The sequence below is a fragment of the Hemiscyllium ocellatum genome, chromosome 12, assembly GCF_020745735.1.
Source record: "Hemiscyllium ocellatum isolate sHemOce1 chromosome 12, sHemOce1.pat.X.cur, whole genome shotgun sequence".
NCBI classification, from domain to species: domain Eukaryota; kingdom Metazoa; phylum Chordata; class Chondrichthyes; order Orectolobiformes; family Hemiscylliidae; genus Hemiscyllium; species Hemiscyllium ocellatum.
In genome coordinates, this window is record NC_083412.1 from 49,005,360 (window position 1) to 49,124,064 (window position 118,705).

Sequence of the window (118,705 nt, forward strand, 5' to 3'; positions counted from 1 at the left end):
TAATCTCAAGGAATGGAGTGGTGAATTTCTACGCCAAGTTGCTAGTAAAAAGGAAGCGGTGTTGAGCATGTTAAAAAGAATTAGGATAGATAAATTCCCAGGTCCAGATGGGATCTATCCCAGAATATTGTGGGAAGCAAGAGAATAAATTGTTGGAGCAACATCTTTGTATCCTCTTTGGCCTCAGATGAGCTCCTAGAGGACTGGAGAATTGCCAATGTAATCCCATTGTTTGAGAACGGTAGCAGGAATAATCCAGAAATTTACAGGCTTGTGAGTCTTATGTCAGTGGTAGGGAAATTATTGGAAAAGATTCTCAGGGATGTGATCTATATGCATTTACAAGGAATTGGACCGATTAGTGATAGACAGTATGGTTTTGTGCAGGGGTGTTATGCCTCACCAACTTGATCAAGATTTTTGAGATGGTGATGAAGATGATTGATAAATAAAACCGGTTGATGTTGTCTACTTGGGCTTCAGTAAAGCCTTTGATGAGGTCCCTCATGGCAGACTGATATGAAAGGTGAAGCCTCATGGTATCGGGGTGAGCTGAGCAAGATGGATACAGAACTGGTTTGGTCATAGAACACAGAGGGTAATGGTGGAAGGATGCTTTTTGGAATGGAGAGTTGTTCCACAAGGATCAGTGCTGGGTCCTCTGCTGTTTGTGATCTACATAAATCTAGTAAGTTTGCAGATAATACAAAGATTGGTGGAGTTGCAGATAATGCGGAAGATTGTCAGAGGATACAGCAGGACAATTGATGTTTCAGGCATGATCCCTTCATCAGGACCTATGTCTACCTTATGTTTTATGTAAATCTGAACATTAATGCATACTTATTGGGTAAACCTCCTCTTGAAATAAATAGAAGTACCTGTTTTCTGATTGTTGATAACAAGACCAAATAGTGCTCCCATATTAAATTTTTCAGATGGCCAAACTATGAGTTAATTACCTTGTGGCTAAATAACTCCCCATTAGTCCTAGATTGGTCTTTTACCAGTTTGACTTATGTCCACTTATCTCACTACTGCAGTCTCCTTGAAGCTTACTAACTTATTATTTACTACTTACTATGAAATATATTACATTTGACAGCTATTGGCCTCAAACTTCAGATAGGCATCAGATCTGTTTTGATAACTGCCAATTGTAGGAAAATCTCCCTGCTTAGCTGCCAGTGTTTTCTATGGTCACAATTCCTAAGCTGACTGCTTCCTGAGGTGTCCATCTCTTCATGTTAGCTACTCCTCAACACAGCACAGGAGAACTGAAGCCACATCCTTCCCTCCCTGATGCCAGGAAATTGGAAATGTCCATTAAGGGCAGAAGTGGACAAGGATTGAAACTCTAGGTAAGTTGCATAAAATTTGTGTAGCACATTTTCAGACATTACATAGCCTTTGCTTTCTTGGTTCTTTTAAATATTTAATGATTTTTTTATTGATTCATTGTAAATGTAATCTTTGTTTGATTTATTCATTTAATAACTTTGTAATTTAATAATTCACAGTGAGGTTCATTTTTTTTATTTCCCATTCAATATTCATTTGAATGAATGTGTGGGATTGACAGATGTAAATGGGTAAGAGGGTAGAGAGGCTGAGGTAAGGGGATAGGGTGACAGTGGGATGGGATTGCACCTGGATACATAGGCATGTCAGTAAGGTGGTGATGGGTAGGTTATTAGGTTGATAGGGAATCAATTGGATAGGCTGATAATTACAAGGGTGGCAGGTTGGTATCTGAGTAGGGTGGCAAGGGAAGCAGAGGATAAGTGGCAGGTGGATGAGCAAATAGATTGGCAGGTGGTTGAGGCATAGGCTGAGTCAGGCAATAGTTGGAATAGATCATGGGAAGAGTCAGGTGGTGAGTTAGTGGCTGTTTGGATCACGGGGAGCCATGGATTCAGCTCAGGGAGGTCAGGGGTTTTTTAGATGGTTGGAGAAAATTTACTGGTTAGTTTGGGTTAGGACAGATGTTTATCAGTGGGGTGTCAGAGAAAAAATGGTGCAGGCAAGCATGGGTTGTTGAGAGTGTCAGGGCTGGGTCACAGGGGAGGATCAATTCCACAGTTATTCAGGAGTTGGAGTTGGTCTTAAGCTCTCTAATCTTTCCTGGGTGACTATTCAAGTAAGTCAGAACCATCTAAAGTCTCCCACTCAATCTCAGAATTAAATGTGGATCAAGAGAGAAAACAGTTCCTCCTGTGCTATGACCACATGAGAAGGCCTGAACTAACTTTCTTCTTTTCAATCTTCTTGGTCTGTTGCAACAAAAGGTTGAATAATGATGGTTTGTGACCAAAGCCTTCTGCAATCACGACAGTTCACTAGTTTGTACTATTTCCATAAGGAGCCATTCACAAGCTTCTCTTGAGTAAAAGAAAATTCTGTCACCTGCTAACCCCAAGAAAAATAAAATTGTCTAAATAGCAGCTTGATTGTGCATACCAAGTTGCCAAGCTCATCATATTCAATTTTGATAATTGTCGGTGATGTTGGATCTTCAACATGTGAATATTCTTATATTGGTATCAATCAAAGAGGAGGCGAGGAACTTTAGACATCTCCCAATGGTGGAGGGCAGTTGGAGAGTGAGGGGGTGTTGCTGACTGGTCTTATTGCCCTTGTAGAAATGTTAGTTCAGTACAGATGGTTTTTGACCTAATTCACATCGGTTTCATGAAAATTGTTCAAACTGTGTGGACCAAATGTTACCTGTGGCCATTTTTGGACTCTTTTTAAAATCATTCCATAAAGCTTCCATTTATTAAATTGTAAATCAAACATCAACAGTTTGAATATAGTTGTGTTACATGATACATCACTAAAATTGTTTCTGTCTGCATCTCTGCTCATCAAGAAACAACCTGCAACCATATCAATGCACATGTCAATATACTTCTGATTTACCAACACTTTTGTACAAAGATCTCTGCTACTAGAATGATTTTAGTGCCATAAATACTGTACAACCCAAACTCATCTTCACTTTACCATGATGGTTCACATCAAGATTGTGAACTCCACCCTTGTAATGTTGCTGGGTTTTTTTTAATCGCCATTGGAAGGATTTCTTTCTCCTGTTTTGCCCTTCACTCAGTATGTGATTTATAGATTTCTTTTGCTAGATGATGGTTTAAAGTATTGGGCTGTATTAGAGGCTGTTGGTGCAATGCTAAGATATGACACATGAGACATTGTTCATTAACTTTGAGTAATCACCAGATGTCATTAATCTTCTTTCAATTCTGCAGCCCTGCATCCAATTTTGTAAGTTTCCAATTTAGCCCCAACAGAATTATAACTATTGTGGAGAATGGAGTCAAATGATAAAAGAATTAAAGAGCATACAATTCACATGGATACAAGTGGTCAAAGAAGGATTTTTTACATTATAGTCTCAGGCAGGCTTTGCTTAGCCTGTGCACTCTTCTACCATCCAACATCCACCTCTCTTGAGCCAGTGTCTGGAGCATGGTCGAAGAAAAGGCATAGTGACATGACAACAATACCAGGGATTTGGAAATCAAAAGGATGAAAGCAAACATTTTAGAGAAACAAAACAATTTCCAGTGGTTAGAATAGTTTTGAGGTGGAAGGAGAGCATGTTCTATCGACCAATACAAATAATTTCTCAAAATCACCAAGAATACTGAATTTACTTCTATAAACAAATAGCTAATGCCCCCCACTCAAATCCTCCCCCACTCAAAATCCACCTCCAATCAGCCTGGAAGAATGTATGGATCCCTAACAGTTCTGGTAATTCAGTGGTTAGCACTGCTGTCTCACAGTACCAAGGGCCCAGTTTGATTCCAGCTTTGGGTAACTGTATAGAGTTTTGACATTCTGCCCATGTCTGTATGGGTTTCATCTACGTGCTCCAGTTTCCACCCACAATCCAAAGATTTGCAGGTTAGAAGGATTGGCCATACTAAATTTACCATAGTACCTTGGAATGTGCAGGCTAGATGGATTAGCCATGGGAAATGCAAGGTTACAGGAATAGAGTAGTGAGGTCAGTCTGGGTGGGATGCTTTTCAGAGGGTCAGTGTGGACTTGATGGGCCAACTGGCCTGATTCAACACTGTATGGATTCAATAATTCTAAGCTGAGACTCACCACTGAAGAACTCATGTTTCTCCTTACAAACCCATCTTGAACAGCCCTCTGTTAGGTGTAGAGATCAAGAAACTTTCTATTTTGTATTTCCACACGCCATTAACCTCAATGTGTTCCAGAATCAGACATTGATTGATTGTGACTCATTGTGTGTTTCCCTTTCTAAATTTCTAAATCGCTCTAGTGTGTGAATTTCTGCCCTGCTGTCAGCTTCAAGTCATACTGATAACACTGAATGTGGTGGTCAGAATTCTGATAAGATCAACTACTTGCTACTCCAGAAATGCAGGTATACCTCTGGAAAAAAATGCAATTGCATCCAATGAGTACTTGCCACCATATACATTGGACCCAGCTATTCTTTTTGGCATATTTCTGGTATTTCTCTGCTCCCATAGAAAAGCATTTGCTCAATAAATGTATTTAGTTATGAGGTTCAAGTGGAAAGCATAAATATCTTTTAGGATTAGAATCATCATGAAGAAAAAGTCTTCCCACCCCATGACTTCTGTAAGTACAACCTCTAGGCTCGTAAAGGGGTGTTATGTATTTTAATCCATTAATAATTTGATCTCCATGCCTTCTGTTGAATGCAGGCTTCAGGTAAGCTTTTTTCTTTTTTTTAATGAGGTGACATCACTAGCAAAGAAGATTGACCATCTTAATTTTCCTTAAACTGAGTGGTTTGCTACACTATTTCAGGTGCACAAGCAGGAGGCTGGCAAAACACAGCAAGCCAGGCAACATCAGAACAGCAGTTATGAATCAACAATATTGTAGTGAAGCTGGAGTCACATGTAGGCCAGACGATTTTCTTTCCTCAGAGCTATTAGTGAACAAGATGTGTTTTTACGACAAGCAATGATCAGTTTATTGTTACCATTACTGAGATTAGCTTTCAATTCCAGATATGTAATAATTGACTATAACTTTGATTTGATTTGTTATTGTCATATGTATCTAGGTACAATGAAAGGTTTGTTTTCCATGGAGTACAGGCAGATCATACCATGCAAAGTGCATAAGGGTAATAGAACAGAACAAGGGATACAATGTTACAGCTGCAGGGAAGGTGCACACACAGCATGATCAACATTAAATTTGAAATTAGAGAGATCCATTCAGAAGTTTGATAACAGCATGGTAGAAGCTGTATTTGAATCTGTTGACCTTTGTGTTATAAGCTTTTATATCTTCTGCAGAACAGAAAAGGTTGGAAGAGATTATAACCAGGGTGGGAGGGGTCTTTGATTATGTACTGGTCAAAGCACAGCAGGTTAGGCAGCATCTCAGGAATAGAGAATTCACTGAACATTCTGTTGTGTACCTGCCTGGGTTTGGACCTCATCTAGCTGTGATCTCCAGCATCTGCAGACCTCATTTTTTACTCTTTGATTATGTAGGCTGCCTTTCTCAGGCAGCGAGAAGTATAGACAAATTCAGTAGATGTAAGGTTGGTTTACGTGATGGGCTGGGCTATTTTCACAACTCTCTGCAGTTCTCTTACAGTCCTGGGCAGACCACTTACCATGCTAAGCCATGATGCATCCACACCTCCACCAGCTACTAAGATGGGATTTGGGTCCATATCCTCAAAGCATTTACCTGGGTCTCTAGATGACTAGGTTAGTGATATTACCACTATTGGATCATCTCCCCCTCACCAGGTGTTGTTATCTGAAAAATTAGACATTTTTGAATTTCTGCATTTTCAAGTTCATCTTAGACATTTCACTGAACAGTGGTAACTGATCTGTAATGTATTTCAACCTCTACAATTGTCATGTTTTGTGTAATATTACACAGAATACACAGGTATGTAAAGAATTCTGGTGAAAGATTTGCAGCATCTACAAAATTTTGCTTTTGGAAAATGTAAAGACATCAGTAACTGAATTAAATACACTGACATTTTCAAATTTATCTGTGAACAATGATGGTTAGAAATCTTTTTGGCGATTATATTTTTTTCTTTTTTTATATATGTGTTCTGGCTTAGTTCCCTTTGCAGTTCCATCAGGTGTCCTGAACAATTTGGGCTCATTATAATTAAGCTACTGAACAAAATCTGATGAAATATGGAACAATGATAGTAGATGTGTGGGAATACCACCACCTGCAAATTTCCCTCCAGGCAACACACCAACCTGAATTGGAACCACCTTGCTATTTTCGTGAAAAAGTGATTTTTTTCCCGAATAAAGTTTATATTTTTGCAATTAAAAAAAAAATGCTATTCCTTCACTGTTACTGAGTTAAAATTCTGCAACTCCTTCCCCAACAGCACTGTGGCTGTACAATACATGGACTGCAGCCGTTCAAGAAGTCAAGATAGCTCATCACCATCTTCTCAAAAGTAATTAGGAATGGACAATAATTGCAGCCCTAACCAGCAACATTCACATCCTGTCAATTAATTTAAAAAATAATACCTTTCATATTCATTTTTAAAAAAAATTCTTCAGGAAACTCGTTTGTACTTCCTGCTTCCTCCCTTTGTTGTCTCATTTCTGAACGTTTGTCTATAAATTGGTCAGATGTGTTGCTGTTTAGTGATATTACATTACGCAGCGGCCATTGTGAATTAATTATAGTGCAGCCAATGTGGTAACGGTCAAATGAAGCATTTTAACTTAACAGGGGTTTGTACTGGCTTCACATTGTTAAAGAAACACATCGGTTATGATAATCCTTTTGGGATTTCTCAATTATTCCCGACCTTAGAAATGTGGATTATTGTGGTTTGCCATGAAGCAGATTTGAAGTTTGACAGTTACCTAGTAATGTGGAATGGGGGCAGCTTTCCGAAAACAGAATGGACCGTTGCTATGTTGCTGATGCCTTGCGACAACTGTTTTTGGCAGAATGTTAAAAATCACACAACGCCAGGTTATAGTCCAAAAGGTTTATTTGGAAGCACTAGCTGTCAGAGCACAGCTCCTTCATCAAGTAGCCTTCATCATTTGGCAGAATCTGAGCACTCCAATTTCCTTTCCAGAACAGAGCTGTGACAGGACACAGGGACAAAGCGTTACACTCAGCGGCTCAAACCGAATATTTAGCTGACGCATGCATTTAATTCCAATCTTTGTTAATGTAAGTGTCCAGGAGCTGAAAATCTTATTTTTAATCAATTTGATGACGCCCCATGCGTTGTGGTGTTCCACTTTCTCTTCTAGAGTCTAGTCGACTTACTAGAAATCTCTTTGCATTTACCAATTATCAAATTTGCCCCCCCTCCTTATAAATAATTTCATTCGTCAGTGTGAGTACTTGGAAGTTAATCTACTTGCCCTGAACTTTGATTTAAAAAATGTTTCTAAATTTATCATCCAATGACCGTTTCCACCTCCGCTCGAGTTTGTCAATTGAATTCTTAATGTTTATACGCGATAACCTTTTACAATTTATGAACGATACGGCAATCATTTGAATTCGATGTGACTTCAAATCTTTTTCACGAAATAATTGAACACAATTTTCAGCGCGACAACAGGAATTCCTCTCTCCTGCGCTATTGAACAATAATGGGGGTGGGCTGGGGGGGGGGGGGGAGGAGATCGGTGGAACAATTGAGGCCGTTTCTGTCAATATTCAACTTCCCCCAAAAAACAGATGAGTTGTGATTTCTCTAACGCGGAAGGAATCACCCCAAACTGTTCAGGAGTTTCTTCTGTGTTTGTCAGCAGGGGTCCTCGAATACCTGGCTGGCTGGCTGGTGCAATCTACATCCACACAGGGCAACGGAAAGCGATTGACTCAAACACGAAATGGTGAAAGATCTCAGTATGTATTACATCAAGTAGCCTTTTTTTCCAAAAAAATTAAATTGCGGGCTTTATATTGGGGTCATAATTTTGAACATTTCTTTAAAGCGATGTATGACACAGAAGCAATAATCCAGTAAATAATATCGCCCTTGAAAAAAAACGTACATGAGCTAAAAATTGCCATACAATAAACAGCGAGGTAGGTGATTCATTCGCCTTGATTTTCATACAGTGGCCAACAGCCCTGCTCCATTGCCTACTTACAGCTTTTTCTGAGTGCAGACGGTTTTGACAGTTTGGTTTCGTCGCTCGCCTCTGCTTTTTCCTCCAACCACCACCTGAGCAGAAACGCGAATCGTTTGCAGACACTCGGAGATTAAGAAAGTTGCAGAGGATCCAGGGTTGTTTTCCGGTGAGATGAGCTGGACCCGAGGTTCCCTGATGGCTGTGCTCTCCAGCTGCTGGCTGCAAGGTACATCACGCGGGCACCCCTTGTTTCCACTGAGTCCCACAGGAATGGAGCTGTTCCCTAACCTTGTGCACCATCTCTTTCAGCTGTACTCCATACAGCGGCCGCTGCAGCAAAGCCCAGAGTGGTCAAAGGGAGAGTTAATACCAGCATATTCCTAGAAGTGTCATTCGCCAATATCACTGACCAGGTCGACACGGTAGAGTGGAAGTATGTGAGCCCCAATACCCGACGCTCTATCGTCCAGTTAATATCAGAAGAAGAGAAATGGAATACCCATTGGTTCAGCGGCTACTCACAGCGGGCACGAATCTACCCGAACCATTCCCTCTCCATCCAGAATGTGAGTCTGAATGATTCCGGGACATATTCCTGCACAGTGACAGATTGGAATGGAGACGAGTTCACCGAGGACGTTATCGTGACCGTGATCGGTGAGTGTTGGGTATTCAATATCAGAGACGTTCATGGAATGAATTGCAATGAATGGTTGGCATTGGGAAACAGGATTGTAAGTGGTGGGAGACATTGCGCGCTGCCTGTGCGGGAACTGGAGGACAACGCTTTGACATTTTTTGACGTGTCTTTGCTTGGTAACACTTTCACCTTTAAACAAAACCTAGACAACTCAATAGAGCAGCTCAGATCAGTGTTGTCCCTCATGAAAACTCACTGCTCACATCATTGCATCTGTAAGTGCAGCGGTTGGAGACAGGAGACAGAAAAGCTGTGATTCTCCCCCTCCAGTGTTACTAAAAACCCCATTTACTTGAGTAACTTTGTCCTCGAACCGACTTTACCACATAGACTGTCATCTAGAAATATCAATGATTATTAGCCCACTCTTTCCACATCACGAATCACGATGAAGTGCATCAATTATTGCTTTAGACAAACTGAATTGCAGGGACCAAATAATCCTCAGTACAATCTTTAAACTCCGAGAAGTCTGCTCGACAGAAATCAGGGAGGGTCAAACCATTTTTGTTTCGGTGCTTCTGATTTTGTATAACGAATCCATCAGGTGTGTCTGAGGACCGCCTTGTACAAGCGCCAAAAGAAACTTCCAGGAGTCTACTGCCCTCCAGTTTAAAAGCAGCACAACTAACAAAACCGTAATTTAAAATCCAAATTTAACAAAACAAATGGAGACTCACAAAAAAACCCCATAAAGTTGCGGGATGCTGGAAACCTGAAACGAAACCAGAAATTGCTGGAGAAACTCTGGAGGTGCATGAAACTCATTCTGTGCGAAGACAAAGCAGGACCCATTAAGTTAACTCTGCTTGTCTTCACAGAGCTTCGCCAGTAATTTCTGGGGTTTTCTTTGTTTAAACTGAAGGGAGTCGTTTACAAGTCGATACACCTATCTCAGGATTGGCTTGGGGCACAGATGGAATCAATCGTTGCGGGGGGGGGGGTGAGTTCTGCCAATGGAAAGAGGAAAGCACAATGCAAACAGCAGAAGGATCTGTTCACCGGGCTCAGTGTGCCCTGCAAACGGGACAAAGGGCTCTCGAAGGTTTGCATTAAGATTGAAAAGTGTCTGTCATTGAAGCAAGTGATTCGCGTGAGTCCTTTGAATGTGAATGAGTCATTTCACCTACACCCCCACGTCTGGCTTTCTGAGGGTCGGTACTCTCATAGGCGAAAATTCTCATTGACGCCTCTGAGTTAAAATGCTGAATTCTTTTTTTCTTGTTGTATCTCTTTTCCCCACCCCACCCCACATCTCCTCTTCCTCAAATGTCATCAAACTGCCGTCATTGTTCAGCGTGTGGGCCACAAAGGAACCAGTATCGCTGTAAATCTTGGCGTTTAGCTTTTTGTGTCGCCCTAGTGGTCTGGCAATTATGTAAATTGGAAAATCCCAAGCATTTTCTTAAAGGTTACAAGAGAGTGTTTTCAATCCTGTGAAGGTTATGGTTTTCGGATTGCGCAATCAAAAGACCACTAGAAATTTGATAGAAATGGAGATATTTTGCAGTTTCCTGGAGACGGAGTTGAGTAATTCTAGTGGCTATCTCTCCACATTCACCTCCCTCAACCCCCCGACCCCGCCACTCCCCAGACACAATCACTTTGCCCTAACGAAAGACGGAGCAAACTGGCGGGGAGTCTGATCCACTAATCTGCCGGCGTAGTGGATGCATCAGGTAAACATTCGTTACAATTAGGACAAATATCAATGAGAAAGGGCACCACAGGGAAACTGTATGAATGGCTGCACAGACTGAAGTAGAAAGCAAAGGAAGATGCATTGATCAAAATGTGCAACAGGTTTTCCTCTGTTTTGTCCCACTCTGCCTATCAGTCAATTGGCAACTGTTTGAGAATTTGAATTCAGTTTAAATTAAAAGCGGGCTGTATGTAAATCTGCTGAATTGTTTAAGACAACTCACCTGCTAAAGTTATATCCTTTGGGAAGGGAAGCTGACATCCTGACCAGGTGAACCCCATGCCAACGTGCTGCCTCCTAACTGGTTAATTATTAACAGAGGGTACTTAGTTGTATATGTGTGCCACATACGTCAACTGATGTACCATCACTTTCTCCACACAACGAGGAATGGGCACTACTATATACCAGAGACATTAAATAAAAATAATTGTGACCTTTAGTCAGCTGAAGCTAGGAATTGTGTACAGAACATGCATAGATGTGGATCTTTGGTTCTCATTCCATCTGGAGAGCAACCATATCAAAGTCAATACATTCTCTATCACCTTTCTAATTTGTGAAAGGGAACATGCTGCCAAGTTCACAAACAGGAGTTGTTGTACTCAGAACATTAATCTGTTACCTCTCATCTGTTTCTTTCTCCACAGAAACTACAGAATTGCTGAGTTACTCCGGTCCATTATATTTTTATTTCAAATTTCCAGAATCTGCAATATTTTGGGTTTTTTTAATAAGAAACAGAACTTATGATTTCAAGAATTCTTTATGCTTGCATTATTACTGTATTCTGTTGTGTAAATCTTTTCTCTCTTTAAAATTATTTTGCTTCTCAGATTTAGTGAGGGGCTAGCCTTTTAAGTAGGCCTTCCCAATGTTCTGCATTATTAAATCCAGCAAGATTCATTGTCATTGAGTCCCTACAATGCAAAAATAGACCCTTCAGCCAAACAAGTCCATACTGACCCACCAAAGAGTATCCCACCCAAACCCATTCCCCATTACTCTACATTTATCCCTGACCAATGCACCCAACCTACACATCCCTGAATACTATGGGCAATTTATCATGGCCAATCCACCTAACCTGCACATCTTTGGACTATGGGTGGAAACTGGAGCACCCGAATGAAATCCACACACACACGGGGAGAATGTGCAAACTCCACCAGACAGTCGCCCGAGACTGCAATTGAACCCAGGTCCTTGGTGCTGTGAGCCACCGTGCTGTGATTATGTCTGTGTAGGATCAATGAATAAGGAACTAACAGTATTGGTGCCCCATTTATGTGCAGTATGAAAGGAGCATTTACCATTGCTGTCTGCTCACAGAAAACATTATCAATCTAACTTCTGACTTTTCTGTCATCCTCACTAATTATAAATCCTTATTTTCATTGCTTGGTTCTTGCAGTTTGGATTTGTTTGCATGTGGAGTGTGTCTTATGGATAAAAGCCATGCAACTGCAGTTGTACTCCAAAGGTTTTATAAATTAACAAAGTCAGAGTTGCATTTTGTGAAATTAGTGGGATTATGTCAAAATAAACTATCAGATTTGCAAATTAGTCAAGCATCTTTTTTTCCAAAAATATACATTATCATTACATTTTAAAAATTACTTCAGAAAATACTTAAATTTAAAATTATATAAGATACGATAAAATTCATTTCTTTTCCAGCATGCTCCACCCTTAGCTGTGATAATACAATTGTCATACTCAATATATACAAAACACATCCCTTGTCAGGCATTCATTCTGAAACTAGAACATTTTGAATGGAAAAATTACTGAAAGTGCAATAAATAAACTGTTCACTGTGCACCATTTTTGACTATGAGGTCCCTCAGAACAATTCAATACTCTGGATGTTCACAGGTACTTACTTTCAGACCAAAGGGTTCTACAGTTTCCAACCACTCATTGTACTTCAGCTGAAAAGCTTTAGCAGTGCCTTTTCCTCATTGCACCTCAACAACAGCTGTTCCAAGCTTTAGTGCATTTCACAACACATAGATTTGGATGTTAAAAGGTGCCAGAAAATGCTTTGCAGATCAAAGACATCCTTTCATTTAGTTGACCGTCCTCCAATTGCAATTAGTATTTATGTCAATGCTCTTTCAAGGGAACTGCATGCAGAGCGCAATTTTGCTTCACAGAACAGTTTAAGTTGAACCTCAATTATACAAAAATTCTCTCCAGAGAATTCTGTCTTCTTTGCAAAAGTACTATTCATAGGGAGATGGACAACAGTCTGTTATCCGCCACAACTGCCATGAGGGCAACATGTAAAGGCGTTAAGATTCCAGAAAAGATCCAATGAGAAGGGACTTTCTAACCATCAGCCAAGCTACATCATGATGCTTATCTATAGGTGCTGGCCAGTCCACCAAATTGCATATACAGTCTTATAGGAGCTCTGGTGTACACTACTTGATGCACATGTGATCAAAGGTATTTTTTTTCTGCATAATCTTTCCATAAAGGGCAATTTACACCACAGTCCAATTCCTTGGAGCATTTCACAACAATGTGGCCAGACCAAACATTTCCAGCACTAATTGAATTTCAGAACTTCAAGTCATTGTGAGTGAGTTGATTTTCTTGGTCTGTGGATTGATTGCTAAATCTAATGGGATTGATTAATGGAAAAAACATAAATCATAAATCTGACAGTGGCCAAATCAATGGGAATGGATTGGGTAGCAATAAAAGCAGCATTTCTGGCTGTAAATAACTCCCAAAATCTCATATAAATGCAAAAACTGTGGACACCTGAAATACGAAATAAATACAGTTCCAAAGAAGATTCATACCAGACTTGAAATGTTAACTCTGTTTCTTTCTCCACAGATGCTGCCAGACTGCTGAGTTTCTCCAGCATGCTCCTAGATTATCCCAACTCTCTCCACAAGCCACTAGCTTGACCTTCTGCTGACTCCATAACAAACTTTTAGGACTATGCTCAATTCCTCAGTAGTTTCCACAGTTTCCAATTGCTGTCCAGTCTCAGAGTTTCTTAAGTCATGTCCATCTGGAAGCACAAATACTAACCATTATTAAAAATGGAAATTTCCTACACCATGTGGCAAAATGTCCACCTGATAGTATCCTAATACACATAAACGTGATTTGTAACAAGAGTCAACTCCACTTTTGTTGTTAATTCCTTGTTCACATTGTCATTTTCAGGTGAAATACAGATATATAATGGTTGGAACACAACTGGAGTCTTTAAACTGACTTTCATGAAAGTTAATGAAACCAATGGTAAGAATTCTGTTTGTTCAGCATTCTGATCATTTTGTGAAACTAATGCATAGGATATAAAAACAGAAATAGCAAAGTAAACTTACACCAAAATCCCAAATATAGATTAAAAGTTAATATATTTCTATCAATATTCTGTTCTTTTTTTCCATCATCTTCTAAAAATTATCCCAACTCTTTTAAATCTCTTTATTCACTTGATTGAAATGTGGAGGGAATTGCAGCATTTGACTAAATAAATAATGTTTGTCTCCATTATCTCCTAGTATCATACACAGCCCAAAATAAGTTTTGAGTACATATGTAGGGGGATAATTTGGTGACACACAGTAGGAGTGCTATATTGTTGGTTGTGTATCAATTGAATCTTGGTAGCATGTAACCAGACTTCCATTTTCTTGGTCAAAACAGTAATTGTTGTAGCTAGCATTATAACTTTGTAAAAGTGCTTAATTGAGAATGTATTCATATCATGACAATGCCCAATAAAACTTGGTTATAAAGAAGTAAAGTGCACATCTCCTGCTGCTGTAGATTCTTATTGAATTATGGTCATATTTATTTAAGTAATGTTTAGTCAATCCCACCTGATTTCATCTAACATATTTAATTTACTTTTTAGATTACAAGGTTTTTGAAAATTATGGTTTGATAGCTGCCTTATCTGGAACAGGAGCATTAATCATCATAGCTATTTTGACATGGGCTGTTGTGGGACATTGCAGGAGAAGGTCAAGAAGGCAAGGTAAGTGGAGACAAAATAATAATGGATAGCCATGTGACTGAGAATGCAAAACTAAAAAGGATTCTATGCTAATTACTAATCAGGCACCAATAGGTGACAAAAAATAAACATTGATTAAAATATCTTGTTTAACTAGAGAAAGTAATCTGGAATTAGTAAAATAAATTGAATTTGTTGAATTTAAAAAAAAAGTTGTCTAATACAGTTCAGTGAGGGAACTTGCAATCCCTACCTACTATTTATCACTGCAGCACTGTTGCTCAGTGGTTAGCACTGCAGCCTCGCAGCACCAGGATCCCAGGCTCGATTCCAGCCTTGGACGACTGCCTGTGTGGAGTTTGCATATTCTCCCCATGTCTGCGTGGGTTTCCTCCATGTGCTCCGGTTTCCTCCCACAGTTCAAAATGTGCAGTTCAGGTGAATTGGCCATGCTAAATTGCCCATTGTGTTAGGTACATTAGTCATTAGTCTAATATTAGGTCCATTCGTCAGAGGGAAATGGGTCTGGGTTGGTTACTCTTCGGAGGGCTGGCATGGACTTGGTGGGCCAAAGGGCCTGTTTCCATGCTGTAGGTAATCTAATCTAAAACTATAATACCTTATCAATGTGCTTTAACTCTTACATGCCCACAAAAGTGATTCAGTTGTACCAAAATATGACACAAGTCAAAAAGAAAACTCCTCACAAACTCCAACATCACTTAAGAACAATGATATGTGTGCAATAAATGTTGTTCTTGTCCATAACCAAGAATTAACTTAAAGAAAAAATAGCCAAGTATTGTTAATAATGACAATGTAAAATTGATTTCTAAAAACAATTTCCACTCTGCAATTTAGTCATGAAATGTGGTTACTTATTAAACAATTGATATGTCAGTACAGATTTACTGAAAGGCAATGATTGATGAGGAAAAATGTTTCAAAGTCTTTGTAAATTTCTGTCTGGATTCTCTTTCAAGTTTGCTCTCAGTTAGTGGGAGATCTGTGGGAAGGCAAAGTTATTTTTCTCTTCAAGAAGAATGATGATGTTAATGTGAGATATGAATAAATTATCTGTCAGGCAAGGAGAAGAAAATCTTGATCAATGAAAGGAATTTTAAGGAAGAAAGGAAAATGGAGAAGTTTAAATCACTTACTAACATATGAAACAATAAGCTTAATTAAAGAGGATACATTTCAGGATCAGATGAATTATAAAGTTAATAACTTTCTGAAAGTTAAGTTCACTGGTGATTGCACAGAGGTACTAAAAACAGTTTTTAAAAAAATGATTAACTTCAGTGTATTTGCTAGTTGAGACTGCCAAACCTCCTTTCACTCAGGATCCTTACAGGATTTTTGCTCCACTCAGTAAACTTACTCATAATCACCGATGATCTTAACAATTTTGGAAAATGAAACTTAAGATGTCACTGAACTTTTCCATAGAAAAAAAAATCACAATATAACATTCCATTGTATTGATCGTAACTAATCCTGTGTAATTATTATCATTGTTATATAATAGTAATGTAGTAAAAATAACCATACATCAAGTAATATGTTGTGAACTTTTGTCGTCAAATTTTCCTGTTATGTCACTCATCAAACTGGTTGTTTTAAGGCTTTGGAAAATGCAGAACATATCAGAGACCACAACCACAGACACCTCTAGGGCTGATAAACCACAAACATTGCACTCCAATCTTTTGCTGAATGCTGATAACACAAATAAGTAAACTGGTTTGCATACATGGAAACAGTATAGCAATTGATGGGTTGATGGGCCAAGGAGTGGCAGATGGAGTTTAATTGGATAAATGTGAGGTGTGATATTTTGGTAAAACACAATAGGACAGGACTTATACATTTAATGGATGAGTGGTGCTGGAAGAGCACAACAGTTCAGGCAGCATCCAAGGAGCAGCAAAATCGACGTTTCGGGCAAAAGCCCTTCATCAGGAATAAAGCATGGAGAGATAAGCTAGAGGAGAGTGGGGGTGGGGAGAAAGTAGCATAGAGTACAATGGGTGAGTGGGGGAGTGGATGAAGGTGATAGGTCAGGGAGGAGAGGGTGGAGTGGACAGGTGGAAAAGGAGATAGGCATGTAGGACAAGTCCGGACAAGTCATGGGGACAGTGCTGAGCTGGAAGTTTGGAACGAGGGTGAGGTGGGGGAAGGGGAAATGAGGAAACTGTTGAAGTCTACATTGATGCCCTGGGGTTGAAGTGTTCCAAGGTGAAGATGAGGCATTCTTCCTCCAGGTGGTGAGGGAGCGGCGGTGAAGGAGGCCCAGGATCTCCATGTCCTTGGCAGAGTGGGAGGGGGAATTGAAATGTTGGGCCACAGGGCGGTGTGGTAAATTGGTGCAAGTGTCCCGGAGATGTTCTCGAAAGCACTCTGCTAGGAGGCGCCCAGTCTCCTCAATGTCGAGGAGACCACATCCGGAGCAACGGATACAATAAATTATATTATTGGATGTGCAGGTAAAACTTTGATGGATATGGAAGGCTCCTTTAGGGCCCTGGATAGGGGTGAGAGAGGAGGTGTGGGCACAGGTTTTACAGTTCCTGCAGTGGCAGGGGAAAGTGCCAGGATGGGAGGGTGGGTTGCAGGGGGGCGTGGACCTGACCAGGTAGTCACGGAGGGAACGGTCTTTGCGGAAGGCGGAAATGGGTGGGGAGGGAAATATATCTGTGGCGGTGGGGTCTTTTTGGAGGTGGCGGAAATGTCGGCGGATGATTTGGTTTATGCGAAGGTTTGTAGGGTGGAAGGTGAGCACCACGGGCGTTCTGCCCTTGTTACAGTTGGAGGGGTGGGGTCTGAGGGTGGATGTGCGGGATGTGGATGAGATGCATTGGAGGGCCTAGGCCTCCTTCACCACTGCTCCCTAACCACCTGGAGGAAGAACGCCTCATCTTCACCTCGGAACACTACAACCCCAGCTCATCAATGTGGACTTCAACAGTTTCCTCATTTCCCCTTCCCGCACCTCACCCTAGTTCCAAACTTCCAGCTCAGCACTGTCCCCATGACTTGTCTGGACTTGTCCTACCTGCCTATCTCCTTTTCCACCTATCCACTCCACCCTCTCCTCCCTGATCTATCACCTTTATCCCCTCCCCCACTCACCCATTGTACTCTATGCTACTTTCTCCCCACCCCCACCCTCCTCTAGCGTATCTCCATGCTTCAGGCTCACTGCCTTTATTCCTGATGAAGGGCTTTTGCCCGAAACGTCGATTTCGCTGCACTTTGGATGCTGCCTGAACTGGTGTGCTCTTCCAGCACCACTCGTCCAGAATCTGGTTTCCAGCATCTGCAGTCATTGTTTTTACCTTATACATTTAATGGTTGGGTCCTGAGGAATGTTGCCGAACAAAGAGAGCATGGGATGCAGGTTCATAGTTCCTTAAAGGTGGTTGGGTATAGGGTAAAAAATGAGGTCTGCAGATGCTGGAGATCACAGCTGAAAATGTGTTGCTGGTTAAAGCACAGCAGGTTAGGCAGCATCCAAGGAATAGGAAATTCGACGTTTCGGGCATAAGCCCTTCATCAGGTTGGATATAGGAGTTAGGATGTCATGTTATGACTGTACAGGACATTGATTAGGCCACTTTTGGAATACTGCATGCAATTCTAGTCTCCTTCCTTTCAGAAAGATGTTGTGAAATTTGAAAGGGTTCAGAAAAGATTTACAAGGATGTTGCCTGAGTAGGAGGATTTGAGCTATAGGAAGAGGCTGAACAGGCTGGACTGTTTTCCCTGGAGCATCGGAGGCTGAGGGGTGACCTTACAGAAGTTTATAAAATCATGAGGGGCATGGATAGGGTGAACAGCCAAAGTCTTTTCCCAAGGGCACAGAAGTCCAGAACTAGTGGGCACAGGTTTAAGGTGAGACGGGAAAGATTTAAAAACGATCTAAGGGGCAACTTTTTCAGGCTGAGGATGGTGCATGTATGGAATAAACTGCCAGAGGAAATGATAAGGGCTGGGACAACTAGAACATTTAAAAGGTATCTGGACAAGGATACAAATATGAAGGGTATAGAGGGATATGGCTAAATGCTGGCAAATAGGAATGGATTAATTTTGGATATCTGGTGGGCATAGATAAGTTGGACCGAAGGGTCTGTAAACTCTATGACTTTATGATTACCTTAAAGTCCGTAAAATGTAAAAAATGGTGTGCATCATAACAAGTCACCCACAAACAACTCGTACTGAGAGTGCAAATTAATTCATTTTATCATTGTTTGCATCAACAAATGTCATGTAAGCACACAAGCGACTTCATTACAAAATAAACCATTCTGAAACAATGCCCTTTATTTTCTTGTAGTAAGTTATACCATATAATGCATGGGCATAGATAAAGCACGATTGATGTTGAAATAAAAGTGAAACATGCTGGAAATCCTCAACGGGCTAGGTCACACCTGGAAAGGAAACAGAACTATTTTTTTGTGTTGATTCATTTTCTTTATTCAACCAAAGATATAACAGTCAGTATTAAAGTAAAGTATAAATCTAAAGTGTAATAGTTTTTAAAAATTCTAAGATTTCAAGAATTAAGATATAATATTTCAAAATCAAAATCTTAAGATATGTTCGGATGCATTGGTGGAATTTTAACTTCACAAAATGCATGGTTTTAGAGTCATGGAGTCATAGAGATGTATAGCATGGAGAAAGACCCTTTGGTCCAACCCGTCCATGCTTACCAGATATCCCAACCCAATCTAATCCCACCTACCAGCATCCGACTCATATCCCTCCAAACCCTTCCTATTCATATAATCATCCACATCCTTGTAAATCTTTTCTGAATCCTTTCAAGTTTCACAACGTCCTTCCAATAGGAAGGAGACCAGAATTGCATGCAATATTCCAACAGTGGCCTAACCAATGTCCTGTACAGCCACAACATGACCTCCCAACTCCTGTACTCAATACACTGACCAATAAAAGAAAGCATACCAAACTCCTTCACTATCCTATCTACCTGCAACTCCACTTTCAAGGAGCTATGAAACTGCACTCCAAGGTCTCTTGTTCAGCAACAGTCCCAAGGACCTTACCATTAAGTGTATAAATCCTGCTAAGGTTTGCTTTCCTAAAATGCAGCACCTCGCATTTATCTGAATTAAACTCCATCTGCCACTTCTCAGCCCATTGGCCCATCTGGTCAAGATCCTGTTGTAATCTGAGGTAACCCTCTTCACTGTCCACTACACCTCCAATTTTGGTGTCATCTGCAAACTTAGTGACTGTACCATTTATGTAAATGACAAAAAGTAGAGGATCCAGCACCGATCCTTGTGGCACTCCAATGGTCACTGGCCTCTAGTCTGAAAAACAACCCTCCATCACCACCCTCTGTCTTCTACATTTGAGCCAGTTCTGTATCCAAATGGTTAGTTCTCCCTGTAATCCATGAGATCTAACATTGCTCATCAGTCTCCCCTGGGAACCTTGTTGGGTGCCTTATTGAAGCCCATATAGATCACATCTACTGCTCTGCCCTCATCAATCCTCTTTGTTACTTCTTCAAAAAACTCAATCAAGTTTGTGAGACATGATTTCCCATGCACAAAGCCATGTTGACTATTCCTAATTAGTGCTTGCTTTCCAAATCCACGTACATCCTGTCCCTCAGGATTCCCTCTAATAACTTGCCCACCACCAACATCAGGGTCATTGGTCTATAGTTCCCTGGCTTGTTCTTACCATCCTTCTTAAACAGTGGCACCACGTTAGCCAACCTCCAGTCTTCTGGCACCTCACCTGTGACTATCGATGATACAAACATCCCAACAAGAGGCCCAGCAATCATTTTGCTAGCTCCCCACAGAGTTCTCAGGTACACCTGATCAGGTCCTGGGGATTTATCCACTTTTATGTGTTTCAAGACATCCAGCACTTCCTCCTCTGTCACATGGACATTTTTCAAGTTGTCACATCTATTTTCCTACAGTCTATATCTTCCATATCCTTTTCCATAGTAAATACTGATGCAAAATACTCGTTTAGTATCTGCCCCATCTCCTGCGGCTTCACACAAAGGCTGCCTTGCTGATCTTTGAGGGCCTCCTTCACCGCCGCTCCCTCACCACCAGACGCCTGGAGGAAGAACGCCTCATCTTCCACCTCGGAACACTTCAACCCCAGGGCATCAATGTGGACTTCAACAGTTTCCTCATTTCCCCTTCCCCCACCTCACCCTAGTTCCAAACTTCCAGCTCAGCACTGTCCCCATGACTTGCCCGGACTTGTCCGACATGCCTATCTCCTTTTCCACCTATCCACTCCACCCTCTCCTCCCTGACCTATCACCTTCATCCCCTCCCCCAACTCACCTATTGTATTCTATGCTACTTTTACCCCACCCCCACCCTCCTCTAGCTTATCTCTCCACGCTTCAGGCTCTCTGCCTTTATTCCTGATGAAGGACTTTTGCCCGAAACGTCGATTTTGCTGCTCCTTGGATGTTGCCTGAACTGCTGTGCTTTTCCAGCACCACTAATCCACTAATCTTTAATGGGCCCTATTCTCTCCCTAGTTACCCTTTTGTCCTTAATGTATTTGTAAAAACCCTTTGGATTCTCCTTAATTCTATTTCCCAAAGCTATCTCATGTCCCCTTTTTGCCCTCCTGATTTCCCTCTTAAGTATACTCCTACTGCCTTATACTCTTCTAAGAATTCACTCGATCTATCCTATCTATACCTTACAAATGTTTCCTTCTTTTTCTTAACCAAACCCTCAATTTCTCTAGTCATCCAGGATTCCCCATAACTACCAGCCTTTCCTTTCACCCTAACAGGAATATACTTTCTCTGTATTCTCATTATCTCATTTCTGAATCCTTCTCATTTTCCAGCTGTCCATTTACCTGCGAACATCTGCCCCCGAACAGCTTTTGAAAGTTCTTGCCTAATGCCATCAAAATTGGCTTTTCGCCAATTTAGACCTTCAACTTTTAGATCTGGTCTATCCTTTTCCATCACTATCTTAAACCTAACAGAATTATGGTCGCTGGCCCCAAAATGCTCCCCCACTGACACCTCAGTCACCTGCCCTGCCTTATTTCCCAAGAGTAGGTCAAGTTTTGCACCTTCTCTAGTAGGTACATCCACATACTGAATCAGAAAATTTCTTGTACATACTTAACAAATTCTTATCCATCTAAGCCTTTAACACTATGGTAATCCCAGTCTATGTTTGGAAAGTTAAAATCTCTTACCATAACCACTCTATTATTTTGATGGAGGTTGGAGGTTAAAGTGTTAAAAATTTGAATTCTGAGACATCCTTTCTACCAACCCATCCAATCCTATGCCATCTAAGCGATGGTTCAGATGGGACTCTGAAATTGCAAATTCCACTGGGCAATTACCCCTATATCTGGAGTTCTCCATAAGACAATAATACATAATAGCAGAAGTTAGGCCACTCAGCCCATTTAATCTGCTCTGCTATTTAATCATGGGTGACAAGTTTCTCAATCATATTCTCCTGCTTTCTCCCTGTAACCCTTGATGCCCTTGACACTCAAAAACCTATCTACCTCAGTCTTAAATTTACTCAGTGATGAGGCCTCACAGCCATCTATGGCAATGAATTCCATAGATTCACCACTCTCTGTCTGAAGATGTTCCTCCTTATCTCCATTCTAAAAGGTCTTCCCTTAACTCTAAGGCTATGCCATCAGTTCCTAGTCTCTCCTACCAATGGGAAACATCTTCCCAACATCTACTCTGTCCAGGCCATTCAGTATTCTATTTGTTTCAATTCGAGCCACACTCATCCTTCTATCGAGTATAGATCCAGTTCCTCATATGTTAAACTTTTCATTCCTGGGACCATTCTTGTGAATCTCCTCTGAACACACGCTCGGGTCAGTGCATCCTTCCTGAGATATGGGGCCCAAAACTGTGCATAATACCCCAAATATGGTCTGGAACCTCAGAAAAACATTGCTGCTTTTATATTCAAGTTCTTTCAAAATAAATGCCAACATTGCATTTGCCTTCCTTACAACTGACTCAACCTGCAAGTTTACCTTGAGAGAATCCAGGGCTTCCTAGATTAGAGTGGTGCTGGAAAAGCACAGCAGTTCAGGCAGCATCCGAGGAGCAGTAAAATCGACGTTTCGGGCAAAAGCCCTTCATCAGGAATACAGGCAGAGAGCCTGAAGGGTGGAGAGATAAGTGAGAGGAGGCAGGGCATAGGAAATGACCTGGGAGTTGCAGTGGGAGAGGGACTCCCTGAGATTCTTGTAGAGAGAGGAAGAAAACTTCTTCAAGACAGGCATCCTTGCAAGAGGATTCGCAGTAGGGTTAAAATCAACTAGGTAAAAACTATGACTGCAGATGCTGGAAACCAGAGTCTAGATTAGAGTGGTGCTGGAAAAGCCCAGCAGTTCAGGCAGCATCCGAGGAGCAGTGAAATCGGCGTTTTGGGCAAAAGCCCTTCATCAGGAATATAGGCAGAGAGCCTGAAGGGTGTACACATACTCAGTGACGAGACTTGTGGGCGGCACGGTGGCACAGTGGTTAGCACTGCTGTCTCACAGCGCCTGAGACCCGGGTTCAATTCCCGACTCAGGCGACTGACTGTGTGGAGTTTGCACGTTCTCCCCGTGTCTGCGTGGGTTTCCTCCGGGTGCTCCGGTTTTCTCCCACAGTCCAAAGATGTGCGGGTCAGGTGAATTGGCCATGCTAAATTGCCCGTAGTGTTAGGTAAGGGGTAAATGTAGGGGTATGGGTGGGTTGCGCTTCGGCGGGTCGGTGTGGACTTGTTGGGCCGAAGGGCCTGTTTCCACACTGTAAGTAATCTAATCTAATCTACCTCACAGCCATCTATGGCAATGAATTCCATAGATTCACCACTCTCTGAAGATGTTTCTCCTTATCTCCATTCTAAAAGGTCTTCCCTTAACTCTAAAGCTATGCTCTCACTCCCTCCACCAAAATTAACGTGAACCCAAAGACCCAACATCCCTCCTTCTTCCACACTGGACCTGAAACCACTTTCTGCTGGACCCAATATCTCCTATCCACCCAAACCTACCCAAAACACTCCATCACCTATCCTGTGGAAAAGCAAGCCATGACTTTCCTATAAAGATAGGCTTTGAAAATCAAATTGGCACATATATCGACTTTGGAAATTATGTCTTATCTATTCTCATTGACTTCAAAGACCACAGTGGTTTGTAAAGGCAATCAGTGATATACCCACAAGTAGATTCTCTGCTATCTTCATTGATATAGTCAGAAGCTGTTATCATTTTTACCAACAACGTGATGCAGTATGTTTCACACCCACCAACCCACACCATCCACCAACCCCAACCATCCGGAAAAATACACATTATAAATCATAACTTCAAAACAATTGTGGATGGCAGTTGCCTTCCTGTAGCTTTCACAGTGTGAAATTTGTCCAGATATCACTGTACCAAAATTTCAGACCATGTTATCATTGCAGTGGAAATTTGCAGGTCGAAAAAAATACAATTGGCTTTGGAAAAACTGTTGTGACAGAACTTGATTGGCAATGTGTAATTAAACTTCTTTAGGTACAGCCAGTCTGCCGTTATACAGCTGGCAAATATTGTGAAACCAATAAACATGTAACGCACAGCTGTCAAACCCCAGATATGGCTGATGATCTGGAGTTGTGTTACTGCATGTTTGAATGCTCATTTTTAACATTGGGAAAAGTGCAGGAGAGACAGTTTTAAGTGAAATACATTATATACTTACACTTGAAAAATATATCAGCATTTTGTAAACGAAATTGCAATGTTATGCAAAGGTTATGCAACTCTTGCTGTGAACTTTAAATGGTGTGAGATTTCCTGCCAGACAGTTTCTCACACCTCCGAACTTCATTGGTCTCAGGAGTCAAATCAGGAAAGCACTTCCAAGTTACACCACTATTTTCATATTGATACCTCCTCATTTCAAAGTGAAAGTGATGGCATATATTAAAACAAGATTAAACTGAGACATCAGCCTCAATTGTAATTTGCCAATCTTGCACCCCACCCCCTGATAAGCAGGAAAGGAGAATGAATTCTACATGTAGATACAGAATGACATGTACTGAAACAGGAGATGCATTTAGAATAGTTATTGGTAACATGCTTCTCTTGCAGTTAATCAGGTGCCCTTTTATTTCAAAGGCTGGTGGATGCTTTTTTAAGATCACCGATTACATCAAAAGCAATATTTTTGGAGGCCTCCTGTTAACCCTCTCAGATAAGACCATGCAGAAGTCTTAGAGAAGAGGAGCATAAAAGAAGTACATAACAATGGAGGAAAACAGATAAGATTTGACAGTCTCACTACTTTGTACTTAATTATTATAGATACAAATCAATGTCCTGAATCTCCCTGTTGAGTAGAAAGCACATATGACATCTTGCAGTTCAAATTTAGTGTGCAATCATTTGTAAATATGATTGTTGCTCTATTTCTCTAAGGAACACTCACCATAATCATATTTTATTTTTATCTCGACAGATAAAACAACGAAGGATAAACAATCTCATAAAGATGGAAACAATGAAAGTGAGGACATCTATGAAAATATGGGCAGGGTACCACAATAAATGTGGTCGTAGACACAAGACATTTAAAAACTGTCATGACCTCAGTTGTGCCAAAGTGATCAATTATTTTATCCCTTTGATCAATAGAGGAACACAAGTTCTTAATGTTTTTCTAAATACTCCTGCTTTAAGTCTGGTGAGAATGTAGGTAAGCCTACAAACTAAGTTGATAGGACTGGTGGTGCCATATCTCAGGAATTCAGGTAGCCCTGGTTTGGTGTGAAGCTTCTGTCTTATGTGAACAAAGACACTGGCATAGAGACAGTGAGCATTCCACTCATTTGTTCTTGTAACTCTGGCCTTTGAGAAACATAGTCCCTCTTTGGAAGCCAGGGTGCCAAGAAGTTTGAGGCATGTGATTTTTGATGTATTTAAATGCCTTTTTTGGGAGGGCAAACAGCTCAGGCACCAAGGTTTCAATTTCCAGTCCCTTCTAATAGCCTGAGATGTATTCCTGGAGGTACTCCTTTCGACTTTGTAGTTGATGCATCTTTGCAGTGACTCCTTACAATGCAATAGCATCTGGGTCAGAGAAGCAGCAGTGAACATCCTCCTGGCATAACTGTCAATAATGCCAATTGATCATTTCAGCATTTAAACATGCAATTTGGCCTCCAGTTTTGTATGTTGTCCAGATGTATTTGAACTGGCTCATTTGTTGTTTTATTAACCATTGAATCATAGAATTCGGCAGTATGGAAGGAAGAGTCCATCATGCTCATCTACTCAAAGAGGTTCCACTCGCTTGCTCTCTTCCCATATCCTAGTACTTCCTCTTAAAAGATAATGTACACCTAGTTCCTAATATGAGTAGAATATCTAACAATTCTCCATTAAAAATCCTAATCTTCAAAATTTTGAACACCTGTTCACGTCCCTCTTTATCTTTCTTCCACTAATTAGAAAAGCCCAGTTTCTCAAGCTTTGTATTACTTTGTTACCTGAATGAACCTTCTTGGAAATGGAAATTGGAGACAATATTCTGTAGCCTAACCAATGATTCAGGTAGTGATACCTCTTTGTTTATGTACTATGTTTGAAATTGCAAAACCTGAGATACCAAATGTTTATTTGATGATAAAATGGCCAATTTGATCTTCCATTTTAAATGATCTGTAAAACTGTTCATTTAGCGTTAATGCTTTAGCATTTTTTTTTGTCATTTTTATGTTTATAATCCACTTTTTTTCTTCAAAAATGTATCACTTTATATTTTGCCCTCTTATATTTCGTGCAACCTGTCTCTGGCCAATTTAAAAATCATTGGCCTTTGAAATTACAAACGTTGCAAATTTCCTCAGAATGGCTCACACTTCACTCAAAATGTACCAAAACCCTACACTGTACTTAACCAGGTGTCAAGACCCTGACTCCTGGCTAAAAGGTTGCGGAGATCTTGTTCACAAACCTGCCAATCACACCAAACCAAATAATTTAACACTGGAAGACATCTGTCCATGTCTGGAGGTGAAGTCCTGCCTTGGAGATCTCTTGGCAAATGGATGACGAGCAGCACCAAGACCCAGAAGCAGTGGGTGGGCGTGGTGTTCACTGTTAGGACCACAGCAAATCCTAACAAAGAGGAGCCCAGACTTAGAGTTAAGCCCAGAGTAATATTGAGGCCAGGTGGCAGATGCCTTGAAGGGGATGAGAACAGGGTTTGAAAGTCCAGGGGAGTGGGCGAGGAGAGAATTATGAACTTCGGTGTTGGGTGAGGGGTTCTGTCGTGCCTTTAATGGGCTCAATGATGGGGACCCACTAACTAGGTTCAGCTCCCTCCCATCTTTGCCTCACACCAACCCACACAGTGCTGGGGGATTCCAATGTGGACTACCCCTGTCACAGGTAATAAATGAGAGTGTCCTCCCCACCTCATGAGTCCTCCATGGTGAGTGGCTGTCCAATATCCATTCCACCTTTCATTAACTTTCACACAGGTCAGAGGCAAGCAGACAGATGGTGCAAAAGCCAAACTGTGAATTTTACATACTACCCAACTTCAAATTTTCCAATAAGAAAGTGTATAATCTAAACCCTAACCTTTGTGTTTAAATAGATATGCCAGTGCAATTACAACAGCAGAGCAAGATCAATATTGAGGAAATTCCCAGCGATATTTCAGTTGCTCCCTATTTACTTTGCTTCTGTAAATTTCTAAACTGTGCCCCAATGTTAAAGTACCGACATAGATTTTTTAGTAACTGGGGACAAAATGTCGATTAACAAAAAAAAAATGAAGACAGTGTTCTTATAAAGTATTGTTAGGGAATGAACATTACTCTTCTTTAAGCAAATCCTTCATTTGCTGTTCTTTTTGTCAAATTAATAATGCAGCTTTTCAGTTTTCCCTGTCCTGAGAATCTTTCCTGCTGTTTTAATTCTTAAGTACTACAACAAAGATGTATATTTGCTTGTACTCAAGATTTAACTTAGTGTTTCTAACATTACAAAATGTGTGCACTGAAATTAGCATTATTTACTACTTAATCAGTCTTGTTCATTGATGGGTTTAATTCATAGATGGTTAGGTTGTAACAGGCCGAATGCAAGGTGCAGTCTGAGATAATAATGTTGATTAATCGATGCTGTTCAGTTTTTTTGATGAGAAGACAAGACTGATGATCCAGAATGACAATCATAACTTCTCAAACACAGAATTATCCTGAAAGTTTACGCATAGTATTCTGACTGTAGAATGTGAATGAATCTCACAGACAATTAATGGTCTGGGTGTGTGTTTTTTTAAGTGACTAGAAACTTGTCAAAGGTGATTGAGTGAGAATGGTTTTCTAGGAAACAGACACTGACCTATGGACAATCATTAGCAAGCAAGTGTGTGGCATCTTTATTGTTTATATAATCAAATAGGAGAGGGGAATATATATCTTTGCTAAACTGTATAATATTTGTTTATTTTTCTTGTGTAAATAAAAGTCATTATTGGTTCAAGGCCCATTACTCTGTCTTTCAATGAATCTTCAATGAGTCCAAAGATGTGCCTGTTAGATGGATTGATCATGCTAAATTGCCCATAGTGTCCGGGGATCTGTATGTTAGCAATGGGAAATGCAGGGTGACAGGGATGGTGGAGGGGGGCTGAGTCTGGATGGGATGCTGTTTAAAGAGTTGGTGTGGACTTGTTGGGCTGAATGGCCTGTTCCAACACTGTAGGAATTCAATTCTTTCAGTGAGAGAGAGAAAGTTGATTCATGAAGTAGCATTAGTGAATGCCAAGCTGCAAGTGGACAGAGCAACGATTCACTTTTACAGTCTGGTAGTTCTTGCTATCAATTAATGTTGAACAAAAAGATACACTTCAGATGATAGGAGATTTAAAATTTATTTTAGAAGTAGCTAAATGGCTGTGTCTTCCTTCAACAGGGACGGCAACACCTATGTAATCACTCACAACAAGATTTGGAGATGCCGGTGTTGGACTGGGGTGGACAAAGTTAAAAGTAACACAACACCAGGTTATAATCCAACAGGTTTAATTGGAAGCACTAGCTTTCAGAGCGCTGCCCCTTCATCAGGTAGTTGTGGAGTATAAGATCATATGACACAGAATTCAGAGCAAAAAAGTACAGTGTGATGTCACTGAAATGGCACATTGAAAACAAAAACGGATCGTTGGTTAAGTCTTTCAGCTTTTAGAATAACCATATTAGTTTCAGTTCTTTAATAAGTGAATTCCAGAACTTTATTAAAGTTACATTCAACATTCAAACATTGGGACGCAGACAGACTTTAATCTCACACCTTCAAGGCAGTATCTGAGCTGTGATACCACCTATTGTTGAAGCTAATTTGAGAATGTCATGGAGTCACAGAGATGCACAGCATGGAAACAGACCCTTCAGTCCAACCCGTCCATGCCAACCAGATATCCCAACCCAATCTAGTCCCACATGCCAGCACCCGGCCCATATCCCTCCAAACCCTTCCTATTCACATCCCCATCCAGATGCCTTTTAAATCTTGTAATTATACCAGCCTTCACCACTTACTCTGGAGCTCATTCCATACACGTACTCTGCATGAACACATTGCCCCTTAGATCTCTTTTATATCTTTCCCCTCTCACCTTAAACCTATGCCCTCTAGTTCTGGACTCTCCGACCCCAGTGAAAAGGCCTTGTCTATTTATCCTATCCATGCCCCGTATGATTTTATAAACCTCTATAAGGTCACCCCTCAGCTTCCAATGCTCCAGGGAAACAGGCTCAGCCTATAGCTCAAATCCTCCAACCCAGGCAACATCCTTGTAAATCTTTTCTGAACCCTTCCAAGTTTCACAACATCCTTCCAATAGGAAGGAGACCAGAATTGCATGCAATACTCCAACAGTGGCCTAACCAATGTCCTGTATAGCCGCAACATAACCTCCGAACTCTTATACTCAATGCTCTGACTAATATAGGAAAGCATATCAAATGCCTCCTTCGCTCTCCTATCTACCTGTGAATCCACTTCCAAGGAGCTATGAACCTGCACTCCAAGGTCTCTTTGTTCAGCAACACTCCCTAGGACCTTACCATTAAGTGGATAAGTCCTGCTAAGATTTGCTTTCCCAAAATGCAGCACCTCGTATTTATTTAAATTAAACTCCATCTGCCACTCTTCAGCCCATTGGCCCATCTGGTCAAGATCCTGTTGTAATCTGAGGTAATCTTCTTTCCTGTCTACTACACCTCCAATTTTGGTGTCATCTGCAAACTTACTAACTATACCTCCAAATCATTTATGCAAATGACAAAAAGTAGAGGGCCCAGCACCGATCCTTGTGGCACTCCACTGGTCACAGACCTCCAGTCGGAAAAACAACCCTCCAACACCCATTCTCTGTCATCTATCTTTGAGCCAGTTCTGTATCCAAATGGCTAGTTCTCCCTGTATTCCATGAAATCTAACCTTGCTAACCAGTCTCCCCTGGGGAACCTTGTCGGACGTCTTACTGAAGTCCATATAGATCACATCTACTGCTCTGCCCTCATCAATCCTCTTTGTTACTTATTCAAAAAAACTCAGTCAAGTTTATGAGACATGATTTGCCATGCTCAAAGCCATGTTAACTGTCCCTAATCAGTCCTTGCCTTTCCAAATCCACATACATTCCTGTTCCTCAGGATTCCCTCCAACAATTTGCCCACCACAAACATCAGGTTCACTGGTCTATAGTTCCTTGGCTTGTCTTTACCACTCTTCTTAAACAGTGGCACCATGTTAGTCAACCTCCAGTCTTCCAGTACCTCACCTGTGACTATTGATGATACAAATATCTCAGCAAGAGGCCCAGCAATCATTTCCCTAGCTTCCCGCAGTGTTCTAGGGTACACCTGAAAGGTCCTGGGGATTTATCCACTTTTATGTGTTTCAAGACATCCAGCACTTCCTCCTGTGTAACATGGACATTTTTTCAAGATGTCACCATCTATTTCCCTACATTCTATATCTTCCGTGTCCTTTTCCACAGTAAACACTGATGCAAAATACTCATTTAGTACCTCCCCCATTTTCTGAGGTTCCACACAAAGGCCGCCTTGTTGATCTTTGAGGGGCCCTATTCTCTCCCTTATTACCCTTTTGTCCTTAATGTATTTGTAAAAATCCTTTGGATTCTCCTTAATTCTATTTGCCAAAGCTATCTCATGTCACATTTTTGCCCTCATGATTTCCCTCTTAAGTATACTCCTACTGCCTTTATACTCTTCTAAGGATTCATTCGATATATCTTGTTTGTACCTGATATATGCTTGCTTCTTATTCTTAATAAAACATTCAATTTCTTTCGTCATTCAGCATTCCCTGCACCTACCAGCCTTACTTTTCAGCCTAACAGGGATATAATGTCATCTGCTCCCAATCAGTTTTGAAAGTTCTTGCCTATTTACTGTCAAAATTAGCCGTCCTCCAATTTAGAACTTCAACTTTTAGAACTGGTCTATCGTTTCCCATCACTATTTTAAAATGAATAGAATTACGGTCGCTGGCCCCAAAGTGCTCCCCCATTGATACCTCAGTCACCTGCCCTGCCTTATTTCCCAAGATTGTGTCAAGTTTTGCACCTTCTCTTGTAGGTGAATATTGAATCAGAAAATTTTCTTGTACACATTTAACAAATGTAAGTTTAAAGAAGTTCTGGGATTAAATATGAAAGAACCAAAACTAACATGACATTCTTAAAGATGAAAGACTTAACAAATAATTCAGTTTTTATCAATATATCATTTCAATGTTATAAATTCTGTGTCATATGGTCTTATACTCCACAGCTACTTGATGAAGGAGCAGTGCTCCGAAAGCCAGTGCTTCTGAAAACACCTGTTGGAAAATAACCTGGTATTGTGTGATTTTTAACTTTGTCCCATAACAAGAAGTTGGATGTGGACATTTGGAATTGTGGAGGTCAGTTAGCTGGATATCAGGTTTGCATTCAGAGTGATGTCAGCAGCACATTTTCAATTACCACATGGGCTGAGTTACCATGGAGGACTCTCCTTCTCAACCCCTACCCCTACCAGAGACATGGCAACGCTCAGGTTAAACCAAGTTGTCTTCCCTATCTAATGAGAGGTCAGCACTTTAGTGATTTTACCCTTTGTGGTATTGATGATTCCAACAGATATTTATTGTAACTAACTATTATGTGTAAACATTACATTCCTCAGGCACATTAAGTTAACATGTTAGAACAGAGAAACATACTTCAGGAATGTGTCATGTTTTAAGTGATCTAAGGTAAGATATAGTATGAGGTATTTTACCTTTGCTCCCATGCAAAGATGCGGTGTGGATATCATGAGCATGTCTCTTAAAAGTATGCTAACAGGCTGATTGTGAGACATGACATAACATCTCACTTGTTCCTTAATTTGAAAAAAAAATTTCAAATGGATATACATAGTTGTGTCTGTTACCATTTCAAGTAATTAAACAAATAGGTAAAAACACAGTTTACAAGACTAACATTTTAAACCTCAACGTAATGTTTAACAATTTATCTTGCTCTGGTGATTGTATACCTGCCGAGAGAGGTATGCATTGCTGTCCTTTGCATTTGTTTCACAATTTGGTTGTCTTGCTGCTGGTTGTTGTCACTCAACATTATCACACAATCATCGTTCTTGGATTATTCTTTCTCACTCTCATTTTGCATGATTGGCCAGCTTTACATTGCTCTGAGCTGGCTTCTGTACCTTCATTGCGTAGCTACATGATTCATGAAACCTTTGCAGGTATCCAAATATTTGTATTTACCTTTTTAATTTAGACTGTCTGTTCAGTGCACAGTAATGGTAGTTATCTACTTGCTCCCATCTCCTCCATCTCTTTAATTCTCCTTTGTCTTTCAAGAAGAATGTCCTATTTGCTAAGCAAAGTGAAGGGTTTTATTTGCCTTCTGAGTATAAGTTAATCTGTAGATGGTATTCCCTTCTGCACTGGTGTTGCACAACATATAGTATTGCAATATGAAAATCTTGCTTGTTGTTTAACCCTTAATGATTGTTGATTTAATAGTATGTATTGTATGTTCTACTGGACCATATGAGCATCAATGGGTAGCTAACAGTACAATATGGATCACTCCCGACTTGGTGCACATCTTGAAGTGATTTGCCAGTGTGCTGTGCCCCATTGTTAGACCCTATTTGATTTGTAATATCAAATAAACTAAAAATAGTGTTCAGTGTGATAGCAATGGCCATGTTTGTTGAAGTTTGAAGTTGTTAAAAAATGGAAAATTGAGAGAAGTAATCCATCACAAAGTTGTCTGCAGCAAGTGTCTTTGGTTGCAAATCCTATCTGGTTGCATGAAATGCTTAGAGCGGCAGTTAGAGCTAAAGAGGAATTTACAGGAGCTAGTAGGTGTGATGGATGGCAGTTATAGGAAGGGAGAAAAGTCGCAGATACAATCAGGTAGATTAGTTAACTCCAGGAAAGGTAGGGGAGGTAGGCAGGTAGTACAAGAGTCTTCTGTGATTATCCCCATTTCAAACAAATCTGCTTTGGAAAATATAGGGGGTGATGGACTCTCAGGAGATTATAGCACAAACAGCCAAGTTTCTGGTATCGAGACAGATTCTAATGTAATGAGTGGTATGTCAGGTTCCAACCAATTGATTGTGATACAGGACTCTCTCGTCAGAGGCACAGATAGACATTTCTGTGGACAGTAGGAAAAGATCAGAGTGGTGTGTTGTCTCCCTGGATCAAGGATATCTCAGAGAGGGTGCAGAATGTTCTCAAAGGTGAGACGGACCAGCTGGAGGTCATTGTACACACTGTGGAACTAGTGACATAGGAAGGGGAAAAAAATGAGATTCTGGGGGAGAATATAGAAAGTTAGGCACTAATTTAAAAAGGAAGTCCTCAAAGGTAGTAATATAAGAATTACTCCCAGTGCTACGAGCTAGTGAGGGTAGGAATAGGAGGATAAAGCAGATGAATGCATGGCTGAGGAGCTGGTGTATGGGAGAAGGATTCATTTTTGGATCATTGGAAGCTCTTTTGGGGTAGAAGTGACCTGTACAAGAAGGACAGATTACACCTAAATTAGAAGGGGACTAACATTCTGGCAGGGAGATTTGCTAGACCTGTTTTGGAGGGTTTAAACAAGTAAGGTGGTGGTGTGGGACTAGGGAAGTAGTGAGGAAAGAGATTAATTTGAGACTGGTACAGTGGGAAAGGGAGCAAGTCAAGCAGGGCAGGCAGGAACAAAGCAGAGAACAAGGTAGGACTGATAAATTAAACTGCATTTATTTCAATGCAAGAGGCCTATCAGGGAAGGCAGATGAACTCAGGGCATGGTTAGCAACAGGGGACTGGGATGTTATAGCAATTACAGAAAAGTGCTCAGGGATGGGCAGAACTGGCAGCTTAATGTTCCAGGATACAAATGCTACAGGAAGTACAGAAAGGAAGGCAAGAAAGGAGGTGGTGTGGCAAGGTGATAAGGGATAGCATTACTGCTGTTCTTAGGGAGGATATTCCTGGGAATACATCCAGGTAAGTTATTTGGGTGCAACTGAAAAATAAGAAAGGAATGATCATCTTATTGGGACTGTATTACAGACCCCCTAGTAGTCAGTGGGAAATTGAGAAACACATTTGTAAGGAGATTTCAGTTATCTTTAAGAATAATAGGGTGGTTATGGTAGGGGATTTTAACTTTCCAAACATAGACTGGGACTGGCGTAGCATTAAGGGTTTAGATGGAGAGGAACTTGTTAAATGTGTACAAAAAAAAATTCTGATTCAGTATGTGGATGTACCTACTAGAGAAGGTGCAAAACTTGGCTTACTCTTGGGAAATAAGGCAGGGCAGGTGACCGAGGTGTCAGTGGGGGAGCACTTTGGGGCCAGTGACCACAATTCTACCAGTTTTAAAATAGTAAAGGAAAAGGATAGACCAGATCTGAAAGTGGAAGTTCTAAATTGGAGGAAGGCTAATTTTGATGGTATTGGACAAGAACTTTCAAAAGCTGCTTGGAGGCAGATGTTCACAGGTGAAGGGATGGCTAGAAAATGGGAAGCCTTCATTTTTGGAAACAGCGAGAGCAGAGACTGAAGGCTGCCGGGTAGGTAAATTAATCATTTAAAATCTTAGCTCATGAATAGGCAGAGCACACACTGAGCAGGAGGTCAAACAGGACTGCTGAGTAAGTGAGGTAATATATTTGGCGGTTGCTTTACCTGAAACACTACTTAGGTAGTGTCTCCCACCCATCCTCCTCCTCTAACCTTGGAACTGGATGAACCTTGGATCATTTGGGAGGCTGAGAGAGTTATAGGGGGTTGTCACACCTCAAGTACAGGAAACAGATAGATGGGTTACAGTCAGTGGATGAAAAGGGAACCAGCAGACAGTGGTTGTTCCCCTCAATAACAACTATACTGTTTTGGATACTGTTGGGGAGGAAGACTTATCAGGGGTAAGCCATGGGGTACAAGCCTCTGGCACAGAGTCTGTTCCTGTTGCTCAGAAGAGAAGTGGGGAGAGGACTAGAGCATTAGTCACTGGGGACTCCCTAGTTAAGGGGATAGATAGGAGATTCTGTGGGAATGAGAGAGACTTGCAGTTAGTGTGTTGCCTCCCAGCTGCCAGGTTTCGTGATGTCTTGGATCATATTTTCAAGATTCTTGGGGGAGGGCGAGCAGCCCCAAGTCGTGGTCCACATAGGCATTAATGACATAGGTAGGAAAAGGGATGGGGATTTAAGGCAGAAATTCAGGGATCTCAGGTGGAAGCTTAGATCTAGAACAAACAGTCGTTATCTCTGGTTTGTTACCTGTGCCACGTGCTAGTGAGGCAAGGAATAGGGAGAGAGAGGAGTTGAACACGTGGCTACAGGGATGTTGTAGAAGGGAGGGTTTCAGATACCTGGATAATTGGGGCACATACAAACAGGATGGTCTACACCTGAATCAGGAGGGCACCGATACCCTGGGGGGAGCTTTGCTAATGTTCTTTGGGAGGGTTTAAACTAATTCAGCAGGGGGATGGGAACCTGAATTGTGGCTCCAGTGTACAGGAGGTTGAAAGTTGTGAGTTCATTAATAAGGACTCAAGGTCACAAGAGTGTACCAGCAGGCAGGAAAGTGATTTGAAGTGTGTCTACCTCAATGCCAGGAGCATCTGGAATAAGGTGAGTGAACTTGTAACATGAATTGGTACCTGGGACTTTGGTGTTGTGGCCATTTCAGAGACATGGATAGAACAGAGACAGGAATGGCTGTTGCAGGTGCTGGGATTTAAATGTTTCAGTAAGAACAGGGAAGGTGGTAAAAGAGGGGGTGTGTGGCATTGTTAGTCAAGGTCAGTATTATGGTGGCAGAAAGGACGCTTGATGAGGACTCGTCTATTGAGGTAGTATTGGCTGAGGTTAGAAACAGGAAAGGAGAGGTCACCCTGTTAGAAGTTTTCGATAGTCCTCTGAAGACTTCCAGAGATGTACAGGAAAGGATTGCAAAAATGATTCTGGATAGGAGAGAAAGTAACAGGGTAGTTGTTATGGGGGCTTTAACTTTCCAAATATTGACTGGAAATGCTATAATACTACTTTAGATGGGTCAATTTTTGTCTAATATGTGCAGAAGGGTTTCCTGATACAGTATGTAGAAAGGGCAACAAGAGGCGAGGCCATATTGGATTTGGTACTGGGTAATGAACCAGGCTAGGTGTTAGATTTTGAGGTAGATGAGCTCTTTGGTGATAGTGACCATAATTAGTGATGAAACGGGATAGGTATATACCGCAGGAAAAGAGTTATAGCTGGGGGAAAGGCAATTATTATGCGATTAGGCAAGATTTAGGATGCATAGGATGGGGAAGGAAACTGCAGGGATGGGCACAATTGAAATGTAGAGCTTGTTCAAGGAAAAGCTGCTGTGTGTCCTTGATAGGTATGTACCTGTCAGGCAGGGAGGAAATGGTCGAGTTAGTGAACCGTGGTTTATTAAAGAAGTTGACTCTCTTGTCAAGAGGAAGAAAGGAGTTTATATATAGTTGAGACATGAAGGCTCAGTTAAGGTAATTGAGGGTTACAAGTTAGACTGAAGGGTCAACAGAGAGAGCTAAGAGCCAGGAGGGGACATGAGAATTCTTTGGCAGGTAGGATCAAGGAAAACCCTAAAGCTTTCTATAGGTATGTCAGGAATGAAAGAATGATGAGAGTAAGATTAGAGCCAGTCAAGGACAGTAATGGGAAGTTGTCCGTGGAGTCCAAGGAGATAGAAGAGGTGCTAAATGAATAATTTTGTCAGTATTCACCCTGGAAAAAGACAATGTTGTCAAGGAGAATACTGAGATATCGGCTATTAAACTAGATGGGATTGGTTCATAAGGAGGAGGTGTTAGCAATTCTGGAAATGTGAAAATAGATAACTCCCCTGGGCTGGATGGGATTTATCCTGGGATTCTCTGGAAAGGTAGGGAGGAGGTTGCAGTCCTTTTGCTTTGGTCTTTATGTCATCATTGTCTACAGGAATAGTGCCAGAAGACTGGAGGATGGTAAATACTGTTCCCTTTGTCAAGAAGGGGAGTAGAGACAACTCTGGAAATTGTAGACCAGGGAGCCTTACTTTGGTTGTGGGTAATGTGTTGGAAAGGGTTATAAGAGATAAGAGATAGGATTTATAATCACCTAGATAGGAATAATTTGATTGGGGATAGTCAACACGGTTTTGTGAAGGGTAGGTTGTGCCTTACAAACTTTATTGAGTGCTTAGAGACAGTGACCAAACAGGTGGATGAGGGTAAAGTGGTTGATGTGGTAAACATGGATTTCAGTAAGGCATTTGATAAGGTTCCCCATGGTAGGCTATTGTAGAAAATACAGAGGCATGGGATTGTGAATGATTTAGCTGTTTGGATCAGAAATAGGCGTGCTGAAAGAAAAGGCAGGGCAGTGGTTGTTGGGAAATGTTCATCCTGGAGTTCAGTTACTAGTGATGTACAGCAAGGATCTGTTTTTAGGGCCACTGCGGTTTGTAATTTTTATAAATAACTTGGATAAGGGTTAGTAAATTTGCAGATGACACTAAGGTCAGTGTAGTTGTGGACATACGGATGGATGTTGCAGGTTACAGAGGGAAATAGATAAGCTGCAGAGTTAGGTTGAGAGCTGGCAAATGGAGTTTAATGTGGAAAAGTGTGAGTTGATTCACTTTGGTAGGAGTAACAGGAATACAAAGTACTGGGCTATTGGTAAGATTCTTGGTAGTGTGGATGAGCAGAGACATCTCAATGTCCATGTACATAGATCCTTGAAAGTTGCCACCCAGATTGATAGGGCTGTTAAGAGTGTGTGTTAGCTTTTATTGGGAGAAGGATTGATTTCAGAGCCATGAAGTCATGTTGCAGTTGTACAAAACTCTAATGCAAACACACTTGGAGTATTGCATACAGTTCTGGTCGCAGCATTATAGGAAGGACGTGGAAGCATTGGAAAGGGTCCAGAGGCGATTTACCAGGATGTTGCCTGGTATGGAGGGAAGGTCTTATCAGGAAAGTCTAAGGAATTTCAGGCTGTTTTGTTAGAGAGAAGAAGGTTGAGAGGTGACCTAATTGAGACATACAAGATGATAAGGGGATTAGATAGGGTGGACAGTGAGAGCCTTTTTCCTCGGATGGTGATGGCTAGCATGAGGGGACATATCATTAAATTGAGAGGTGACAAATACAGGACAGATGTCAGAAGTAGGTTATTTACACAGAGTAGTAATGATGTGGAACACCTGCCTGCAACAGTGGTAGACTTACCAACTTTAAGGGCATTTAAATCATCATTGGCTAAACATATGGATGATAATGGAATAGTGTAGGTCAGATGGGCTTCAGATTGGTTTCACAGGTTAGCAGAAAATCGAGGGTCAAAGGGCCTGTACTGTGCTGTAATGTTCTATGTTCGATATTCTAAAATGAGATAATGAGAGTCCAGAGACAGTATATTCCCGTTAGGGTGAAAGGCAAGACTGGTAGGTGTAGAGAATGCTCGATGATGAGAAAATTTGAGGTTTCGGTTAAGAAAAAGAAGGAAGCATATGTCAGGTATAAACAGGAGAGATCGAGTAAATCCTTAGCAGAGTATAAAGGCAGTAGGAGTATACTGTGACCACTCTTGGAGTATTGGATGCAGTTCTGGTCGCAGCAAAATGCTGAGTATATGTAAAAGGGAAATCAGGAGGATAAAAGAGGACGTGAGATAGCTTTGGCAAACAGGGTTAAGGAGAATCCAAAGGGTTTTTATAAATACATTAAGGACAAAAGGGTAACTAGGACAAGAATAGGACCCCTCAAAGATCAGCAAGGCAGCCAATGTGTGGAACTGCAGGAGATGGGGGAGATACTAAACAAGTATTTTGCATCTGTGTTTACTGTGGAGAAGGACATGGAAGATATACAGCATGGGAAAATAGATGGTGACATCTTCAAAAATGTCCAAATTACAGAGGAGGTGATGCTGGATGTCTTAAAATGCATAAAAATGGACAAATCCTCATGACCTTATCAGGTGTAACCTGGAACTCTGTGGGAAGCTAGAGAAGTGATTAATGGGCCGCTTGCTAAGATATTTGCATCATCAATAATTACAGATGAGGTGCTGGAAGACTGGAGGTTGGCTAATGTGATGCCACTATTTAAGAAAGGTGGGAAGGAAAAGCCAGGGAACGATAGACCAGTGAGCCTGATGTCGATGGTGGGCAAGTTGTTGAAGGGAATCCTGAGGACAGGATTTACATGTATTTTGAAAGGCAAAAAATGATTAGACATAGTCAGCATGGCTTCATGTGTGGGAATTCATGTCTCACAAACTTGATTGAGTTATTTGAAGAAGTAATAAAGAGGGCAGAATGGTGGATGTGATCTATATGGACTTCAGTAAGGCATTTGACAAGGTTCCCTTTGGGAGACTGATTAGCAAGGTTAGATCTCACGGAATACAGGGAGAACTAGCCATTTGGATACAGAACTGGCTCAATGGTAGCAGACAGATGGTGGTGGTGGAGGTTTGTTTTTCAGACTGCAGGCCTGTAACCAGTGGTGTGCCACAAGGATTGGTGCTGGGTTCACTACTTTTTGTCATTCACATAAATAATTTGGATGTCAACATAGGAGGTATAGTTAGTAAGTTTGCAGATTACACCAAAATTAGAGGAGTAGTGGACAGCAAAGAAGGTTAACTCAGACTACAACGGGATCTAGATCAGTTGGGCCAATGGGCTGAGGAGTGGCAGATGGAGTTGAATTTAGATAAATGTGAGGTGCTGCATTTTGGAAAGGCAAATCAGGACAAGGACTTATACACTTAATGGTAAGGTCCTGGGGAGTGTTGCTGAACAAAGAGACCTTGGAGTGCAGGTCCATTGTTCCTTGAAAGTAGAGTCACAGGTAGATAGGATAGTGAAGAAGGCATTTGGTATGCTTTCCTTTATTGGTCAGGGCATTGAGTACAGGAGTTGGGAGGTCATGTTGCAGCTGTATAAGACATTGGTTAGGCCACTTTCAGAATATTGCGTGCAATTCTGGTCTTCTTCCTATAGGAAGGATGTTGTGAAACTTGAAAGGGTTCAGAAAAGATTTGCAAGGATGTTGCCAGGGTTGGAAGCTTTGAGCGAGAGCAAGAGGCTGAATAGGCTGGGGCTGTTTTCCCTGGAGTGTCAGAGGCTGAGGGGTGACCTTATAAAGGTTCATAAAATCATGAGGGGTATGGATAGGATAAATAGACAAGGTCTTTTCCCTGGGATGGGGGAGTTCAGAACTAGAGGGCATAGGTTTAAGGTGACAGGGGAATGATATAAAAGGGACCAAAGGGACAACATTTTCACACGGTGGGTGGTGCGTGTATGGAATGAGCTGCCAGAGGAAGTGGTGGAGGCTGGTACAATTACAGCATTTAAAAGGCGTCTGAATGGGTAAATGAATTGGAAGGGTTGAGATGAATATGCATACCAAATGCTGGCAAATGGGACTAGATTAGGTTAGGATACCTGGTCAGCATAGATGAATTGGACCAAAGGGTTTGTTTCCTTGCTGTACTTCTCTGTGACTCTATTTAATATTCCCCATATACTCTGAATAGTTCCGTTGCTACTTTCGTCCGAAGAATGAATGGAAGTTTATGTGAATATGAAGGTTCCCTCCAGTGTTAGGTTTGATATTCACATGCAAATCACTGAATATCTTGAATTATCCCTGGCTCGTACACAGTTTCATGTGCTCACTGATTTGTGTGTTCAATACCGATGTGTTCTGGTGTAACATGGATCTTATCTCTTAGCATACTGCTTTTGATATTAGAATTTGTTTGCTCTTGAAGATGAATTGACATGATATACCAAGTTTGTCCTTCTATGGCCAAAATGAATGAATCATTTCATACTTTTAATTAGTACTGTCAGGCCATGTATGACTATTGTTCTTGTATAAGTCTTACATGATCACAAGTTGATCATCTTTGGTAGTTGCTAATTTCAACTCTTCACACTGGCTGTGGCCAGATCTGATCGATCTTGAGAATACCTTTCCCTTTGTAGTCAAGAGCATCAACATATAGGTAAAAGGAATATCTTGGTCTTTTGTGTGTCTTAATGTAACCACTCTGGTACTCGGCTTATTTCTCACTTCAGTCGTATCCTTAACCCTTGACAAGTAAACACTGCAAGAATGGCAATACACTATTGTGCAGTTTGTGGCACATCATCTCTAATGACTTATGATCTGTTTCAATGGGGAATTTCCGGCAAAATAAATATGTGTGAAATTGAATGATGCCTAATTCCAAGCTTAATGTCTCATCTTCAATATTGGAACACAGTTGGTTTTGCAATAACGTGTGTTTCTTCAACATGAATTGGCTTTTAAACAGTTGACGAATTTAGACCATTATTTGTAGATTGTGTACTTTTCTTACCTGTATTGGCTATAATGCGATTCCAGCTCCCTTAGTTTAAATGGCACAGCAATTGCGCGATTTTCTTATAACACGAGATCGCATGAGAACAGAACTGTTGCATTATATCAGAACTAACCGTAGTTGGCTTTATTTTAATTCCTTCATGGGATGTGAACATTGCTGGCAATGCCAGCATTTATTACCCATCCATAATTGTTAACAGTTAAGAGTCAATAATATTGCTATGGGTCTGGAGTAACATGTAGAATAGATCAGTTAAGGATGGAAGTTTCCTTCCCTAAAGGACATTAGATAATTAACAATGGTTTCATGGTTATTCTCTTAACATTCTTAATTGCAAATTTTTATTGAATTTAAATTCCACCATCTTCCCTAGCAGTATTTGACCTGGGGTCCCCAGAACAATACCTGGGTCTCTGAATTACTCATCTGGCAATAATATCACATTCCTATGACATGTGTGCTTGTACAGATGGCAGGATTTAGAATCAAGGCAATAGGACTTTTGTCTTGCAAATTTTTTGCAATGCATTTGATTTGAGAATCATGTATTTTCTAGTGTAATTGTATTATGATAAGCAAGAACCTATTTGATCGAAGCAAAAACATATTGGTAGTTGTATTCACACATATAAGAGTAGTCTTTCTTAAGCTAATCCCTCAGCAAAGTTAATTTTTCAGCAAGGTGCTGATTGTATAGTTATAGGAAAAGTAAAAGACTCAAGGCAACATCGCAGCTCCTTTATATCCCATGGGGTCAGTATTTGCAGATTATCCTCGATCTTACCTCGATTCCCTGGGCAAAGTAAATGGATCCAAACAGGTTTATCTGACTGATGTATATTTGACTCTGTTAGATAACAGTCCTTTGAATTTAATTACTGTAACCAGCAACTGAAAGTTGTGTTCATGCTCTGCCTTTGGTTTACTCATGAAAATGATATTGTCAGCAATGTAAATTCAATCAGGTATATTATCAATAATCCCTTCCATCATAGAATGGATAATTCATTTGAGATAACCGATGGGACAGTGACACTGCCCTCCCCTTAAGATAAAATTAATGAGATGGCAATTAACACAATTATGTTCTGTCAAAGCTCAGACAATTGAATCACTAATTTACTCTATGAATGCTCATTTCTACTGTGGTATTTCTGTCACATTAAAATGAGTAAGAATTTGGGCTTTTTTGCTGCTTCGAAACTGGTTCCTTCTTCACATCCTCTGGATGTCACCTATAGTTTTACAGATGGGGATCTATTTTTCATAACTTGGTACAACTTATATCTGTGAGACATTATTTGTTCACAGCACCAGCATTGAGTCTTAGTCTCCTCTTTGTGATGCATTCTCATGTTTGCCTGTTGAGACCTTAAAAGAAGGATGGATACTGTTTCTCTCCTATATTAAGGGTTTCCCTTTCCTCGCACACTTTTGAATGGCCTTTTCCATAGTCAAATTTTCTTTGAACCTTAACAGATGTACAAAAAACTCATCCATGATTTTAACATTATTCTGCTTCATACAAAATCTGATTTCCAAACTTTATAGTCAAAGTTTTCCACTAATCTGAAGGGGATCATTAATGGAATTATCTATAGATACCTCAGGATATTGAACTCTTCTGCTAACTCCTTCTCTTTCAAGATCTTTGTTTATAAACAAATTAAATTAATTGCCAAAACCTTGAAGAGCTTCTGCAAAAGTGCCTGTGTCTTTTATATTTTGACAATTCATAATTATGTTGGTTCTAATTCCTACTGAAAACAACAGTATATTTACTTACTCAAAAATAGAAATTGCTAGAAAAACTCAGCAGGGCTTTTTTTTAAGATTACTTACAGAGTGGAAACAGGCCCTTTAGCCCAACAAGTCCACACCCCTTACATAACACTATGGGCAATTTAGCATGGCCAATTCACCTGACCCACACATCTTTGTGACTATGGGAGGAAACCAGAGCACACCCATACATACACAGGGAGAATGTGCAAACTCCACACAGTCAGTCACCTAAGGCAGGAATTGAATCCAGGTCTTTGGTACTATGAGGCAGCAGTGCTAACCACTGTGCCATCGTGCTGTTTCTATGGAGAGAGAGCAAAATCAATATTTTGGATCCAATGACTATTCTTCAGAACCCATTCTCCCATTCTGAAGAAAGATCACTGGATTTGAAACATTGACTCTGCTTTCTGTTCACAGATGCTGCCAGACTCACTAAGTTGTTCCTGAGTAATGTTTGTTTCTGATTTCCAGCATTCACAGTTATTTTGTTTTTTTGTTTAGTATATTTACTTAATCAACTACAGATTTAGATATTTAGTGTTGAAACAAATTCTGTGCCATAAGTATTGTTTTCTCCAAGGTATCTGGTTTTCTTTGGCATATCTCTGAAATTAAACCTCTACGATATTATTATATTCTCCGCAATGTCTTCTTGGTGTAATTACTTATGGTTCTTCCTTTCAAGATATCTTAACTTCTGTTGTATCTAAACACTGCTGCATTTCTCTCTGCTTAAATACATTTTAAATTCCATGTTATAACAATGCTGCTTTATCTTCTTTACCTTACAGGTTTTTAAAGCATTGCACTATTTTCTTCTTTGAAAGCTATAAATTATATATTATAGCAATGTTCCATGTTATTTCCAAAAAGCTTTAAATTTTGTTTACTAACAATATTGTACCTCTGTTTGGCTTACTGGTTGAGTTCTCACACTTTTGTAATCAAAATAGTAGTTTACTGCCACCTGCAGGTTAAGTGGAGGTTTTGCATACTTTCTGCAGCTAAGATGAAGGTTTTCCACTTTATCGTAGGCAAAATGTTTCCCAATTTTTACAACCTAAAGTACAATGCACATCCCCTTCCATGATTTTCCAAAAAAGCTTTATGGTTGCAGCCTTAAAAACACTTCCTGTCAAAATTGTGCTTTAATCTCTCATTCTTATTGAATTAAAAGATTTCAACTATGTTCTTCTGTTAGACTCAGTTCTTTCTGTCTGTTAAATTGCCCTTCTGTCACTTTAAATGAGCCCAGTGATAATCTTGATACTGAGTCTAGTGTAACTTAAATCCATGGCTCTTCTCTTTGCTACTGTAGCTCTGCCTCATGGTCACCACACCTACTGTGAACAATCCATATTCCTTCTTTAAATTTTATCTTTCATGTCTTGGTCTTTAGCAACATGAATTTAACAATTCTCTATTTGCCTAACGAGGATTTTAAACTTCACGAAGCTCCAAAATTGGCTGTTAATAGCCTAATCTGACCCTGCTTCTCCTGTGCTCCATAATGTGTCTGAAGTGAAGGTTTTATCTTGAAGTGGTGATTCTATCTTGTTCCTTCCTGCTGACTGTTTGCTCAAGCACTTGCAGCTGTCATCTGACTGAGTATTCTTTAACTGGCAAAGTATGTAAAGCAGTAAACTCCCTTTTAAAATGTACTTTCTCTTCGGTGCAACAGATTTTGTTCACCATTGTTATCTTGTGGCATTTGAGCAACAATCTCATCTCTGATCATTATGCAATGTGCACTGTACCACCACCAATCCTCTTTTCTATATTTAGTCCAAGGGACCGTTTGATTAACAGTGATACAGGATGAACCCCTGGTTAGTTTTAGCTAGAGCACACACAGCCTTAGCAAAAGCAATAGCACACTAGCAACAGGTACATTCAACGTTGGTTAGTTCAACAGAATAACTAAGACTAGCAAGGAGACAATAATAACACATCTATCTCCATCAGGATCTCAAGCTAGACTTCTCTTTTCACCACCCAAAACTTTATGACATCATTAAATTTGATATATCCTTTTGTAGCTAAAGAAAAGATTTGCATCAAAAATGGTAAATGGTGTTAAAAATCCTTTTCTAATTGTTTGCTGTACAAGTATGTCAACGTCCTGTAATGCCTGTATAAAGTTAGCAAAATTATTTTCAGCCTCTATATATTTATAAAGTTTTCTTTCTTTTACCATTATTAGCAATGCCTTTGTCTACTACTCTGGATACTCTCACTATCCATTCCATTTGCTCCACTTCCAACCCTGTCAATAACAAAAACACACAATTTCCCAACTTCTTTCCGTTCTGAAGAAGAATCATATCAGACTCAAAATGTTAACTGTGTTTTCTGACTTCACAGATGCTGCTAAACCTATTCAGTTTCTCCAGCAGTTTCTATTTTTATTTATTGACAAGGAGGATTGATGACAATGAATTACCTCAAACAATCATTACTCTGAAACACCTACGGACAGAGGTGGCACACATCATGAGGTGCAAGATAGCATGAGGTGCCAGTAGTATCAATCAAAGCAATATACTACACCTTCCCTCAATGATGTTCAATGGTGATTGCACATTTATTATTATTTGCACTTCCCTCAGATGCTGAAGTAATCTATCTTTCTAAGCAGCAGGACCTGGATACCACCCAGATTTTGGATGATTAGTGGCAAGCAACATACACGCCACACAAGTGCAAGGCAAGAACTATCTCAAAAGCAAATCTAGGAATTGCCCCTTGACATTCAATAATATTATCGCTGCTGAATACCACTCTATTGACAACCTGGGGTTTACAATTGTCTGTAAACTAAGCTAGAAACTTGAATACTGTGGTACTTTGAGCTGGTAAGGAGCTTGGAATTCTGACCTCCCAGAGGTCATCATTCACATCATCATACACATCATCCGCCATCTTTTTTTCATTCAAGGCAAAAGTCAGAAGTGTGATTGCATACTCTCTACTTTGCTGGATGAGTGCAGCTCCAATGGTACAGAAGAAGCTTGACACCAATCAAGAAGAAGCAATACACTCAAGTGGCACCACATTAGCATCTTCAACATTAACTCACCAATACCTTCTCATGAGACAATTACGGCTATGTAATAAATGATGGCCTTGTCAGAGAATAAACACAATTGACACCATTCTGAGTTCCATATTCACCTATAAAACATCAGAATATCTTCACGGGGGTAGCATGATAGCTCAGTGGTTAGCACCGCTGCCTCACAACATGAGGGACCTGGGTTCGATTACACCCTGTATCGAGTTCACACATACTGCTTGTGTCTACATGGGTTTCCTCTAGGTGCTTTGGTTTCCTTCTACAGACCAGGCGATGTGGATTAACTATGGGAAATGCAAGGTTACTAGGTTAGGGTAGGGGGTTGGATCTGGGTGGGTTGCCCTGCAGAGGATCAATGTGGACTTGATGGGCTGAATGGCCTGCTTCCACACTGTAGAGATTCTTTGAATCTAGGAAAAAAAGAATAAAATAGCTTAATAAGTTGTGGACTCCAATTGCAACTTTGTTTAGGCTTTCCTATATTAAAATGCTAATACTTAACTGCAAATTTACCTGCAACAATAACCTGTAATACACTAATCTGTAATTAAGGAATGCCATCATTCTTTAAGTGCTGCTCCAATGGGAAGTCCAATGTTAAGTAGCAATACTGTCCTGAAACACCACTTGGTGGCACTCTAATGATCTGTGCTATTGTGAAACTAACACTGACTGTAGCAACTGCCATGCTACTAAGCAACACTTTATTCAAAGATTGCCAAACTGTTCTCTGATAAAGAATTTCATTTGCTGTGCTTATCTTGGCAACTGATATTTCAAATCTGAACATTTCACAACACATTGATGACATTCAACTAATAAATTGCATTTTCCTTTCAATGCCTTCAATTAATTTTTTTAAAGGTATCAATCTCATTCAAAAATTAATTCTTGCACCTCCTAATTTTGCCTGTTGTTGAAATTTAGTGGAATAAATTTGCAAAGATAAGCAATACAGATGACTGCCAATTATATCCTACATTGCTAGGTATAGCCATGTTTAACAATTGTTTCTCCATGCCCCAAATGGTGTAGGTGCTTCAGAGTAAGAACTGTTTGAGGTACTTCATTGTCATCAATCCTCCTTGCCAATAAATAAAAAATAAAAGGATTGATGATGTTGGACATGCTTTTGAAGCTTCACTAACCCATTTTCTTCATATAAGGTTATCAAAAAATCTTGCTGGGATTAGAAAAGAAGAGCTTATTAAGCCAAGCTGAAACATTCTTATAGATGAATGAAAGTCATGAAAAGTTTTAGCAAAGACCTTGGTTGCTCAAGTCAGATTTCTACTTCCTTGATGCTCAAGCGCAGCTTTGCAATTTAGTTCAGAGTGGGTTTCAAATCGCATGGTAATCTGCCCCATGCTCCAGGTTTACCATAATTTGAATGCAGCTGCTGTGTCCAGAGCCCTTTGGGAGTAGCATTAGATGGAACAAGGGGAGGAAAGAATGGTGAGAAAGAGGAGAAGAATTGGAGGCAGAATGCACCCCCTCATTCACTCTGGGTGGGCTGAGAAAGAATACACATCGAGACTCTGCTTTTAATGAAGCTGCTTCCTTTCCTATTGGCCTGCCACTGCCACATACAATTAAGATGTCACTTCACAGAATCCCCTCGGTCATCATTCAAAATAAAGGGCAACACTCAAAATTCTTCTTTCTAAATTCTTTATCCACAACATGAACCATTAAACAGAAATCAACTACTGACCTGATCCAAATTCTTAGTGCTTGTCTTTTTTGGTGCTTTTCCCTTCCCTAGTGCACCTACACAAAGTCAAATATAGGAAAGGAAACATTAGCGGATTACAAGCTAGGCCCCCAACCTCACTCTCACCCCTTCAACTGATGAATCAGTATTCCTCCATGTATAGCACTGTGGATATACTCTGGGTGAGGGACTTCAGTGCTCATTAGGAGAAAGTAAGTTAGCAGTACCACTACTACTGATTAAGACTGCCAATTCTGAAGAGCACACTGCCAAACTGAGTCTGCAGCACGAGCAAGATCTGATGGCATTCTATCATAGGCTGATAGTAGCAAGTAACAATAGCACAACAAATGTTTCATCCAATAACCAACTCCAAAAAAAAACACAATCAAACCATCTCCTCTTGGCCATGATGTGGAGGTACTGGTGTTGGACTGGGGTGGATAAGGTCAGAAGTCACATGACACCAGGTTATTTTCCAATAGGTTTATTTGAAATCACAAGCTGATGAAGGAGCAGCACTCTGAAAGCTTGTGATTTCAAATAAACCTTTTTGATTATAACCTGGTGCCATGTGACTTCTGACCATCTCCTCTTGACATTCAACATCATTATCATTGCTTCACAATCAAAATTTTATGTGTAACAGTCATACTATGGTCCCAAGAACAGGTCAGAGGCTGCAAACTTTGTGATTTTAGGAGGGAGAGGATGTTTTGAAATGCTACAGGTTAATTGAAACCAGCCCCCTTGTTGTACTTGCAGGCAGTCAGCAGGGTGCACTGTGTCACATGCTAACATCATTCTCTTAATTCCCATAATGCCTCCTTCCATGGGAACAAGGACAGGTGGTTTATGATTATAAACCACATCCTCAAAAACAAATGCAAAACATTTTTTGTCATAAGTATTTAGGATTGCTATAATGAGGAAAGCAAAGGGAAACTTTAAATAAGATATAATTACAATATTTGAAATTCTGTCCTTTCCAGAAAGTCTCAAGGGGAAATCCATAATTAATATTTGCCATACCTCTGCCCATTGAGCATTCACTGCTGGCTGCAGTGATTTGATGTCCTCCTCACCCTTTCTTCAAGTTTGGCTTAACGTGACTTGTATTTAGCCAGCATATATTTGCCTGTTCCGGTCGCAGTATTATCTAACCTATGACATGATCCAAACTGACTTGGCAAAATCATTGCAGCATGATATAATAGTTGTGCTAATCATACAAATAAAGTCATAAAACAAACAAAGTGCAATCCACACATCAGCAAAGTTGCTTTTAAGAGCCAGTCAATTAAACACTGGAATAGATCATTATTTGTATCATACATTGGATGAAAAACAGAATCAAACAAGGATAATACTTGTTAATGATTACATGCCAATGGAATTTTTTTTCAATATTAAAAGCAAATATGCAATCATAAAATCTGCTATGTGAATGCAAATGTCTTACAACTCAAATATTTAGGTTTGCCTTTGCAGCTAATGTTGCAACTCATAAATATTCTGTAAAATTGAAATTCCATCTTTGTGTGCCTCTAGCTTCATGGTGGCATGTAAAACTGGTAATCAGGTGGTTTGATGAGGCATATTTGAACATATTTGATCTAAAGAAAATAACAACACCATCCAAATATGTACTTGGGGGTGGATTGGATAGAAGATGGGCGGCACGGTGGCACAATGGGCGGCACGGTGGCATTATGGGCGGCACGGTGGCACAGTGGTTAGCACTGCTGCCTCACAGCGCCTGTAGACCCGGGTTCAATTCCCGACTCAGGCGACTGACTGTGTGGAGTTTGCACGTTCTCCCCGTGTCTGCGTGGGTTTCCTCCGGGTGCTCCGGTTTCCTCCCACAGTCACAAAGATGTGCGGGTCAGGTGAATTGGCCAAGCTAAATTGCCCGTAGTGTTAGGTAAGGGGTAAATGTAGGGGTATGGGTGGGTTGCGCTTCGGCGGGTCGGTGTGGACTTGTTGGGCCGAAGGGCCTGTTTCCACACTGTAAGTCTAATCTAAAAGATAGTTCTTACGCACCATACGCTATCTCTTTTTTGATCTTAAACTCATATTTAAATTGAAATTCTTACCTTTTTCCCTCATGAGGTCTCATTACTCCCATAGTATCAATCACAGATACTACCATTGCTGATCATTTGCTTGTATGACTCTTCACACTCATCCTTCTTCCATCTCCTCACTATGTTCCTTCAGTGTTCAGCCTAAGAAATATTCTTGCCCAAAATTCCTAAAACTGCATATTCAAAATCCAAATAGTCTAAGCTTTGATCCTCCATTCACCACAACATATCTATAGTTACCAAGCTACTCAATTATATCCTCACATCCACTTTTGATGTCTCAACCTAATAAAAATCTCACTCTCGCTTTGACCATTTGCCCCTGGTATGAGCTTCATTTCCATTCTCTCAAGCCCATCAGACATAAATTTTAATCAGTATTGTAGAAAATTGGTTCAATGATTCAGTGTCACATTTGGCTGAGCTGGTTTAAGCACTATCAGGTCCTGCACAGACCAGCAGAAAGCAGTTACTATTCCAGGATTAAACTCCAATGCAAAGAGAACCTTCAGCCATTCTTTCTAAATACTTTTCACTGTTTCTTCCACCTCACAGCTAACATATTTGAAGAGTTTAATTGTTTCTTTTTTACTGAAATTGACACCATCTGATCAACAGTATTTATGATTTCCCTCCCACCTCTGAATTCTCCAGACCAAATCTCATTAAATAATCTTCCCTTCCCTAGTCATGATCACACATCTTTATCTCTTACTTCCCTCATCCCTTCTCTGAGCTCATCTTGTCATGAGACCAACTTCTCTCTCAATCCTATTCTGACTAAAATATTGATCATTCAACTTCTTTTCCTGACTCCCACATTAACTGATATTGTTCATTGTTCCACCTGCTTAAGATTTATTCTCGGTCTTCTTCAAAACTGTCATCATCATCTCTTTCCTCAAAAAGCTGAAACTTGGCCTATCAGTCCCAACAAACTACCACCCATCTCCAGTTTTCTATTCCCCTTCAAATTCTTTGAACATGCCGCGGTCTCCCAAATCTGTGTCTCTTTCCTCAAACATCATGATTAAATTCTTACAATCCTGCAAGGAGGAGCAAAGTCAAAGTCCAAATGAACAAGTGTGTACTAATTAAAGAATGCTAGTATAGAATTGTTAAAAATATATCATGTTTCATTAAGTTGATGGGAATTGATAAATGGCAGAGATGATAATTGATTACTTCTTGTCTGTTTCACTGAAGAAAATGCAGCTAGGTCAAAATCCTAGAATTTCTTCCCCAACCTATATAACATGGACTGCGTCAGCTCAAGAAGGCAACTCAATACCATCTTCTCAAAAAGCAACTATGGACAGGCAATAAATGCTGGCCCAGCCAGCAACACCGATAAGCCACAAGTGAATAAAATAAATCACCCAGAAGTTAAGATCCAAGTGGGTCAGAAGAATGGGAGTTGAAGGAAAATAGCCCTGGTAAAAAAATTTATAATGGAGAAAATAATGGGACTAAAAATTTATAAAACTTAAGTGTTGGAGAGGTGGCTATGGAGATAGTTAATGCATCAATGATTATCTTTCAAAAATAGATCCAGGTATGATTCCTATGGATTGGAAGGTAGCAAATGTCACTCAACTATTTAAGAAGGGAGGAAGAGAGAAAACAGGAGCCACATATCTGCTAGTTTTATGCCAGTTGTGGCAAAATGCTAGAATCTATTATAAAGGATGGGATAATAAATGGCTGGTTGATAATGGTCTGATAAGACATAGTTAACATGGATTAGTGAATAGAAAATCATGTTTGATTAGTTTGTTGAAATTTTTGAAGGTACTTTTTTAAAAAAAGACTTTATGGATATATTTAAATTTTTGAAAGGTTTTCGATAAAGTACCTCACAGGAGGCTGTTGAGGAAAGCTAAAGCACGTGGGGTGGAGGTAATGTATTGGAGTGGATTAATGATTGGCTAACAGGTAAAAAGCAGAGAGTAGGAATACATGAGTAATTCTCTTGTCAACTGGCTGTGACTGGTGGGAGACTGCAAGGATAGAACATAGAACATAGAATGTTACAGTGCAGTACAGACTCTTCGGCCCCCGATGTTGCGCTGACCTGTGGAACCAATCTGAAATCCATCTAACCTCATCCATATGCCTATCCATTGACCATTTAAATGCCCTTAAAGTTAGTGAGTCTACTACTGTTGCAGACAGTGTATCCCATGCCCCTACTACTCTCTGAGTAAAGAAACAAACTTTGACAACTGTCCTATATCTATCACCCCCTCAATTTAAAGCTATGTCCCCTCACGCTAGCCATCGCCATCCAGCATGATCTCAATGGTTCCGAAACCCAATCCCTTTACCAATAAGAGCTAACACACTGTATGCCTTCTTAACCCTCTCAACCTGGGTGGCAGCTTTCAAGGATCTATGTACTTGGACATCGAGATCTCTCTGTTCATCTCCACTACCAAGAATCTTAACATTAGCCCAGTACTCTGCATTCCTGTTGCTCCTTCCAAAGTGAATCACGTCACACTTTTCTGCATTAAATTCCATTTGCCACCCCTCAGCCCAGCTCTGCAACTTATCCATGTCTCTCTGTAACCTACAACATCCTTCATTACTATCCACAACTCTACCGACCTTAGTGTCATCCGCAAATTTATTAACCCATCCTTCTATGCCTCATGCAGGTCATTTATAAAAATGGCAACAACAGTGGATCCAAAACAGATCATTCAGGTACCCCCATTGTAACTGAACTCCAGGTTGAATATTTCCCAACAACCACCACCCTCTGTCTTCCTTCAGCTAGCCTTTCTGCAATAGCCTACCATGGGGAACCTTATCAAATGCCTTACTGAACTCCATATACACCACATTAACCGCTCTACCCTAATCCATCTGTTTGGTCACCTTCTCAAAGAACTCAATAAGGTTTGCGAGATATGATCTACCCTTCACAAAACCATGTTGACTATCCCTAATCAGCCTATTCCTTTCTAGATGATTATAAATCCTACCTTTTATAACTCTTTCCAACACTTTACCCACAACCAAAGTAAGACTCACAGCTCTATAATTTCCAGGGTTGTCTCTACTCCCCTTCTTGAACAAGGGAACAACATTTGCTCTCCTCCAGTCTTCTGACAGTATTACTGTAGACAATGACGACATACAGATCAAAGCCAAATGCTCAGCAATCTCTTCCTGGCTTCCCAGAGAATCCTAGGATAAATCCCATCTGGTCCAGAGGACTTATCTATTTTTTATACTTTCCAGAATTGCTAACACCTCTTCATTGTGCATCTCAATCCCATCTAGTCTAGTAGCCTATATCTCAGTATTGTCCTTGACCACATTGTCTTTTTCCAGTGTGAATACTGACGAAAAGTATTCATTTAGCACTTCCCCTATCTCCTCTGACTCCACACTCAACTTCCCTCTACCATGCTTGATTGGCCTAATCTTACTCTAGTCATTCTTTTATTCCTGATATACCTATGGAAAACCTTAGAGTTTTCCTTGATCGTCTCTGCTAACAACTTCTCACGTCCTGTCCTGGCTCTTCTTAGTTCTCTCTTTAGGTCCTTCCTGGCTAACCTGTAACTCTCACAGGCCCTAACTGAGCCATCACATCTCATTTTAACATAAGCAGCCTTCTTCCTCTTGACAAGAGATTCAACTTCCTCAGTAAACCACAGTTGCTGCACTTGACAACTTGCTCCCTGGCTGACTGGTACATACTTATCAAGGATCCACAGTCGCTGTTCCTTGAACAAGCTCCACATTTCAATTGTACGCATCCCCTCCAGTTTCCTTCCTCATCCTATGCATCCTAAATCTTGCCTAATCTATTGTAATTGCCTTTCCCCCAGCTATAATGCTTGCCTGGCAATATATACCCATCCCTTTCCATCATTAAAGTAAACATAACCAAATTGTGTCCAATATCGCCAAAGTGCTCACCCACCTCAAAATTTAACACCTGGCCAGGTTCATTCCCCAGTACCAAATCTAATGTGGCCTTGCCTCTTGTTGGCCTGTCGATATACTGTGTCAGGAAACCCTCCTGTACTCATTGGACAAAAACTGACCTATCTAAAGCATTCAAACTATAGTATTCCCAGTCAATATTTGGAAAGTTAAAGTCGCCCATAACAACTACCCTGTCGTTCTCACTCCTAATGAGGACCATCTTTGCTATCCTATCCTCTACATCTCTGGAGATATTTGGAGGCCTAGGGTAACCTCTCCTCTCCTTGGAATCTCAGTCCATGCTACCTCAGTAGATGAGTCCTCAAACATCCTTTCTGCAACCATAATACTGTCCTTGACTAACAGTGCCACACCACCACCCCTTTTTACTATTTTCTCTCTTCTAAGTTGAGGAATCTGCAATAACAATTCCTGTCTTTGCTCTACCCATGTCTCTGAAATGGCCACAATATCAAAATCTCAGGTACCAATCCATGCTGCCAGTTTACCCACCTTATTCCGGATGTTCCTGGCATTGAAGTAGACACACTTCAAACCAACTTCTTCCTTGCTGGCGCCTTCTTGCAATCTTGAAATCTTGGTTCTGACTTCACTGCTCTCAACTTACCGTAGACTCAAACTACAATTTTCATTCCTATCCCGCTGCTGAATCAGTTTAATTCCACCTGAAGAGCATTAGCAAAATCTCCCTCCAGGATATTGGTACCCCTCTGATTCAGGTGAAGACCACCCTGTTTGTAGAGCTCCCACCTACCCAAAAATTAGCCCCAATTATCCAGGAATCTAAAACCCTCCCTCCTGCAACATCCCGTCGCCCCATGTCAAACTCCTCTCTCTCCCTATTCCTTGTCTTGCTAGCACATGGCACGGGCAACAAGCCAGAGATAACAGCTCTGTTTGTTCTAGCTCTAAGCTTCCACCCATCTCCCTGAATTTCTGCCTTAAATCCCCATCCCTCTTCCTACCCATGTCGTTGGTGCCTATGTGAACCACGACTTGGGGCTGCTCCCTTTCCTCCTTAAGAATCCTGAAAACATGATCGGAGACATAATGAACTCTGGCAGCTGAGAGGCAACACACCCAACCGTGAGGCTCTCTCATTCCCACAGAGGCTCTATCTGTCCCCCTATTGGAACTTGGGCCTCAGCTTTTCACAATAAATACCAGTGATTTGCAGGTAGGGAACCAAATGAAATATTTCCAAATCTGTGGAGGATGCAAAGCTATGTGAGAATGTGTATTGTGAGGAAAACCATAAAGCAGCTTCACGAGGAATTAAGCTTATCCATTCAGGTTAGGTGAATGGACAAAAACATGGCAAATGCAATACAATATGGAAAAATGTAAAGTTATCCACTTTGTTTGGAGAAGGAGGTGTGCAAAGGTTAGAAACTGTAGATTTATAAAGGGACTCAGATGGCCTTGTCAATAAATCGATGAAGACTAATATGCAGGTGCATCAAGCTATTTGGATATTGAATGAACTGTTTGCCTTTACTCTAATAGGATTTGAGTACAGGAGTAGTGAGTTGCACAAATCGTATAATAACTTGGTTCAACCAAACCTGGAGTACTTTGTGCAGTTTTCCTTACCTCAGGAAAGATATAATTACCATAGACTGAGTGAGGCAAAGGTTCACCAGCCTTGTTCTCGGGCTGGTGGGACAATCGTATGAAGAGAAATTAGGCAAACTGGCCTTTATTCTAGAGAGTTTCAAAGAATGAGAGGTGATCTCATTGAAACCTGAAAAATAGTTAAAAAGGATCAGTAGCATAGATGCAGGGAAGATGTTTACACTAGTTGGGAGTCAGAACCAGCAGACACTGGTCATTACAGATCGAGTATTGTTATCTCTGTGAAAAAGAGGTAATCACAGATTATTTTCAAGGTGAAACCTGCAGGCCACAATTCACAAAGGCAATCCAAAGTCTCATATGCTAGACAGGGGGACAGAAATTATTTCCTCTCACCTACAGCTGTATATAATCATCAGAAAGCTCTATATGCATTGCTGCCTTTCTCGATAGATGTCAGGGTTAGGATATCAGAAACCATGCAGCACTTAACCATATCTTACATCTATTTATTTGACATGGTTTGTGCTACATTCATCAAAAGAAGCTCATTTGTCAAAGGCTCATGCAGAGCCATTCTTTGGATCTTCTTGTTTGAGTCCTCTATATCACACTGGACAGAGAAATATGCTAAACTCCCAAGGCTGCATCACTTACAACGATTGTCACTGGGAGATCGTAGCTGAGGTAAAAAAAAAAGTAAATTTATCATTGTTCCTTTTCAGAGAGAGATGACTAGTAATTAGTGTAATGAAAGGGTCAGTATGCCTAAGACAAGGGGAGATCTGTCATGATAATCTCAGCTAATGCAGAAATTGAACCCATGCTGCTGGGGTCACTCTATATTAGAAACTAGCTGGCCAGCCAACTCAGCGAACCAACCTACATGGCTGATGGCTCCATTATTCAAGACTTGGCTGAAGCTGAGTGTAAATACTGTGCAGCTCATTCCTCCACCAGGGCCATGGTGTGGCAGATGATAGGAATGCTGAAGATCTGGTTTTGATGTTCCAACTGGACTGGAGGCTCTTGTAGTAGTACCCTTATTGTTGCATATTCCTAGCATGCTATGAACTGCATAAGTGGAGCAGGGAAAAAAAAAACCTCTCAACCTTCTAAAACAGGCTTTATTTGTGTAATCTCTCCTCATAACTCAACCCCTGAAGTCCCGGTATTATTCTTATAAATCTATATTTTACTCTCTCCAAACCCATTATGTCCTTCCTAAGGTCTGGTGTTCAGATCTACTCACAATGCTCAAAGTTGGGGTCTAATCAGGTTATTGTATAACGGTAGCATAACTTCTGCATCCTTATACTCCAATTGTCTAGATATAAAGGTCAGCATTCCATTAGCTTTCTTGTCTGCACATGTTCATGACATTTTAAAGATCTATGCATCTGAACCCCCAAGTCTCTTTGGATATCCATTGTATTTACAGACACACCATCTAGAAAGCTTCCTGATTTATCCTTTTTCAGTCCAAAATAGATAATCTCACACTTCTATTGAACTCCATCTGTCCATTCACTTTGTCTATCAATGTCCCTTCATAATGTTATGCTATTATCTACACTGCTTAAATGCCAACTAATATTGTGTCATGAGCATATTTGGATTATTTGACATTTTATGTCATTATCCTAGTCATGTCATAAAGCTAGTCCCTTTTTTTCTAAAAGCTGTTCCTTGGCTCAAGGAACAGAAGGCCAATAAACCGGACTGTACTCCGATCAGTCTGGTTTGTTGGAGAGATGAAAAGGATTTTGAGAGGCCTTTTCTTTATATGTAAATAGATGAGACTTCAGGCCAAAGTTGTCATGCTTTAGAAGTGACCTGTATAAACAGAGGGGAGAGGTCAGCTCTCTAGCCAGCTGAGCTGAGCAGTTTTTAGTTGAGTCTAAACTGGGAAATTCAACAGGGAACTGTTGGAAACTCTCTCTCTTTTCTGCTCTTCAACCTCAACCTGTAAGCATATGTTTCATTTATACTGGTTTTAAAAGGGTGTTTGCTTATTGGAACTGTTGTGTGTATTCAGAACAGCATAATTAAGTCTGGCTGGATAGGTTGAGAGCTGTAGAATATTCTGTAGAATAGTTCTTTATTCTATTCTTCATGTTTCATTGTGTAATGTTGTGAATGTTCAGGGCGGCACGGTGGCACAGTGGTTAGCACTGCTGCCTCACAGCGCCAGGGACCTGGGTTCAATTCCCGCCTCAGGTGACTGACTGTGTGGAGTTTGCACATTCTCCCCGTGTCTGTGTGGGTTTCCTCCGGGTGCTCCGGTTTCCTCCCACAGTCCAAAGATGTGCGGGTTAGGTGAATTGGCCATGCTAAATTGCCCGTAGTGTTAGGTAAGGGGTATATGTAGGGGTATGGGTGGGTTGCGCTTCGGCGGGTCGGTGTGGACTTGTTGGGCCGAAGGGCCTGTTTCCACACTGTAAGTAATCTAATCTAATCTAATAAGGAATAATTTTTTTTTGTCTGTTTTAAAATCTAGAAGTCAACTGATGAAGGAACAGCGCTCCAAAAGCTAGTGCTTCCAAATAAATCTGTTGGACTATAACCTGGTGTTGTGTGATTTTTAACTCAGTAGTCAACCTAGCTATCTTACTCCGGGAAATTTTCACTGTACACTTTCCAAAACAAATTGTAAAGTTAGGTCAAGGCTGACTGCTTAAGAATGTTTTGAGTGGTCTGGCCTAGTCCCTAACAGATTGGTTGCTCTTTGTGTGATATTAAACAGCGAATGGTAGGTGCTAGTGTCTTTATTTTGGATGTTGGTTTGGCTGGGTAGACAAAGCTTGGGACTGTAATGGTTCTTTCAGTCACCAAAAGTTTTTTGGATGTGGATACGGTGACTTTGGAGGTTTTGTAAAAAGTGAATAAAACCAAGTTGCAAGAATTAGCAGAGAAGCTGGAATTGGAACTGCTCACTTCTGTGAGGAAAGGAGGGATAATTATAGCAGTAGCTCAGCATTTAAACTTGCTGGAGAAACCATCAGGATCTATAGAGATGTCAAGAATTCAATTGCAAATGAAGCAGCTCAAGTTGGAGGTGAGAGATAAGGAAAGGGCAACAGAAAGGAAACAGTTTGAGTTATGATTAAAAGCAGAAGAAAGGTAAAAAGAGAGAGCAGCAGAACAGAGAGAAACAGAGTGCGTTTGAAGTTCAAAAACTGACACTTTAAAAGGAAAATCAGCTTAAAAGGCTAGAGATAAAGGCTGAGGGTAGGCTCAGTGAGGAAGTAGTGTGAACTCATGTGGAAGAGCAGAGAGTTAAAACAGCAAGGTTAGCAGCTGAAGTGGCTGATTGTTATGAGCTGGTCCGTAAAACTCAGTTTGGCTTCCAGAATCAATTTCAGTCCATGAGGGATAGAAATTGGGGCAAAGAGAAATCCTCAAATGGAAAGGAAATGGTAGATCTCAGCGATGATCATAAGGATAATTTACCACAGGGTAAAAAAGAAACCCGTGAGGGGGAACAAAGTAGTTAAAAAGCTCACTGAAATAAAGTGGGCCCCACAAAATTACAGTGTTGGTGGGCTAGGAGAAAACCAGATGAAGGAAAACCAGACAAGCCTGGAAGTTTTGTTAGACTGGTAACAAAAAGCACAAGACAAATTAGACAACTGCCTCAGAGGTTGATTAAGGAGGAAGTGCCAGATCTGCTGAAAAAACAAGAGTAAAGTTTATTCACATAGACCAGGAGTAATAGGTAAGGAGGTTACAATATTAAGGGACACAGGATCTTTTCTGTCTGTAATGCTGAAGGGTGAGGAGATATGTACTCCTGACGGACGATTGTCAGAAAAGGTACTGGTAACAGGAATTCATGGTGAAATAAAATGTGCGCAATTATGTAAAGTGAGGCAAGAGAGTCTAGAAAAGAGTGGAGAACTTGTGGTAGAAAAACTGAACAAACTCTCAGCTCCAGGAGTACAATTTGTCCTTGTAAGTGATATAAATGATTCACTGGTAGGCGTGCTGCCTACTCTGGTTGAAATGCCAGTGGAGATGCAGGCAACTAAAGACATGGAGAATGTTTTTCCAGGAATTTTCCTGATTGTGTGATCACGAGATCACAGAGGCACAAGCTGAAGCAGGAGAGATCAAAAGGTATAGGTAAGGAAGCTGATGTAGTGTTATCTGAAAGTCCTTTGATCAGATTAGTGGAACAGAGAAGGAACAAACAGCTAAACTGCCCGTATGTTTAGCTCTGCTAAGCTGATTGAAATACAGCAGAAAGAAGAGTTAAAACAGTTATATCAAAAGGCATTTACTGAGAAAGAAAGTGAATGCATTCCTGAGTGTTATTACTTAACAAATGATGTCCTATTGAGGAAATGGAGACAATCACACATTCAAGCAGATGAGAAATGGGCAAACATTCATCATATTGTTTTGCTGGTATGTCATTGAAAGGAGATGCTGCGAGTGGTGCATGAGCTATGACTTGGAGGTGATTTAAGGGTAAGGAAAACACAGGCTAAAATACAAAGACATTTTTACTGGCCTGGAATTCGCAAAGATGTAGTTCAATTTTGCTAGATATGTCATACATGTCAGGTAATCGGAAAACCACAGGCAGGAATAAAACCTGTACCTTTAATACCTATTCCAGCATTTCAGGAACCTTTTGCAAGAGTCTTGATTGATTGCATAGGTCCCCTACTTCAAACAAAAGTAGGAATAAATTTACTAACAATAATGGATATGTTGACTAGATTTCCAGAGACAATCCCATTACACAACATCACAGCTAAAAGAGTCATAGAAAAATTACTTAAACTTTTTACTAGATACGGACTACCAAAAGAGATCCAGTCAGATCAAGGATCAAACTTCACATCCTTCGTCAAAGAGGTTACAGATAAGTTGGGAATAAAGCAATTCAAATCTACTGCGTACCATCTGGAATTACAGGGAGTGCTAAAGAGATGGCATCAGACACTGGAGACCATGTTAAGGGCTTATGGTCAGGATTATCCAAGATTGGGATAAGTGAGTTCCGAACGTACTTTTTGTTATCAGAGATGCACCGAATGAATCGACCAAACTCAGTCCACTTGAATTAATTTTTGGGCATGAAGAAAGAGGACCATTAAAGTTGATTGAGGAGAAATTAATAAGGCAGATTTCAGAGACCACCCATTTGGACTATATGTCAAATTTTAGGGAATGATTAAATAGAGCTGTGGAGTTGGCTAGACAGCATTTAAAAGTATCACAGCATACAGGAAGTGGATAAGAAATCACAAATTTGCAATTTTTGCAATTGGGGATAAGGTATTGTTGTTACTTCCAGTAACAGGTGAGGCTTTAAAAGCCAGCTTTAGTGGACTTTATTAAATTGTGAAGAAATTGAGTGGGGCGAAGTACTTGATACGGACTCCAGGTAGGAAGAAATCTCACAGAATGTATTATGTGAATATGCTCAAAAGATAATTTGATAGGGAAGGAAAGCAAGAGGAGAAGAGGACAGTACAGAAGGAAGAACCAAGTTCAGAGGATTCTGCATTGAACATTCCTCAAATCAAATTGGACAGTGAGGAAGTTGTCAAAAATTGGGATAAATTATTGCATTACCTTCCACATGAAAATCGAAATGACCTAAAAGACTTATTACTATCACATGGGGAGGTTTGTGGAAATAAACTGGGAAGTACTAACCTAATTTGCATGATGTAGATATAGGAGATGCTGTTTCAATTAAGCAACATCCTTATAGGCATAACCCTCTAAGGTTAACACAGGTTCAAAAGGCGATAGAATGCATGTTCCAAGATGGCATAATTGAAGTGAGTTACAGTGACTGGAGCTTATCCATTGTCATGGTGCCAAAGCAAGATGGTACCCAATAGTTATGTATGGACTATCGCAAAGACTGATGCATATCCAATTCCATGGTTGGAGGACTGTGTTGACAAAGTGGGACAAGCAAGTTATATTTCTAAGTTGGACTTGCTCAGAGGCTACTGACAATACCCCTTTCAGAGACAGCGAGGCGATTTCAGCTTTCGTAACGCCAAATCGACTATATCAGTTCAAAATCATGCCATTTGGTATGAAAAACACTCCAGCCACATTTCAGAAACTAACTAATATGGTCATTGCTGGATTACCTAACTGTGTGTATATTGATAGCCTGGTGATTTTTAGTCATTCATGGCAGAAATATTTACGGCATTTATTGGACTTGTTTGATTGACTTCGGAAGGCTAATTTGGTGGTAAGCCTGGCTAAAAATGAATTTACCAAAGCCCAAGACACCTTTCTGGACCATGTTATTGGACATGGACAAATGGCCCCACAAGATGCCAAAACGAAAGTAATTGAGGAATTTCCCACACCATCAAAAAAAAAGGCAGTACCATGGTTCCTGAGATTGAGTGGATTTTACTGAAAATTTGTACCAAACATTAGCAGTGTGGCTGCTCCACTCACCGAATTGTTAAAAAAGGACAAGAGGTTTCAGTGGACATCGGACTGTCAAAAGGCACTTATTTGCCAGCCTAAAAACTGCGTTAACCACTGCCCCAGTATTAGCCACACCGGATTATATGAAGCCTTTCAGGATGGCTATCGATGCCAGTGATTTGGGCGACAATATGGGGCTCCTGCAGGAAGATGTTGAGGGAACAGAAAAACCCAACAGATATTTTCCATCAGATGTTCATCAACAGAAATATTCAATGGTGGAGAAAGAAACTTTAAGCTTAGTGTCGGCATGACAACATTTCAGTGTTTATGTTACCAGCAATGCATCTGAGACATTCATATACACTGATCACAACCTATTGACATTTGTGGAAAATTTTAACGACAAAAATGCCAAACAGTTTAGATGGAGCTTATTGTTGCAGCCATTCAATTTGACAATTGTGCATGTGACAGGTCACAAAGACATGATTGCTGATGCGTTTTCAAGACTCGAATGAGATATGGAGGCATTTGGTGGTGGGTGTGCCACGGCCTGAATTTACGTATGATTGTGCATGTTTCCATGTTTATAGTTAGTATAGTGTATATCTGTGTTTAGACTACTAACCAGATTTTGAAGGGTTAAAAATGAAGCCATCTTTTGGTATTGATGTTTTTTTAAGGGGAGACATGTCACAAAGCTAGCCCCTTTTTTCCTAAAAACTGTTCCTTGACCCAAGGAGACGCTGTCCTTGATTTTTTTCAGAAAGGTAATAAACTGGGCCAGACTCCAATCAATCTGGTTTGGTACAGAGATGAAAAGGATTTTTAGAAGCCTTTTGTTCATATGGAAACAGATGAGACTTCAGGCCAAAGTTGTCATGTTTTTGAAGTGACCTGTATAAAGAGAAGGGAGTGGTTAGCTCTCTAGCTAGCTCAGGTAGGCAATTTTTAGTTCAGTCTTGAACTGGGAAGTTCACAGGGAGCTGTGTCGAAACTCTCCCTCTCTTTTCTGTCTTCACCTTTAACCTGTAAGCATGTGTTACATTTACACTGGTTTTTAAAGGGTGTTTGCTTATTGGGACTGTTGTGTGTATTCGGAACAGCATAACTAAGTCTAGCTGGATAGGTTGAGTTCTGTAGGGGTCCTTTATTCTGTTCTTTGTGCTTCATTGTGTAATGTTGTGAATAAACTTTTTGTCTGTTTTAAAATCTAGTAGTCAACCTAGCTATCTTACTCCAAGTACTTTTCACTGTATGCTTACTGAAATAATTGCAAAGTTAGGTCTAGGGCTGCTTGCCAAAGAATGTTTTAAGTGGTCTGCCTAGTCCATAAGTCATTAGTAAATAATACGAATAATTGAGGCCTTAACGCATATCCATGTGGGACACCATTAGTTACATCCTTCCCAATAGTCATATCCTAACTTTCTATCACCTGCCACTCACCTGATTTCCCAGCCATGTCAATAATTTGTCCTCAATTCCATGGGCTTCCACCTTAGTTAACAATCTCTTATGTGTGACTTTCTGAAAAAGTAGAAATTTAAGATTAGGATAATTTGTTAGGGACTTTTGTCAGTTTGTAAATATGAGATGTTTATTCTTCAGGAAGGGAGAGGTTTTCTGTCCAAAAGCAGAGTTTTATGTCCGGTTGGATGGGTCATGGATTTCCAACAAGCAGAGCATTTCTTCTTTGTCACGTAAATAGTTTTTTTAGTTGTTAGACATGTGTTTTATTAAATTATACTGTAGAAAAAGAGATTTTCATTAGCTCTATGTCTTTGTGATGCCTGATAGAACATAGAACATAGAAAAGTACAGCACAGAACAGGCCCTTTGGCCTACAATGTTATGCTGAGACTTAATCCTAATGTAAAATATAGTAACTTAACCTATGCATCCCTCAATTCACTGCTATCCATGTGCATGTTCAGCAGTCACTTAAATGTCCCCAATGTCTCTATTTCTACCACCTCAGCTGGCAACACATTCCATGCATTCACAACTCTGCATAAAGAACCTACCTCTGATGTCTTCTTTATACCTTCCTCCCAATATCTTCAAACTATGACTTCTCGTACCAGTCAATCCTGCCCTGGGGAAAAGTCTCTGGCTATTGATTCTATCTATTCCTCTCATTATTTTGTACACCTCAATCAGGTCTCCTCTTTTCCTCCTTCTCTCCAGAGAGAAAAGTCCGAGCTTATTCAACCTTTCTTCATAAGGCAAGCTCTCCAGTCCAGGCAGCATCCTGTAAACCTTCTTTGCACCCTCTCCAAAGCCTCTGTATCTTTCCTATAGTAGGGCGAGCAGAACTGGCCGCCCTACTATAGGTCTCACCAGGGACTTGTAGAGCTGCAGCAAAACCTCGTGGCTCTTAAACTTGATCCCCCTGTTAATGAAAGCCAAAACACCATATGCTTTCTTAACAACCCTATCCACTTTGGTGGCAACTTTGAGGGATCTGTGTACTTGCAAACCCAGATTCCTTTGTTCTTCTACACTGCCAAGAATCCTATCTTCAATCCTACATTCAGCGTTCGAGTTCGAACTTCCAAAATACATCACTTCGCAATTATCCAGGTTGAACTCCATCTGCCATTTCTCAGCCCAGCTCTGCATCCTAGCTATGCCACACTGCAGACTGCAGTAGCCCTCAATACTATCGACGACACCTCCAACCTTTGTGTCATCTGCAAATTTACTAACCCACCCGTCAAACCTCCTCACCAAGTAATTTATAAAAACTACAAAGAGCAGAGGCCCAAGAACAGAGCCCTGCGGGACCCCACTCAACACTGTCTTCCAAGCAGAACATGTTCCACCTACAACCACTCTCTGCCTTCTGTCAGCCAGCCAATTCTGAATCCAGATAACCAAATCTCCCTGTATCCCATACTTCCTGACTTTATGAATGATAGCACACCTTTGTTGAACATGTAACATCTGAAGTGGATGAGACTGATTCGAACTAACCTAAAATGATCTGACCTCCCTTTTCAGACTTGCATGATCCTTCTTGAACTTCTTGGCATGATTGATCAAGTCCTCTTAATGCCTTTGCATTGTTGTGCAGCCAGGTGGAACTACTCATTCTTGGAGGCTGCATAATTGATTCCAGAGTATCCTAAAGATAATTCTCTTTTTAGGAACAGGAGGAAGCCGTTCAGTCCCTTGTCATTAAATAAGATCATGGTTGATCTCTGGCCTAACTCCATATGCCTGCCTTGGGCTCATATCTCTTGATATTCTTGCTTATAAAAACATTCCCGCTCCCACACAATTTTCTCTGCTGTCCAACAAAGATTTATGCTTTACCTCCATTTGTTTCTCACCTATGTGCCATCATGGTAGACATGAGGGGCATTTAAGGGACCTTTAAGTAAGCATATGAATATGCAAGGATGGAGGAACATGGACCAATGGCAGTCAAATGGGATTAGTTTAATTTGGCATTATTTTTGGCATAACATTGTGGGTCAATGGGTCCTTCCTGTGCTGTAACTTTCTATGTTCTAGGAGAAAGTGAGGACTGCAGATGGTGGAGATCAGAGTTGAGAATGTGGTGCTAAAAAAGCACAGCATTTCAGGCAGCATCAGAGGAACAGGAAAATCAACGTTTTGGGCATAAGCCCTTCATCATGAAGGAGGCTTGTGGACCGGGGGTGCTGAGAGATAAATGGGAGGGAGGTGGGGTTGGGGGAAGGTAGCTGAGAATGAAGGTGGGGGAGAAGATGATTGTTAGGAAAGAAGGGGGGAGTGGATAGGTGGGAAGGATGTTGGAAAGGTCAAGAGGGCTGTGCCGAGTTGGAGACTTGGGACTGGGATAAGGTGAGGGGATACCCACACCAACCAACCCCACTGCCCTTTGGCTGAACAATTTAACTTCCCCTCCCACTCCACCAAGGACATGCAGGTCCTGGGCCTCCTCCATCACCAAACCCTAACCACCAGACATTTGGAGGAAGAATGACTCATCTTCTGCCTTGGGACACTGCAACCACACAACTTCCTTTCATTTTCACCCTATGAAAGCATTTGCATGCTCCATGAACTAGAACAAAGTTTTCTGCAAGTTTTTTTTTCTGCAGCAGGGTCTTATTCAATCACTAGAACCAATTTTTTTTACAGAGCTCGATGGTATAATGCATTGTTTCGAATTGTTCAAAAATTCATATCTGTTTAAAACAAGGAAGTCTCACCAGGATCAACTTGGATTTCACCAGTTTCATCATTTCCAACCACCCCCCCCCCCCCCCATCTTACCCCAGTCCCAAGCCTCCAACTCCACACCACCCTCTTGACCCATCCCTCCCATTTATCTGTCACCACTGCAGATGCTGGAGGTCAGAGACAAGATTTGGTTTGGTGCTGGAAAAGCACAGCAGGGCAAGCAGCATTCGAGAAGCAGGGAAAATCAACGATTCGGGCAAAAGCCCTTCATCAGAAAAGCTTTCAGTGTATTATTGAGTTTCCTTCGGCATTCATCTTAACAAAAGATTTGTGCGAAGATTTGTAGCTCGGGTGCTCGTTGTTGTGGTTCTGTTCACCGAGCTGGAAGTTTTTGTTGCAAACGTTTAGTCCCCTGGCTAGGCGACATCATCAGTGCTTTGGAGCCTCCTGCAAAGCGCTTCTTTGATGTTTCTTCCAGTATTTATAGTGGTCTGTCCTTGCCGCTTCCGGGTGTCAGTTTCAGCTGTCCGCTGTAGTGGTTGGTATATTGGGTCCAGGTCGATGTGTTTGTTGATGGAGTTTGTGGATGAATGCCATGCCTCTAGGAATTCCCTGGCTGTTCTCTGTCTGGCTTGCCCTATGATAGTAGTGTTTTCCCAGTCAAATTCATGTTGCTTGTTGTCTGGGTGTGTGGCTACTAGGGATAGCTGGTCATGTCGTTTCGTGGCTAGTTGATGTTCATGGATGCGGATTGTTAGCTGTCTTCTTGTTTGTCCTATATAGTGTTTTGTGCAGTCCTTGCATGGTATTTTGTAAACTACATTAGTTTTGCTCATGTTGGATATCGGGTCCTTCGTTCTAGTGAGTTGTTGTCTGAGCGTGGCTGTTGGTTTGTGTGCCATTATGTGTCCTAAGGGTCGCAGTAGTCTGGCTGTCAGTTCTGAAATGCTCCTGATGTATGGTAGTGTGGCTAGTCCTTCTGGTTGTGGCATGTCCTCATTCCGTGGTCTGTCTCTTAGGCATCTGTTGATAAAGTTGTGCGGGTATCCGTTTTTGGCGAATACCTTGTATAGGTGTTCCTCTTCCTCTTTTTGCAGTTCTGGTGTACAGCAGTGTGTTGTGGCCCTTTTGAATAGTGTCCTGATGCAGCTTCGTTTGTGTGTGTTGGGGTGGTTACTTTCATAGTTTAGGACTTGGTCTGTGTGTATCTGACAGCCAGACTACTGCGACCCTTAGGACTCATAACGGCACACAAACCAACAGCCACGCTCAGACAACAACTCACTAGAACAAAGGACCCGATATCCAATATGAGCAAAACTAATGTAGTTTACAAAATACCATGCAAGGACTGCACAAAACACTATATAGGACAAACAGGAAGACAGCTAACAATCCGCATACATGAACATCACCTAGCCACGAAACGACACACCAGCTATCCCTAGTAGCCACACAAGCAGACAAGCAACATGAATTTGACTGGGAAAACACTACTATCATAGGGCAAGTCAGACAGAAAACAGCCAGGGAATTCCTAGAGGCATGGCATTCATCCACAAACTCCATCAACAAACACATCGACCTGGACCCAATATACCAACCACTACAGCGGACAGCTGAAACTGACACCTGGAAGCGGCAAGGGCAGACCACTATAAATACGGAAGAAACATCAAAGAAGCGCTTTGCAGGAGGCTCCAAAGCACTGATGATGTCGCCTAGCCAGGAGACTAAACGGTTGCAACAAAAACTTCCAGCTCGGTGAACAGAACCACAACTTAACAAAAGAACCTGCAGTTTAACAGGTACGCGGAACTTCTCTCCCTCTTCCCGATTTGGCAGCTGACTAACCTCACCCCCTACTGAAAGACATGTGAACTATTTGGTTAAATCCAGCTGCTATAATTTAAATCAAACAGCCGTGCACATGATAGCGTTATTTCCTCCAACGCAGAGGGGTTACTGAAGCATAAAGAATACAGTAAATGAAACTGAAAGAACGCCTTTGGTATTGTTTTCACCAAGTTGGGACTCTCCAGTATAGTACCCCTGGTTCATTAATGTGTTGTTGTTGCTAGTCCCTGAAAACTCCTTCCTGGAGCTGGGTGAACGTTTGCAGATGAAACTTTTTATCTTCGGACTGTTGGTTACTGTTATAGACGGTGAGACTTCTGTTTTAAACGAATATATATTTTTGAACAGTTCAAAGCGATGCATTATATCATCGATCTCTGTTTTGAAAAGTCAGGCTCTAGTGATTAAATGAGATCTTATTGCAGAAAAAAAAAATGCAGAAAACTTTGTTCTAGTTGATGGAGCAAGCAAATGCTTCCATAAGGTGAAAACGAAAGGTCGAACTTGGTAAATTAACATGAGTTAAATTGCTGTAATAATGGGGATGAATAGTTACATTAAAATTACGATAATGTATGTATTGGATGTTGTCATGAAGACTTAAGCTTATTTTCAAAAGTGGAGCATTTTAACATTAGAGTAGGACGAGCAGGACAATGCAATCTATCCATTCGCTGTACTAGTGGTTGGTCTTGCCTAAGCCCCAAATGAAAACTTCGGTGAAATGCAATCTTATATGAGGAATAACTTTTGTTCAAACAGCCCTTGTTCTGTAACCTCCCTATTTAGCAGTCAGAAGCTTCACGTTCAATTCCTACTAGATTGAGAGGGAAGGTGTGTTCATTCTTTTCCAAGCAGATTGAGTTTCAACTTGTAAATGCTTATAACACATGCCAGTCGCAGGCGGTAAGAATCAGAGGGATTCTCAGTCAGTCAGCTGCAGAACACAATGAACACATTCATTGTACCCTGTCATGCAAAACAGTGTACCAGTACAGAACTCCATGGCTGCAAATGCTCTTTCAGAAATAGTGTCATTCAGAGAGGCTAATGCTAATGTCTTGAGCATCCCTGATTTGTTTTTTTCTCATGCCATTATTTGACCATGTAAACAAAGGAGAACTATTTAAGCTGCTGAACAAAATGTTTTGCCTGCTGAAGCTGCTCAATGCTATTTTATGAAAATATGATGAGAATAGTCAGCTTAGGATAACATCAGAATCCTTTGAAATCTGAAATGGGGTCAAACAATGTTAAAGTCTGACACCAATGATCTTTGGTATATTCTTTTGTTATTGTTAGAGTTGTCATATGCCATCACCTTCAGAGGGTGTCTATATAAACACTAGAATGATAGAAAATTGTCCAGCCTAGGATCCAAGAAGAAGGATCAAAAAGTGTGGTGCTGGAAAACACAGCAGCTAGGGGGTGGAGTTGACATGGTCAGCCACAGGGCGGTGGGGCTGTTTGGTGTGTGTATCCCAGAGAGCTGTCAATGTGGTCTCCTCTACATTGGGAAGACAGGATGCCAACTCGTGAAACATTTCAGGGAACATTTCTGGGATACATGCCCTCTGTCCTGTGGCCAACCATTTCAATTCCCCCTTTCACAGGACGTGCAAGTCCTGCGCTTCTTTCATCACTAAATCCAAGCTACCAAACGACTGAAGGAAGAACGCCTCATCTTCCACCTCGGGACCCTCCAACCAAATGGCATCAACATTGACTGCATTAGTTTCCAAATCTCCCCTCCCACATCTCATTCCAGATCCAACTCTCAACCTCAGCACCGTCCTCTTGACGTGTTCCACCTGCCCATCTTCCTTCTCACCTATCCCCTCCACCCTCCCCACTGATCTATCACAATTACCCCCCCAACTGCATCCAACTATCACTTTCCCAGCTACTTCCCCCCCAGCCCCACCCCCCCACCCCATCCCCCATTTACCTCTCTGTCTCCTTCCTCTTGCACATTCCTGATGAAGAGCTTATGCCTGAAATGTTGACTCTCCTGCTCCTCAGATGCTGCCTGGCCTGTGCTTGTCTAGTGCCACACTTCTTTACTCTGACTCTCCAGCATCTGCAGTTCTTAATTTCTACAAGAGGAAAGGTCCACTGTGAGCCTTTCAGGGACTTGCTATATGCTGATGATGTCCCAGTGGCATTCCATACTGAATGATGCCATTGTCATAGGGCAGAGCAATAGATGATCCAGGGAACCACTTCTGCCCATTTTGAGAATCTTTTCATGGTTTCTGCTCTTGCTTGCTTGGCTGCCATCAAGTGAAACATATGTCAAAAAAATATTGTCATCAGGAAATACTTTGATGTAATTTTAAAAACACTCAATTGTGTCAATCTATCAGCTGTAACACAACTTGACACTGAATTATGTTTGAAAGACGTGTGGAACCTATATGCTGTTATAGCTTAGTGTATGATTCCTTACAAAGCTTTATAAAAATTAAACATTTTAAAAATGTACCTACTGTATCCAAACAAAAGTTAATTTTAAGAGACTCCATAAGGTCCTATTGATCAAAATCCAGTGCTTCTAGCTTTCTGTATTCTCAGAACAGGATGCATTTGAATTTGCTTGGAAGGAAGTACTCTGGAACATTCCATATATGTCGGAATACAATGGAGGAAATGTGTGAGGTCATGCACCTTGGTAAGAAGAATAGAGACGTAGACTGTTTTCTAAATGGAGAAAAACTTTGGAAATCTGAAGCACAGAAGGGACTTTGTCTTAGGATAGACTACAAGAGAATGGATATCCTGCTGAGGCTGAATAAAGCTGTATTTGGCACATTCTGAGCAGTTTTGGAGCCATGCATAAGCAAGGATGTACTGGCCTTGGAAGGGTCGAGAGGAGGTTCGCAAGAATCATCCTATGAGGAGCAGTTGAGAACTCTGGGTCTGTATTTGATGGAGTTTAAAAAGATGAGGGAGGATCTCATTGAGATTTACAGAATACGAGAGGCTGGATAGAGTCCAAGTGGAGAAAATTTGAGGGCACAGCCTCAATGTGAAAGATTAAGAGGAATTTCTTCATCTGAGGCTTGTGAATCTGTAGAATTTAATGCTACAAAAGGCTGTGAAGGACAAGCTCATTGAGTGTCTTTAAGACAGAGATAGATAGATATATAGGTTCTTGATTAGTAAGGGGATCAAGAGTTACTGGGGAGAAGACAAGAGAATGGGTTTGAGAAACATATCAGCCATGATTGAATAGTCAAGTGGATTCAGTGGGCCAAATGACCTAATTCTGCTCCTATATCTTATGGTCTTATGGTTTATGCTTCCCTGAAACATAACATTATAGATTTATAGCATCATACAAGACGGAAACAGACCCTTTAGTCCAACTCATTCACGCCAACTAAGCTTCCCAAACTAAACTAGTCCCATTTTCCTGTGTTTGACCCATATCCCTTTAAATATCCCCTTTCATGCACCTGTCCAAATGTCTTTTAAATGTCATAACTGTACCTGCATCTACCACTTCCTCTGCATTTATTCTGTGTACGCACCATCTGCTGTGTGAAAATGTTGCCCCTCAAATCCTTTTCAAATGTTTCTTCTTTCACCTTAAAATTATAGTTTTGAACTCCCCTACCATAAGGAAAAGACCATTGTTCTTCATCCTAACCATATCCCTCATGATTTTAATAAACCTCTATAAGGTCACCCCTCAAGCTTCTATGCTCCAGTGAAAATGGTCCCAGCCAATCCAGCCTCTCCTTCCAACTCAAATGCTCTGCACTCTCTCCAATTTAATAATATCCTTCCCATAGCATGGTGACCAAAACTGTACACAGTACTCCAAAAGTGGCTTCACCATTGTCCTGTACAACCATAACATGACATCCCAATTCCTGTACTCAGATCAATGAAGGCAAGCGTGCCAAATGCCTTCTTTATGACCCTATCTATTTCTGACACAATCTTCGAGGAAGTAGTTATCTGAACCCCTAGGTCTCTCTATTCAACAACACTCCCCATTAACTATGTGTTTTCTGGAATTAAACATGAGTTCAAGTGTGTTGTATCTGGGCAATAGCCCATAAATTCTGCCAGTCCTGGCATTTTTGTTTTGCTCCATGCAATTTGTTTTATTCGCATATAGTAATGTAAGCCTTGTGTTAAAAGTCAATAAATGCAGAAAAAATAAATTTGATAATGGAGGGGATATAGTATGTGGATCTTGGTAATATGGTCTGAAAGAAGAGAAAGAGCAAGGAAAAACACAATAGAGTATTGCCAGATTAGAGTCTGAGTAAAGATATTCAAACCATGAAGTGGATTGCTTAAGCAAGGTTATTTACCAATCATCCAATGCTAGGTCTTTATACTATCCACTGTTTTAAAGTTGAAGATGTATTCATCTCAACTAATCTCACATTGCAACAATCTTTTGAGTAGAAGATCAGATAATCTTGCACAAGACCCCAATGGAGATAGATGAGTCATCATCTCAGGCTCCTGATATTTATAATTATGCCCAACTAGAATTTGCTATCGTGCAATAAATTACACTATGCAAGACAGGTGCCTCTTCTCCTTCAGAGTCTAGTGTCTACCCTCTACCACTATTAATTGAAAAGTGACAGTGAACTACACCAAGCACAAGCCATCAGTGGTTAGTACCCAGAGTCCAATATGATATCCTCCATTGCAGTCTCTGATTGTCTTGAAATCATGTATGTACATTCTTAAGGATTCATTTCTTACTGGCAATCACTACAACCTTGATACAAGACATGATTTTTGTCACATCATCTTGTAATCAGCTTGCAAGCCACAGGAACCCAGATAAGCAGTTGTGTATGGTTGATACATTTACAATAAGAAAAATAACATAACACCAATCTTCCAGGATTGATCTGAAATGTCTAGAAATTAAAAATAATCTCCATAACATTGCTCAGAGAAGCCTTGAGTGGTGGGAGGTGTGGGGTTGTTAATCAGAGATGTAAAACAAATTGTCCTGAAGAACATGAATGTACTAGTTCCCAAACTTTTTGAGATGGAGAAAATGGGCTGTTTGATTGGGCATGGAAGATCAAGCAATGGAACCTATAGGAATATAGCCAATCTTGTTGAGAACCCTATTTGGCTCATTATTTTCCTTAATTTGCAGAGGATCTTTGCTGCAATAACAACCTAGCCATCTTTTCCACAGTGCAGCTGGAATTTCAAGCCCAGCTAATGGTAGACTCCTTCCTAATAGTGTTAATTTTGCTGAAAGTCTTCTGTGCATGCGAGTTGAACCCCAAAGTGTTTGGGTTTGTGCTAATACCAGGGATCAAGTGAGCTGGTCTAACACTGGTGCTGGAAGATAATCTTGAACTAAGAATTATTTGTTCCTGGTTGTGTATGGTAATTGTCTAGTAAAGGTATCAATCAAAGTTGTTACTTTGAATCAGAAAACTTCTACATGGTTTCTGCACGAATAGTTCAGCTCGGAACGTAGACTGTGCTTACATGAATTAAACAATTTCCAATGTCATTTGTTGTGAATGACAGTGAGTTATCTAAACAGACAGGTGCAAGTTTTTCAAGCTCACATGTAAGCACAAAGGAAATATTTTCCAGCTGATACACCAGAATCTAATAATGTTTGAAGAAACAGTTTGTTTAGATATAATAATTTGAGTAAAAGTTTAATGTGCATTGTCATTAATATAAATTACTTCAGTATTTCAGAATTTTCCAAGTGCTTTACAGTCAGTTAAGAGTAGTTGAATATATTAACTGTTGGAAAGTAGGAAATGCAACAGGCAATTTTTGCAAACAAGTGTCCTCCAAACAGTAATTCAATAATGGTTAGCTAATCTGTTTCAACGATATGGGGGTGGCATGGTGACTAGTGATTTGCTGCCTCACACCACCGGGGACCTGGGTTTGATTCCAGACTTGGGACGACTGTCTGTGTGGAGTTTGCATGTTCTCCCAGTGTCTGTGAGTTTCCTCCAGCGCTCTGGTTTCTTCCCACAGTCTAAAGATGTGCAGATTAAGTGGATTGGTCACCCTAAATTGCCCATTGGTGTCTAGGAATGTGTAGACAAGTTGAGTTAGCCATGGTAAATACTGGGATAGGGTGGGATGCTCTTTGATTTGATGGGCCAAATGGCCCCTTTCTGCACTGCAGGGATTCTATGGTTCTATATTATTTGAAGGATCAATATTATCCTGGACACAGGCTAACCTGTTTGATCTTTTACAAATAGTGCTCTGGCATCTCTTATATTACCTGAGAGGCAGATGGAAGCTTGCATTGATTTATCATCTCTTTTGACTCCAACATATGATTGCTGAGCCATGGTTGGTTCACTACAATTTGAAAACCGCTGAATAATTTAATATTGAAACTCCACAGATGGTATGGAAGTATTTACGTGTTTTGCTATATTTTTCTTGCATTCACAGGAAATCTTCCAAATGTGGAGACCGAGGAGACTGTGACAGCACTTTTAGGTGGAAATGTTACCTTCAACTGCACTTTACATTTTAAAGATATTGTACAAGTCACCTGGCAAAGGTTACGTGGTCAATCTAAGGATAATATTGCCACATTTAGTGAAAAAAATGGAGCTTATATACTTGAGTCGTTTAGTGGTAAAGCTGCCTTCATCCAATCAAAACTGCAAGTGTCCACTCTTGTAGTGTCTGGAGTAATGCTTGAAGATGAAGGATGTTATAAATGTATTTTCACTACATTCCTTGCTGGCCATAAGACTGGGACAACCTGCCTGATTGTGCTTGGTAAGACTAACACAGATAAGAATATGAGAAAGTTTGAAATCAAAACGATTGTTTGTGCACCAAACCATCTCCTTTCACAGTCCATATATGACTACATCAGTCAGGATTTTCTCATTCAACAACCAAGGTCACACTTTCCCCCCTTTGTGAATTAATTAGATCTCTTCAATTCTCTCGACATTTAACTGATTAATTTTCTTTCTAATTGCAATTATTGACCTGAAATTCATAATTTCTTTGTCCCACATATCCACTATCACATGTGGACAAAGTAAAATTACATGAAACTTGCTTCCTGTTTGAATTCAGTAATCTATTTATGCATATCTTACTTTTTCCCTTGAAATAGTTTCAACGTTACAATGTAAAGCATGTTTTACATCTTGAAAGTTGCATACATTGTCTATTTCCATTGAAAGTTGTATAAATGTTAATGTCTTGATTCCAGCTTAATTATAATGATTTACGATTTAGAAGTTGAAATATCTAATTTGCTAAAAGGAAAAATATATCTGAGCAGTGAATCAGAGGTTCAACACAGTTTCTGCTCATCAATGTAAGCAGGCTGTTTTGCATTTCTGTCCCAGAGAACATGTTAAGAAACACACACTTTAAAAGCATCAGAATAATACCAGATATTTCTGTCACAGCTCACTAACAAACTCTTAACAAGCAACAGCCAAATTGCCACAAAAATCAGTCTCAATACTTTTCCTGAAATTTTTGGTAGGAATTGGAAAGTACCACAGAAACTTGGGGGAAACATATTAAATTTATTATTTAATTTTCTATCAGTTTTTCTTTGCCATTAATGCTGCTAAATCTGGCCAGAAATAATATTACAGACCTTAAGGCATTGTAGTTTGAATTGAAAGAATAATTGGATCAATTATAATGCAGTAACGTGGGACCAAAAAATGCTGAAAAATACACAGAATTTAGGAAAGTGGATGATATTTCAAGCACATGGGCCTTAAAATTAATCCTTACATAATGAGAAAGCCAAATATAATTGAGCCTTGTTTTTAATCAAACTGTGGCCAACAGGATAGTGGAGATGGCAGTCATACACAATGGATAAGGTAATCTTCCCACTGAAGATGATGTTCAATACTTCTATTCCTTCTGACTATATTCAGAAAAAGAAGCAAAGGCTTTGGTAATAGCATCTTACAGAATATAAAACCTTTTGGTTTGCCGGTCGTGAATTGAGAAAATGGATGAATAAATAATCTGTTCTAATGTAGTTGGCAGGGGCATTAATATTGACCAGATGGTAAACCTGCCCATTCTTCATCAAGCATCATAGTATCTCTTATTTTCTACAGAAAAGGTAGATGATGCCAGTATCTAGCATCTTACCTGAAAGACAGCAGCTCCAATAGTGCAGTAGTCTCTCAGTACACAACTGACAGGGGCAGAGTCAGTTTCCAGAATGCAACTTGAACCAACTCTGACTCAGAGGTGAGCATGCCCCAGCTGAAACCCACTGATATAATTGTCCACTGCAGTATGAAAACTTCAAAATGTTTCAGGGATAAATACTTTGCTGAAAATTATTTATGTAACAATTTATACTGTTTATTTTTTCTTTCCATTTCACAGAAAAGGATGTAAATGTGGAGACACAGAATATCACAGCAGTTTTAGGTGGAAATGTAACCTTCAGCTGTACTTCATATTCAAAAGATATTCGACAGGTCACTTGGCAGAAGTTAAATGGCCAATCGGAGGATAATATTGCTACATTTAGTGAAACAAATGGAGGCAATTTTTCTGTGCCATTTAGTGGTAGAGCTGTTTTCAAGCCAACAAAGGTACAAGTATCAACCATTATACTGTCTGGGGTAAGGCTTGAAGATGAAGGATGTTATCACTGTATCTTTAATACATCAAGAACTGGCCAAAACATCGGGAAGACATGCCTCACTCTACGTGGTAAGACTGACTATAAATAAGTATATTTAAAAAGCTTGAATCCAGGAAAGTGAACTTCATTACAGTATCAATGAGTTAAATAAAAAACAAAATTACTGTAAATATTTAGCAGATCAGAAATTGTCTATGTAGGATATGATTTAGAGTTTACAATTCACATTGTTGACCTTATGCCAGTACTCTTATCTTCCATTCTGCCATAAAAATGTTTAATGACTTCTCCCAGACCAGTCTTTGAGCCACGCATTCACTTCTCTAATTTCATGTCCTCTATGATAATTTACAGGAAGTTCAGGTAATAATCCAGAGTTTATAAACTTCAAGGTTTTGCATTTTAATTTAACACTGTGCTTCTCATATTCTCTCTTACTCCTGGTACTTCTCTTTCTCAGGGTTTCCACAATCTGCATTTTCTGATCACTACTTTATATGTGAGGAAACCTGAAATGTGATTGACATAAGTCAAGCTTCCTTTGTTTCTCCTAGACAAAGCAGGAAATTGGCCCGTGACATATTTTAAACTTTTCCCTGCTGCTGGCGCCAGTATCTTGGCAATATTACAGTGCACTGCATGCAAAATTCAATTAAAGAGGAGATAGACTTTTTCTTATTTTCTTTGATCTCCCGATGAAGTAATTTCTTTGTAAATTTTAAATCAAAATGTAGATAAAGGTGGTGGGAAAAAATGATTTCCATTTAAAAAAAAATAATTTCTGGAACAATATTTACATGTTAAAATTACTAAATGACTAACTTGAAACCAGGATTATCTGATCCAAATTCATAGCCAATAATACTACAAGAAGAAAAATAACACACAATGAGCAGAAATTTTCAGATGGCATGGTTTCCTGTGCCATCAAAGATTCGGCAGAGAATGTAATGCATTCCCATTGATCAGGATGTCCCATAGTCGTTGAACACACAGGAGTTCAATTGGCTGGAGGTGGAATACCCACCTTTTACTCAGGTAGAATTGCCACTTCAAAACTGACTCAATCTGATTGGTTGGCAGCTCTGTTGGTACTTCAACACCACCAATAGTGATTATCAATGGTGGGAATACCGGCAGTCCTCCAATTTAAAATGCTGCAATCCAAAATGTGGAGTCTTGTTGCCAGGACATTTATTTGGGTTTTGCCTCCGACAGGGTATTTTACCTGATGTGGGAATGCTAATGTTAACTCTTGTAACACTTGAAAATAGATGTAGATACTGTGGTTTTGAATAATCCAAGAGTAAAAAAATGAGGTCTGCAGATGCTGGAGATCACAGCTGAAAATGTGTTGCTGGTCAAAGCACAGCAGGCCAGGCAGCATCTCAGGAATAGGGAATTCGACGTTTCGAGCATAAGCCCTTCATCAGGATCCTGATGAAGGGCTTATGCTCGAAACGTCGAATTCCCTATTCCTGAGATGCTGCCTGGCCTGCTGTGCTTTGACCAGCAACACATTTTCAGCTTTGAATAATCCAACAATAGTTTATTACAACTCATCTATATATAGACCAGAAGCTCACACAGGAGGTTATCTAGTATGGTGGCGAAATGTCTGAAAATGAACCTTGCAGCTCAACAAGCAAACTTACGTCCAGAATACATACAAATATTACATTCACAGGCACATCAGTTTGGACTCATATTAAACTATTACGTTAAAGAGGAAACAGCATAGCATGCTATACTGTAAATGATTCCCAGGATAGGAGGGAATCTGAGATTCTTATAACCTTCGGTCTCACACTTTGATGCTATCATGCATTCATTAGGATATCATGAGTATCTCTCTTTGAAGTATACTGACCGTAAGACACAACACGACATACAGAATGGAAAACCTGGACATGATGGGTAGAGGGGTCGTAATGGCAATATCAGGCACGGAAGGAGTATCCAGGGTGGAGAAACCTCACCTGAGGCCCATGTCAGGTGATATAAGGGGCTTCCTCCCCATCTGTAATCTGCTCCCAGCAGACTCGTCTGTAAAATTTCTGATAGATGAGGTTTGCAAGAAATGGTCTCCCATTCCCTGAGTATTTAATTCCAATTTTCAACTATGCCACTTATATTTTCATTTTTTTCTCCCTGTAGCACACACATCAATTAACTCCCGTCACCATATTTGGATTGTTGTTGTACTGGTAACAATTCTGACAGTTGTACTTGTGTTCAGTTGCCACTGCTACAAAAAGAGAAGATGCCAGCTAAGGTAAGGTAACTTCATCGATTTACACAATTTTCTGGAAAAGGAGAGTGTTGTGCAGTTTATTAGATTGTTGTTTCCCTTGGACCTCAGTTCAAAATATTTTTTTTGCCCAAGAACTGGTGTAAGCGTGATCTCTCAATGGTAACCAGGCATCTGGTGACTTTCATGAATGACAGAACCAACAGTGGATCTCTTTGGAGAAATGTAAGGAGAGGGAAAGAAACAAATGACAGAAATAAATCAGGTGAAAACAGTTCAAACAGGAACAAGAACCTGCAGGAATGAAACTCTCAATTTCAGTTGTTTCTTTCTGGGTTTAGAGAGATCAAGTGACAATGCAAGAACATAAATCTCATTATTAGAAAGGGTCTTACTGTTATGTACCAGCCCCAGATCACTAGGAAATTGTCCATTTCACAAGATTAATGGCAGACTGGCACAAATCTTCCTGGCAATTTGCAAATCAAGGCAATCTTCCTCACTATGAATTGTTGGGTTATTTATATACTAAGAATGATTGCAATAACTTTAAACTTGCAATAACTCTTTCAGCAAATTCAGGGCTAGTATTTTACAATATTAATGTTGTTTGAGTACATGTTAAAATCAATCTTAAATTTAAGAAAATCCTAGTTGCTAAGTTTTATTCCAGGTAATGAGATGAATGAGAAGACTAACTTACTGCTTCAGAAATATGGCTTGAGACATTTTAATTCAGAGGTCTCTCTGAAATCCCACAAAATGTATGAGAGCATCAACATGGGAAATCAACAAGAATCATTTGGTCTGTGTTTGTTTTGCAGATTCCACTTATATAGAAACTAGGGAGGGCTCTGTGGTAGAATTGATTAAGCTTTCCTTAGGTTTGAGGGTTTTAAGCCAGTTGTGATAAAATTGCATAATGATATGCAGATATTCTTAAAGCCATTGCAGTGCCTTTAATTGAGTCCAGCTTATCTTGCAATCTCAGAGCTTCTTCCTCCATGTTAGGTCTCAGAAAAGGATGGTGCATAAGATGTAAAACATTAGGATTCTTGTTGTGGGGTTTTGTAGGGCATGGATTGGTGATTAATGTTGAGTGAAGGGTTTAGGGTCAAGACTACCTTTTTCAATATAAAAAGGCCATTCTGAACATAATTACATAGTTTGCAGTTTTGTAAATAGGCCAACTCTTACTTCCTATCACCTGCTGCTTATTTACATTGCTAGTGACAAGTGGGTGTGTGGTGCAGAATGCCCTAGATAAGGCTGAACAGATGCACATGAATGATAGCAGGTGTCAGCATTTCATTGGGCCGGTTACACTGTGCATCAATTGAATACCCTTACAGAGTTGGTTGGGTTGACATGAGTGGGTGCAGACTTGCTTTGGAGCGTGGAGGTGCTAACACTCTAGAAACACAACTCAAGTCCTGGGAAGGGAAATGTAACTCTGAGTCTAAAAGGCTAGTTAGGTTTCTTCTGAATTTAAATTAGTTACTTTGTGAATGCCAAGAATCGAAGTGTACATATTTTGGAATTTAAAGTGGGATAATATTGATTAATTATTTTTCCTTTCAAATCCCTCAAATATTTAGACTATAAAATATCATTGCCATTATATTCATATCATTTGGCATATGCCAAGTATTTCAGCACTATATTTTAAAGAAATGTATTTATAGCAATTGTACAACATTGCTTATGTGTATTTTAATGATCCTGAATATTTGGCTGCTATTAGTGACCCATTATGGTCATATGGACTTTATTTTGCAACCTGTAGCTTCAAAAACCTCAAATGAAGCAGTTCCCCAAACTAAATAAAATAGTTGTATTTTTCAAGAGATGTGAATACCTGAACCTTTCAGGAATTTCTGTGATTCATACAAATGATTTGTGTTATGGGAGCATTTTATAGATCAAACCTGCAGGAACTAGTTGAATGAACAGCAGTACACTGCATTCCCCTACATAATTACATTATTTAGTATGGAAATTCATAATGGAGAAAGTGAGGACTGCAGATGATAGAGATCAGAGTCGAAGAGTGTAGTACTGCAAAAGCACAGCTGGTCAGTCAGCATCCATCATTCCTGATGTAAAGCTTATGCTCGTGGTGTCGACTTTCCTGCTCCTCAGATACTGCCTGACTGGCTGTGCTTTTCCAACACTACACTCTTTGACTCTGGAAATTCATAATGTATAATTTCTGATGTAGTAATCCTCATTTTTGAATTACTTTTACTGTATCATTTTTACAAACACACAAAGATAAGAAATAGGAACAGTAACAGAGCATTTAGCCCCAGCTCTGCAATTCAATAAAACCCAAGGCTGATCTGAATGTTTTTGTAATTCCACATTTGGAACCATCTTTGAGAACCCATGATTCCCCAAGCTAACAAAAATATATCTGCCTGTGATTTTTGAGAAGATTTGTAGCTCAGGTTGGGGTTCAGGTTGGAAGTTTGCTCGCTGAGCTGGCAGGTTTGTTTTCAGATGTTTCGTCACCATGCTGGGTAACATCATCAGTGAGTTTCTGGTGAAGCACTGGTGTTCTGTCCCACTTGCTATTTGTGTGTCTTGGTCTATTATGGTGGGTGATATCATTTCTGGGTCTTTTTCTCAGAGGTTGGTAAATGGGATCCAAATCGATGTGTTTATTGATGGAGTTCCAGATTGTATGCCAGGCTTTTAGGAATTCCAGTGCATGTCTCTGTTTAGCCTGTCCTAGGATGGATGTGTTGTTCCAGTCAAAATGATGTCTTTCTTCGTCTGTATGTAAGGATAATAGTGATAGTGGGTCATGTCTTTTGGTGGCTGTTTGATGTTCATGTATCCCAGTGGCTAATGTTGCAATTGTACCAGCATCTATCGCTTCCTCTGGCAACTCTTCCCATACATGTACCACCCTCTGCATGAAAAAGTTGCTCCATTTGTCTCTTTTATATCTTTCCCTCTCACCCTAAACCTATACCCTCTAGTTCTGGACTCCCCAACCCAAGGGAAAAGACTTTGCCTATTTACCCAATCCAAGCCCCTCATAAATTTGTAAACCTCTCTAAGGTCACCCCTCCGCCTCCGACGCTCCAGTGGAAATTGCCCCAGCCCCGTCAGCATCTCCCTATAGCTGAAATCTTCCAACCCTGGCAAATCCTTGTAAGTTATTTCTGAACTCTTTCAAGTTTCACAACAGCTTTCCGATAGGAAGGAGACCAGAATTGCACGCATTCCAACAGTGGCCTAACCAATGTCCTGTACAGCCGCAACATGACCTCCCAACTCCTGTACTCAATACTCTGACCAATAAAGGAAAGCATACCAAACACATTCTTCACTATCCTATCTACCTGTGGCTCCACTTTCAAGGAGCTATGAATCTGCACTCATCTGCTTGACTGCAGATCCATTTCCAGGAAGTACCACAAACTTGTGCTCATATTCCTGTTGAGCCAAAATTTACTTGCACTCAATTTGTCACTGAAATCTTGGTATGAAACCTGAGTGCAAAATTAGAAAGAAAGACTTTAGGAACTTGGCCCAAGAAGAGCATTTTTAGATATTTAGGCAAGAGTCAAATTAGACAAAGTGTTTGAAGTCTCTGACATGCCAAAATGCATTGCTATGGCTTCTGCTGACTTCCAGCAAGTGCAGTGTTTCAAGTGGTTATTCAAAAATATGTTTTATTATTGTCAAAAGAGAAAGGAAATGAACAACATGAGATTGAACTATGTTTAGTCTCTTCTTCATTTCTTTTTGGACTGAGCTAAATGTACAACGGGGTTCCCCAGAACTCAGTAAAGGGATCACAGTTAATATTAATATTACATTAATGGCCTAGACTTGGGTTATGTGTCACAATTTAAAAATGTATAGATTTCAAAAAACTTCAGTGCATTATGAATTGTGAGGAGGGTAGAAATTAACCTCAAGAGGACATAGGGCTTATGGACTGGGTGAACATACAACAGATGAGATTTACTACAAAGAAATATAGTGATTAATTTTGGTAGGAAGAACAAGGAGTGAAAAATAAACTAAGGCTACAATTTTACATGGGGTGCAGGAACAGAGAGACCTGAGTGCATATGTGCAGAAATTATTGAATGCACCAGGGAGGAATTGTTTCAAAAAGGCAGACTGGTTTCAAGGCTTCAAAAGAGGAAGAAAATTATGTTAAGTCTTCATACAGCACTGTGTAAGGACCATGTTTTTTTTTAACAAAATCAGAAATTGTTAGAAACACTCAGCAGGCTGGCAGCATCTGCAGAGAGAAAGCAGAGTTATCGTTTCAGATCCAGTGACCCATCTTCAGCACACCCAAAATATTAATTTTGCTTTCTCTCTGCAGATGCTGCCAGACCTGCTGAGTGCTCCTATCAATTTCTGATATCCAGCATCCTTGGTCCTTTGATTTTTTTTTTGTTCCATGTCTTTTTCATTTGTGTTTCTGAAACTTGTGGACTGAATTGAGAAAGAACGTTTCTAAAACTAGTGTTTTGAAAGGATAGCTGTATGTTTTGGAAGCAAGTAACCTGACACCCATGTCAAGCATGTGCAAATAACTATTTGAACAAGCAATAGTTGAAGTTTAAATTGCAGATGATTTGGAGCAGAAAGGTTGTACAGATGATTTGGAGCAGAGGGATTGTACAGATGATATGGAGCGGAGGGTTTGTACAGATGCAGCTTTTGTTGGCAACAAGAAGTTGATTAGTGTATGGACTACTGTCCAGTTATCACTAACAGATATTTTTGCCTGAAAATAAGAATTTTTAAGAATGATTAGTTCTTGGATGAACAAGCAGCTTGGAACTGGGAGCAAGTTGTGGGGAGAGAGAAGATTTTCCCCAGCTCAGGAGCTGTCTTTCAGTTTTGTGCAGTCAAAAAACACACAAACCGGAAGAAAATCAATTACTCTTTCCTGCAATTGTTTAATTATGACTTTTAACTGCTAAGACAGCCAATTTGTGTCCGTTACCAACCAATGCAAGCAATAGAGCAAGGGAACTGAAGCAACGTGCTGGTTAACAGAAGAATCTTAAAGATCATCTTAGCCATAGATCCTGGGACCAAAAGCTACTGTACTATCTTTCCACTTTTCACCCTTTGCCCATAATCTACTTACCCCTTTTGGCATTCTGTCATTTATGTGTGTCTGTGCAAAAGAGGAGTTTATAAGGAGATGAGTGCTTTAATTAGTAGTGTTAATTGCCAATGGTTTATAACTATTTAACTGTAGCTAGGGTCTAATTACTTGTAATAAGTAGTAGTTCTTGTTCAGCACAGAAACGTAGCTTGTGATTTCTACTAACCTGGATATGAAAATCAGTTAAATTGTGAACTTCAAAAAATCTTTAACTTCTGTGACAATTCAATTAAAGTGGAGCTTGATTTCTAGTGCTATATCCCAGTGAGTCATAACAACTGGTAAGACCACAATTAGAGTATTGTATCCAATGGATGAAGGTTTGCTCGCTGAGCTAGAAGGTTTGTTTTCAGATGTTTCGTCACCTTATTGGGTAACATCTGAAAGCAAATCTTCTAGCTCAGTGAGCAAACCTTCATCCAAAACCTCAACTTGAAAGCTTTGGAGAGTGTCCAGAAATAACTTGCGAACATGATCTTAAGAAGGACTTAAATTACAAAGTGAGATTGGAAATCCTAAGGCTGTTCTCTATCAAGAAGGGAAGTTTTGAGAGAATATTTGATAAACTTGTACAAAGCCATGAATGATCTAGATAGAATAGATAGGGAGAAACTGTCCTGCTCAGGAAGGAGTTGAACCCGAGAATACTAATTTGCAATTAACACTCAAAAAGAAGCAGTGGCAAAATGAGTAAAAGCTTTATCAGCTATGAATAGATAGGATCAGAAATTCACTCAGTGAAAGTATGATGCAGAGGCAGATTCAATCAAAAGGGAATTGGATAAAGGGAAACGTAAAGTGGCCATAGTCCTATTGGACCATAGGGCTACTCTCTCATTAGAGAGGTAAGTCAGGTTTAACCTGAGGGCCAACGCACCTCAGGCAATGGGAGAGTTTGAGAAGGACAATTGTTTATGATAACCTCGGCCAGAGTGGGTAATGAACCTATGCTGTTGGCATCACCCTGAAATACAAACCAGCTGTCCAGTCTACTGAGCTAACGGGAACTGTATAAGGACCAATTTTAAAAAGATTAAAAAGTTGTAGGATTGTAAGAAAGAGGCAGGAATGGGACCAATGGAATTGGAGTTGATTCTGAGAGCTGGTGCAGACAAAAAAGGTCAAATTACTTCCTCAGTGCAGTATTCTATGAATTTATGAGCTTCTTCTTAGTACAGCACAATGAGAATTTGCCTTTCATGACCTCGTATCATCTAGACTATCATTTTCTTTTGTTGTTACTCTTCTTCTTGCTAGAAATTGCAAGACGTGATGGAACAGCCCTGCTTCAGAACTTGCCAAAATTCACATTCTTGAGGTAATAGCTACTGTGCAACTCATTAATTCTGATAGCTCTGCTCGGTGTTTAACAACAGCTTTAAACTGGAGAATGAATACATTCTGACAATTAAATCAGTGCTGAATTAACTTCCTTGTCCTAAATGAATTAGTTAGCAACTAAAAATTAAACACAGCCTGAACACCACATCTACATGAGTTCAAATTTATTGGAAAGAATTAGCCCCAGTACAGTGCTTAGACATCTGCAGGTAGATAGAGTAGCAGCAAAAAGAAAGCAGTAACCAATAGATCAACGTCCATTGTATTTGTCAAGACTGCCTTGAGTTTTAGCAACATCCCCAACTTTAAAGGAAACTCGGGTTGAGTTGTTATGACTATTTATTTAGCAGAAATCATTTAAATTCTCAAACAAAAGAAGGAAAAATTTACAGGGGGTGAAAATCAGGTACATTAATCATTAAATTTTTGTTTTACTTAAGGTTTCATAAGCCCTTATATAGAAACTGTGTGTAGTTTAATTAAGCTATTGTCTTCCCCTTGTTTAGGTGGATGGACAGATTGGGGAAAATTATTTAGTAAGTCTAAAATGACTGGAAGAAAAATATCAAGGTGGAGAATGCCTAGGGACTCTGATAAAGTTTTAACTATTATATTGTGAGAATGTGGTAATTATTGTGTAGGCTTAGTTTGCCACTATTACTGAAAGACTTACCATTTACTAACATTGAAAACATCTTGATATCCTTTGGTTTGTCCTAAAAATGCTTCAACACTGTGTAGGGACAGTTGAGTTAAAAAGAAATAAGCCAATTATATCGCTGCATATTGAACAAAAACATTTTGAAGAAATATGAAAGGATAGTATTGAAGGGTTTCTTTTAAAGGCTGTAGCTTTTTTGATATGCTTTTAGAGCATTTGCTATTTCAAACAGAAATATAACCTACTATTATTCAACTTCATTTCTTTCAAAAAGTGGGTGAATACAAAACAATTTGTTCTGTGCAGAATATAATTATTCTGGGTTGAATAATTATACTTGCCTATGAACTTTGCAAGGCCCAATTATAGGTGAAACTCCACTGAACATGGATCTCCAATTGAAAAATTCCTTAACTCCACCCCCTCCCAAGGTACCTGGTTTGCTTTCAGCTATTCCCCACAATCAGTATGACTCCCTTTTGACTTTCCCCTGGCTTTCCCTTTGTTTCACTTGCTCCTGCCCTAGTACAGTTAGAAACAATAACATTTTCACCTTGCCTCAGTTCCAATGGACCATTAAGTTTGAACATTAATTGTCAATTTCTCTCTCAACAGATGCTGCCAGCACTGCTGATCTTCTCCAGAACTTTTGGATTTTATTTCAGGCTCCGCAATATTTTGATTTTACATTAAAGTTTATGAAAACCTTTGATTGCGCACACACATGGGAGTCCCCTTCTTGACCTTCTGGTTGAGTCCAAAGGAATGTAAAACATCGTAAATAAAATAATGCTCTCACTGTTTTCAAAAAACAATTATACGTGATGTTGACTTGCTTGCAGGATTTTCTGGAAATATGACACACTTAGACATCTGTCTGGCTTTCGACTCCACTCCAGACGTTTTAAGTCAGGATATATCCTTCAGCCCTCCAGCCTCCAGAGGTACCCACATGGCAATGGTGCTGTTTGTCCATAGCTGGGAGTTTATTCACAAATGCCAGAATGTGTTTATATGTTAAGGGGCATGAACATTGCATGCAGGCCAAACCTCCTGCAAGTTACTGTGAGAGTTTAGCCTGGAGCTGTGATGCACCCTGTGCCCCTGTATTACCAATCTGCAGCTTGACTGTCCCATTTTGATTAGAGAGGCAAATGGAGAGATGATGATCAGAATGGAGAGGCAGTGTACTGATGGGGGTGACTTGCATATGCATAAAGCTCCCTTCACCCAGATAGTAGGAGCATCACATGAAACACCCAAAGATATAAATTAGGAGCAGAAGTAGACCAGTCAGTACGTCCAGCCTGCACCACCATCCAATAAGATGTATTGTTTTGAATTTCATATCCCTTGTTTCCCCAATAACTTCTAATCCTTCTGCCTAACAATAATCTGTACATTTTCTTTCTTAAAATTATTTAATGACCGCATCTCCAGTCTTCTGAGGTTGCACAACCCTCAGAGAGGAAAAGAAAACTCATCTATTTCCTGAAAACAAGACCTCTAATATTAAAGCAGTATCCCCTAGTTCTGGACTGACCCACAAGAAGAGACATCCTTTCCATGTTGACCTTGTGAAGAACTTTCAGGATCTGCGACACATCATTCTGACTCTTTTGAACTCCAGTAGAAATCAGCCCTGCCTGTCCAATATATTCTCATAAAACAATCCACACATTCCAGGTATAATCCAGCAAATGATCTGTTTGATAAAAATGTAGTTACTGTTGTAATGTAGGAAAGGCAGCAGAACTTGCACAATGTGGACTTCCACAAACAACAGTGATCAAATGCAAAATTCTGCAGATGATGGAAATTTAAAATAAAAAAAATATAAAATACATGAACCACACAATAGGTCAGTAAATGTCTGTAGAGAGAGAGAGATTTGATTAACTGGATATAATCACATAATCTATCTTGGTGATGTCAGTTAGGGAAAACTATTGGCCAGAATCCAGCAAATTGTATTGATACATAACTTATGTATGAAAAACATGTGCTTTACTGAAACAATATGGGCAATATTAGGTTTAATTACTTAAACTTTGGTCCAAGAGGTAGCTTTTCAAGATCATCATGATGGAGGAGCAGTAAGGTGATGACGTTTAGGGAGGATTTTACCGAGTAAGGACCTTGACAACAAGGTCTAATCGCTAACAGCATATTAAAATGGAGGATGCTCGAGAGGCCAGAACTGGAGGAGGTTGTGGGGTATGATGAATGTTAGATGAAGGCAGATTTGGTGATGCTGTGAATCTGATGTCAGAAGCTCATTTCGGGAGTAAATATAACACATGAGTTTGCAAACAGTTTGGCTTAATCTCAGATTGCTGCGAGAAAGAAGGATAGACTTGGTAGCTAGGGAGTGGAGTTTGGAAGAGGTACTGAAAACAATGGTTCCTTATTTCCAAAATCTAAATGAAATTTTAGGACCACTTCTGTGTTTTTCAGGGATTTCTGATACCCTCATGAAAGAACAAATAGAACTTTGCTTTAACCTTTTATCTGAAAGAACAGTACTGTGGGACTGCACTGCGCATGTCAGCATGGATTATGGATTCAAGTATGGAGTTGGAAAAATGCCACAGTCTCTGAACTCTGCGATAAAACTGCAACCACTGAGCCACAGCTTGACATGACCAGGTTCATTAATTTCAAAATTTGTGGCGATAGAATAGAGAAGCCACAATAATCCATTGGTTGGGGTTATGCAGGGTATCTTTTGAGTCTGGTGTCCTAGATTCACACCCCAGGAAGACTCATGGGGCTCATGGTAGTGTCATGGTGATCCCTCTATTACATGCTGAGGGTGGTGCATGTATGAAATGAGCTGATAGAGGAAATGGCAAAGGCTGGTACAATTACAAGGCATCTGGATGGGTAAATGAATAGGAAGGGTGTAAGGGATATGGGCCAAGTGCATCTGGGGGGGGCGGGCACAGTGGCTCAGTGGTTAGCACTGCAGCCTCACAACACCAGGGACCCAGGTTCAATTCTAGCTTCGGGTGACTATGTGGAGTTTGCACATTCTGCTTCGGGTGTCTGCGTGGGTTTCCTCCCACAGTCCAAAGATGTGCAGGTCAGATGGATTGGCCATGCTAAATTGCCTGTAGTGTTAGGTGCATTAGCCAGAGGGAAATGGGTCTGGGTGGGTCACTCTTCAGAGGGTCAGTGTGGATTTGTTGGACTAAAGGGCCTGTTTCCACACTGTAGGGAATCTAACCTAAAAGAAAAATGGGACTAGATCAGTTTAGGATATCTGAACGAGTTGGATCGAGGGGTCTATTTCCATGTTGGACAAGACTATGATTCTATAGCTGTATGACCCTGGATTAGTAATTGGGAAGTCCGGGCTATTGCTCTGGAGACATTCATTCAAATCTGACCACAGCATCTAGTGTAACGTAAATACAAATTAATAAAATCTGAAATTGAAAGTTAGTTTCATTATTACCACTGAGACTATCATTGATTGTCATTAAAACCTATTTAATTCACTAATGTTCTTTACAAAGGAAATCAGCCATCCTTAACCAATCTGATGTACATATAACTCCAGACCATAGAAATGTGGTTGACTTCCAACTGCCTTCTGAAATGACTCTTATCTCCATTGTCAATCAAAAATCTACCTAATTCAACCTTGAATAAATTTAAAGACACAGCCTCCATTACATTCTTGGAAGACGAATTCCACACTCTGATGACACTTGAGAGAAAAATGTCCTCCTTTGTTTTAATAGGGAGAGCTGATATTGTTCAACTATGACACTTAAACGTATTTGTGTTCCGCAATTTGAAAACCTAGTTCCAGTCTCACTACAATCCTCTTGTGGCTTCACGTATTAGACTTGAACAACTGCAGATGGTTAAAACCCTAAATGCAAATCCAAAATTATTTTCAGAAAGCAGAACTGTTTTTTACTCACAATTCTTGATATGTTTAAATGAATTAACAAGAATTGCTACAGGCTAATGAACATAAGATAAGCAGCATATGGCTGTAATTAGTTGATAAGTATTTTTTATTTGCAACATTCTAGTGTTGCAGTGCTTAACCACACCCCAATTGGATCAATTCCACCCACCCGTCTGTTTTCTGTCTATTAGTGTAAAATATTATATAATTGTTCCAGCAAAATCTGTACTGATTATTTTGGTGGAAGATACAATAGAGACTTAAAATATGAACAATAAATACTATAGATTCCACCAGAAAGTAGAAAGTCAAAAAAAATCCACATGGAGGAAAATAATGGAACAAACTTGAAGGGCCTATTGGATGATAGTTATGTTTTTCCAATGATTCTGAGAATTGAAAGGCAAATTTGAGACTCTAGGATATGTTTGTTTACCTCTGAGCCAGGAGGTGGAGTTCAAGTCCCACCTGCCCTGGTGTGAAGTAGTATCTCTGAATAGATTGATAAGAAAATACCTAAGATACATTTATACCACCTCAGGCCATTTAAACCTCAAGTAAAATTAGTCAGACATTGACATTATAACATATGTATTCCAGATTAAACTGCTGCCAGTATTTAAAATTCCACAAATTTTAGTTCCAAGAAGTTGCTCAATAAAACTAAATACTAGACTAGATGAGATTAAAGTTCACAAGAAGGAGGTGTTAGCAATTCTGGAAAGTGTGTAAATAGATAAGTCCCCTGGGCCAGATGGGATTTATCCTAGGATTTGCTCGCAAGCCAGGGAGGAGATTGCAGAGCCTTTGACTTTGATCTTTACGTCATCATTGTCTATAGGAATAGTGCCAGAAGACTGGACGATAGCAAATGTTGACCCCTTGTTCAAGGAGGGGAGTAGAGACAACCCTGGGTAATTATAGATCAGTGAACCTTACCTTGGTTGTGGGCAAAATGTTGGAAAAGGTCATAAGAGATAGGATTTTTAGTTATCTAGAAAGGAATAAGTTGATTAGGGATAGTCAACACGGTTTTGTGAAGGGTAGGTTGTGCCTCACAAACCTTGTTGAGTTCTTTGAGAAGGTGACCAAACAGGTGGATGAGGATAAAACTGTTGATGTGCTGAATATGGATTTCAGTAAGGCTTTTGATAAGGATCCCCATAGTAGGCTATTGCAGAAAATACGGAGGCATGGGATTGAGTGTGATTTGACGGTTTGGATAAGAAATTGGCTAGCTGAAAGAAGACTGAGGGTGGTTGTTGATTTGAAATGTACATCCTGGAGTTCAGTTACTAGTGGTGTACTGCAAGGATCTGTTTTGGGTCCACTACTGTTCGTCATTTGTATAAATGACGTGGATGAGGGCATAGAAGGATAAGTTAGTAAATTTGCAGATGACAGTAAGGTTGGTGGGGTTGTGGACAGTGCCAAAGGATGTTGCAGATTACAAGTGGGACATAGATAAGCTGCAGAGCTGGGTTGAGAGGTGGCAAATGGAGTTTGAAGTGGATAATTATGAGGTGATTCACTTTGGAAAGAGGAACAGGAATACAGACTACTGGGCTAATGGTAAGATTCTTTGTAGGAGGCTCACCAACTTTAAGTGCATTTAAATGGTCATTGGATGGGCGTATGGATGAAAATGGAATAGTATAAGATAGATAGGCTTCAGATTGGTTCCACGAGTCGGTGCAACGAGGGCCGAAGGGCCACTGCTGCACTGTAATGTTTGATGTTCTATGTTCTTAAAACAGGAGTTTCCATCAGTACACTAATTGCCAAACCAGGACAATGCAGCTTATGTGCTTATCACAGCCTTTGCTCAAAAATGAAGAAAAAATAGAATTCTGAAGATGAGATGACTGACCAGCCTTGATATTGACAAAGCATTTGACTAATTATAGCATCAAGGAATGGAGGGAGAACTTGCATTGGCTGGAGTTATACATGAAACAAAAAAATACGATTTTGAGTGTTAGAGAAAAATCACGTTAGCCCAGCCATCACCGCCGGAGTTTTCCAATGACCTGTGACAACCATCTTCAGCTGCTTCCTCAGTGGCCTTCACTCTATCATAAAGTTAGAAGTGAGAATATTTGCTGGTCATTGTTGTAGCACTTCAGGCCCACATGAAGCAAAACTATTCAGAGTTGGTCTGAGAATGGGTGGCTTGGTGGCTCAGTGGTTAGCACTGCTACCTCACAGCACTAGGGACCCGGATTCAATTCCAGCCTCGGTCGACTGTCTGTGTGGGTTTCCTCCAGGTGCTCTGGTTTCCTCCCACAGGATTAATGTTCAGGGATGTGTAGGCTAGCAGCATTAGTCAGGGAAAATGTAGAGTAATGGGGGTGGTGGGATGCTCTTCGGGGGGCTGGTGTGAGCTTGTTGGGCCAGATTGCCTGTTCCCACGTTGTTGGGATTCTAAAAAACAAACTATCGAGTGGTATTTGTGCTAAACAAATGTCAAATACTCATCAGCCGCAACCACAAAGAATCCAATCATCTCCCCTTCACATTCCATGTTGTTACCATTGCTCAATTTCCCAACAACATTCTGGAGGAGTCACCATTGATCAGAACCTAACTATACCAACCTGCACAATGATCAGGTCAGAGGCTGCGAACTCTGTGGTAAAGAACTTGCATCCTGACTACCAAATCCTATTTACCTTCTTTTAGATAAGCTAAAGACTCTTTTACAGATCCATCTGTCTCACATGAGAGCTTATCCCTACTGTGTGTGAGTTTTCTTGTTTTTCACAGGTTGTAGACATCTCTGCCAAGGCCAGCATTTGTGGCCCATCTCAAATTGTCCTGAACTCAATGGCTAAATAGGCCTTTCCCAGCCACTGAATGATATGGACAATGGCAGGACACTTGGGAAAATATGATGAGATGAGAAGACTAGATTCCTAATGTAAAGAAATTAAAATTCAATTATCGACTGAAGGTTTCAATGGCTAGATCAGAATCTCATTATTAGAGGGCAGCAAGGTAACTTTCTGCATGCATTAGCATCTCATTCTTACTTAATCTCACTTCTTTCATAGCAAGTTGCTAATGGCAATGTTTAAAGAAAAACATGCAGGTTTCTATCTTCCCAATTGTTGGAGAGGAAGTAGATAGACCAATTCTTGATATAAATATCTGAGTGGGTACCTTATGCCCAGTGCTCTCTGGATCTTTTCCAGGCATCCACCTTGGCCATCATTCCCCAAAATCCAAATCCTGCTCCAAAGGCAGTGACCCATCTACACCCTCTGACTACAGAATCTGATATCAGCAAAGTACCAGCCTCACCACATCAACATGGCACAGTTCAGACACACTTATAGTGCAGTACTGGAACTCACTGACTCCTTGTAAGCAATTCTTATACTACACAAATGAATAAAAATAACAGAACATTTAAAGAAATCATCAGCAACTTTCAGATTAGTTACTTATTAGTTTTTAACTGGTTGATACTTAATCAGAAGTGTTTAGTGAATTGTACAGTTATTTAAAGTTGCTGAATTCAACATACAGAGAGTAATTTGGCACATGATGATGAACATCACTCTGATTTCAAAGATCTGGCCCTGGAAGACCTAACTTATGACAATACCATTTCAACGTTGGTGCAGGAGCCTGGATTGGCTGACTGACCAGCAATGGCAAAGGGAATGATGGTATAGCATTAAACGCAAGACAGGGGAAGACAGCAATTTCAAGCTCCATGGAACACTGGTACTTTTGAGACACCATGCCTTTTGAGCATTGACATCCACAGTTATGATGGTGGCAGACTGAGCTTCAAAGAGAAATCTGCATTTTCAGGACTTCAGTCTGAGCTTTCACCACAGCACTCAGAGTTTGGGTGCTTTGCTTTGGTTCTGTAAAGGAAGCTGATACATCATCCAACTTACTAGGCCCTGCAAGTGTTCTAATAGGGTTTGCAACCATTTTCTTGCTGGAAAGGATAGGTTCTGCAAAGCTCTGCGCGAAGATGACACTGTCTCTTGCTCCCTGAAATGACCACAGGCTTTCTGGCAGGTGTGTCAGTGCATTGAGCATCATTTTGCTGTACGCTGCCCCGTTGAAATCCCTATTTAATATTACTGCAGTAAGCTCCAGAATGGCCTTGCTCTTTGAGAGCTGGCATTTTGTCCTGCACAGGCTCCTTGTGTCTGATGTAAGATTCCATCTCTTTTCTATCTCCGAAGTGTAAACTGGGACAGTTGTTGAGCTGAGCTGACTATGGTGAGTATGGGAGTGTGTGACATTGTTTCTCCAAATAGCTCCCTTCTTCTTTCACTTTCTTCTTGCTTTTCTTTGCTGTCTCTTTCTCCTTTTTCACCACTGACTGATCAGGTGATAGCTCCTGGGTTTCTGAATAAAGAGAGCCACAAGGGTATGCTTGAGGTGGAGCAACTGTGGGTATTGTATGCTTGCATCATCTAGGTAAGTAGTAATTGTTCGATAAAGAAGAAATTGAATATGAGAAGGAAGATGAAGTTAGAAGATACAGTCATCTTTAAATAGTTTCAGCCCCACTGCTTTCCACGGCCTCAGTGAAGCTTTTCCAATGGTAGTGTGCATTGTTGTTTCTATGGATATGGAGACTCGCATGATTGACTTGGCTTAGGTCCTGCTGATACTGTGTCCTACAAGAGAAATGAGTGTACCAATGAGTGGGGTGCAATGTGTTTGCCTGATATAGTCATCATGAATTATTGACAGCTTGAGCAAACTGAGAGATATAGGATTGAAGCTTACAGCAGTACCATGGTTGTGCAGAAGAGGTGAAACTGTGAAAGTTGGGTGTGAGCTCTGATTGGATGAGGTTATTGATCAGTGAGTAATTGTGGTTTGGGTGATTGTGGTTTGGGTGAACTGAGTAGTGGCTGAGACCACTGATGTAGTTGGTGGTACATGACATTTAAAGATGCAGTCACTGACCCCATCAACGTGTGTAAGGACATTGAACTTCTTTCATCATTGCATCAAAATCCTTGCTGCCACAATCCTGGCATTGACCACTGCAACTATCTGCACCTCCTGCCTTCTGATAGGTTGTCAACAGAGCCTCCTGCCCCTTTGCAGTGGATGAAATCACTCCTTATTCTATAACTTCTGAACAACAGTTTCTGATGTAGTGTTAGAAAATCTTAGAACTCACACTGTGCCACATTGTGTCCTATGTTCCCTCTTCTTCTCCTCTGCACAGACCTTCAAAGTCTGTACACCACTGCGAATAGCACTGCACACTGATCAGTGAGCGCAGATCCTCAGGGCACTGGGAACGTTGACTGTGTCATAACTTAGCATTTTTCTTGCAAAGATTCTATTCTTCAGCCAGTTCCAGATCATGCAACAGTCACAAAATGCTCTTCTTGTTTGAGTAGTGCAGGTTTGCTTTAAATGATGCAAGCCTCTGAAGACTTTGCTCCTCTGCTCAGGCATGATGCTATTCAAAAGTATACTTAACACTGGCTGCATGCAGAAATCACCTAAGTAAGCTAATGGCATTATACTTACATATCACCTGTTTCAGAAGCAATAGTTGTGTGTTAAACACATATAATACTGTTCCTTAAAAATATTCTTGAGCTTAACACATTTCACAGCCAGTGTTTCTCAGCATTACACATATGAATTAAAATTTTACTAGTTTGGCATGTGGAAGGAGACAAATTATTATCATAAAGCGCAGCAGGTCAGGCAGCATCCAAGGAGCAGGAGAATAAACGTTTCGGGCATAAGCCCTTCTTCAGGAATGAGGAAGGTATGCCAAGGAGGCTAAGATAAAAGGTAGGGAGGAGGGACTTGGGGGACGGGCGTTGGGAATGCAATAGGTGGAAGGAGGTTAAGGTGAGGGAGATATGCCGGAGAGGGGGTGGGGGCGGAGAGGTCGGGAAGAAGATTGCAGGTCAAGAAGGTGGTGCTGAGGCCGAGGTTTGGGACTGAGATAAAGTGGGGGGAGGGGGAATGTGGAAGTTGGAGAAATCCGCATTCATCCTTTGTGTTTGGAGGGTTCCTCCAGGCGTCGTGTTGCCGTGGTCTGGAGATGGAGGAGGACATGGACCTGCATGTCCTTGGCAGAGTGGGAGGGAGAGTTAAAGTGTACCACCAAGGGGCGGTTGGGTTGGTTGGTGCGGGTGTCCCAGAGGTGTTCTCTGAAATGTTTCACAAGTGGGCGGGCTGTCTTCCCAATGTAGAGGAGGCCACATCGGGTGCAGCAGATGAAGTAAATGATGTGTGTGGAGGTTCAGGTGAATTTGTGATGGATATAGAAGGATCCCTTGGGGCCTTGGAGGAAAGTGAGGGGGGAGGTGTGGGCGCAAGTTTTGCATTTCTTGCGGTTGCAGGGGAAGGTACCGGGAGTGGAGGTTGAGTTGGTGGGGGCGTGGACCTGACGAGGGAGTTGTGGAGGGAGTGGTCTTTCCAGAATACTGATAGGGGAGGGGAGGGAAATATATCCTTGGTGGTGGGGTCTGTTTGGAGGTGGCAGAAATGACGAAGGATGGTATGATGTATCTGGAGGTTGGTGGGGTGGTAGGTGAGCACCAGAGGGGTTCTGTCCTGGTGGTGATTGGAGGGGTGTGGTTCAAGGGTGGAGGAGCAGGACGTGGAGGAGATGCGCTGGAGAGCATTGTCAACCACGTCTGAGGGGAAATTACGGTCTTTGAAGAAGGAGGCCATCTGGGTTGTTTGGTATTGGAATTGGTCCTCCTGGGAGTAGATGCGGAGGCGAAGGAATTGGCAATATGGGATGGTGTTTTTACAGGGGGCAGGGTGGGAGGAGGTGTAATCTAGGTAGCTGTGGGAGTCGGTCGGTTTATAGTAAATATCCGTGTAGAGTCGGTCACCTGAGATAGAAATGGTAGAGGTCTAGGAAGGGGAGGGAGGAGTCTGAGACAGTCCAGGTAAATTTGAGGTTGGGGTGGAAGGTGTTAGTAAAGAGGATAAACTGTTCAACCTCCTCGTGCGAGCACGAGGCAGCGCCGACAGAGTCATCGATATGGCGGAGGAAAAGGTGGGGTGTGGCGCACTGGGTATGCAGCTACACTGTCACCACCCCACACCTTTTCTTCCGCTCCATCGCATATTCCCAATTCCTTCGCCTCCGCCGCATCTGCTCCCAGGAGGACCAAATCCAATACCGAACAACCCAAATGGCCTCCTTCTTCAAAGACCACAATTTCCCCTCAGACGTGATTGAAGATGCTCTCCACCACATCTCCTCCACTTCCTGCACTTGAACCCCGCCCTTCCAATCGCCACCAGGACAGAACCCCACGGGTCCTCACCTATCAGTGCTCAGGAAAGACCACTCCCTCCACGACTCCTTCGTCAGGTCCACTCCCCCCACTAACCCAACCTCCACTCCCGACACCTTCCCCTGCAACCGCAAGAAATGCAAAACTTACGCCCACACCTCCGCCCTCACCTCCCTCCAAGGCCCCAAGGGATCCTTCCATATCTGTCATAAATTCACTTGCACCTCCACACACATCATTTACTACATCCACTGCACCCGACATAGCCTCCTCTACATTAGGGAGACAGGCCACCTACTTGAGGAACGTTTCAGAGAACACCTCTGGGACACCCGCACCAACCAACCCAACCGCCCTGTAGTGGTACACTTTAACTCCCCCTCCCACTCCGGCAAGGACATGCAGGTCCATAGCCTCCTCCATCGCCAGACTATGGCAACACGACCCCTGGAGGAAGAGCACCCCATCTTCTGCCTAGAAACCCTCCAACCACATGGGATGAATGCGGATTTCTCCAGCTTTCTCATTTCCCCTCCCCCCACCTTATCTCAGTCCCAACCCTTAGACTCAGCACCTCCTTCTTGACCTGCAATCTTCTTCCCGACCTCTCCGCTCCACCCCTCTCCGGTCTATCACCCTTACCTTAACCTCCTTCCACCTGTCGCATTCCCAACACCCCTCCCCCCAAGTCCCTCCTCTCTACCTTTTATCTTAGCCTGCTTGGCACACCTTCCTCATTCCTGAAGAAGGGCTTATGCCTGAAACGTCGATTCTCCTGCTCCTTGGATGTTGCCTGACCAGCTGCGCTTTTCCAGCAACACATCTTTCAGTTCTGATCTCCAGCATCTGCAGTCTTCACTTTCTCCAAATTATTATTATAGTCTAAGGATTAACTTGTTTTAGTCTTGATCCTGGAAGGAAGTGATACAGGTTGGTAATATTAGCTTGAATTTTCTTTGAAATTCCCACCAACTTTTGTCACACCTCAAAGAGGAAGCTGGCTATTTTCCTGTTAGTTACAGTGTCCTAAATCATGAATACACACAGCAAGCACTGACTTTCAATCCACAAAAACCAAAAGAAAGGAAATAACTCACCAGCCAGATCCGTTTTTTAACAAGGGTAACATTGCACACTCCTTTTGAAAAGTCATCTGATGTGTACACCCTCAAAGTGATGAAGTCAGAAGTCACACAACCCAGGTTTAGTCCAACAGGTTTATTTCCTTCACCTGACGTAACAGCAGTGCTCTGAAAGCTTGTGATTTCAAATAAACCTGTTGGACTATAACCTGGTGTCATATGACTTCTATCCACCCTAGTCCAACACCGGCATCTCCACATAAAGGTAATGAGTGAGTGCAGAATACTTATGAAATCATTACAGCACATAGAGAGCATTTTGATGCATTGTGTCTGTGCTGGCCTTCCTAAGGAGCTATGCACATGCTCCCCACTCCATACCCCTAATCTGTAACACTGCATGTCTCTTCAGATATTTATATTTAGGAAATGTAGAAAAAAATATAAGGTAGAAGGAGCCCACTCTGCTTAATGTGTCTGCACCTGCTGCAAAACAAGCTAACCATTCTAATCCCGTTTTCTCGCAGTTGGGCTGTGACCCTTGATGTAACAGGACTTCAGCTGCAAATCCAGGCACCTTTTAAGTGAGCCGAGGGGTTCTGCCTCTACAAATCTTTCAGGCCATGAGTTGCAGACTCCTACCACCATCTAGCTGAATCAAAAAGTCATCTCCTCCCAATCCGTCTACCAGTCACTTTAAGTCTATGCCCTTTGTCACTGGTTGGTTTACCAAGGTAAGTAAGCATTTCTCATCCACATTGTCCATGTTGCTTTCAACCTTGTGCACCTCTGTCAAATACCCTAGGCAAAAGTGAGGACTGCAGATGCTGAAAATCAGAGTCTAGATTAGAATGGTGCTGAAAAAGCACAGCAGGTCAGGCAGCATCCGAGGAACAGGAAAATCAATGTTTTGGGCAAAAGCCCTTCTTCAGGAATGAGGTTGGGAGACTCCGGGGTGGAGAGATAAAGGGTCCTTGCCATCATTCCTGATGAAGGATTTTTGCCTGAAACATCGATTTTCCTGCTCCTCTGACAAATACCCCTGAGCCTCACCTATTTCAAGGAAAACAATGTCAGGATATCCAATCCTTCCGTATTGCTGCAATTTTTCGGTCCGGGAAACATCCTTGTGAAGCTTCCGAGTATCCTCTCTACTCTTTCCAGAACGACCTGACCAGAATTGTATACACAGTATTCTAGTGTTTTAAAAACGCCAGCAAAACTTCCTTGCTCTTATTCTATGTCTCAGCTAATTAAAAAAAAGTATTCAAAATGTCTTTTTTAACCATGTTATTGATCTATCCCACTACTTGTAGTTATCTGTGGAAACCCACTCTGTGGTTCCTCTACATTGTCCTTTGCTTGGTTCAATTTCCTCAAATGTATCACCTTCTACTTCTCCAGGTTGAATTCCATTTGTTACTTTGTTTATAACCTCCTACAATCTGTACCTTTGCGCCTGACTATCAATCATGTGAGCAATTTTTCTGTCATCTGCAAACATCTTGGTCATGCCACTACATTTCAGTTTAAATCATTAAGGTGTACCTCAAAGGGAAGGAAGACCTAGTACTGTCCCCTGTGGAACCCCACTGGAAGCAAAACCACCTGTCAGCATTCACCCTTTGCTTCCAGCCACTGAACTAACTTTATATTCGGTTTGTCACATTACCTTGAATTCCATGATTTTTACTTTTAATTAGAACTACGTGGAACCTTGTCAAAAGCCTTAATAAAATCTCTATATACCACATCAACTGCATTATCCCCATCAATCCTCTTCATTACCTCATCAAAAAATTCAATTAAGTTATTAAAGTTAGTCAATCTCCCCTTACCAAATCCGTGTCAGCAACTCTGAATTATTTCATGTCTTTCTAAGTGGCAGATTGTCCTGCTTCTCTTAACCCACCAGTTTGCACAAGACTAGCTGTTCTGTACTTACTTAATCCATTCTGTTTGCAATCTTCCGATTAATTTTGATTTGTCAACTAACTTCAGCTTCCCTTTTTAGTTTGTCCTGAAACTCTAATTAAGGATAGAGATCAAGTGGGTTGTCTGTTTATGGCTGCATTGAGACTCAAACTAATTCCATCAATGGATTGGGCATTGCTTCTTCAACCCAATCCTTTACCTGTTAAACACATGGATGCATCTTCAGTGATAGAGCAATGAAGTGGCCATGTTTGGTGTGTGTGTGTGTGTGTGTGTGTGTGTGTGTGGGGGGGGGGGGGGGGGGGGGGGATGCTGGGGTGGATTATCTGCGGACTTACTAGGCTGCTCTATGACTTCTATGACTTCTACTTACCACCTGACAGCTGGTGTGAGGGATTAGGGAGCTCACAAACATTGCTACAGAAAGGTAGTCGATTTCCTACCTTTGAAAGCCAAAGAAACCATCAGAAGAATATTAGCCCTGCCACGGTGTCCTCTCCTCTGCCAGAGCAATATCCTTTAAAACCAACAACCTTTTGGTGGCGATGTGTTTACCTTGCATATAAAGTAACCTTGATTACTAACTTATATTGTAGTTTGGGTCTTTCCATTTAAGGAAAATTTGAGATTGGCGCAGAGGGGTATTATAGTGTTAATTCTTTAACAGCTTAGTGGTGCCAAATTTACGAATTACTGCAGCTTTAACATTTGGAGGCAAAATAACCAACTACAGAGTACATATTTCACTCTTTAAACAATGAATTTAATGTCAAATATCCAGTCAAATTTGCTCAGTTTCAGGTAGAGGTGTCTGTAAAGTGATAGTGGCAGAATCACATTTCTGTCAGGCTCTAGAAGGCATGAGAAGGCATGAAAAGGTTTTGGTACTTTAGGGCCTGTATTGGGCACTCTCTGTTCCTCTTTTTAAATTTTATAGTTTTCCCTCTGAACAATTGTATCATCCTTTAAACATGGTAAAATGTGTACCTCATGGTCGAACAATTATACAAATTAATTTTCAGGGGCAGTTGAACCTGTCCCTTCTGACCCAGAGTGAGGATAACAATGTCATAGTGAAAGGTTTGTTCTTTGTGGCCTGGTGAGATCATAAAATAATTTAACACTGCAGGAGATCCTTAGGGTAATGGATATTCCACACAAAATCACAATCATGTGCTTTCACAGATCGCTTATTAAATGATTACATTGATTTACTGCATTTTGTTTTCTTACTTCCGAATTTACTCATTTGCTTATAGGTAATTCATTATATTTCCCTAGGCAGTAGTAAATCATCTGACAACTCAGGAGGACGTTCCACTTTTAACTACTAACCACAAGCAATTTAACCTAAAACTAGGGTTACAAGTAAAAGAAAAACAGACAAATGGGCAGGGACTGCAACTATACATTGATTGTATTCTCTGGCAAGATTATAAATTAGTTTAAATTATAAATTACACTTTGTTATTTGCAGAAAAAACGATCACATTGTTCATTTAATGTACTTTTAAAAATTATTTCGGTATCCATTCATTAATTTTAAGTGGTTAAGATTTCATGTAACATAATGGGTAATGCAATGTTATGTTTATATGTTTATTGTGTAGTATCAGTACCATTGAGAAGGTATTTACTGCATAAATGTAAAATTGATTAAAGTATTATTGTTTCCAGCATAACAAATTCTGGAAACATAGAACTTTATTCTGGAAACACAGAATTTGGAATTTACTTTCAAGTGCTGATTTAGATAATGTCACAGCTATTCAAGTGATTGTGTCTTGTCACAAGTTTTATTCAGTAAACTAAAGTGTGAAATTTTTATATTCTATAAATTGGTCACATGCAAAGAGGCGTAATCCCTCTTCCCACCCTACCTCTTGCAAAAATGCCATCCCGTATTCCCAATTCCTCTGCCTCCGCCATATCTGCTCCCATGAGGACCAGTTCCATCATAGAACACACCAGATGGCCTCCTTCTTTAGAGACCGCAATTTCCCTTTCCACCTGGTTAAAAATGCCCTCCAACGCATCTCGTCCACATCTCGCACCTCTGCCCTCAGACCCCACCCCTCCAACTGTAACAAGGACAGAACGCCCTTGGTGCTCACCTTCCACCCTACAAACCTTCGCATAAACCAAATCATCTGCCGACATTTCTGCCACCTCCAAAAAGACCCCACCACAAGGGATATATTTTCCTCCCCACCTCTTTCCGCCTTCCACAAAGACCGTTCCCTCCGTGACTACCTGGTCAGGTCCACGCCCCCCTACAACCCATCCTGGCACTTTCCTCTGCCACTTCAGGAACTGTAAAACCTGTGCCCACACCTCCTCCCTCACCTCTATCCAAGGCCCTAAAGGAGCCTTCCACATCCATCAAAGTTTTACCTGCACATCCACTCATATCATTTATTGTATCCATTGCTCCCGATGTGGTCTCCTCTACATTGGGGAGACTGGGCGCCTCCTAGCAGAGCGCTTTATGGAATATCTCCAGGACACCCGTTCCAATCAACCACACCACCCCTTGGCCCAACAGTTCAACTCCCCCTCCCATTCTGCCGAGGATATGGAGGTCCTGGGCCTCCTTCACCACCGCTTCCTCACCACCAGACGCCTGGATGAAGAATGCCTCATTTTCCGCCTCGGAACACTTCAACCCCAGGGCATCAATGTGAACTTCAACAGTGTCCTCATTTCCCCTTCCCCCACCTCACCCTAGTTCCAAACTTCCAGCTCAGCACTGTCCCTATGACATGTCCAGATTTGTCCTACCTGCCTATCTCCTTTTCCACCTATCCACTCCGCCCTCTCCTCCCTGACCTACAACCTTCATCCCCTCCCCCACTCACCTATTGTACTCTATGCTACTTTCTCCCCACCCCCACCCTCCTCCAGCTTATCTCTCCATGCTTCAGGTTCACTGCCTTTATTCCTGATGAAGGGTTTTTGCCCGAAATGTCGATTTTCGCTGCACTTTGGATGCTGCCTGAACTGCTGTGCTCTTCCAACGTCACTAATCCAGAATCTGGTTTCCAGCATCTGCAGTCATTGTTTTTACCACATGCATTGAATACACATACAATGTAGTGCTGGACAGATACTTACAATCCTTTCCTTTTCTGATATTAATAACTTCAAATATTGTTTACTTCTAGCTTTTTTAATTGTTGTTTTGACACTAGAAGAGTGACAAGTTATTACTTAGACTTTGAGTTTTTAATATTAAAACTTTTTTATTCATTTGTGGGGAAAACGTTTATTATCTGTCCCTAGTTGCCCTTGAGAAGGTGGTGGTGAGCTGCCCTTTTGAACCACTGCAGGCCATATGCCATTGACTTAAGTGCTTTACTTTTATACAGTGAGCTGCATGTGCAGATGGAAAATCATGTCAAGTTAGCCCACCTGTGATTTCTAAATGTGGTCAGCAGTACTCCCAGTGAGGGATGTACATCATAATATTAGCACAACAAATGAAAATAACATTAAATAGTACTAATCCCCCTTCCCCTTTCCCACCACAAACAAACACATTCTGCCAGAATATGTAATAAACACCAGTTTGGATAGTAAGAAGACACAATCCTATGCAGAAGCCATTTTGCAAACTATTTCCTGGGTTCTATTATTCGCCTCTCTTCCTGTGAAGTTACTCACTGTCCTGAATCTGTCACATCCATTCTGAGGAGGATGGCATTGTTAGTTATAGCAGAATTTATGGCTGTTTCATGGTATGCCTTCTGAATCCATTTTGGAGGATAGTTAAAAGGTGTAGAACTGAAGTCACTTATGGGCCAAATCACATAAAAGATGGCAGATTCAATCCATTTAAAGGGAGTCAATGAACTAACTATACTTTTACAAGAATCTGACAACATAGTTATGAACTTCCATTGGAGACGCAATGGTTCCCATGAGGCTGTGCATTCAGTTTACAACATGCTTTATTTTAAGCAAAGAAAAATCTAAACGCAGAGGTTCAGTAGAAATTATGTTTTGACATCATAATTATAATGATTGGGATCAATGTCAGGTCTCAAAATCTTACTGTGCACTTTACAGTTTATCTTTCACACCTAACATTTACAGTTGGTTATTCCATTATCCTGGCCTGCTGACTTCTCAACTTATTATAAAGGAAGCAATAATGGTAAATTAAAAAAGAATAATTTTGTAAATTATTTTTCTCATTGCTTGCTGATGTATTTGAGATGACAGAAAATAAAATATTGAGAAAATGATATGAGTCAACTCCGATATCTTTTTGTGACTTAGAAGACTGCTTTCAATCAAAACAATTCAGTTTTGTACAGTAGGCCTAAAAAAGATAATTTCTGTTATAATTGAAAATGTAAGAGGCCTATTGCTTGGTTCAGGCATGCATTTTGGCTGTAACATTTTGCCTAAAACGATAGGGTGAGCATTAAATTCTGGCCCATTCACCAAACCCCTCCATATCGAAATGTAAATTCCTTATTTCTTCATTTCAACTCACTTTCCCAACTATTTTATTGTCACTGTAAATTTGGCGATAGTATTTTTTTATCCATGCATCCAAGTCATTAATATAGATTGTAAATCGTTGCAGCCCAAGGACTGAATGCTGTTGCAACCCCCTAGTTATATCTGGCTAACCAGAAAAAGACCCATTTGTCCAGACTCTGCCTTTTCTTGATTAGGTAATCCTCTAGCTTAGCTAATGAATTACCCCTAACTGCGTGTGATTTTAGCTTGTGTATCAGCCTTTTACACGACAGTTTATCAAATGCCTTCTTGAAATCCAGATATACTACATCTACCCCTTGTTAAAAGTACTTAAGAGAACTGTTGCAATGCACCTTTATTGCTATATTCTATCATTATCTGCCAAATTTTGTCAAAAATCAGCTCAAGGTGAGTTTTTTGGGGAGTTTTTGGAGGGTTTACCTCATGAGTTTAGTGAGTGATCTTATGCAATTTACCATGATTTGCCTTATTATGTATGCACCACACATATCTAGGCAAGGTAAAGTTGCCACAGCTCCAAAGGACCACTTTTTATACACGGAGAGATGACTGGTGACATTTTAACCTGGAGGTCACCAAGCTTCAGGTGAGGAGTGCGGTCGAGAAGGTGGGACCTTCAGGGTAATCTCAACTAGTGCAAGAATTGAACCTACACTACTGGTGTCACTTTGCATTACAAATCACCCATCCAGGTAAAAATGAGGATTGCAGATGCTGGAGAGTTAGAGTCAAAAGGAAAAGCACAAAAGATCAGGCAGCATCCGAGGAGCAGAACAGTCGATGTTTCGGGCTCTAAGCCCTTCATCAGAAATACCTGATTCCTGATGAAGGGATTATGCCTGAAACTTCGACTCTCCTGCTTCTTGGATACTACCTCACCTGCTGTGCTTTTCCAGCACCACACTTTTCAACTCAAACCACCCATTCTGTCAACTGAGTTAATCAACACCCCTATAACGTTGGCTTCACACTTCACCATGTTCTCACTCAATCCATTTGTTTAACTGCTGATCTCCCCACTTCATCCTTGAGCTCCAGGTGTAAAGCTTACTCATGTGAAACATAGTTGTGCACTGACACCCTATTGAAGATAGGGCGGAAGTGACCACTGATGTCCTCCCTCCCTCAGTACCCTTACTCTCTAATTCTCTGTTGTCTCTCACTTTAATAGTTTGAGTTGTCCTCCATTCACAATTATCTCAATTAATCTGAGGTAATGTCTCCAATCCTCACAAATGACTTTCCCAACATCGCTCCTGTAGCCATAGCCCCTGGTAACCCTTTCCCGCTACTTCACTTTTACTACACAGACCACCTGACTATGGCTCACTCTATTGACTGTTTTTGGCAGACAGTCCCAACTGATAAATGATGAACCCCCTGACTGATCTCTGTGCAGCTCCTTGATGGACTTAACACAAATACCTGGACTGGTTAAACTGCATCTGCAGGAATGACCATAGCAGACTGTAGAGTTACAGACCCACTGACTCCCAACACACGCAATGCTTGACCTAACACCTCATCAATCGCCTGATACAATGCATCATCCACCACCATTTCCACCACCTATGGTCAGACCTCACCACCAGAGATATATTTCCCTCCCCACCCCCATCAGCATTCTGCAGAGACCATTCCCTCCGTGACTCCTTTGTTAGGTCCACGCCCCCACCCCCACCCCCCCACCAACCTACCCTCCACTTCCGGTACCTAGCCTTGCTATCATAAGAGGTGTAAAATCTGCACCCACACCTCTTCCCCTCACCTCCATCCAAGGCCCCGAAGGATCCTTCCACATCCAGCAAAAATTTTCCTGCACATCCAAGTACCTCATCTACTGTGTCCATTGCTCTCGATGTGGTCTCCTCTACATTGGCGAGACACATCGCTAACTTGTGGAACACTTCAGAAAACATCTCTGGAACACACAACAAGCAACCCACTACCCTGTGGCCGACCACTTCATCTCCTCCTCCCACTCTGTCAAGGACATGGAAGTAGTCCCGGGCCTCCTCCACCACCAAATCCTAGCCACCTGACACCTGGAGGAAGAATGTCTCAGCTTCCACCTTGGGAGTCTCCAACCATACGGCATCAATGTCGATTTCACCAGTTTCCTCATCACACCTTCCCCCACCTCATCCAACATCTAACTTGACACCACCCTCTTGAACTGTCCTACCTGTCCATCTTTCTTCCCACCTATCCACTCCACCCTCCGTTCCAAACTATCACCATAACCCCACCACCTGCATCTACACATTGCCTTCCAAGCTCCCTTACCCCAACACCGCCCCCTCTTATTTATCTGTCAGCCCCTTTCCCTCCTCACCACATGTCCCCCCGCCCCACCCACTCACCTCCTCCCCCACATTACTGATGAAGGGCTTATGCCCGAAATGTCAATTCCTGCTCCTCAGATGCTGCCTGACCTGCTGTGATTCTGATCTCTAGCATCATGAAAGAGGTAGTGCCAGAACATCTGGAAAATATAGTGCAGTCAGGCAGAGTAAATGTGATTTTTGGAAAAGAGAAAATATGTTTGACAAATTTATTGGATTTCTTTGAGGATATAACTAGCAAAGTGCACAAACGAGAATCAGTGGATATAGTGTATTTCGATTTGAAAAGTAATTTGATATGGTATTTTTAATGCAACAGGCGAGTTCATAGGGATATATTCATGTATTGTAGATTATGGATTGGCTAACTTACGGAAAGCAGCGTATTGGTATAATTTGTTAACTTTCCGCTTGCAGACTGCAACAAGCAGAGTAGTTTAGAGATCAGTGCTTGGGCCATAATTATTTACAACGTGTTATACTTTTGGAGGTAGACTTAAAAATGGGAAAAGATACCACTTTAAATCAGACTGTGGAAGCAGGGGTTTCAATTTTAGAAGAGGATGAGTTGCCAGAACTCATTGTGTATGGTATCTGTAATGTTGCTTTTGTACAAACAGCGGGGGAGGATGCTAGACACTCAGTGCTTGGGTGTGTGTTTATGGTGGTCTTGCCCAGTGATAGGCTTTTGACTGGTTTTGCAACAAATTCCAGTTTCATGTGTTGAGGAATACTCAGCATAGTAACAACTTCTGAATACGTTCTTAGGCTTGTAGTTACAGCTTTGTGTTTAAATAATATAGTAAAAGCAAGCAGCTTGTGAAGGAGAAAACATCTCTCCCTTTCTCCTGTCTGTGAGAGGAGAAATAAAAGACAATTCTTTCTTTGTCTCTGCAAATCCGTTTCTTGAAAGGAAATTGGGGGAAATCGTTGTCAAAGATATTGAAAGGGTGAATCTTTGGCTGGTGAATGAAAACTTGATAAATAGTGCATCCATAATTTCATATCCTCCTCAAAGAGTTGAAAAGAAGACACTCCTTTGCAATGGATCAGCTTGAAAAATTGTCATCAAGATGCAAAAATATAAACATCTCACCTCTAACAGCAATATCAACTACTTTCTCAGTGTGAGTCCCTCTCTCCAATTCTTATATAGTTCCAGTTTTTATCTAGTAAAACCTACAATGATTCACTTGGCCCACGTACATCCTCTAAAATCACCATGGGACTTCTCCTAGCACTAGACAGTAGTCAATTTTTTTTTGATTGGCCATGTAAAATTTCATTCCTTACTTATTGAGCTTAACAATTTAATAATTGCTCTTTTTTGGGGGGAAGTAGACAGGCTTCTGAATTCACCCTCTGCTTGTATATTCAAATTAATGGACACAAATGCATCATGACATTTGCTTGCCAATCCCAAGAATGAAGGAACAGGCAGGAAAGTCACATGATGCATTGCCATTAAATACAGTCCCTAAAGTACAGAACTGGATCAAAGCACTGTGCAGCATATTGAGCCTGGCTGCCATCTGCTGGTAGAAAATTGTACTATGAGACTAAAGGAAAGCATAGGGATTCTAAATGGCATTATCCTGTTTGCACATCCCATCCATAGCATACCAGCACTGCCAGCAATCAAACGGGAAGTGCTAACCTACTTTGACATTGTTTCTTGCCTCTAAATTGGGAGCTGCATTCTACTTGGGAGAAAGGATGTAACTGTTCACTCCCCCAGAATGAAAGTCAGTCAGAAATCGACTGAGAGAAAGCCCACCCCACAACCATTATACTAGAAAGATGGTGGAGCGAGGGACTGCTACCCATCAGTAGGGGGATATCCCATCTTCTGGGACTGTCTGTGGACACAGCCGAACAGGAAGAAAATCAAAAATAATCTGACGACAGTCACATGGTGATAGTGGATTAAAAGCTTTTACTCATGAGTTTATGATTGCCAAATATCTCTTAGCAGCCTGACCCTACTTCCAATGTTGCGTGCTATAGGGCACTAACTTCCTTGTGAAAATAAGCATGATCTATTCTGTTGTTCATGTGGTGCTTTTGACCTTTTCATGTTCTCTGGGAATGTTCCAGGTTCTTTAAAAAAAAGATGTCATGTGAAAGCTGGGTATTGTATGTGCATGATTTTGTTTTAAACCAACATTCATACCAGTTACTTCCAATATCAGAAGATTTGAACACACTTCGGGTTGTTCTAATATTTGATGTTTTGGTTTTTCTGTAACTTCAAAAGTTGGCAATATCTGATGATGTTCTTGAACCAGGTGATTTTCCGTTTCCATCATTCTGCTGTGTTGCTTTGGGTTTTAGCTTCTGCCACCATATTGTATATCATTTTCCAGTGAGATATTCTTTTGATTGCAATATTTCTGAAATATATATATTTATATGTTTATATAAATGTTCTGATGACAATTATGTCTAAAAGTAATTATTGATGCAAACCACCATATTCACAAAATTCTGACAGCATATAAGGATCACGTACAAAGTCATCAACAGATTCATCTGAAAGCTGTACACTTCCATGACATTTTGCTCTCTCCAGGGGAGGTGAAGGCATAATGGGAATGTCACTGGACTAATAATCCCGAGATCCAGGCGCTTATCCTGGGTTTGAATCACATTATGGCAGATAGTGGAGTTTAAGTTCAATAAAATTTGAAATTAAAGTTGAATCATGAGCATGAAAGCCTTGTTGATTGTTGTCAAAATCTATCTGGTTTATTTACATCCTTTCAGGAAGAGAACACGGCCTTATCTGGTCTGCCCTACTTATGATTCCAAACCGACAGCAATGTGCTTGAACCTTAACTGGCGTTTGCAACGCCCTAGAAACCCATTCAGTTGAAAGAAACTACTAAAGCGCCCCAAAATAGGAATGAAACCGGAGGACCATCTGGCATTAACCGATGCACCAGAAATGATAATTGCAAACTGAGCCTTGCTGGCCTTGCAATCCATTAAACAACATTGTCATTGTACATGCTCTGTCCCTTATTGGCTGTGAAGGTTCACAACAGACTAATTAAGTAAAAGGAAATTCACATCAAGATGGCGTTTGGTATGCTTTCTTTTATTGGTCAGAGTATTGAGTTCAGGAGTTGAGAGGTCTTGTTGCAGCTGTACAAGACATTGGTTAGATCACAGTTGGAATATTGCATGCAATTCTGGTCTCCTTCCTATAGGAAAGATGTTGTGAAACTTGAAAGGGTTCAGAAATGATTTCCAACGATGTTGCCAGGGCTGGAGGATTTGAGCTATAGGGAGAGGCTGAACAAGCTGGGGCTGTTTTTCCTGGAGTGTCAGAGGCTGAGGGGTGACCTGATAGATGTTTACAAAATTACAAGGGGCATGGATAGGATAGTAAAAAATGAGGTCTGCAGATGCTGGAGATCACAGCTGCAAATGTGTTGCTGGTCAAAGCACAGCAGGTTAGGCAGCATCTCAGGAATAGAGAATTCGACGTTTCGAGCATAAGCCCTTCATCAGGAATAAGAGAGAGAGAGCCAAGCCGGCTGAGATAAAAGGTAGGGAGGAGGGACTAGGGGGAGGGGCGATGGAGGTGGGATAGGTGGAAGGAGGTCAAGGTGAGGGTGATAGGCCGGAGTGGGGTGGGGGCGGAGAGGTCAGGAAGAGGATTGCAGGTTAGGAGGGCGGTGCTGAGTTGAGGGAACCGACTGAGACAAGGTGGGGGGAGGGGAAATGAGGAAGCTGGAGAAATCTGAATTCATACCTTGTGGTTGGAGGGTTCCCAGGCGGAAGATGAGGCGCTCCTCCTCCAGCCGTCGTGTAGTTGTGTTCTGCCGGTGGAGGAGTCCAAGGACCTGCATGTCCTCGGTGGAGTGGGAGGGGGAGTTAAAGTGTTGAGCCACGGGGTGATTGGGTTGGTTGGTTCGGGCGGCCCAGAGGTGTTCTCTGAAGCGTTCCGCAAGTAAGCGGCCTGTCTCACCAATATAGAGGAGGCCACATCGGGTGCAGCGGATGCAATAGATGATGTGTGTGGAGGTACAGGTGAACTTGTGGCGGATATGGAAGGATCCCTTGGGGCCTTGGAGGGAAGTGAGTGTGGAGGTGTGGGTGCAAGTTTTACATTTCCTGCGGTTGCAGGGGAAGGTGCCGGGGGTGGAGGTTGGGTTGGTGGGGGGTGTGGATCTGACAAGGGAGTCACGAAGGGAGTGGTCCTTGCGGAACGCTGATAGGGGAGGGGAGGGAAATATATCCTTGGTGGTGGGGTCCGTTTGGAGGTGGCGGAAATGGCGGCGGATAATACGTTGTATGCGCAGGTTGGTGGGGTGGTAGGTGAGAACCAGTGGGGTTCTGTCTTGGTGGCGGTTGGAGGAGCGGGGCTCAAGGGCGGAGGAGCGGGAAGTGGAGGAGATGCGGTGGAGGGCATCGTCGATCACGTCTGGGGGGAATCTGCGGTCCTTGAAGAAGGAGGCCATCTGGGTTGTGCGGTGTTGGAATTGGTCCTCCTGGGAGCAGATGCGGCGGAGACGAAGGAATTGGGAATATGGGATGGCGTTTTTACAGGGGGCAGGGTGGGAGGAGGTGTAGTCCAGGTAGCTGTGGGAGTCAGTCGGTTTATAATAGATGTCTGTGTTGAGTCGGTCGCCCGAGATAGAAATGGAAAGGTCTAGGAAGGGGAGGGAGGAGTCTGAGACAGTCCAGGTGAATTTCAGGTCGGGATGGAAGGTGTTAGTAAAGTTGATGAACTGTTCAACCTCCTCGTGGGAGCACGAGGCAGCGCCGATACAGTCATCGATGTAGCGGAGGAAAAGGTGGGGGGTGGTGCCAGTGTAGTTGCGGAAGATGGACTGTTCCACATATCCTACGAAGAGGCAGGCATAGCTGGGGCCCATGCGGGTGCCCATGGCAACTCCTTTAGTTTGGAGGAAGTGGGAGGATTGAAAAGAGAAGTTATTCAGGGTGAGGACCAGTTCAGTCAGTCGAAGGAGGGTGTCAGTGGAAGGGTACTGGTTAGTGCGGCGGGAAAGGAAGAAGCGGAGGGCTTTGAGTCCTTCGTGATGGGGGATGGAGGTGTACAGGGACTGGATGTCCATAGTGAAAATAAGGCGTTGGGGACCGGGGAAGCGAAAATCCTGGAGGAGGTGGAGGGCGTGGGTGGTGTCCCGAACGTAGGTGGGGAGTTCTTGGACTAAAGGGGACAGGACCGTGTCGAGGTATTGGGAGATGAGTTCGGTGGGGCAGGAGCAGGCTGAGACAATGGGTCGGCCGGGGCAGGCAGGTTTGTGGATTTTGGGCAGGAGGTAGAAACGGGCGGTGCGGGGTTGTGGGACTATGAGGTTGGAGGCGGTGGATGGGAGATCCCCTGAGGTGATGAGGTCCTGGATGGTCTGGGAGATGATGGTTTGGTGGTGGGAGGTGGGGTCGTGGTCAAGGGGGCGATAAGAGGAGGCACCTTGACCTCCTTCCACCTATCCCACCTCCATCGCCCCTCCCCCTAGTCCCTCCTCCCTACCTTTTATCTCAGCCGGCTTGGCTCTCTCTCTCTTATTCCTGATGAAGGGCTTATGCTCGAAATGTCGAATTCTCTATTCCTGAGATGCTGCCTAACCTGCTGTGCTTTGACCAGCAACACATTTGCAGCATGGATAGGATAAATAGACAAAGTCTTTTCTCTGGGGTCGGGGAGTCCAGAACTAGTGAGCATAGGTTTAGGGTGAGAGGGGAAAGATATAAAAGAGACCTAAGAGGCAACATTTTCACACAGAGAGTGGAATGGAATGAGCTGCCAGAGGAAATGGTGGAGGCTGATAGAATTGCAACATTTAAAAGGCATTTGGATGGGTATATGAATAGGAAGTGTTTGGAGGGATATGGGCCGGGTGCTGGCAGGTGGGACTAGATTGAGTGGGATATCTTGTCGGCATGGACGGGTTGGACCAAAGGGTCTGTTTCCATGCTGTGACTCCATCTCTGACCTTGGTGGCATCCTATTAGTTTTTAAGTTATGTCCCCTGGTTCCAGACTTAACAACCCCAGAAAACATCTCACATGCATCCACACTGTCTATTCCATTAAGCACACTTTGTAAGTTTCAATGAGGTCATCTTTCATTCTTCAAAAGTCTGGATAATACAGGCACAGTTTTCCCAATCGCTTTTCATAGGTCAGTCCCATTGCCCCGGGAACAAGTCTGGGGAAGCTCTGTTACATGCAATCTATGGCAGTAATATTTTTCCTGAGATAAAGATACCAAAACTTATAGCTGTGGTCTAACCTAACTCTTATACAATTGAAGCAAGACTTCCCTTTTACAATTTAAACATTTTATATTTAAAAATTACAGCAGAATTTAGGGACCAACAACAATTCACCTTATACTGTTGGCTCCCAATATTCCAGTTTTCATATTTGTTGCTGCTCCCAGAACATTACCTTAGTAGTTCCTAGAAATGCCACAGAAATATTTGAATTAGCTGACCTTGCATTACGCAGGATGATAGAAGTTTATGAACATGGGGTAAGTGGAAGAGGTTATGAAACAAAATTGACTTGATTTTAGAGTTTTAAAAGCTGAGGAATAATGTTGGAAATGGAATTGAAGAGAGAACACAAAGCAATCAAATGGAGTAGCCAGGTAGCCAGGTAAAATTAATTCAAAAACATTAACTTTGTTTTTCTTGAAAATGTGGAGGGGCCCCTTTCCTTTACTCTGCGCTCAGGCCGGTGCCTGGGGCTCGCCGATTACTGTGGTGGTCTCTCTCCAGCAGGCTCTGAAACTTCAAAGCCTCGGAATGTCGCACTCGGGCAACTCTGCTGGAGAGAGAGCACTGAACCGAACTCACTGTTTATAGCCTGACCAGCGAATTGGAATTTATCTCCACATAGTAATCGCAACTGCCACCAATACCTGGATAATTCCCTCTCCAAATACTATTTTTATATTCTATTTATTGATAAAATTTATTTATTATTGATAAAAGCTCCTGCTATTTCCTTTCTTGACTGATGCCAGGTATTTTACTCCTCTTTTTACCTCACAACCACAAGTTCCGTGTGCTGCCTTTTGCACTGTCTGCTCCAACTGTTACCCAGTTTAAGGGGAAGTTTAGTTATAATTAAACAAATTATTGATTAAATCCTTGTTTTCTCTCACAGAAATATAGCTATTCACCCTCTATCACTACCGGTTTATTTGAGCCGAAGGCCTTCTTTACCTGTATGCAGTCTGAAACCCTCGTCACTAGTTCCTACCAGTTTTATTTATAAAATTGAATCTATCTACTTTTGGTTTCATCAAAATATTATCCCTCTTCCACATCAATTATTTATTTCATTTTATGTCCCAGAACTAAGTCAAGCATTACTTCTTTCTTCATTACACAGGGAACTACAGCAATGCAGGTAGTCATTCTGATGAATTGTAAAAATACTCTGCTCATTTTGATCACATATCTTTCTTTTATTTCGGTATATGTTATTTCCTGATTGCTTTTAACAGGCCATCATTTTCAAAGTAATAGAACAGTTAAAGAAATGCAGAAATCCAAATTTTTCACTCTGACGATGTCTTTCCTCCGTTAGCCTGGCACAATCTTCAAAGTTGCTTCCTGCTCCATATTCCATTTGCATTTTGGAAAATGAGATCACAACTCTGTGGTCCTCCTCCTAGCTTGCAAACAGAAATTGAAACGTGAAGGCCCAATTTAGAAAGTAGCACAGTGCTGGTCTGAGGCAGCGGAAGAGCTTCTACAGGACTGATTGAAATCAGTGGACTGGTCCATTTTCAAGAACACAGTGGCCAACCTAAATGAGTGTGGCACTACCAGTATAGACTTCATTAGCAGGTGTGGAGAAAACGGCATGCCAGGTAAGTTAATCCAAATGTTCCCCAAACGGAAAGCACGGATGAAGTGGGAGATCCACTCATTACTGAAGTCCAGGTGTGTGGCGTTCAAGAGAGACAACCCTAACCTTTATGAGAAATCCAGATTTGACTTCCATAAGGCCATTAGACTCAGCAAGAGGCAATATCAGACTGTGCAAGTGACCAAACCTAACCACACGGACACCTGTCATTTGTGGCAAGGCACACATGACATAACAGACTCCAAAGCAAAGCAGAACAGAATACTGGACAAAAAATACATCCCTTTCCAGTACACTCAATGCATTTTACGCTTGTTTTGAACAGAAAGTCAGTGAAATGAAGTCACCTGCCCTGACAGCCTCAGATGCACCTGTTCCCTCTGTCACTGCTGCAAATGTCAGATTGGTCTTCTTGAGAATGAATCCACGAAAAGCAACTGGCCTAGATGGTGTCCCAGCTGTACACTCAGATCCTGCATGCACCAGCTGGCGGGAGTATTCACTGACATATTTAACCTTGCCCTGCTACAAGTATTTTAAGAGGTCAGTCATGGGTCACATTAACTCTAGCCTCCTAGCCTGCCTCATTCTCTTGGAATTCACCTACCATCGCAACAGGTTGGTGGCAGAAAATCCATCTCCCTGGCCATACACTCATTCCTGGAACACCTGGATGACAATGATCCCTATGTGAGGGACTACAGATCTGCCTTCATCACTATAATTCCAACCAAGTTAATCTCCAATCTCTGAGACCTAAGTTTCTGCTTCACCTTCTTCAACTGGATTCTCAACTTCCCGAACCATAGACCACAATCAATGAGAATGGGCAACAATATCTCCTCTACGATAATCCTCGACAACAGCACCCCATTACACTGCATATTCACCCCCTTTTTTATACTCGCTAATACTCATGACAGTGTGGCCAAATTTCATCCTAACTCCATCTCCAAGTTCACTGAGGACCCCATTATTGTAGGCCGGATCTCAAATAATGACAAGGGGAAAAGATATTTGGTGGGTTGGTAAAGAAAACAATTTCTCCCTAATGTCAGCAAACTGAAAGAGCTGGCCATTGACTTGAGGAAGCAAGAGGGAGGGCATGTCCCTGTCTACATGAATGGAGCTGAGGTGGTCAGGAGCATCAAGTTCCTAAGAATGATGATCACTAACAATCTGTCCTGGTCTACCCACACAGATGCAATGGTCAAGAAAGCAGAGGAGGCTAAGGAAATTTGGCATTACCGTAAAGACTCATCAATTTTTATGAATGCACCTTAGAAAGTAGTCAATCCAGATGTATCATGGCTGGTCTGGGAACTGCTCTGCCTGGGACTGTAAGAAACTACAGCAGGTTGTCAACATAGCCCAGTCCATCACACAAGTTCAACCTGCCATCCACTGACTCCATCCATACTTCTCGGTGTCTTGGAAAGGTAGCCAACATAATCAAAGACCCCTCCCACTGGATATAATCTCTTCCAACCTCTTCTGTCAGGCAGAAGATACAAAATCTTAAACATATGTACCAACAGATTTAAGAACAGCTTCTTCTCCGCTGTTATTAGATGTCTGAACAGATGTCTCAAATTTTAAATTTAGTGCTTTCTTTATGCAACTTCTCTGCAGCTGTAACATTGTATTCTTCACTCTGTTCTATTACTCTGATGCACTTTGTATGATATGATCTATCTGTACTGCATGCAAAACAAAACTTTTCACTGTATCTAGGTTTATGTGACAATAATAAACCAAATTAAAGATGGATTCAGGGCATTAAAGTGCATTGAATGGTTTAAAATTGGCCCAAGCATAAACATAAAGTCACCACAGAAAGCTAAAGCGTGTCAACTTCTGTCCCTTTAACAACGTAAAAGTCAATTGCTGCCAAATTAGAAGTATTAAAACTGGAACAATGAGTAAGAAATATTACCATAAGTTAATTATTTCAAATATGGTCTCTCATTCCTCTAGTTTAATTTATTGTTGAAGATTTTAAAAAATGATGGTTTAGAATTTATATTTCTTTTTGTTAGTTTTACTGGCAGATTCATGCATAATTCACCAATTCATATGAAAGCTTGCAAACTTTAAAATCACTTACTTTAGGATTTTCTGCAATCTATCACACTGATTGAAGATTTAATTTGTTCAAATTTAGTGGCAAACTAACTATGCCTCCAAGGTGCACGTTGCAATTTTCCACAATTGAACTAGTTCAGAGCAGATCTTCAAATCGTGACTTTTTTTGGTACACGAGAACATTTTTAATCTAACAACATATTAAACTTGCAAATTAAGTTATGAGTGTACAGTAACAAATGGTGATATACAGTCATTTTCTGTGATTTCAAACAAGAGCACTCACATGACGTAGACCAGACACTGGTTAAAAGTTCCAAATTCTTATGGTCAACCTATTTTCTACTGGTGAAAATGTGTTGCTGGTTAAAGCACAGCAGGTTAGGCAGCATCCAAGGAACAGGAAATTCGACGTTTCGGGCCAGAGCCCTTCATCAGGAATGAGGAGAGTGTGCCAGGCAGGCTAAGATAAAAGGTAGGGAGGAGGGACTTGGGGGAGGGGCGATGGAGATGTGATAGGTGGAAGGAGGTCAAGGTGAGGGTGATAGGCCGGAGTGGGGTGGGGGCGGAGAGGTCAGGAAGAAGATTGCAGGTTAGGAGGGCGGTGCTGAGTTGAGGGAACCAACTGAGACAAGGTGGGGGGAGGGGAAATGAGGAAACTGGAGAAATCTGAGTTCATTCCTTGTGGTTGGAGGGTTCCCAGGCGGAAGATGAGGCGCTCCTCCTCCAGCTGTCATGTTGTTATGTTCTGCCGATGGAGGTGTCCAAGGACCTGCATGACCTCGGTGGAGTGGGAGGGAGAGTTAAAGTGTTGAGCCAAGTGGTGGTTGGGTTGGTTGGTCCAGGCGTCCCAGAGGTGTTCTCTGAAGCGTTCCGCAAGTAAGCGGCCCGTCTCCCCAATATAGAGGAGGCCACATCGGGTGCAGCGGATGCTATAGATGATGTGTGTGGAGGTGCAGGTGAACTTGTGGCGGATATTTTATCTTAGCCTGCCTGGCACACTCTCCTCATTCCTGATGAAGGGCTCTGGCCCGAAATGTCGAATTTCCTGTTCCTTGGATGCTGCCTAACCTGCTGTGCTTTAACCAGCAACACATTTTCAGCTGTGATCTCCAGCATCTGCAGACCTCAGTTTTTACTCGACTATGTTCTACTGGACAAGGGAAAAAGATATCAGGTTATTACACAATTTTTTTAAGCAAAAATACTTAATATTTTGCTTTCCAATTGCGTTTATTCTGCAAATACATTTTACTGAAAACGTGAACTGTAAACTAACCAGTGCGAATCATAGTTACATTTTGGCTACAAATGTCTCATCGCTGTATCTTGTAAAAAAAAGTACTTTTCCTATCTACCTTCTTTCCCTTTATTTTCTACTTCTCAGTTCTCATTTTATTC

The 118,705-nt window shown here is 41.1% G+C and overlaps 2 protein-coding genes across 3 annotated transcripts; both read left to right on the forward strand.

The window, feature by feature from the left end:
• The first annotated feature begins 7,874 nt into the window (after positions 1 to 7,874).
• Positions 7,875 to 26,253, forward strand: LOC132820745 (T-cell immunoreceptor with Ig and ITIM domains-like). Its single transcript, XM_060833018.1, has 6 exons — positions 7,875 to 7,907; positions 8,137 to 8,376; positions 8,460 to 8,807; positions 13,745 to 13,822; positions 14,445 to 14,567; positions 25,084 to 26,253. The coding sequence occupies exons 2-6, from the start codon at positions 8,322 to 8,324 to the stop codon at positions 25,170 to 25,172; spliced, it is 693 nt and encodes a 230-aa protein (XP_060689001.1). The 5' UTR covers positions 7,875 to 7,907; positions 8,137 to 8,321; the 3' UTR covers positions 25,173 to 26,253.
• A 6,079-nt stretch (positions 26,254 to 32,332) lies between these two features.
• On the forward strand, positions 32,333 to 87,019 carry LOC132820746 (nectin-1-like). Of its 2 annotated transcripts, none has more exons than XM_060833020.1 (6): positions 32,333 to 32,407; positions 74,685 to 75,020; positions 76,626 to 76,958; positions 79,048 to 79,165; positions 85,551 to 85,611; positions 86,911 to 87,019. In XM_060833020.1, exons 1-5 carry the CDS (start codon positions 32,386 to 32,388, stop codon positions 85,564 to 85,566), a joined length of 825 nt encoding a protein of 274 aa, XP_060689003.1. In that variant the 5' UTR covers positions 32,333 to 32,385; the 3' UTR covers positions 85,567 to 85,611; positions 86,911 to 87,019. The 2 variants fall into 2 exon arrangements, with proteins under 2 accessions (XP_060689003.1, XP_060689002.1); XM_060833019.1 differs by lacking the exon at positions 32,333 to 32,407 and adding an exon at positions 68,367 to 68,560.
• Positions 87,020 to 118,705: the final 31,686 nt, after the last annotated feature.

Excerpts from the sequence above, each read along its gene's own strand:
- LOC132820745 (XM_060833018.1), top strand. The coding sequence starts at position 8,322 with ATGAGCTGGACCCGAGGTTCCCTGATGGCTGTGCTCTCCAGCTGCTGG. Across the intron at positions 8,377-8,459 it reads CTCCAGCTGCTGGCTGCAAG|CTGTACTCCATACAGCGGCC; the intron begins GTACATCACGCG and ends CATCTCTTTCAG. Across the intron at positions 14,568-25,083 it reads GAGAAGGTCAAGAAGGCAAG|ATAAAACAACGAAGGATAAA; the intron begins GTAAGTGGAGAC and ends TTATCTCGACAG.
- LOC132820746 (XM_060833019.1), top strand. The coding sequence starts at position 68,518 with ATGAAACTTTTTATCTTCGGACTGTTGGTTACTGTTATAGACG. Across the intron at positions 75,021-76,625 it reads AACCTGCCTGATTGTGCTTG|AAAAGGATGTAAATGTGGAG; the intron begins GTAAGACTAACA and ends TCCATTTCACAG. Across the intron at positions 76,959-79,047 it reads GACATGCCTCACTCTACGTG|CACACACATCAATTAACTCC; the intron begins GTAAGACTGACT and ends TTCTCCCTGTAG.